The sequence below is a fragment of the Poecilia reticulata genome, chromosome 1, assembly GCF_904066995.2.
Source record: "Poecilia reticulata chromosome 1, P_reticulata-male-v2, whole genome shotgun sequence".
NCBI classification, from domain to species: Eukaryota; Metazoa; Chordata; class Actinopteri; order Cyprinodontiformes; family Poeciliidae; genus Poecilia; species Poecilia reticulata.
In genome coordinates this window covers 25,691,532-25,833,816 of record NC_088830.1, presented here as the reverse complement: position 1 = coordinate 25,833,816, position 142,285 = coordinate 25,691,532, and the positions used below count along the sequence as shown (strand labels likewise).

General features: G+C 37.7%; 3 protein-coding genes and 1 long non-coding RNA gene across 6 annotated transcripts; 1 reads left to right on the top strand and 3 right to left on the bottom strand.

The window, feature by feature from the left end:
• Positions 1–9,971: 9,971 nt before the first annotated feature.
• On the bottom strand, positions 9,972–22,480 carry LOC145552585 (uncharacterized). The gene is made up of 4 exons (XM_081610119.1): positions 21,733–22,480; positions 16,058–16,132; positions 10,515–10,550; positions 9,972–10,377 (listed from the first exon to the last, which is right to left on the bottom strand). Exons 2-4 carry the CDS (start codon positions 16,113–16,115, stop codon positions 10,031–10,033), a joined length of 441 nt encoding a protein of 146 aa, XP_081466245.1. The 5' UTR covers positions 16,116–16,132; positions 21,733–22,480; the 3' UTR covers positions 9,972–10,030.
• Positions 22,481–33,698: 11,218 nt separating this feature from the next.
• On the bottom strand, positions 33,699–63,456 carry cygb2 (cytoglobin 2). The gene is made up of 3 exons (XM_081610109.1): positions 62,648–63,456; positions 43,860–44,091; positions 33,699–41,228 (listed from the first exon to the last, which is right to left on the bottom strand). Exons 1-3 carry the CDS (start codon positions 62,833–62,835, stop codon positions 41,064–41,066), a joined length of 585 nt encoding a protein of 194 aa, XP_081466235.1. The 5' UTR covers positions 62,836–63,456; the 3' UTR covers positions 33,699–41,063.
• Positions 63,457–68,903: 5,447 nt separating this feature from the next.
• Positions 68,904–141,978, top strand: LOC103467583 (myosin-10-like). 3 transcript variants are annotated; one of them, XM_008414109.3, is made up of 45 exons: positions 68,904–69,091; positions 71,762–72,145; positions 82,242–82,398; positions 92,521–92,548; positions 94,229–94,331; positions 94,582–94,611; positions 94,750–94,764; positions 96,675–96,692; positions 102,124–102,216; positions 103,394–103,457; positions 103,636–103,734; positions 105,087–105,230; positions 105,620–105,715; positions 106,978–107,096; positions 107,181–107,333; positions 108,383–108,556; positions 109,622–109,795; positions 110,571–110,685; positions 117,511–117,704; positions 117,793–117,914; positions 118,026–118,095; positions 118,380–118,540; positions 119,307–119,415; positions 119,500–119,631; positions 120,587–120,793; positions 120,885–121,022; positions 121,105–121,228; positions 122,041–122,212; positions 126,412–126,624; positions 127,220–127,364; positions 128,369–128,575; positions 128,649–128,753; positions 129,771–129,923; positions 131,094–131,342; positions 131,423–131,635; positions 132,922–133,134; positions 134,518–134,679; positions 134,873–135,001; positions 135,077–135,165; positions 135,835–135,958; positions 136,106–136,195; positions 137,088–137,206; positions 137,285–137,393; positions 137,466–137,638; positions 138,233–141,978. In XM_008414109.3, exons 2-45 carry the CDS (start codon positions 71,801–71,803, stop codon positions 138,378–138,380), a joined length of 5,997 nt encoding a protein of 1,998 aa, XP_008412331.2. In that variant the 5' UTR covers positions 68,904–69,091; positions 71,762–71,800; the 3' UTR covers positions 138,381–141,978. The 3 variants fall into 3 exon arrangements, with proteins under 3 accessions (XP_008412331.2, XP_008412341.2, XP_008412348.2); XM_008414119.3 differs by lacking the exon at positions 94,750–94,764; XM_008414126.3 differs by lacking the exon at positions 96,675–96,692.
• LOC145552583 (uncharacterized) lies at positions 84,289–92,514 on the bottom strand. The gene is made up of 3 exons (XR_014088676.1): positions 87,359–92,514; positions 85,416–85,499; positions 84,289–85,224 (listed from the first exon to the last, which is right to left on the bottom strand). It is a non-coding gene; the product is annotated as an uncharacterized LOC145552583 (long non-coding RNA).
• Positions 141,979–142,285: the final 307 nt, after the last annotated feature.

The following is a 142,285-nucleotide window of genomic DNA, read 5'->3' as shown; positions in this document are numbered from 1 at the left end:
AATTTAGTCAAATGTTTCAATTGCGATTTGCCTTTTATAGAGTGAAAATTTTCTATTTTTTTACTTTAATATGCATGTTTTTCCTTGACGACAAACCAGTAGAGATTCATTCTTCCTAGTTACAATTGTGGATGAAACAATCAGAACCACCACTCCAATGGTTCTGATCTAAATTCTTCATGTCCGTGCAAAGACGATGTTTTTGAGAAATCAACGAGAAGCGTCCTGACTTCTCCTTTGTTGACATCAAAGTCATCCCTACTCACTAGTTTGGCTCCAGGCGGTGATAAATGATGAACAGAGAGGAGAGAAGGAGGAGGCGACTTGGTGTGCAGATGGGAATTATTGGTCCCAGTAAACACCTGAAGCCAGAGGGGAAGAAACGTCTTATTCACATGCTAGTCTCAAATTGCTTTTCTCCATCCACTTAACACCAAAGATAGCGATGCATCTTTCCCCCAGCACATTCAGGGTTCACTCTATCTACTTTTTTTTTTTTTTAAAGCATATTATGTAATTTGCTGCAACGGGCGGAAAGGCCTCTGAAATACATGCACTTTTCTTCAGCTTGAGATCATCTCTTCTTGACAAAAGAGTCCTTTCACTCCAAACTGCAGGGTGCTCGCCGATTTCCTAAAAGCTATTGATTGGAAGTGGTGCAGCTGAGGAACGGCAGAGGAGCCGTGAATGGAGACAGAGGAATCTCATTTTTATGTTCTCCAGCTGGGAGCTCTGCTGCTCGCTGCACGGCGTTTCAAAAGGCAGATTGATAGGAACAACCAGATTTTCTTTATGCTCTGCTTTTAGTGACCACGTCTTGCCATGACTGACTCATGATGTCTAATAATCGGCTGTTCTGAGGGAAATTCAGATGTCAAATCAGTGGAGTCGACACATTAACCTCATTACTGCTTATGTAACAGAGCTCAATAATCCTGTTTGTGCCCCATCAGCACCCCACACGCTGACAGAAAACCGAGTGGGAGGAAGAAATGTCATATACCTCAGCATTTTGTCCGCATTGGCATGGAACATGACAGATTCCCCGTCTGGGTCGCTTAGCACTGACGGCTTGCAGGGAGGTTTCGCCTGTCTGCTTGGCTCTCCTTCAGTTGCCCCTTAATTCTGCTCTGTTTCTTCAGATGCCCCCCTACTCTCCACCCCAACTCCAACTCTTTGTCAAGGCACTGCCGTAATTATATAAGACTTACATAAACCTTTATTTAGCTGGCAAACAATGAGGAATATCTTGCTTTGAGACGATACTTTACACAGTGACAGCAGTGAGAAATGTTCGCCCACGCTTTGTGAAATGTATCATTTAAAACTAATAAAGTTGTCACGGTGGGGGGAGGATCTCCGAGGCTCATATGTTTCTGTATTATGCAGCGGCGACGTGAAGCCGGAGTCGGGTCTGAGCTGAATGTTAATTTCTGCACACTGACATCGTGCAGAAATGATTCACAACTCCTGGAAGTTTTGCGCATTTTGTCACGACAGTGTGACAAACGTCAAAATATTTTGATGGATGTTGGGTGATAAATCAACACAAAAGAAGTGGATTGTGGCGAAGCGGGAAGCAGAGGGTGTGCAATTTTTTAAAAGTTCCTGAAAACGAAAAATCTGAAAAGCATGACATGCAACTTTCTTTATCCCTTATTTTACTCTGATAATGCCGAACAAATGCAAAACAATGTTTTCAGCCTGGCTCAGCTGTTGTGGTTCGCTTTTTATCTGCACTGCATAAAATGAACCAAAGGCTTTGAAAAAACTGTTGATCCTCCTCACCTGTGGTGGCGCTGCAGCAAGAACTACTGATGGAAACAACACAAAAACCTCTAAAAAAGACGCTGAGCGCGGCTTTCTCGTTCACAAAATGTAAACACAAATGGAGAGGCGTCAGAGTTTAGCGGTTGTTCTCACCAATCACTTGTCTTTCAATTTTAATAAAATTATCTCCTCTCTGGACTGGAAGCAGAGATTAATTCAACCTCCATAATTCTTCACTTTTTCACAATCCACTCTAAAAACATTAGCACTCATAAAACACTCAAACAATAACCTGAGGGTGTTTTTACACCTTATAGTCCAATAAACTGCTTTATTGAGAACCAAAATTACAACATTTTCAACCCTGGCTGTCATTCCCCTGTTTTCCCTGAGGTTCCCTTGACTTGCAACATAATCTGGAGCGATTTTAGTCCAGCTCTGGTGCAGCTGCAACCCAGCAGGTTGGGACATCCTCAGGCCTGACTCACCCACTGAGCTGAAGTTATGCCAAGAGGAAGAGACGGGGAAAAGCCCAGGCCTCCCTCTCTGGCCTGGGAGGCGGGCTGGGGGAATCACTCCTTGTTACATGTTGGGTTTTTCTGGGTCACCTCCATTTTCACGGCCTGGTTTCTGGGCTGTGGCAGCGCAGGACACCGGCACAGACACATGACGCTGTGAACACTGAAATGTGTTGTGAAGGGTGATGAAAACAGGCTCAGACTACCTGCTGATCTCAGCAACCGACTCTTAAATGGCAGCGATATTATGATCAGGAAGCATCACTGAAATGTGATGGGAGAGTCAGATGGCAGGCGGAGTGAAGCCAAGGCTATGGAGAAAAATTAGGGTCATAAAGTTTGTTCAAAAGAAAAAAAAAAAACAAAATTGAAAAATCCCACCCTTAAATCTAAAAAGCAGTTCTGAAAAAAAAGAATAAAAATTAGTTTCACACCATTTTATTTTCAGTTTGAAAAGTTTTACTCAGTTTCAAATTTGTTTTTTATTTCAGTTTCAAAATATTTTTTTCATTCTCAAATATAGCTTATTTCAGTTTCAAATATTTTGTCCTGTTTCAAAATAATTTTTCAGTTTCAAATAAAGTTTTTTTTTCAATTATTTTTTTTCTTTTGAGCAAATTTTATGACCCTAATTTAGCTCCATACTGTCTCTACATTTTCTTTCTTAACTCCTCCAAACTGCTTATTCTAGATAAATAACGTTTTGAGTATTTTTTATTTTTTTGCTATCCTGTACTTTTTACTTTTACTTGAGTAATTTTATGGATACTATGAATTATGGGTAATATACCCACTGTGAGTAGCTTCACCAAATCATGAACTAGCTGGTTTAGCCAAAATATCACCAAATATAGAGATGCACACAGTTTTTGTTAGTTTCATAAGTTTTTGTATAAATTATTTAAATTTTTTTCACAAAATTTTCACATAACTTTATACTTTTGATTGTCTGATTATGTCATTTTTAAATTTTAAACGATTGATGTTTTTGATCAGTTACTCTCTTACTTGATTTGCCTTTTTTTACCAAATACTTTTTTACTGCTTCTTGAGTAATTTAAAAAAAAATATGTTGAAGTAGTGCTGGTCATACTTGAGCACAGTTTTTGGGTTCTTTGTCCTCCTCTGGCCTCAAGCTAGCGATGAGACGATTATTTATTTTCTGCATTTTAGGTATTCATTGCGTAGCAGATTGGATTTTGGGTTTTATTTTGGTTGTATCAGAATAAAGAGGGATGAGTGAAAATGCATTCAACAATTATCAGATGGAAAGATTGAAAAATGGTGGAACAGTTCAAGCAGTATGAATTTACAAGATACTGTGATCAATTTCAAGCCGCTGAGTGAATAATAAATACTCATATTGCATATTGTTTACACTTTTTTCTCACGTTCAGATTCTCTGTGACTTTCTGCCCACATATTTCTGTCCTCTCTCCATCACCTCTCTGCTTTCTCCTTACAGCTGATCGGGTCCCCTTCCCTTCACCTCCTGTATTCTGCTTTTTCTCTGCAACTCCATGGAAAAAAACACACAATCTGAAAAGCCATTTTCTCACTTCGTACCTCTTGCTCTGCTTGGTCAGATTGTCTGTCCTTTTTTTTTTTTTTGCTCTCCTCTCTCCCTGCACACCGGAGAAAATAAGCACTAAATCCTTTCCAAACTCAACCTGGTGGTTTGTAAAAACAACAAAAAGAGAAAGCTGACGTTCATTCACTAAAATCCAATCACTTTCAAATTAGGGATTGAAATCATGCAGAACTGAAAAGGATTATTTCATCCAATCTGTTTTTGTTCTTTTGTGTTTTTGGAAAATGTGCAAATGGCTCTGAACTTCAGCAATCAGTCATCTGAGGACAGTTTGCAGCTTGATGTTGCCGCGGTTAAAGACTGTTTTACGTCTCTGATGTTACATCAGACTGTTAATTTGCAGGGTTGATTGTGGCCAGCAATGCCAGACAGCATGATGAATGCAAACGGGCAGCAACGTTATGCATTAAAGATGACTTACTATCTGCATAATGACTCAAATGAGATGAAAAAGAGATTGTTTTTTATTAAAGACGTTTAAAAAAAGCACTGCATGTCATTTAAACAGAAAATACTGAAACGTACGTGAACAAAACCAATGAACTGAAAATGATTTTAAGAAAAACAATGTCTGTAATTCACATTTAGCATAAGCAGATTAAGAAAGAAATGGCTTTGGGAAGCAAAGATAAGCGCATAAAGATAAATATACTGACAAAGATCATTTTAAATTACAGAGTGATGAGACAAGCACAAAACTGCTCCGCTTTGCAAAATTATGCCACCCACCCCTCTTAAACATCTCAAAATGTTATTATATTTGGCATATTTAATGGGATTCATATAATAAACCAACAGAGAGTAGTATGTAATAGTAAAGGGTTGCTTGCAGCTGTATTTAGCCCTGATTAAACTGATAACACTAAATAAAATTCAGCCACAGAATTAGACTGATCAGATTTCACATGGAGTCCATGAATGACGGCTGATCTACTGATGATTGTAACGACGTGAAAACTTGTAAATATTTCAGGATGCAAAGGAAATGCATCATTTTAATACCTGAGGTGATGGTTTTATCCTTCATCACAGATTGTGAAGATTCAGCTGGTTAGTTTACTTCCCGTCGTTTTTAAACGTTTTGTTCTGTAGCTAAGACAAAGAGTGAAAAATACAGGTTTAAAAACGACAAAAGTTGAAAAGTTAACAGATGAAACCATTTTTATACAACCAACCTTGACAACAGATGCCTGACCACTTGAAATATGCTATGACTTCAACGCATATTTTCAGGGTGAAAAAAAAAAAAATCATAATTAAAAGCTGTCAAAAGGAGCTTTGGAGTGAATTATGCGTTGAAAGCATCAGATCATCCTTGGTGCGAGTAAAGACTCCCTGCCTCTCACCATTATCTCTAACGGAGCTGGATCAGGTTCTGCTTGTGAAATAGATTGAAGTTTCTCCAGGCCGCATCCATGACCTTTACATAATAAAGCAGTTATTGCCATCAAAGGAGGACCAATCCGTCTTACAATGCTAAAATTCATATCCAAGATAGTTTTTTCTTTTTCTTTTTCTGTCCACCCATTGCAGTGTTTTAGTTGCTTCACTTGGATTTCGAGGGGGGAAGCGACAGTCCAGGAGCCAGTTTGTTAAAATAATTTCAAATGGAATTTTTATACAAAACTCAAATTTTTTTGTACTTCCATTTGACTTTCCACTGCTTCTAAAAACAACCCAAACTCTTAAAAAGACATCAAAACATGTTTTTAGCAATAAATAAAAAACCTCCAAAGTGTAATCAGTAGGCACTGTCCGTTACCTAGCAACCCCAGTGAAGCCCAGCCCGTAACCTAGCAACCAAAGTTGCTAGGTTACTTTCAATACAATTCAGCTTTATTCATATAGCACCAGTTCACAGCAAATTTCATCTCAAGGCATTTTACACAAATAACTTCCATTCAATCACACATACGCTTCAACTGATCCAAGTTATCAAACAGTACAGTAAGAGCGGTTAACTACTCAAAGTAGTTTAAAACGTTTCTGTGTAAGGATTAGCAGATATGTTGATTTTAAAGCAGTCCTGAATACTGAATAGGCATGTGGCGACAGTGGAGAGGAAAAACTGAACCTGACCAAATGCAAGCGACCATCTGCCTTGACTTACTGGTGTTTTGAGAAAATACACAAAATGTATCTGCAATTTAAACTAAATATTTATTTCACAATATGCAAAAAAAAACTTTCCTCACCCAGTTAAAGAGCCACATTTCTCTATTATTTTACTCACAATATCAGGTTAAAATATACTTATTTTACTTTAAAATAATCTAAATTCTTGTTTCAAATTGCATGAACAAAATTTCTGATCTGATAATGAATTTTATTAAAGATCACAATGAATTCAGCTCAGAAACATTCAGTGTGAACAGGACTTTATCCTCAGGCTTTAAAATAAACATTTTCCTTAATAAAACACCAGAGTCAGATCAATGTAACGCACTTCCATCTCAGGATACAGAAACATGCCGCTAAGCATTCTGGGAAATAGTTCCCACTCCTGTCTTTTTCTTCTTTCAGTTTTTTAAGTGCTAACCAAAAAACTCTAGTTGATTCAACTCTTGGAGGTTTGACTAAATTAATAAAAAAGTTTAACACAACTTACTGCTGTAAGTTTATCTTCCACAAACTCACATTTAGGTTCAAAATCTAAAACTGGATACATTTATTTGACTTAAAGGGCAGAAGACAGTAGAAACAACTAAATACAGATCAAATGTGTTACAGTGCAGACACTGTGAAGCTCTGGTTGGTCAGATTGATGTTGACTCCTATGTTCAGTTTTCACATGGGTGTGGTGGTTGTTACTGCGTTACACTTTCTTTAACTTAGAAAACCTTTAGCATTTAAATAAATTATTGGGAAATTATCTCACTAATTGAGACTTAACTCGTCTTCATCTGTCGCTGTCCCAGTCATTATCAGGCTGCAGCAGCTATTTTTAGAAATGATTTCTCACAGACTACTGTTGTGGTTTCCCGTCATCTAATTTCCTCCATTATAGAGTCAACCGCAGGGTCAACTCTCACCACGATGAGGAAGAGCTCCTCTCTGGATTCCTGCTCATTTTCTCAAGAGGCGTCCTGCTGGTATGGAAAGCAGACAACAAACATATCATGCTGCTGGAGAGGACACCTCAGGACCCTCAAAACCTCTCCAACACACTCAGTCCCACCGACAAAACGGTGGAGAGCTGGTGGGCGTCTGCCTGTGGGCGGCTGAGTGACATCCTGTCAGAGTTTGGCTTTGATAGGACAGAGCCACAGCTTTCTGCTGCTTTTTAAAAGGTTGTTTAAAGTCCAGCAGGAGACCTTTTGAATCGTAGCTGTTCTGAACAAGATAAAAAGTGAAGTGCTGGTTGATTAAAAATGATGAAATGCCAGCACACCGTCTTCTTTCTGTGCTTTTGGATCGACGTGACAGTGACGGCATTTTGAAAGATATTCAACTGGTAACTGATCCAGATAATTAATCAAGAGCAGTTTTTATTCTGAAAACAAGAAATTGAATTTGAGAAAAACACAATTAGATTATTTATCTCACGAAATTGACAGTTCTAACAAATACACTGTAAAACATTTGAGTCACATTTAGTTGTTTCTATTATCTTCTAAGTCAAATAAATTTATCTAGTTTTAGATTTTGAACCTAAATATGAGTTTGTGGAAGATAAACTTACAGCAGTAAGTTGTTAACTTGTTATTAATTTGGTCAAACTTCCGAGAGTTTAATAAACTAGAGTTTTTAGGTTTGCACTTAAAAAATTGAAAGAAAAAAAAGACAGGAGTGGGAACTATTTCCCAGAATGCTTAGCGGCATGTTTCTGTATCCTGAGATGGAAGTGCGTTACATTGATCTGACTCTGGTGTTTTATTAAGGAAAATGTTTATTTTAAAGCCTGAGGATAAAGTCCTGATCACACTGAATGTTTCTGAGCCGAATTCATTATGAAGTTTAATAAAATTCATTATCAGATCAGAAATTTTGTTCATGCAATTTGAAACAAGAATTTAAATTGTTCTAAAGTAAAATAAGTAGATATTTTAACTTGTTATTTTAACTTGATATTGTGAGTAAAATAATAGAGAAATGTGGCTCTTTAACCAGGTGAGGACAGTTTTTTCTTGCATATTGTGAAATAAATATTTGGTTTAAATTGCAGCATTAAGTTAAAACTCAGATTAATGAAATTGAAAGACAATGTTTAGACAACTTGTCTCTTCTTGTTAAATCAACTTCATGAACTTTAATTTCTGAGTTAGAACCAAAACAATTTTCTTGTCGACTTAAATTGTATTTTCAATCCAGCAGGTGGATTTTAATTTTCAAGTTAAACCAACTTCAAATGTTTTACAGTTCATGTAAAAAACATATTGTTTTATAAAAGTTACAAGCTGCAGCTTTAACGTGGTGAGTTTGAGTGTTTCTAAATACAAAACACGACGTTTATGTAAATTTCTGAAAGTGGAAAAAAGCAACAGGGACATTCTTTTGATAGATGGTCTAATCCTAATCCTAATCCTACCTGATTTTTAAAATAACAACAGTCAGTGAAATCTGCTCCAGGACTGAAATATGACTGAAAAATGTCCTCCTTTCCATGTACATCGACACACAAACACGCAGCTAACAATGTCTGCGGGCGACGTGTGTGTGATGCATGAGAACCTAAAAACAGGCCAGATTATTGATGTCTAACTGCACAGCGTGTTTCCAGGGCAGTTAACAGCCCCGCTGTCAGCAGCCCTTTTCATGTCGGCTCTCTTGGTTTTTCTGTTGGCCTTGATCTCAGACTGCAGACACGATAGGCACAGAGAGAAGAGGAGAGTCGCCATCAGTGCCCTCTCTTTCTGCATCTCTCTGTGCCCATTAGGACCCATAGCTCTGTCCCCCGTCATTAGATTAACTCCCATGGTCTGCCAGAGTGCTATTACCAGAGCTGCTCCGCTTTGCCGAGCGCACAGAAACCCCGCTCTCACCTAGTAATTTGAGTCAGACAGGCTCATCGGGGCAGGAGACAACAGCAAGACGGCAGAGTGCTGCTGCTGCTCCTGTGTCCTCCAACGCCTTGATTACACAAGCAGATAGAGTGCATGCCTGGCAGAGCCGATGGTCATGGGAACGCATCATGGTCATTAGGCTCCAGCCTCCTGCAGCTGGGGGGAGCCGATGGTCATCAGGAGACAAAGAGAGACGCTAACCGAGCCGCTAACAAGGAGGACGAACGACACCCAGACACGGTCCGCTCAAACTTTTCATCATCAATGAACTGAGACCACAAACAGGAGCATTTTTTTATTTTAAAAGTGACCTATTAGTCTATGGGCGATACAAAAGATGCCTATGACATTTTTTAGACATTCTCAGAGAATGAGATTTTAGTTTATTTCAGAATGAGCCGTTTTAGGGCCTCTTTTCACTTTAAATCCAAATAAACAACCAACTCAACATTGGCACTGTGAAAATGTCTGCAAAAGATGCACAATGGTACAATTGTACAGCTTTGGAAAGCAGAAGTGGGGCCTCCTGCACAAGCAACAAGAATGCAGGAAGTGGTTTCTGCAACAGTAAGTCAGCACCAAAACACTTGTTCTTTTCCAGCAGCCATTGTAGAGCACATACAGCAGTAAAACCAGCTCACCAAATGTACTGGAGCTCCACTTGGGTTGCTAGGTAACGGGCTGGGTTCACTGGGGTTGCTAGGCAATGGTGCAGTGCCCGTCACATGTGACAACAGCTCATTTTCCAGACACCAAATGAGATTTATTTTATTATTAACTTCATGCCAAAAAACGTCTTTGTTTTTTAAAGCAGTTGAGACTCAAATGGAAATAAAAAAAATAAAAACGTGCAAAAAGTTAATTTTGCTTTATAGGTTCCCTTTAATCAGTAAGATACCGTTATTTTTTTCTCCTCTAACAGATCTGGAGATTTTACTATATTGGGAGTATTTTTCTTTTTTTACGCTCAGCATGTTGTAAAATATTCAAAAAGTGAATTCTGAATCATAATGAAACCTCAGGGTAAACTTTGAGTCACTTATTTGCTCATTCAGGCAGGAAACAGACAAAGGGAAATGACTCGGCTCGTAAAAACAGATTGGAAACGGCTTTAATTGCACAGGAGCTCAGTTGTTACAGTAAACATTTTAGTCATCATTGGATGCGCATGAGAGACAACGCAGAGGGAGAAATCTCCGGTGACACAGCACGACAATCCGAGCGTCGTGTTCAGGAGCTGCAGAGAGCGTGGGAGTGGATTTCCCCTCAAACGGAGACGCAGCAGGCCGTGAACGCCCATCACACCAACACTGGTTTCTCTCTGAGACGAGATCAGCCAGGATGTCGTCTCCGTCCCTCCGCCGGTTCTGGAGGAAAGGCGTTTTCAGCAGAGCAGGCTGATGGTCTTCTCTCCAGATCGGCGCGTTGGCAGGGCGTGAAAGCTGCTGCGCCTCAGCTGGTTCCACTTTCAGAGCACAGAGAGGCTTTCTGGAAACTGAGGAGGATAATTCAGACTGACACTTCCCCACCAACATTACCATATAAAATACATTATTTAAAAACGCTCCTGGCAGAGCAGAAGTGTTATTCATCGTTCCCGTATCGCAGATATCCCGTATTTGATCAACTCACCTGTTTCATCCCCATGGACCTGAGCGCAGCCTGCGTCTAAGGAGAGAGAGAGAGAGAGAGAGAGAGAATCAGGATGCTGCAGATGAACAGTTTCATCATTTACAGAGAAATGTTGCAGAGTGATTTTTCTTTTTCTTGCTGCTTTTGATCGCTGCAGAGTCAGGCAGGTCTGCTTCTGATTTTTGATCAAATATTGACGCTCAGCGGCGTCCAAACTTTCTGTAACACGGGTCATGAATGTCAAGCTGAAAACACACAATTACTAGTATGTTTTTATTTAATTATGATTGCAAAAACTATTTTATTTTTGTATTTTTTTTTACATGCTATATAAAAGATAAACTCAACTCACAGTGTTTTAATGATATATGCAAAGCAATCGGATTTCTGTAATTATTGTAGAGTTTAAACAAAAAGACGTTCTGCAGGTTTACCAAATTTACACGTAAACAATAAATCATGTCTTATACTTTTAAGACTGATCATATTTTTTTAATTTAGTTTGATTTCTTCTAAGTTCATTAAATGGTCTGAATTTCAGTTAAAGCCACTGGATGTTGTGGCAGCTATTATTAATAAATTATATTAAATTGAAAGCAAAACCTGGATGAATACTTTGCATTGCACAATAGCGTTTCCATTTTAACATTTTAATTTTTAAACCTAAAATTCAGACTTTTCCTGAATACTAACCAAGGGCCGCCCAAAATTGTCCTGAGGGCCACAAATGGCCCCTGCACCGTACTTTGGACACCTGCTACCTAAACCACACAATGACTAAAATGTTTAGCAAAAGATCCCAGTCAGTTGGAAAATGTACGACCCGGCAGCACCGGAGTTGGGTGGTAACTAGTTACTTTTACTTGAGTAACTTTCTGAGAAAAAAATACTTTTATGAGTAATTTTACTACACTGTACTTTTTACTTTTACATGGTTAACATTATTATGAAGTATTTCTTCCCTTACTTGAGTAAAACTTCTGGATTTTCTACCCACTGAATGAAAACAAACATGTTTTAACCAAAATGTACCAGACACAGAGACACACCTGCAGTGTTTTTACGTTTCAGAAGTTTTATTGAAAGAAACTGAGCTGGAAGATAAATTATTTTGCCTGATTTTGATATTTTGTAACTGCTAAAACTTCCTGCAGCTGTTTGCTCTTTAAAATAAAACCCTTACAGATAATATGCAAAAGATGAGCAACAAACTGATCTATTATAACAAGGTGTAATTTCCTTTTACACACCTCTGGAAAAACATCAGACACCTCTTAAAATGATCAGCTTCTCTGGTTTTACTTTTTATAGGTTTATGTTTGAGTAGAATAAACATTCTGTGAACTTCTGACAACATGTCTGAAATTCCAAGCAAACTTTTAGTTTTTATTAGCAGAAAATGGTCACAATAACAAAAAGATAGATGCAGAGCTTTCAGACTTCAAATAATGCAAAGAAAAATTAAGTTCAGATTCATTTAGAAACAACAATCCTAATGTTTTAATCAGGAAGAGTTCAGAGATCAGTATTTGGTGGAATAACCAGGTTTTCATGCAGTGGGCTCTTATCCAGATCTGTAGATTCATTTTTGATATTTTCAGATAAAATCATGCTGATGATCATTTCCATCACCAGAAGTTGCTGCCGATTCTTTTCTCCAATTTTACACACATCAGCCAATATAATTCATATTTTTTTAAACGTTTTACAGCTTATAATTAAATTTTAGTTTGTTTCTCAATGGAAGAAGGTTTTTTATACATTATGATCCACATCATTTAAACGTTTACACACAGCAGGACGCATGTCTTTGCCGAAGGGCCGAGTTCTCCTTCATTAGCTTTAACCACTGCCTGCTGTGCACGGTCAGCTTTGTTAGGCAGTTTCATTAGATAATTATCAAAGCTAATTAACTTATTAATTGGTGTTATAAAGGCAATCACAAAATCTCTGAGCTTTGCTACTGAAAGGCTTCACTGCGTTATAAAAACGTTTAGCCTCCATGCAAACTTCTGCTTTTGCTTTTTGGCACAATTTAATGTTTCAGATGATTAAATCAATTTCAATATCACACAAAAATGACCACGTTGAAGACAAAAAACATTTAAAAATTATGATTTACTTTATAAAGGCAAAATAAAGCTCTCCAAACCAACCTGCTCTGATTGGAAAATTCTTGCCTTTCTAATTTGGAGGCCATCAAACCGAGTTAAAAAATAATAACTTCAAAACTTTTTGCAATTAAGATTTCAAGTAAACAGAAACTGACAACACAAAGTAAATTTAAAACATCTCAAAAAGCAACATGTCAAGTTTTTATGTTAAGAAAATGAAAAACAGGCACTTCAGTTAAGATCATTGTTTATTATTCAGCAATAATAAACTAAATAAAATGGCATCGAGATCCGAGGGGAAAATCACAGCTGATCAAAAAGAACACAAAATAATAATAAAAAACATTTTCATGATCTTCACAGTGGCGCAGTTGGTAGAGCTGTTGCCTTGCAGCAAGAAGGCTCTGGGTTCGATTCCCGGCCCCGGTCTTTCTGCATGGAGTTTGCATGTTCTCCCTGTGCATGGTGGGTTTTCTCTGGGTACTCCGGTTTCCTCCCACGGTCCAAAAACATGACTGTCAGGTTAATTGGCCTGTCTAAATTGTCCCTAGGTGTGAGTGTGTGTGCATTGTGTGTCTCTGTGTTGCCCTGCAACAGACTGGCGACCTGTCCAGGGTGACCCCGCCTCTCGCCCGGAATGTTAGCTGGAGATGGGCACCAGCAACCCTCCCGACCCCACTGAGGGACAAGGGTGTAAAGAAAATGGATGGATGGATTTAAAAAATATTAAATTGTTTGTCCTGTTGCAGCTCAGGAAAAGCCAAAGGAGCTTCAGAAAGAAAAAAGTTGTAAAAAATATAAATTTTTTGTAGCGGTCTAGTCAAAGTCCAGACTTTAATGCTGTTGAGCTGCCATTGAATGATCTTAACTGATCTAAATTTGAAAGAAATCCTGAGTAAATATTAACTCTTCTTCTCAATATTCAAAAAAAATATTTGTTTTGTTCTCTAAAGTAACTAATTCAGTTACTTCTAAGTATTTCTTAAAGTTAAATCATATTTGAGAATCCACCTTCCAGAAGATATTCAAGTATAAAGCTCATAAAAGCAAATCAAGATCATCTATACAATTTTTTTTCTGAGTGTGAAGGTGCTTGAAGACAGAAAGTGCAGCAGTGATTGATCTTCTGCACAATTACTTCTCCAGTACACAGAGTACCAACAGAGCGTCTGAATGGGTTTGCATTGACCGCAGTGAAAAGTACAGAACCTTTTTCTCCTGGTAAATGAAACCACAATGTGTTTATGTTGCTCTGTAAAACCACGCTGTGCATTTTCTTCTGTCATAAAATCTCCAAACCTTTTCAGACCATTTTATGTAAATGAGCTGAAGTGAAATGAAATAATAAATATGTTATAATAGTTTATTTAGGTGTGCTATGGTCTTTTTCTGCCAGGTTAAATCTCAGTGAACTGAATTTTCTCCCTGTGAGATGATGAAGTTTTTGTCCAGCTGGTTTCTGTTTTTCTCTACTCTCCTATGAAACGTTTCTTTACAGCGTTTGAAAGAATAATCGATCCTTCTTGACCTTTTTCCTATGACAACATGCCACGGTTAGCAATCGCTCTGCGGCTGATGACATCACAACCGGGCAACTTCTGTGTGTTGAGGCAACGCAAACAGAAAAAATAAACATGGTTGTAAACAAAGAGACAAGAGTCAGCAACAGCTTCATCTGGATGTGGAGATGAACTCAGACCTGGACATTCAGGGTCACATAAAGATAATTAGAAAATCAGCCTTCTATCACCTGAAGAACATTTCCAGGTTTAAAAAAAACTAATGTTCCAGCAGGATCTATACACTGTAAAACATTTGAAGGTGGCTTTACTTGAAAATGAAAGTCCACCTGCTGCCTGGAAAATGCAATTTAAGTCAACAATAGAATTGTTTTGGTTTTAACTCAGAAATTGAAGTTCATGAAGTTTGTTTGTTTTTTAAGTTAATTAATTTTGAATTGTGAGTTTAACTTAATTATTTCACAATGTGTAAGAAAAAAATCTGCCCTCATCTAGTTAAAGATCCATATTTCTCTATTATTTCACTCACAATATTAAGTTAAAATAACTTATTTTACTTTAGAATAATTTAAATTCTTGTTTCAAGTTGCATGAACAAAATTTCTGATTTGATAATGAATTTTACTAAGCATCACAATGAATTCGGCTCAGAAACATTCAGTGTGAACAGGACTTTATCCTCAAGCTTTAAAATAAACATTTTCTTTAATAAAACACCAGAGTCAGATCAATGTAACGCACTTCCATCTCAGGACAGAGAAACATGCCGCTAAGCATTCTGGGAAATAGTTCTCACTCCTGTCTTTTTCCTCTTTCAGTTTTTTTAAGTGCTAACCTAAAAACTAGTTTATTAAACTCTTGGACGTTTGACAAAATTAATAAAAAGTTAACACAACTTACTGCTGTAAGTTTATCTTTCACAAACTCACATTTAGGTTCAAAATCTAAAACTGGATACATTTATTTGACTTAAAGAGTAGAAGATTATAGACACAACTAAATACAACTCAAATTTTTTACAGTGAAGAACCACCTGCATGTGTTCATCTTTAGTTTAATTAATTACAGCAGCCAGAGCCAGATTTAGAATAACGAGGGCCCCTGGGCTAGACCCAAAGAAAAAGCATTTCATTATATTATCCATCCATTTTCTTACACCCTTGTCCCTCAGTGGGGTCGGGAGGTGCTGGTGCGTCGCCAGTCTGTCGCAAGGCAACACAGAGACACACAGGACAAACAACCACGCACACACACACACACACACACACACACACCTAGGGACAATTTGGAGAGGCCAATTTACCTGACAGTCGTGTTTTTGGACTGTGGGAGGAAACCGGAGTACCCGGAGAAAACCCACACATGCACAGGGAGAACATGCAAACTCCATGCAGAAAGACCGGGGCCGGGAATCAAACCCAGAACCTTCTTGCTGCAAGGCAACAGCTCTACCAACTGCACCACTGTGCAGCCCTATATTATATTATTTTATTTTATTATATTATATTAATATTAAGGTGTACAACATCAGCAGGTTTAAAAACATCCCATCTGACTTGACTCCATTTTGTTCCCAAAAAATGTTATATAACTTCAGAATTTACTATTCGAGTATTTTAAGTATAAATAAAAATAAAATATGGGCTTATAAGAAGGCCTGCTGCAATAAATCAATTAATCACATGATAAATTGAAACAAACTCTATACTTTCTGTTTGCATTATTGGTTGTTTTCTTCCAACCTGTTTTCTGAAGGACAGTTTTGCTAACAGAGTTCAGGATCCATTTTATTTGTTTTGGTTGTTTTAAGATGTCAAACCCAGCAGTGTGTTCACAGCTGATCCACGCTGCTGTTCGCACCACTGAAACCGTAAAATGATCGTTAAATAACCTGTGATCAGTTTGTCACCTGGTGGCGCCGTTTCATTTCTGATCTGGGCTCGGCACTGCGGGCGGCTCTTTTCCATCCACGTTTTTAGGAAATCTTAGAAACAGAAGGAGACGAAGGAGCAAACTCAGTTAAAAATACAACAGGACGGGCCAGCTAAGCTGATAGACAATCGATATAAAACATGCATCAAACTCGAGGCCCGCGGGCCAAATCCGGACCACCGCAACTGTTTATGTGGCCCTCAAGACTCTAGAGGAGGAACTTTTTGTCACAAAGGCCAAAAAAAAGGGAACAAAAACTAAAATCAAGCAAATAAAGTAGTCCAACTTTTTTATAATTTAAAAAGGTTTTGCAGGTTTGCTAAATTAAAAGACAGGCATCTTGTTCTCACATTCGTTTGGGCTCAGTATAACAAATTTATTATCAGTTATTAGAGCAGAATTTAGGGTCACTTGCTTATGAAATGCTCGCTATATTTAGTCAATTTCAGCGAATTAAATAGAAGTTGATTTTGGTGCTTTAAAGTCATAAAAGTGTTGTAGCTAACTTTTTCAGGAAATGATGGCAATAATTTCATCCTGATTTAAAAATAAAAAGTCAACTTGGCCAAATTTCTATCATTCTCAACCTGCTTTTGGGGGCCACACAAACATAGTCTCAGGGCCACAAATGGCCCCCAGACCTCACTTTGGGCACCCCTGCATTGGAACGGCATAAAAATCAAAAGAAATTTTTGCATAGTGTCAAATTACAATGTGGAAATATATTAAATATGTGATTTTAAGACATTCTCATCATATGTTGAGAAAGCTAAGGCAGCTTGTTGAAAAGTATTTTAATCAATACATTTTGCCATAACTAAAACATTTTTTAATTCACTTTCGAGGTGATTACACTGAAAGACAACAATCTGTTTCCGGTTAGCGATGGAAACCAACAACCTCTCCTCTCTGCTGAGGCTCAAAGGTTTGGGTAAACGTCGTTCCTGCTGCAGCATCAGCTCCTTAAAAAGCTCTGCTTGCTGCAGAGTCGCTCTGTCTCGGTTTCATCAGCAACACTAGAATGAGATTACATTTCCTGGGAAAATTGATTTAACCCACAGGTTAATTCTTCAGGAACAGAAATGAACATGTTCCTTCTTCAAAGAACACAAAGAAACAAAACGCAGGATGATCTCTGGACGGAGAAATGTCCTCACATCGTGTCGCTTCACAGGCAAAATGAGCTTCCACCAGGAGGGCAAAGGTATTCCTGGAAAAGTGAAGCACCAGTGTAACTTTACATCTCAGCACAATGCTGACTGACTCATTTGAGTTATTGTTTTAAAAACCGTCTGGAATGAAACCTTCATTAAGCTGCACAGTGGAAATGACCCGTAAAGGTCAACTGACACGTGTGACTGACGTTTCTCTAATTAGCTCCTGGTTTCCAGCTCTTGCTCCATTTTCAAATCATTTTCTATTTTTACCCATAAATACATGGCGCTCAGCATATTTCTGCTGCTCCATCAGAACCATTTTCTGCACCAGACAAAACCGTAGAAAATGTTTTTTCTTTTTAAAGTTACAGTATTTTCCGGACTATAGAGCGCACCTTACTATAAGCCGCACCTACAAAGTTTTTCTTTTGTTTAAAAAACCGTAAATGTACATATATAAGCCGCTGGTATCTTCGCCGCTCTCGGTTTTTCATTTATTAAGGACGGATGATAATAATTCATATTAGCAACAAAAAATAACAAATTCAGGCAAAAGGACATTTTTCCAAATCAGTTTCTTTCAATAAAAAACTTGTGAAACTTTATTAAAAGCTGCAGGTGTGTGTCTGTTTCTGGTGGATTTTTGTGAAAAAACATGTTTATTCATTTAGTGGGTATAAAATCCTGAAGTATTACTAAAGTAAGAGTTGAAAAACTTCATAATAATGTTAGTCAGAGCACAGCGTAGTAAAAATAGCTTTTTCAACACAGTAACTCAAGTAAATGTAACTCGTTGCTACCAAACTCTGCTCATATCTGACAGCAGAAGTCGACATTTATAGCTTGGTAAAAGTCGTTGTTATGGAAATTGCTTTATGTGTCGCCTGGCTTTTTAAAGCCGATACAAACACGAACCCAACGTTTTCAATCCGAGTCTCATTCTGACTGCAGCTGCAGGCAGGAGAGCGTCGCATCAGCGTTTTCCACCTTCTGGTTGGTTAAGAATAGCATCGTGTTCTCCAAGCGACAAAACGCTCAGAATGAGGCTCATTAACGCAGAACATCCCAAACATTTCGCCGAAATCAAGGCCTGTTTTTTAAAAACACACACAGTGATCTCGGATCCGGCTCAGGTCCTGAACGGGGCTGTTTTCCACGTCTCACAATTACTTTGTTGTTCCAAAGATGTGAAGATCCGGGGTCAGAGCCGTCCTGGGGGGATCAGGGTGTGTGTGTGTGTGTGTGTGTGTGTGTGTGTGTGTGTGTGTGCGTGTGTGTGTGTGTGTGTGAGGTAATAGGAGCTCTTAGAAAATGACTCATGCCGTTATCTCATCACGCGCCGACATATAAACTGATCTACACGTAAACTATGCGACCAAAGCTGGAGCCGAGACTTTGGAAAGGAAAAGATCAACAGATTGGGGGAAGTCAAAGCAGTTCATGTCAGGACTCTGGGTTTTTGGGTTTGATCTTATTTAGCATTGTGTTTTAGTTCACTTTAGTTATTATTTGGATGTAACTTGCTTTCCTCTTTTCAGCCCCGCTGCAGTATTTCTAGCTATGTTTACTTTTCATCCTAGTTTCAGTTGTTCTTAGATGTCTGAGTTTATGTAGATCTTTCTTCATTTATTCTAGTTAATTCTTTAGTCTTTCTAGTTATTCCTCTTTTCAGCCCCCTGCAGTATTTCTAGTAATGTTTAGTCATTTCATCGCTCTGGGTTCAGTTATTTCTTACATGTCTGGTGCCTTTCTTTACTGGTCCCAGTTATTCAGTCCTTCTTTCTTAGTGTTTCTAGCTTTTCTTGTCTGGTTATTTTCGGTTGAGTTCTGTTATGTTTGCTCGTCTTCTTTTAGTAATTCTAGTTGGCTCTTATTATTAGATCTGCCTGGTTTCTGTTTAGGTTGGTTTGTTTCTCTCTCCTGTCTTTTTCTCTTCTAGTTTATCAGGTTTTCTTTATTTTTAGAAGTATTTCCATCTCCCTGTTGTTTTCCCCTGTGTTTCTCCTTTGCTTCCTGCCATCTTCTCCCCGCCCCTCAGCCTCCTGTGCTACTCACACCTGCAGTCAATCATCTCATCTCATTAGGCTCCATTTGCTGCCTCCCAGTATTTAAGCTCCTCTATCCCAGCCTCAACTGGTCAGTCTGTCCCATCATGTCCCTTATGCTCCTTAGAATCTCCTCGTGTCTCAGATTTTCCATTTACTCTGGATTGTTTTGTGTTCCCCTTGGATGTACACCTTTTTGTTCGTTAAATATCCGTAACGTTTTTACCTGCTGCTTTGGGGTCGACCACACCAGCAGGCGTGTCGAGCTCAGTTTCATTTTGGGCCAAATAAAGGTCATGAATGCTCTTAAAGGGGCGGTTGTGCCAGAAATATAAAGTTATGTCCACATGACTTTGTATTTTGGTCATGATGATGATGTAATTTAAAACTATTAAATGTTTTGATCAATTACTCAACTAGACTTTCTACCAAATACTATTTTTATTCTTACGTGAGTAATTTCTTGGATGGACATTTTCTACGTTTAGTAAAATGTTTGGATTCTCTGCACACATTTCCTTTAATCCCAAACATGTGAAATGCTTTACAGAGTTCATACGCTGTTTTATGTTAGATGTCGTTTTGTTTCTGTGTTTTCTCAGACGGAGCCGTGTTTGGGCCCGATAAGGATAAATCCTAATTACGTTAATTTATTCAGGTCTGTTCATTAACCTCCGGATGTGATTTTTTTTCTTGATTTATTTTATGAACAGTCTGATGTTCCTTTTATGTGTTTTGAGTAAAATACTTTGAGCTGCTTTTGGTTTTGGTTTGTAGAACTTATGAAACATGAAAACAGATTTTCTTTCTTCTCGTAAAGCAGGTGATCTTCTTACTTTTGGGTTTTATATTTTATTCATATTTATCCCTTGACCAGATCAGACACATTTAGTTTTTCACTATTAGATTTCTTTTTCTTTTCCACATCAGGGGTGTCCAAAGTGCGGTCCGGGGGCCACTTGTTGCCCTTGTGGCTTCCAACTGCAGTTCAAAAGTTAATTCAATGTTTTGTATTTTAAATCAGAGTAAAATTGTCATTCATATGGTTTTTGATGCAATGGAGAATGTTAATTACAACACAAAGTGTTTTGTCATTTTTCAACTAAACTTTTATAATAAGTAGAACCAGGTCTATCCTGAGACTTTTACTGACTTTTTTTTTTTTTTTTTTTGACTTATTGAACTTGGCTAAAAATAAGCGTTTTGAAAGAAAGTGACCCAAGTCCTGCTTTTATAACTGAGAATAAATTTGTTCAAACGAGGACGGAATCATTTGAAAACTACATTATTTTCTTATAGTATAGAAAATGTGTAGTTCCTGTTGACGTCCAATAAAGAGGTTTTAGGTAGAACTCTTGGATAAATTGATTTCATGATTGTAATATATAATTTTATAGAATTTTGGGGGTTTGAAGATTACATTTTTTTATTTTTTTTGAGTGATATCGGAACACATTGGGCGGCCATTTTGTTTGACAAGCGTATTTTAAAACTACCATTTATTTTTTACAACTTCTATTTATTTGAAATTTGAATTGAGGTAAAATTTAGGCTAAGATTTATCTTATCTTTAAATTATGAGGGTAAAGTCACAGTATTGCATGAATGAAATACATGAAACGAGAACTTCAACAAGGCTGCACAGTGGCGCAGTTGGTAGAGCTGTTGCCTTGCAGCAAGAAGGTTCTGGGTTCGATTCCCATCCCCGGTCTTTCTGCATGGAGTTTGCATGTTCTCCCTGTGCATGCGTGGGTTTTCTCCGGGTTCTCCGGCTTCCTCCCACAGTCCAAAAACATGACTGTCAGGTTAATTGGCCTCTCCAAATTGCCCCTAGGTGTGAGTGTGTGTGTGCATGGTTGTGTGTCCTGTGTGTCTCTGTGTTGCCCTGTGACAGACTGGCAACCTGTCTGGGGTGTACCCCGCCTCTTGCCTGAAACGTTAGCTGGAGATAGGCACCAGCAACCCTCCCGACCCCATTAAGGGACAAGGGTGCAAGAAAATGGATGGATAGAGAACTTCAACACAAAAAATAACAACTAAATTTAACTATCCAAGCTTTGTTTTCACTGAATCAACGTTTTCTTTTAATTTTATGACTTTCTTCTGGTAAAATTGTCTTTATTCTGCTAATATCACAAGTATATTGTTGTAATTAAACAAAAGTGATCATAGTCTGGCCCTCATTCTCTGTTATAAAACTCACAGAAAGAATGACTGAAGTAAAAGCCAAAAAAATAAAAGAAAGCAAGAAAAAAAATCTATTTAAATCAAATCCGGTATGAAAATTTGGAGATATTATTAAGTCGCATCGCCAAGCCCTTGTTGCAGGCTAACACCGTGTTGAATTGTGATTTTGGTTGATTGAAAAACATAACCAATGTGCAATTTGAATAAAAATTTTAAGATTTGCTACCAAACTGTAGGGGGGAAGAAACCAAGCAGCCACTCACGTTTTGCCTCGGCTGAAGAGACGCTGGCGCAGCAAAAAGGCCAAAGTGGAGAGAACCATGATGGTGGTGCACATGGTTCTCAAAACCCTCCTGCAGTGAAAAACCCAGCAGCTTCAACACAAACCATCCATGCTGCAAACAATCCAAACTGCAGAGAGGACGACTGCAGGTGTTTGTCTTTCCTCTGTCCTGCTGCTTGGATCAGGATCACTGCAGGATTAGCAGATTATACAGCCTAAGCTACGCTGTGAGCATCCAGCACTCAGTCCGCATGTTCTTTAATCAACAGCTTCACCTGTGTGATTGCTCCTTGTTGCAGTAATGAGCCACCTACTCAGCCAACCCACACGTTTAGATCCTGATTTCATGTGTTCACAACTTCTGATAGGGATTTTATGGGACTTTTTGGGCAGGAAAGGTTTGTGAATATCGCAGTTAGACAGTTTACTCAAACTCTTTCATGCCTTGGACCATTTAAGGTAAGGTATTTGTATTTATGTAGCACATTCTCACCAAAAGCAGCTCAAAGTGCTTCACATGAGTTAGAAGGAAACAAAACAACAAAACCAAAGACAAAAAGGTAAAAGTATAAAACTACATATTGGTTCCACATGTTTAATAAGAATAATGGTCCATAATTTATAAAATACAAAAAAGTTGTTTCAATGAAAACAAAGCTTGGATAGTTTTTTAAAAATTATTTTTTGTGTTGAAGTTCTCATAACATTACTTCTTTATTCATGTGATATTCTGACTTCATCCTCATAATTTAAAAATAAGAAAAATCCTCGCCTGGCACTTGTATTACAACATCAAGTCCAATTTAAAATAAATAGAAGTTGGACTCTTGTTCTGATAAAACTAAGTGTTGGTTCTCTTGTTACGTATTTTCTAAGTTTGTTCTGGATTTGTAAACAAACAGGATTTTTTCTGGGTCTTGCTCCGATATTAAAACCGTAAAGCTGAATGTTGGTCTAAAGTAATAATTACTCCACAGATTACAGAAGTAATAAACTAATATTTTTTCTGTTTTAGACAAACTCCCACAGACCAACTTGAAATTTCCCCACAATAACGCATCTATGTTGAAAATATTCGTCTCTTTACTCGTTGTCTTTGCTCCTCCAGACATGAAGGTGGCGCTGTTTTGTTTTGCTGCTTATCAAATCCTGAACACTGAGGGCGTTTTATGTTAATTTGGAGTCTTTTGTGAGATTTTGATGTGATCTTTTAGTAGTTTTGCTCCATATTCTCTCCGTTTATAGATGCTTCACTCAAAAAACACAAAACCTTACCACGTACTTGTAGTTGAGTTTAGAGTGCAAATATCTTGGTACACTTGTAATAAGACAAAACTAACAAGTAACTTTTCAGCAGCAAGATATGGGAGCTTGTTTAAGTCAATAATTCCTTAATATTGATTTTAAAAAGTGTTTGCTCCAGTGATCATTTCACTTATAACAAGATATTTTCTCCATGTTTCAGTGAAATAATTTGCTAATGAAACTGGAACTTTTTCATCAATATTAAGAATGATTTATTTAAAACAATTTGCTATATCTTGCTGAGAAGTAGTTTTGTCTTATTTCTAGTGTAAAAAGATATTTGCACCAGAAACTGGACCAAAATGGTGAGATTTTGTATTTCTGCTGTGTTACTGGTAAAATCCTTTCATGTTTTTCTATGTTAATTTGTTTTGTTTTTGTAATCTGCTTTTGAATTTCTTCAGATGTTGCTGCAATGTGCTGCTTTTTGGGATCTTGTAGTTTATTTCATGTTGGATCTGATGAGTGACATTAAACCAAAATATAAGAATAAACACAGTTTCGCTTTTCACAGAGTCTCAGGCAGGTTTAAGCTGAATTAAAAACAATTTCTTCAAGTTTGTCTAATTTTAAACATTTTACAAAAACCAAAGAATTATTTTATAGCACAAATATATTTTTGCATCACTTTAAACTCTCAGCATTACTCACTTATAGCTTTGAGCCACTGGTGTTAACTAAACACCAGTGGCTCTGTGAAGCTTCAGCCCTAATTGTCAGGAATCTCTTAGTGTCTCTCCACTGACACAAAGTTTGAATAATTGGAGATTTTTCCAATTAGGTGGCGTGAGTTTGTCCCAAAGCTGCAGATGAGATGCACAGCCACATCGTTGCAACTTGACATTCCCTGAAGCCCTCCATGCGAGTGTCTGTCTGTATGCGCTGTGCAGATTCACTGACTGACGTCGTGACGGATTTCAGAGGATCCACGTCTCGCTGCCCAGAAGAAATATAACCCGAGTCCAACAGGACGGGTAAAGACCTGATGTGAGAGTATTTATAGACATCCTGATTATGCTGTCAGGGTGTTTGTTCCCGTTCACAGGTCATCAAAGAGGATCTGGAAGTGTAAAAAAGGCTTAACTGGCATTAATGAAAACAAAAAAACGACAGAAACAGAAGCAATCTGCTGCTCTGCAGACTGTCGCCTGAACAGGATGTGTTGTGATCCTGCATGAAAAACATCAAAATGCTTCGGCCAAGAAATGTTTGGTGTCTTTCCAAAGGAATGATGCTGCTGATCTGAGCTGCGCTGATCCAAAGGGTCACTGTAAAACACTAGTGCTGCATTTAGTTTCTACTGTCTTCTACTCTTTAAGTCAAATAAATTTAAAGTTTTAGATTTTGAACCTAAATGTGAGTTTGTGAAAGATAAACTTGCAGCACTAAGTTGTTTTGAAGTTTTCTTAATTTTGTCAAACCTCCAAGAGTTTAATAAACGAGAGTTTTTAGGTTTGCACTTAAAAAACTGGATAGGAGAAAAAGACAGGAGTGGGAACTATTTCCCAGAATGCTTAGCGGCATGTTTCTGCTTCCTGAGATGGAAGTGTGTTACATTGATCTGACTCTGGGGTTTTATTAAGGCAAATGTTTATTTTAAAGCTTGAGGATAAAGTCCTGTTCACACTAAATGTTTCTGAGCTGAATTCATTGTGATCTTTAATAAAATAATAAGATCAGAAATTTTGTTCATGCAATTTTAAACAGGAATTTAGATTATTCTAAAGTAAAATAAGTAGTTATTTTATGAGTAAAATAGTAGAGAAATGTGGCTCTTTAATTTTTTTTATTGCATATTGTGAAATAAATATTTGGTTTAAATTGCAGCATTAAGTCAAAACTCACAATTCAAGATTAATGAACTTAAAAAACAATGTTTACATAACCTGTCTCTTGTTAAATCAACTTCATGAACTTTAATTTCTGAGTTAAAACCAAAACGATTTTCTTGTCGACTTAAATTGCATTTCCAAGGCAGCAGGTGGGCTTTTGTTTTGAAGTTAAACCAACTTCCAATGTTTTACAGTGTAGTAATTAAGAAGTGAAGGGGATTCCAGCTGGCGTATTTCTGACCGGCGACATGCTGCTGGTCGCCGGTCGGCCACCAGGTAATGTGTTCACGTCTCTATGAACGGCTGAACAAGCCGCGTCAGTAATTTGCTCTGATGTGTAGGTGTGTTATGCTAATGGGAGTAAATGTAGCATCAAGCCTGAAAAAAGCAAACTACTTGTTTTTCAGTCTTTCAGTCCAGTTGTGTCTGGTTCACTCAGCTCTGATGATGAAAAGTCATTTTGATTCAAATCAGCTTTTTACAGACTTTTATTCATCCTGCAGTCATTATGTGATAAAGAAGCAAAGAGATTTAAACTCATCTTTTTTTCCCTCTATTTCTTAAATGTGTAACCTTAACCATAGCAAACTTGTCGGTAAAAGGCTGAGACACTTGAATTTTCTTCATAAATAAAAAACAAGAAGTAGTAGTAATAATATTTTTGTTTAATTCTTCTTAACAAAACGTCTTTAAGATTTTCTTTATACTTTCACATATTTTTCCACTTCATTTGGTCTTTGACTTTTATTTTGTATTTTACATGTTAGACCAACACAAAGTAGCATGTGATAACAAAGAAAATAATTTGTTTTTATAGTATCTGAATATTTATACATCCATTTGTATTCAACTGCTTTTTTGCCCATAACCTTTAAAATTACTTTTTTTGTTGTTGTTGCAATAATAGTTGCAAGGTTTTTGGCTCATGTCTTTATCAGTTTTACACATTCAGAGTGGCAATAGATCAATCAATTTAAAAAAAATCCTCCAGCATGATGCTGCCACAACCATGCTTTACATAGAATGGTGTTTTCAGGTTAAGCAGGAGAGTTGGTTTTATAGAAGAGAGTCAGAAAAAACATATATATTTTTAAAGAAAACCTTAAGAAGTTTGATTTACATCTACTCAAAGACTCAAAATGTAATTTTATTATTAAATACACAATTTAAACTTTTTGATAAAACAATGTTTATTGAATGTTGCTGTCTGGTGGTTCCCTCTTTCCTTTTGTTTCTTTTTGCCTCTTCTGGCAGAGGAAGGTCTTCAAAAAGCCTTTTTCTGCCACAGATACAGAATCACGGTCGACCGGCTGAGATTCGATTTGGTGTCGGATTTGCTGCTGTTTGCAGGTGTGCACCTGCTCCAGTCCACTGGTAATTCTCACCTGGATGAAAACTTCCTCTTCTCCAACTTCTGCAACAGCCTGACAGCTAAAAACCGTATTGACACATTTTTTATTGTTTAAGGAAAAGCTGCTAACTAAGCTCTATTTATCTTTGGTTTATTCATCACTTTATACGCTTTACTACATAAACTACTGAAATTAATTAAAACAGTTTTCGATGCAAAGCAGAAGTAAAAACAAACATCTATCTAATCTATTGATCAGTCACCAATAGACTGATGGATCTAATTAAATCTCACGCTAGCATGTAGCTGTTAGCTAGCGCTTAGCCATGAAGAAACGGGACATTTTAGCCTGTTTTAGGGATATTCTGCAGATGGAAAACTCCAGTAAAATGGAGTAAGAACATGTATTATTATTAAAATGACTCTTTACTGGTAAATATATTTATAAAATATTGTTTATACCAGTGTTCAGTAGGATTTTTAAAGGATTAAAATCCTACCGAACAAATCAAAACACAGTGAAATAAACAATATTCTAATTGTTTATCTTAAGCTAATTTATCTCAGCCCAGACACGATCTCTATCTGGAGCCATCCAGCGGGGTCAAAGGATTAACCAAGTGCATTGTGGGATTAATAGTTCTTATGCCAGTTTCCTGTAGTTCAGTCCGTCATGGCTGGAGGCAACAAAATTAACGACATTACTTAGAAAATATACGCGTAGGTAGCATAGTAGCTGCATTTCCTTTACAAATATGGGAAAAACTTTGTTGGTACTCCGCTAATGTAAAATTAATTAAATATGAAAACAATTACACATCAAATCAGTTTGTTTCTTTGTCTTTTCAGTTGCTAATCATGTGACTCGTGTAATGCAAAGTGTTTTATGAAATACTCTGATTTTGACACAACCCAAAAACCTCATCCTATTGCAAAAAGTTATTTTTTTTTTTTTTTTTTATCAAAGTTGAGTAAAAATAAAAAAGTTAGTATTTTCTTAATTCCAATTTGCGCATTTATATGGTCAATAAACAGCTGATTCCTCATTTTTCTCCACTTACAGACCAAAATGTGGAAGCTATTTTCACTCAGAACCAGTTTGGGCTTTCAGACGACGCTTTGTTTACTCCATTAGTTTGTGTTTCTGCTTATTCAGCGTCCGACCGATGTTTACGTTGGTCACAGCAGACTGACAGCATGCGGTGCTTTTGGACTGAGATGGGAACCTGCCTGTTTGAACACAAAGCTTGTAAAGAGAAACAGGAAAACATGAGGAGACAAAACACACAAAATGTGTAAAAACAGCTGCAGCAGACTGTTTAGATTGTTTCCTCTGGATTTCACTCTTTAAACTTTAAATGTGCACAGCTTTGGGGACGCCTCGCTGATAATCGGCATCATACAGTCGATGTTAGTCTGTGGGAGCTTCATAACCAGCTGTAATAAACAGGCTGAGACGCACAGAGGTAATTTATAATCATTTGTGTCAGATTATATCTAGAACACCTGGCGATTCGCAGAAACCCTCAGCACCTGCTCACAAAAACCAATCAGTGAGGGAATTTATACATAATTTTAGTATGGAAAGTTCATTTGCAATCAGTGGAGAGATGGGAGATGGAGAGTACAGCCTTTCTAAAATATGAGATTTTTCCCACTTGACACCGCAAACGTTCACATATTTTGTTTATGTGACAAACCAACACAAAGTATCGTACTGCGAAGAGGAAAGAAAAAGCTGAATTTTCAATGAGAAATGTGAAAAATAAAATACTTAATAGAATCATTTATGGCTGCCATTACATTTATACCTCTGCTGGGGTTTTAGTCCGCTTTAATAAAATTTGTCTAGAAAATTTGATTTGTTTGCGAAGTCGTGAATGTGTAACGGACCAAAAAAAGCGAACTTCTGTCCACCTGCAGGGCTTGGTCTCGGTTTGGTTGAAGTGAACTCTGATACAGTCCAATTGCATGTGTGAAGGAAAAGTGGACCCAGAGACCTCTGGAAAAGCAGGAAGTAGACTACAGCGCTGTGCATTCTGGGTAAATACAACCAAAACAAACGTGTGAGTCTTGCACCAAGAGAAGAAAGGGCTCATGTTTTTTACCGAGAAAACTATGTCTGCTTAAATCTGATGCAGAAACATTTTTATTTACATTTTCTCAGTGTCTTCTTCAGAGGTTTTTGTGTCGTTTCCTTCAGTGGCTCTGGCTGCAGCGCCACCACAGATGAGGAGGGGAACACATTTTTCTATTACCGTATTTTTCAGACTACAAGCCACTACTTTTTCTCCACACTTTCAACCAGGCAGCTTACAGCTTGATGCGGCTTTTCTGTGGATTTTTCTTCAACCACCAGGGGGAAGTGAATCATTGGAAATCAGAATTGTAAATCAAAGAATAAAGTTCTGATTTTCATTTAGAACAACCACATGCTAGCAGCAGGGACGATGGCGAAATTTCTTCAAATTCATCATGGAAACCACAAGAAGAAGTTCATATGATGCAGCTTTTAAGTTGAAGGTTATCGATCTGGCAGTACAGATCGATGGTCGCTGCACTAAGCTCGGCGTGAACGAATCCATGGTTCAGCGTTGGAGACGCAGAGCTGCGTCCTTAATAAATCTGCTGGATTTACGGCTGCATCCTTGTGAAAAACTGAGAGCAGCGGAGATACCAGCGGCTTATACATGTACGTTTCCAGTTAAAAAAAAAAAAAAAAACCTTTGTAGATGCGGCTTATAGTGAGGTGCGCTCTATAGTCTGGAAAATACGGTAGTTTGGTTTGTTTGACAGTGGAGTGTGAAAGCGAACCACAAATGTTGCAGCTTGATTGAACCGAGTCTAGTGGACTATCAGGTGGGAAAACACCCTAAGTCTTGCCACAGATTCACAATTTGGGCCATGAAAAAATGTTTCAGTCTAAACTATTCCTTTATAACTCTGGCTGTACGTTTAAGGTGGTTGTCAGTCTCATCTTGTTGCAGCATCTCGCAGGTTTTTTCAGGATTATTCTCTCCTTTCTAAACAAACTGTTGGAGGGGAGGTCCGCCCTGATGTGCCGCCATCCTCAGACGACTCTGTAATGTTTGAGCTTGTTCAGGTGTGTTTGGGCATCATGCAGCTGCATCCTGAAAATGACAATAAGTCGCAGTGAGAAAACGTGTCGCCATGGTGACACATCATGTCAACCCTCTGTTTTCTGAACCTCATGATGTTGTTTACCTGTTTTGCTTGGTTTCTATTATCACGCCAGGCGCCGGAGATGTAACATTGATTTCTGCAGCGTTGCTTTGATTCGCAGCAGACGACAGAGGCATTTTCAGCCCAACTACAACAGATCAACCAAAACACGTTTTATTTTCTCCATCAGGACTTCAAACTAGCACCCAGCTCAGACTAAACCACGAGTTTCTCCAGCGCTTGGTATTAAAGTGTGTGAATAAATTACTGTGTGTCTTCTTCCCTGCGTGAACCTCCCACTGGAGCGCCAGAAAGAGTCTCGCCTGAAGCGTCAAGCGGCGAACAGACAACCATTAATCATTGATTAAGAACATTTACATCTCGTTCCTTTTAATTATTTCTTCTCGAATCAGCGGGGCTGCTGCACAGAGTGTCTAAGCCGAGCAGAAGCAGACTGGAGACGTGCTGAGCTGGGTTATCTGGGTCAAGTTCATGTTTGGCTGAGGAAATGAGATTTTAAGAGCAGTATGTGACTGGAAAGATGGAAAAAATATTGTTTGTAGTCAGAAAGCAGAATCCTTTTAACATCAAGAGATAAAAAAAATAAAAGCCATTCCGTTGAGTGTTAGCCATTAGAGCAATGCAGGACGTTTACAGATCGGTGCTGCAGCTTCACAGGAGGCCAAAAAATTGATTTTGCAATGCTTGTGGTTTATCAAAGGCTGACTGGCTCAGGGTAAAACCTCATTCTTGATCTCCTGCGATGTTCTGAGCTGTTCAGCAGACCATGACGAAGCAGCCGCGACTCTAACACTTTGTCTAAATCACGCTCTGAAACTTTTGTCTGTACATTTGCATTTTGGCTTTTCCTTCACTTTTTACTCCCCTCAGCTGTGACCCATAATACTTATGCAAAATTTTGTTTGCTGAAGAAACTAAATGCAAGTAGATTCTACCCAATACTCACAATATTTCAGTAAAATAATATTTTATTGTTTTTACTTCATCCTGTGTTACTAAAATGAACATTATTTTATCAGCTATAATCATATTAATGGTAACTTAAAGTGGGGGAGGTGAAGTGTTAAATTATAAACCTGATTTTAGAGTGTTTGCATTCGTATTTGGACAACATCTCTGCGAAGGATATGAAAAAATGGCCTTATATATTTGCCATCTCCTGTTGTGATCTGAAATTTTCATGCACCCATCATCGACATAAAGTCGAAACCAGAAGCTTTAGTGCATAAGATGTATTAAAATGTATGTATAAGAAGATCGCACCAAACTGTTCCTGTTTCCGGTCAGTTATTGTTACCTTATACACTTCTGTTTGCTAAATGACAGAATCACCAGATTTTTTTAGCCACATATTTTTTGAACATCTCTAATGTAGTTCCAAAGAATCACTTCCTGAAGCGCAAACCCTACAGGTAGGTGGTCAGTACAAGCTTTCATCCTGTAGGGGGCGATATACAATGTTGCCACACGTCACTGACACGTGATGGATATCAAAGTATCAGCATGGCTGACTTTAGACTTTTCTTCATTATATGCTAAATATCGTTTTGGCATTGTGTTTTAGCATTAGCTCCCACTAAACACCATGTTAGCATGGTGCTCTAGCATTAGCTACTGCTAAATATTATGTTGCTATATTACTTTAGCATTAACTTTTGCTAAATACCATAATGACATAGTGGTTTATTAGCTTCTGCTAAGTATCATGTTCCTATATTGCTTTCACATCAGCTTCTGCTAACTACAGGGTTTTATTGCACTTTAGCACTAGCTTCCACTACATACCATGTTAGTAGAGACTTTTAGCATTAACTTTTGTTAAATACTATGTTGATGTAGCACTTAAACCTTAGCAGAACTAATGTTTATAATCAGTGATATGGGGTTAGCGCTACTAACGTTTTAGTTGGCAATGATGTGATGAAAAACATATTTAAGGTATGCATAATGTTTTGTGTCTGTAGTCCATCACAAATAGAAACTTGTGCTCTCATTTCTAGTTTCTGAAGTCGTTCTATTATCATTCCACCCTAGAAAAACTGGCTGAAATGCATCTTAAAAGTGCAAAAATTAATATAATTTTCATGCCTACAATGGCTGCTGCTCTTGTCTGCATTGTAAATTATAGTACTTAAAGAGTATTTTTCTACTTAATCTACAGCTCTTTTGTTTTTTATATTAATTATGGAACTGGAATAAACTGAACCTTCAGGAATAAATTGTACTGTGCCTGTCCCCTGAAGAAGAACATCAGAAAAAAAACATACTGTATTTTCTGCACTATAAGGCGCACCTTCAATGTATGGCCTATTTTAAAACTTTTTTTCATATATAAGGCGCATAAAATACACACTTCAGATTGGGTAGCCAATTTGTCCCGTACTCTATTATTCCACATTTGCAAAATGGTGGTCCCCGAGTACTTTATATAGTAGGCTGCCCCAGTAATCGTTTCACTCACGGTGTTGGTGTTGCGATATTGAGCCCAACTGCTTTCTGGGTAACAAAGACCAACCGACACACTGCCGCCGCAGCCCCTGTCTCTCATCCCCTCCCCCCTGGATTTAAATGTATTATCAAACTTTATTAACAAACCAGCGTTCTGACAACTATCCCAGCATGCACCGCACACTTCTTCTTCTACGGGAGAAAATGAAATCGGCGGCTGCTTACCGACTATACATGCTAGACCTGTTGTGGCTCAATATTGGTCCATATATAAGGCGCACCCGATTATAAGGTGCATTGTCGGCTTTTGAGGAAATTGAAGGTTTTTAGGTGCGCCTTATAGAGCGGAAAATACGGCACTATTTGCTTCATGCTTCTGCTTAATTTACATACCAAAACTATCAACCAGTTACTTTTATCCAAAGCAATGATTTCTCTGTGATAAAAACAAAACTTCACAGGTGGTCCATCTTAAAATGCAGAATAAATAATTTTCTTGAAAAGGTTTCCCTATTGTGTTTTCCTCCCAAGTCGCCTTCTCTGTTCTATGAATTTGTTTTCTGTAAGATTTCAACATAACATTTTTATGCTCAAAATTGCTGAATTTAATTATCGCCTGGAAAAAGGGTAAAGTGAGGGAGTGATATTTCTGATCGACCATAAATGCGCGGTGAAAAAGTACAATGTGAGGCCGAACGTACCACGCCGCAATGATAGGGGGCAGTGCTGAGCACCGGAGGCTCTTATTCTACGAACTGAAAAGTCTTAAACCGGAAAAACAAAAAAATACAATCCTCCTTGGCGGTCATTTCCATTGACTGAAGTTAAACTTTTACAACAAAGCAACGGCGATGGGTAGATGCATAGATTTCATGTATAAATAAAGGTAAGATCGTACACAATTTAAAATTTTGATTAAAAACCAAAGAGAATCCAAATAAAATCAAACAATCTTACTTGACTTTATATCAAATATCTTTTTTTTCTTGATATATTGTTGAGCAGGATCACTAATTATAAACCTTTAAAACTGCTTGAATTAAGGTTGAAATAGTATTAATTGAAATTTTAGCTTGTATTTTGAGTTTTATAAGTTTGCACAGCAACTCTGATTTACACTGGTGGTTCAGGTTAAGAGATTATTAACGGCAAGTCTTATCCTGATTGCAGCAGCTTTTCATTTTTTACTATCAAGAATTGTATTTATTTAGTCACAAAGTAAATATTAGTTATTTCTACAATTTATCAATAAATATCCAAAAGGTGTGTTTGTTTGCTAGAACAATTAGGAGGTGTAATTTAACTTTAAGATACTAAAAATCTCAGAAAATCAGTGCTTTTTACAGGAAAAACAGAAAATGTATCATGGTTTTAGTCCTTTTAACTGAATCTAACCTAACTAATAATAGCCTTAAAATCAAATTAATGACATTTACTACTTTAAAGAAACATCGAGTAAAGCTCCATGCTTCCTTCATCCACCTGTTTCAACTTTGACACTTTGATAAGTATTGGTCCAATTTGGTATGGAAGTGGCAAAAAGCTGATTTTTTTTTAATTTGTTGAGTGAAAAAATAAGACTATACGTGGCTGGTTAATTGCACTGGATTTTATCTTTTATCAGTGTAAAGGGGGTTAAATACAAATGCACATCTTATCCTTACTAGTAAAAATAAAAGATTAAAAATCAGGAACCCATTTGGTTTTAACATAATAAAGTACTTCTGCTACATTTGTACATCTGGAATAATCAATATTAGCCATTTATTCTAAGCTGATGTTGACTTAAAAACAGAGACAGACGAGTTTAACAAGCAAAGTTTATTGATTCTTTTTTTTTTCCACCACATGTGTGAAGGTACAAGTCTGTGCAAACATGCTCAAACACCACAAAGCCACTGCAGTCGCTTCCACCGACAGCGCAGGATACATTGAAATAAACAACATTCAAATACAGAGAACCCTTCTAAAGAGAGAATATTTAGAAAAATATAAAGTCCCGACTTTCCAACTGATGAAACAGAACACTGCACAACAAGAACACAGTTCTACACATGCTGTGACGCCTTCGGAGAGCTGAATAGAAAAATACACCGCGAAAGGACTTTATGAGCAAACGATGTACATTTTTTACCTAAAGTGTCGTACTGCATGTGTGTGAGCTGGCTCCGAGGTACTCTGGTAAAGTTAGCTTGACTGATTCCCCCCTAAGGGGAAACCTCAGGGGAAAGATGATGCTGGAGCAAAAGAGAGAAGAACCCTTTTATAAGTGAAAACATATTTGCTGCTCCTGGAATGGGTGTTTTATTTGCCTACATTTTTATTCACCTGCCTGACTCATCGCTGTGTGCCTTTGGCTTACATGTCCCAAATTAAGTTGAATGTCTTTTTTTAGACGAGTCTGTTAACATCTGCCAACGAAAGCTGTGGGTTTAATTGCTGTTCTAATCTTATCTCCTCTAAATATGTTTCTTATACTGGTCCACAGCACAAGAAATATCAGTTTACAGCATATGCATACGTGGGATGTGGCTTTTAGGGTGCATTCACACCAACCCCGTTTAGTCCACTTTAATCAAACTGGTTTGTTTGTCTACAGAGTCCAGTTCATTTGGGGATTTGTGAATCAAACTCTCATGCAAACACTAGTTCGCCAAAAGCCTGGGTCTCCGTTTGGTTGAAGTGAACTCCAGTGCGACTCAAATGCATGTGAATGCCGAGCAGACCGGAGACTGCAGGGCATTCTGGGTAAATACCAAAACAAACATGCGAGTCTAGCGCTAGCAGGAGAAATGGCTCTTTTTTTTTTTTTTTTTACCAAAGACAAAAGAGAAACCCTACTGCTGCCAAAATCTGACGCCACTCTGTTTTTGATTACAATTCGTTAAGAAGGAAGTTTCACTCAGTGTCTTCTTCAGAGGTTTCCGTTGTTTTCTTGAGGAGTTCTTGGTGCAGCGCCACCACAAGCGAGGGGAGGAACAGGTTTTCCAAAGTGTTTGGTTTGTTTTACACAATGCAGTACGAAAGCAAACCGCAGCAGCTGAAAATGTAACAAATGTTGCAGTTTTGGTCCTTAATCGAACCGAGTCTACTGGACACACAAACAACTGTTTTAGGAATGTTTAAAAACCACCATGCAAGTGTTTCCAAAAGTGATGTAGAAAGGATTGTGACAAAGTGAAGCGTTATGGAGGGAGTATCTTTTGAGGTTTGCTTTCAGCCTAGAGAGGAGCTGATTTTATACAATTATCAAGAGACAAGTGCTTGAAGAGAAGGAAGTCAGCTGGATAAATTGTGTTAAAAAATTAGAGATTCCACTAACGAGGTTAAATCATCCCAAAAGATCAGACTGCGTTGAGTTTGGTGATAGATGGACGCTTCAGGCTCGGATCAGAATTAAGGTACATGACTCAGTGCCATGATTAAAAATAATCTAAACCCTTCATCTCTAGTGCATGCAGTGGTTTCCCCCTGCAGCTGAACTGAAGATGTGACCATTTGGGGGATATTTCTTCATGCCTGGCATGTTGTAAAACTGATTGACGCTGTCTGTCCATCAGGATTGAAACTAAAACAAGCCGTTTACCATAATAACCAACAACCAGGGTTACCCATGGTTGCCAGGGAGATCACTGCCTTTCAGAGAAAAGTAAATATTAGTCCTGAAAATCAATTTCACAGAGCTGCTAGAATAGAAACCGTCTGTTAAGGTTGGGTTAATCTGAACATTTTGCTCTGTTGCCATGTCAAACCTTTGCACGTTTGTCATTTCGTGCCGACTATTCGTCAGTTCCTGCCCAATTTAGGGATATTCTGTTACCTACTTTGACTACTCAAAATTATTTTTGATCTGGTCTGAAGTCTATGAAAAGGAAAATTATGAAAAGGAGGCAGGAACAAGTAAAATATCAGAGTGGATAAGAATTTTCTGAGCAGATTTGTTCAGGGACAAAATGACACTCATCTAATTGTACAATTTCTCTTGGTATTTAAGTCAATGCAATGTTGTTGGAAAGGTTGACAGAGGAAATGATGTTTGCAGATGACATTGTGATGTGTATAGAAGAGAGGCTGTATAAGTGTGTGAGCAAGAGATCCGTTTTCTGTCTAAATAACTTGTGGTGTAATAGTAGCACAGCCATGCATGGGCAGAGTCTCGAGGTGTAAACTCTGGAAAGGGTTTGGCATAAATTTGAGTAGCTAGTTCACAGATTTTGCACCAAAGCTCGTTAGTGGTTGAGTTTAAAGTTTATATTTTTGCACAGATACAATTGCAGTTCACTGGAAGTACTGCAGCTGGCTGAAAAGTCCAGACGTCTCAAAGTACCGGAAAGTCCAAACAATACCTGCTTTTTGTTGATGATAAAGGTGAGGTAAGGTAAAAACTTTATTAATCCCATAGGGAAATTAAGATTGTCCGTTGCTCACACATTAATTCACATCCACAAAGCATTAAGAAAAATCGTACTATGTAAAATAAACCTCAGTGCTATAATTTGTGCTGCAGACCAGTATAGCTCCATGTTTCGATGTGAACAGTACCTCATTATTTTGGGGTACAACTCATTCATTCTCAGAGGTCATCTATAGGGTGCTGTTATAGATGGTGATGTTTATTCATCCTGTTGTAAGAGAAAAAAAAATGGCCATTCACTTTTCAGTCATTTTCACCATGTTATTCATTCATAGTCAAATTAATATTGAATTAGCTGGATGAATTTCGTATTGTGAAAATGAAATATGTAGCTCCAAAATAATATTGTTTGAAGCTAATAGCTGGCTAATATTTAAATTGGGGCTAACTATGTAGCTGGCCAACTTAATATTTAGTTTGGAGCTAACTATTTAGCTGGCTAACTTAATATTTAGTTTGGAGCTAACTATTTAGCTGGCTAACTTAATATTTAGTTTGGAGCTAACTATTTAGCTGGGTAACTTAATATTTAGTTTGGGGCTAACTATGTAGCTTGCTAACTTAATATTTAGTTTGGAGCTAACTATTTAGCTGGCTAACTTAATATTTAGTTTGGAGCTAACTATTTAGCTGGCTAACTTAATATTTAGTTTGGAGCTAACTATTTAGCTGGGTAACTTAATATTTAGTTTGGGGCTAACTATGTAGCTTGCTAGCTTAATATTTAGTTTGGAGCTAGATATATAGTTTGTACATAGCTAGTAGAAAACTGAATCCTTAGCTTGCTAATGAAATATTTAGTTTGAAACTGTGACATTTATAAATGACTGAATTACTAAATGGCAAAAATATGATTGAAAAATGAACCCCCATTTGTTTTCTCTTAAGATAGCCCAAATTATTACAGTTATTGTTTTGACTGTTTAACTTCAACAGTGGTAGCAACTGGAGAAACAACATATTAACTGCTTTATTTCAGATTTAATGTCTCTGCTGCATTGACATAAACAGGTATTTACTACATTCCACCAGTTGGTCGTATAGGAAGTGCTCTGAGCCTGGGGAAACTCATTTCCATTTCCCATCTTCAAGTCATTTTAACACGTGAGAGTAGGAAAGAAAAGAGAAACCATTTAGACCATCCACTCTGTTGTTTCATGGGATTTTAACTGCATTATCTTTACTGCTGAAGTGGAGCAATTGTTGATGTTATTAGTTCCAATTATGCTCTTTTTTCCTGTGGCAATTTAAATGTCTGCTGTGAAAAGGTTATTTGAATTTAGTTTTATTTCTTCTGGAATAGTAAATCAAGAGAAACTGTAATGTATATAAAGACAAAACTATAGATTTAAATGGGAGAGATGGAAATAATCCAAGTTCCTAAAGAGTCTGGAAATATATTAGCATCTTTAAACTTTATTTGCTGAATCACTGTCCACATCATTCATTCATCCATCCCTTCATCCATATTTATATTTTCAGACTTCAGTATTATTTCTACCAATTGATCACACTGTTCATCTATACATTTGTTAATTTGCTCATCTTCTTCACCAGATAGTTTTTCACGTTTCCATAAAGCATTGAAACAGTGTTTATAATTGCAGTGGAACCAAAGGTTTTATTTTAACTTTCTTTGTTTTGTTACCAATTTCCAAAGGAAAAGGTTTGTAAATCCAATTAGAATTTCACTCTATTGGAATCATTTCATCTCAACACCTTTTCTACAAATTCCCATTTTTGTGAATGGTTTGCGGCAGGTTTAAGACCGTCTGTCCAGTCATAATTGTTTTTACCCTCATTCCCAGCAGAGACAATAGGAAGCTACAGGAGATAAACGACCCAACGAGGAAGAGAGGAGACTCATTAGCTCCCTATTAATGCCAGATGCTGATCCTGACAGGGTCATGTGGGAGATGTGGGACGTCACCAGAGCAGATGCAAACTCCAGATTTGATCAAATGTCCATCCTAAACAGATTTTCTTGCTGTGCGCAGCTGAATTGAGTGAGCATGATTCACAGATGGCCACTGATACAGAGCAGGTTGAGGTTGACCAACATAAAGGAAGTTGGGGGAGGCAGCTTGAGCATTTTCATGTATTTGGAAATCACTTTATAAGACAAACCAACCAGAAATCTGGAGTTTCAGGCCTCTTTTTCATGGACCTCTTAAGTGGACTTCTGAGGCCCCTAATGGAGACTTTAAAACCAGGAAGTAAACCGTCTGACAGTAATGTAAATATTAACGTTGAAGAAAGCCTTTAGTCTGTACATGTGTGAATGTGTGTGACTGCTAAAGTTCTCACTTTCACACTGTTGGTAATTGTACTCTGAAAAGACAAGCGAGACAAAAAGAAGCACTCGGAAAAAAGTTCTTCCAACACCACAGTACGTCTGCATGGCAGTGAGCTGTAAACAAATGCAGGAGAGTGTCCACATGTGCCCACTGTGTACATTTACAAAGAACACTCCAGCAAAGTTAAACAAGACATTTAATAGAGAAGGAGAAAGGGGCGACCGTCCCCTGAACATGAGTGGACTGCAGTTGGAGACAATTAACAGTCAGCAGTTCCATGGTCCCGTTAGGAGCTGGAGCTTCGAACACTAACAGCCCACTTCCTGTTTCACTGCATCATGAGGTTTTATTAAATGAGCCACCGTTAAAGACGCTTCTTTCAGGTTTTACCCAAGAAAAAAAGCTCAGCATTTAGCAACATTTTTATATAGAAACACCGATTTCTATTCTAGTTGTTTTAGTTCAATACAACATTAGCTTAGCAACAGTAGCAACGTGCCATTTAAAGTGACAGTCTGGATTTTAGTGATGTTCTAAGCTGCTATTACCAGAGATGGTTTACTGAACGTAGACGGATGTTTTATCGCAATAAGTTTGAGGAAATGTGAGACACAGAAGGTTATAGCTAGTTAAACCAACCAACCAACCAACCTTAGCTAGTTTTTAGCTGCAGACGAAATTGGTATTTTAGATAATCAATTTGATCTAAAATTGATACAATTTATTTAATTAAAATGAGATAAAATTTAATAAATTTTTTTCTAATTAATTTTGGAGAAAATTAATCAGTTTTTTTTCCTAATTTATCTAATTAATATTAGAGAAAATGTATCTAATTTGATCTAAAATTATTTGATAAATTAATTTAGAAAATTAATTCACATAAATTAATTTTTTTGTTAGAAAAAAATTTCTTGAAAAGGTTTTTGAAAATCTTTTCCAGGTGAAAAGACTTAAAAACTGTTTTTGGTGCATTCATGTGGGCTGCATATTTGTTGTTTTGTTGGTGCTGCGTGGCTCAGTGGTAGGGCAGGTTCACCATAAATGGGCTTATAATAATCATCCAGGGTTTGAATACCAGGCTTGTACGGTAAATATTGGCCCAAAAACAAATATCTAGATGTGGGAAAAAGTTTTGGTTTGTTTTCTTTAATGAAAAATTACATAAAAGCTCCTTTGAACATTCCCAGTCTGACTTTATGATTCACAACAGTGAAGCCATTTTTTAAAAATTGGTTATTCTAACATTTTTCCATTAAATTTTAAATGTAAAATTATTGTTTCAAAGAAACTTAAATGATGTTTTTAGCCTAGCAATGCTTTAGCCATGCTTAGTATGTTTTCTCTTTGAATTTGTGTAGTTGTGTCAGTGCCACCTGCTGGTGAATCATGTGTATTACAGCGTTTCTGATTGGAATCCAACAGGCTACACAGACAGTTTTTATTTTACAAAATCTGAGGAGGAGAAACATATCTGTTTAAAAAAGACACCAACTCTGTGTTGGACTGAATATAAATGTTATAAAGTTGGTGGGAAAAAAAACTTGTTGCAGTAAAACTGTGTGCATGGGAAGCCGCTCTTTACAGCTGCTACATGCATTACACCTTATATTAGATAAGACGGTAAATTCAAAGAGAAAACTCCAATTGTTGCCTAGATTAGTACAGAAAATGCGTGGGTTTACCTTGATGTGTGCGTTAATAGAACATTGATTAAATCTACTCCACTTCAACCCCATTGTGTTGCTACCAAGAAGAAAGAACAAGACATCAAGTTTTGTAGAAGGTTACGTCACCAAAAAACAGGATTGAACTGTAACATATAAAATCATTCATCTCACAATGCCAAAATCTCATCAGATACTCTTACCGTTTAATTATAACCTTCTTTGAGAAGATAAGTCTCCCAGAAAATAAAATATCTGAACCAATATTTGAAAAGACAAGAGTTTGTACATCTGTTTTCATGTTTAACTACATGTGTTCTCATCTAAAGCTTAACAGACCTTGAGATACAGCTAAGACTGACCACCACAGAAATAAGTGAAATCGGAAAGCTTTCAGAGTTGCGTGCCTAAACACGTGGCAGTTCGTTAATAAGAAAGCACTCATGCTACACACAGAGTCATGGTTTCTATGATCCGAAGCAACAGGAGTTACCTGAAGAAGAACTGGATGGTAGGTACTAAAAACAACAGCCTTTTTTCCTCCCGCTAAGACGCATGTACCAAAACACCACTTACATAAGCTAAGGTGATGTCTAGTTACATCGCTTGGTGTCCAGCTGATCTCTGCAGCGTAGCAACAAAAGCTCAGCACCAAAACGCAACCAAAGTGTGGAAGAATGTTGCACGGATTACTGCGTTAATCTGATCCACGTCTGTGAAACCAAACTCCCAATCTTTCACACATGCAGCTACTTATTTCTCCAACAAAAACTTCCACCATCTTCCTGATTTCTCACACTGCCGAGCTGGAGACCTGGAGCCAGCCCACGTCGGTGTAGGCCCCCGTCACGTGCCAGTACAGCGCCCCCATCAGTTTGGTCCACACCAACTGCACCTCCGCTGTGAAGAAGTCTGGGAAGTCTTCAGACAGCACCTCCAGGATCACTCCGCTCAGGATCTGGGTGGGACAAAGAGAAGGAGCAGGTTAGGATACATTTATGGGTTATGCAAAACATGTTTAGAACATTTTTTTAATAAAATTATTCTTGGATAATGAGATTTTACTGCTCGGTCATTCCTATTTTATCTCCTTACAGAATGAGCTGTTTGAGGGCGTCTTGTCACTTTAAATCCAAATTAGCTCAATGTTTACACGCGCACACGAAAATGGCTGCAAACAGATGCACAAATATACAACCGTATGTCTTTGAAAAGCAGAAGTGGAGCCTCCTGCACAATCAACAAGAATGCAGCAAGTGGTTTCTGCATGGTAAGTCAAGAAAAAAGCACCTGTCTTTTCCAGCAGCCATTGTACATCACATACAGCGGTAAAACCATCTGCACGGAGTTGCTAGGTAACGGCGCAGTGATGGCGAATGTGACGTAACAAATGGGAGGATTTTGAAACAGCTCATTTTCCGGCCAGACACCATAAAACATGAACTTACTGCCAAAAAAATGGCTGGGTGTTTTTTTTTTTTTGTTTTTTTTTACATCTGTTTAACTGTCTCTAGAAATAGTATAAACCCAAATGAAATTACAAAAATGTGCAAAATCTGAATTTTGCATAATAGATTCCCTTTAGCTTCCCATGTATTTGATGCCTTGAAATTGGCCTCTGTCTCTTTAAGAAGCTCCTGCCTTGACGCTATCCATTGATGTCGTGTTCAGCCGTTCTTAGGAGCATCGTAGTTTGTATGACAAGTGGACTATCAATTCCACCAAGTGTTTTCTAACTGCTGCTGCCGCTAGTCTGGTGGAGCTGAGCAGCTCCTAGGAGGAGCTTTGGGAAAACAGGTGGCGTTTTCCATTAGCAAGCATTTAGACACCGCAGAATGGTTCAAGGATTTCTCAAACATGGATGAATGAATTAAAGCATCACTCCAGGTATGACTATGATGAGAGAATAACATTATAACATGATACAAAGCTCCAAAAAGTCGATTTTGCATAATCCGTCCCCTTTAAGAGTGAGGTTACCATCACATTCAGGTTAATCTGAGACTCTGCAGTGGTTGTGTGCTGCTGTGATGGACGTTCTCACTCTGTTCACACACACACATTCTGCCATACAGAGAAAATAAGACAAATAGAAACTAAATCTTCTCCCACAATAAAAGCATCAGGCGTCTGATCTCATTGGACCCACATTTAGATTTTGGAGCGATAGAAATCTCATCACAATACCTGAATAGACTCGATCAATAATTTTCTGGGAGTGATTTTGTATGGATAATAACAGCTATTAATGGACAGTTTGTACCATTGTTGTGTTTCTGATCATTATTCCTGGTCTGCCAGGACTGGGTTTTTTAACCATTGTGAAACATCACTAAGCTTTGTTGAGTTATGAGCCATCTCACATTTTTAGTCATTTATTTACTAATTAAAATGGACAACCTTGAACAATTTTTTAAAAGCAGTAGAAGTGAAAACGATGCTCTAATCGCAGCTGCACTCCTAATTCATCTATAAACCGTAGATCTACTAGTAAAATAACATTTTAAAACTTATTTTTTACTTTTTTCCCACAGTTCTGCGTCTAGCAGATTTGCGGTACATTACTGTAATATTACCCCAGCCATTTTCTCATAATTGCCCAATCTCTGATCAACTGGAGGCCTTCACATAACGGCGGAGCACCTTTTTTCTGTCAGAAAAACTCTCTAAAGAACATTTAATACTGGAACAAACTTCTGTGAAGCGACTGGGAGCCTCACTTCAGCTGACCTCCAGGATCATTTACTGTGCTGCAGTAATGCGGAGAAAAAAGCCAGCCTGAATTAGGTACTCTTTTTTTCACCATTTCACAGCTAGAAACATACAGAGGAAAATGCACTTTTTCTTTAAATCTTATCACCCAAGTTTTTCCTTATAACTGCTTCTAGAAAGCCAGCAGTGGACTGTTAAAGGTGACCTATTATGCTTCCTTGAACAGGTTAGTTTATGTTTGTGGGCTTTACAAAATGTTCTTTACATTTTTTTGCACAAAATCATTCTCAGATAAATAGATTTCAGCCTGGTCAGTTCTACCTACTTTGCCACATTCCCCAACTCAACGTTTACACTTACAAAATGGCTACAAACAGACGCGCAATTATACACCTCAACATATTCGAAAAGCAGAATTAGAGCCTCCTGTACAACCAACAAGAACTCACCAAGTGTAAGTAGATAACAAAAACAGTTGTCTTTTCCAGCAGCCATTGTAAAGCGAATAAAATCAACTAACCAAACGTTCTGCAGCTCCACTTGGGTTGCTAGGTGACGGGATAGTCTCAGCTGGGGTTGCTAGGTAACGGCACAGTTCCCGTTGATTGGGACTTAACAATCAGAGGGTTTTTGAAAGGGGTAATTTAAACATAAGCTTCTTGCCAAAAAACTGCTGGGTATTTTTTTTTCTTGCTGTCTTTTTTTATAAGTTGTAGAAACCCAAATGGTGCATAAAAACATGTAAAAAGTGAATTTTGTGTAATAAAAATAAGTACAAATCTGTAATCTCAAACTGAATAGAGGAAAAGTGGTAAGGATAAGACATTTGACCATAAGACAGTAATAAAAAGCAAATGTTTTCTTTCTTCAGCTCTACCTTAAAGTATATGGGTTCCACTTTGTGTTTGATGGCGTGGGCTTTTCCCACCAGCGCCAGCACCGAGGAAACCTTCTCTGGGTCGTTGAGGTTCTCCACCACAGTGTTGATCGCGTTCATCACCCTGCAGGCATGCTGCCGCAGCTGGCTGCTCTGCTCCATCTCCTCAGGGTCCTCCATGTCTTGGAACTGACTGAAATACTGCTTTGCAGACGGGAAGTTGACAAAAAACCTGAAGGAAAAAGGATATTTCATCATGGATAATGGGGAGCGGGGAAGCTAAATAAATAGATTTACCTTTCATGTAAAAGCAAAATGTGGTCACACTTCCATTCACTCTCATGGGCACACACCCAATGGAAAAACACCTCAAACCAAAAAATCTTATCAAGCAGTTTAGTCTAGTTTCTAGTGCAGATATCTGAGAAAACTTAAAATAACACAGGACTAACTTTCCAGCAACATTTCTTCACTTATAACGACATTTTCCCATGTTGTAAGTGAAAAAACAAACTAGTATTTGATCAATATTCAAGAATTATTGACTTTAAACTAGAGATGCATCGATCCTATATTAATACCTGTATTGGTCCCAATATTGATAAAAATTCTGATCAGGTAACGATGACAATGTGCCTGATCCATAAGGTCAAATGTATTCAGTTCAACTCCGTTTTGTGCTTTATTAAGTCATGCTTTATTTATTTTGCGTTATATTTAGGATTACTAATTACGCTTTCTGAACCATTTGAAAGAAGGTTTATTGCCGTTTATTTTTTTACATATTTAATCAAGGTAGTCAACCTGTTAATTTCAGTTTATTTATTTTACATTGGCTGTTATTCTCATAATTGAACTGACTGAACAAATTAAAGTTGTGTTGTTTTTACATGTTTGACCAAGCTTGTGAAGCCATTGGTGTATTTAAGGTTGCAGAGTTACAAAATAAAATTTAAATTCAGTACATTTATGTCTGTATTTGTAAAAAAAGAAGCGTTTTAAGTCAATTCAGCTCTGCTTTTCTGTATTGGATCGGTATTGGCCGATACTAAATCTCAGATATCTGTATCAGAAGTGAAAGCAGCGCACTCAAAAGAAGTGCCTATATCTTGCTGAAATGTTAATTATAGGTTAGTTTCATCTTATTTCAAATGTACTCGGGTATTTGCATTAGAAACTAGACCAAAAGTGCTTGGTAAGACGATGGCTAAATCAAAACCCAAAGGTTGATCAACGTGTGAACATCTACGAAGCTCACAGGGTAATAATCTTTGAGACGCGAGTTGGTCTGTGGGAATAATGATGGCAGGGTGTGTTGAACATAATCATTTGAAGCAACTCTGGACTCCAAAAGGCAAAGAATGATTTTCTTCCCCCTCAATGTTTTTAAAACCTTCATTCTGAAAGACACAAATGCTTGAATTATAAATTAAAAGAACAACCCATAAATGTATTGACTGAAGGAACAAATTGCAGGAAGCTGAAACCTTTAATCATAATTAAATGCTACACAGTCCACAGAAGATAATTGTGAAGCGTTTAGCTGCTCTCTTCACCATAAATCGAAATCAGCGTTTCCCTCCTCTTATCTCGGAGTGCAGTTCAGTAACTTACATGAGTTCTCTTTTTTTCTCTGCGAGCGAGTGTGTAATTTGGCTCTGCCCCATCGGTTCAGCAGGAAGTTCCCAACAGAGACATTTAAAGTGCAGAAGCGCTGATGAGACGGCGTAGTTAAGATTGATAAGACGCTCGCAGCGTAATTGGATGCAGGTGTGCAGAAAGTGGCGTCTAATTTTCGTGGAGTTCCAGTGCGAGTGCACAGAACAGAATGGCGCCTATCCAGGATGTATTAGGGAGAATAATAATAATGAGGATAATAAAGCGTGGACGATGTTTGAGTTTTCACCGCTGCTCAGAGATGAAGAGAAACGTTTGGGAGGAAATCAATTTAAAAGTTAAGGGCTCTTATTTTTTTATGATTGTTGTGTCAGGACTTGGATAATTAACACCGTTGGATGGAGTCGTTATAATTGCCAGAGTCAAAATCTCTCATCAGGTATCTTACTTGATAAATAGCTGAAATAATAACAATAAGACCCGGCTGTAACGATTAATCAGATGAATCGTAATTAATCGATTATTGAAATAATCAGCTCATTTAGTAAAGATTAATAGCTAACTGGAGTACAGAGATTGCCAGATGTGCCTGTTTTTGTATCCAATTAATCGTCAGAATAATCGATAGACTAATCAATCACTAGTCTTGGTACTTGTATTGAAGTCTTGGTACTCGTATTGAAGAGATAATACTAAATCAGTTTCTTATAATGACGCACACTGGCACAGAAACTGTAACTAAACTGTCACTTGGACCAATTTCGTTATTTTACCTTCAGAGTTTAACACTTTTTCAGCCGTATTGAGATGGAGTCACAGCTTTTATCTACTAAATCAGGGCAGAGATCTGCTCTGCGGCTCACAAAATGTATTAAATGCCCTGTTTTCATTCGTTTTTTGTGCTCCCATTAAATTAAAAGCACCGGGAAAGACGTGAAAAAAGCCTTAAAATACATTCACCTTTTATAGCAGTTGAATAATTAACATTTTAAGTCCTACTAATTGTGCCCAAGTTATTAGAAAACCTGAATAAGTTCAATAACATAGTCACAACATCTATAAAGCTAATTGTTGGAGATGTGCAGCACAAAGTGGCCTCTTAAAGCTATTAGGCCTCCATAGCAACCATTGGATGTTGTCTACATGCCAACTGGTTGTTTGGGAGCCTTGCCAGAAAAAAACTTTTTTTTTTTTTCTGTCCTACTGTCACAACATGTTGAGTTTGGTCAACGCTGACCAAACACTGAGATGAGGCTATATTTTGCTGGAATCCAATTTTTTGGTTGGTTGTTTACATTACAGCTGAAATGCAGCCACTACTGGACGCCAGCGGAAACAATCTATGGCCCTGAAGCGACCCACATATTCAGAGGAAGCTGTGAGGGCGATGAGAAGACGTGTGTTTATCACTTCTGAATCTTCAAAGTAGCAGAATTATTAATGATTCGATCAGCAATGTCTACCATGCCTGTTTGTACATTGCAGTACATTTAGTCTCTCTGCTTCCTGCCACCTGTTATACCTCAGTGGTGTAAATTTTGGATAAACGTGACGTGACTGGGATCAGGCTGCTTTAAAAAAAATCTGCATTTGATCATTAAATCATGTAGAGGTCACATATCAGGGCATCTGCAGGTTCCATAGAGTCAAATTTAAGACTTTTTAAGACCTTTTAAATGCCAGCTTGAATGAAATTTAAGACCAAAAAGCTATAGATACAGAGGGGACTTGCAGCATTACAGTCCAGCATGGCAAAAACAGAAACCTGGCTTTGTGCTAATGCAAGAGATATAAAATAAACTAGATAGCAAAGGTATATTAGCAGCTAGTTATTGGTAGCCTCAACTGCAATTATGCTACAAAACTCTATGTAAACATTTGCATGTGACTCAAACATTTGCCTGCCAGAAATAAACAACAAAATTAACATATTTAAGGTCAGATAACATTTTTAAACTAAATTTAAGACATTTTCTGGCCTTAATTTTTGGTATAAATTTATGACTTCTTTAGGATGTGCAACTCCCCTGACATACAGGTGGATTTTTTTTTCACTTTTGCCAGCTGTGTGATCCTAAGACTGGCTCTAGTGTAAAAAAATATGTCAAGCATCTTGGAGTATCTGATAAAAAAATATAAAACAAATTACCTAATCAATACAGAAATGGTTCACCACACAACCTTCTTCCATTTCCAGTTCAGTCCCTGTAGACTTAGATGCATATGAACAGGTGATATGATTGTAAGATTAATCATAATAGTTTGTTTTTTTATTCTGAAGATGATCAATTAGACATTAAAAAGCACTAAAAATGTACCAGTCTTTTTTGTCTGAAACTCTTACTGCATCCTTTTCTAAAGAATATGTACATTCTTCAACCAATTTCAACAATTCATATATCAAAACTTTCAACTTCTTCTGGAGACTTCTGCTATCTTTTGGTGATTTCAGCTTTTATACCATTTTTTTTTTAATATTCAAACTTTTATAAAAATTTCAGCCCCATAAAAATGCATTGAAATCCTTCAGAATTCCACAAAATTCAGCTAAATCTTTGTGCTGTTTGACCTCTTACCACTTCTGCCTGCTTCTGCCTAGAAACTCCATTCAACTTTTAAACAAGTCAGAAGATGTCACCCTATCTTCAAATGGTTCAGCTTTTTGGTATCTTTTACAGTTATTCTAAAATCGCGATTTAAGTCTCATGGAAATTTTGGGCCCTTTTCAGGTTTACAATGTAATCCAATGGCGGAATTCTTCAGCTGACAGAGTGCGCACTCTAGTAACTGACGTTTTTTCAAGCTTCTCAAACAAAATGCTGCTGTTCGTACATACTTCACTATACAGAAATAATTTATGCATCAAAACGTAGCCACAGGAGTCTACTTTCAGGAAATATGAGCGTCATTAGCATAGGTTTTACGGCTTTCTCTGCGACACTCCCTGAACATAAGCATGCGACCCCTTCCTCCACTGGGCTCCATATTAAATATTGTCAGCGCTAGCTCTCTCTTTAGCATCTTATGCAGCGTTCATTCAGCAGATTAACATTGAATGAACCTCCAATAATGGGAGGTCTGAAGGCAAAAAGAGGTCCTCAATTCAACCCACTAGTCCAGACTTTCAAAGCAATCCCACTTCCTTATGCGGCCTTTGGAGAATATACTCAGCCTCTGTTCCAACGTATCTGGACTGTGTTTAAGGTCCTGCTGGCTCTTATAAAATACTTTATGTGCATACATGGGGAATTCCTATTGCGAACCATCTGGTAGATGGGAGCGGAGACATAAACAAAGTTGAAATGGTTGGACGTAAAAGATTCAAGTTGAGCTTTAAAATGTTCACTGTACACAACAGCTCAGCAAGCAGGGTGAGTTAATGCAGAGGTGTCAAGGGAATTTCCACCATCTACCTTTCAACACTCACTGGGAAGCCGAGTTGACAAGGTTCAAAGTCTTTTACAACAATCACAACATCACCAGTATAAATGATAAAACAAAAAATAAAATTACGTTTGGTAAAATTAATAAAACAATTATAAAATTTGCGGAAAATACCCAAAAATAAAAATATGAATAAAAACCAAGACAAACTTAATGTCAGCTGCAGCAATTTCCCAAAACCTCGAATCAGTAAATTGCTAATATTCCACAACCTCATCTCCAGGGTTATAATAGTTTGGGGTTTTTCATTTGTTTGGTTTTATTTCATTGTGCCTTTTGTTTTACTTAGTTTTTACAGTGTGTTTGCTAGCTTTTATTAGTTCTTATTAGATAAATATTATAGTAGTTTTTGTTTTTTCATGCGTTAATTATTGGGTGCAGAATTCATAAAGGTCAAAATATGTTTTTGGTGTGTTTGCTACTTTTTATTACTTATTATTAGTTAAATATTGTGTAGTTTTCAGTAGTTATGGTAGAAGTTTTATGGTTAATTATTAGAATTCATAATGGTTAAAGCATCATATTGTGATTATGTTTACATTAATTGGGTAAAGAATCCTCAACAGAAGATAACATTTTCAGAATATGTAATCATTTATTGCTGAGCTGACCGGTGTTTTCTCCCAACTTTTACTGTCTACGTTTTGCAGACAAGAGGATTATGGAGTGCTGTAATTTGCTGACAGACTACGTAAACTGCTTGGGAGGGGGGGAAATCAATTTCAAGGACAGTAAATAGATTCATAAACATAATAAAATATATTACATCTATAATTTCAGTATGTTTTAGTTAGTTAGTTAGTTTTTTGTCGGCAGTAAGTCGGGCTCGTTTCCGGTGAGAGTTGGACTCCGCCAAGGCTGCCCTTTGTCACCGATTCTGTTCATTACTTTTAGGGACAGAATTTCTAGGCGCAGCCGAGGTGTTGAGGGGATCCGTTTTGGTGGCCTTAGGAAAGCATCTCTGCTTTTTGCAGATGATGTGGTCCTGTTGGCTTCATCAGATCGTGATCTGCAGCTCTCACTGGAACGGTTCGCGGCCGAGTGTGAAGCGGCCGGGATGAGGCTCAGTGCCTCCAAATCCGAGGCCATGGTCTTGAGCCGGAAAAGGGTAGAGTGCCTTCTCCGGGTCAGGGGGGTCGTCCTGCCTCAAGTGGAGGAGTTTAAGTATCTGGGGATCTTGCTCACGAATGAGGGAAGAAGGGAGCGGGAGATCGACAGGCGGATTGGGGCAGCATCTGCCGTGAAGCGGGCGCTGTACCGGTCCGTCGTGGTGAAGAGAGAGCTGAGCCAAAAAGCGAAGCTCTCGATTTACCGGTCGATCTACGTTCCCACCCTCATCTATGGTCATGAGCTTTGGGTCTTGACCGAAAGAACGAGATCACGGGTACAAGCGGCCGAAATGGGTTTCCTCCGCAGGTTGGCTGGGCTCTCCCTTAGGGTGAGAAGCTCGGTCATCAGGGAGGGACTCAGAGTAGAGCCGCTGCTCCTCCATGTCGAGAGGAGCCAGTTGAGGTGGCTCGGGCATCTGGTCAGGATGCCTCCTGGATGCCTCCCTGGTGAGGTGTTCCGGGCACATCCCACCGGGAGGAGGCCTCGGGGAAGACCCAGGACACGCTGGAGGGACTATGTCTCTCGGCTGGCCTGGGAAAGCCTTGGGGTTCCCCCGGAGGAGCTGGAAGAAGTGGCTGGGGAGAGGGAAGTCTGGGCCTCCCTTCTGAAGCTGCTGCCCCCGCGACCCGACCCCGGATAAGCGGCAGAAAATGGATGGATGGATAGTTTTATAAATGCACAATATAGTTCCAGTTAATTGTAGTTTTTCCCTATTAATTACTGTTTTTATTAATTTCAGCTAACAAAAATGTTTTCTCAATGTCAGTTTTTGTTCATTTGTTAGCTTTAGTTTACTATAATAAACTTCCTCAGCTCAATACATTTATAAACAAACTTCCCATACAGGTGGTTCTACTCTGACCCAATTTAAATCTTATCAGAGGTTCAGGAAAACCGGAGCTGGTCGTGCATCAATGGCCCACAGCGGCCCTGCTTCACCACATCTGGTCCCTGGATCCCGGGTCGTTTCAGCTTTGCTCTTTCAGCTGCCGCATCACAAACTCACTCTGCTCCTCGGTGACGGAAATAAATTAAAATGTGGAGAACTTCTTGTTCAGCTGTAGCAAACATGAACAGTAACTCGATGACTTCAAATAAAGACATCTTCTCTGAAGCCTGCGGTGTGTTTTAGGTGTCTCGCTTCTTGCTTTGGGAGTGTTTCATCTCATGTGGCCAGGATGTGAATTATAATACATTAAAGGGAAAAATAGCACAGACTGTAATAGTATAACGGAGAAAAAGGTTTGATGTCTGAGCATTGAAATGCTTCACTAGAGCTAAATGAAGCGAAAATGCTGCTGCTGTGACTGGATTCTGACTGGAAAGAGTCTGGATGAAATAACACACTGGTTTAAAGCTACTTTAAAGTCTCAATAATCGTAAAATACTCATTTAACAACCACAAGAGTAGAACTACACAGGGGAATAGCATTTGTTTTATTTTGTTGTGTCTAAAGGAATCACCGTGAGTTGTGTTGGAGCGTGCAGCAGGAGTCTGACTTCTCCATCTTTCAGCATGTTACAACTACAAACTTTATTGTATTTTAAGTTTTTTGTTTTTATTTGTTTAGGGTCTATAAATGTCCTTTATAACAGTCTTTTACAGAACCAGGAGGCATGTCTTGGTGCTGTCAATCAACCTCGTATACTCGCTGTTGGCGGAGAAAGAACTCGCCATTATAGGAAAACCATTTATCCATTTATACCATATTAATGGTAGAGAGAAAGGGGGAGGGCGTGAGCAGCGCATACACAAGAGTGACTGTCAGCGCTATGGCCCTCCTGCAGGCTTTGATTGGTGTATTTCTGTAGATGACAGCAGGTCTATTGGCTTTTTCAGATTATCTGCCTCTGTCTTGACGTAGCGATACTTTTAGCAAATATGCAAACATTATTTTTGTAAAAGTTACACACTGCAGCTTTAACAAAAGTAGAGCAACAAACCATGTTTGTTTTCATTTTTATAACTGTTCATGCTTAACTCATATTATAATAATAACTCATAGCTCAAGCATTTCAGCTCAGTTTTTGGCCTCATTTGGCTTCTACAGATTTTATTTTTTAATTTCTAAACAGTTTTCATGTTTCATCAAACACACTGAGGTCAAAGCATCAAGTGTGTTTAGATATTCCCAACTAATCCAAAGGGTTGATTACGCCTTTGCAGATGCTGCTGCCTCGTTGTGTAATAATTTACACGTCTACATAAAACCAGTTTAGTGCTTTGAAATTCTCAAGACGCTCTTAAAGCAGAACCTGCAGTCTGTGGCGGGGAAAGCTTTTATATTCGTGTGTCTCTTATGGCGTGCATTTATTACTTAACCACTCGCCGTTATTTATCTTAATGTTGCCCTTTCGTGTATCTTTTTACTGTTTCACGACCTTTGATAGCCACGATCCTGGTTTTGTTGAGTCACTGACGTTTTCTGATTCTGACCGACGTTTCTCCACAATCCTTAAAGCCATCTTCCACTCGCTTCACATAATGGAAGAAAATCTTAAGATATCGGACTATTGTTTCTACTGAAGAACAGACCCCATGAAATCTGATATGTTATCAGTATCGGTTCTGATTGGATAAGTTCTGGTCGGTGGTTCTCGCTCTCAATAGCCTGTAGTTTAGTTTTAGCCACTCTGCAGCTAATAAAAACAAAGACACGAAAGGATCGTTGTGAAGTCAGTTTTGATCTTGAAGACATAAACACGACTGAAACAGCAGCAGTTTAACTGATGTTGCCTTTCTGGTCCATTTGGACGAGTCTGCACTAAACCAGCAACACTAAAAATAAAAGATATATAGTAACCTATCGCAAAAGCCTTTATTGTTCTTAAATAAAAAGGAACAGACAGTGAACCACTAGGAGCTTTAAAATTATATTTTAAATATATCTATATTTTAGAAGTTTTTGTGTTTTTACTAAAGCAAATTTCATGTTTTAATTGTCTGTACATTTTAATTATTGCTTTATATACTGTATGTTGCTGATCTCCCTCAAAAAATATTTTGTTTCAAGGGATTTCCTGGTAAAATAATAGATAAATATAAATAAAAAATAATCACACTGACAGCAAAATAATGGATTAAAATGGAGAAAAATAATCAAATATAAAAGAACTGTAGAATCACTCATAGATTAAGAAGGAAATATTGAAGATATGTGTACATTTCAAAAGGAGAAAAATAAATAAAATCTATAAAAATACTACAAGTAAAACCATACATTATAAAAATATACAACTATTTTTGTTTTGTTGACACAAGTTCAGCTGGAACTTAGAGGAGGTATTTAATAAAGTTTTATTTTTGTTTTGTTTTTCATAATATTATCTTAACATCAATTTTAAAATGGATATTTAGCCAATGTAGCAACTTTAAACTTAGTTTAATGTGAGCTCTCTATCAGGTTCTGGTAAATAGTTTTGAAGAACTAGTTGAAATGTAAATTAGAAAATAGTCTGGAAAGAATAAATTTTAAGAAGTAAAGCCAGTAGTCGCTAATTATTTGCATTAGATATATGATTCAACTACAAAATTTGCTCTAATTGAGTCTTTCAGCTTATTATTTGTTCTTTTTCTTATTAAAAACAATTATTACAGTATGAAAGCCAGTTCCAGGTTTTGTTTTGTGAAGTGTGGTTGGTGCATTTGATAAAACTAATTTAGTAATAATGGTGCCTAGGCGCGGTTTTAATGAACAATAACGTCACTTTTTCATTAAAGCAGCAGCCGCAGGAAAAATATAAATGAAGCAACAGTAGAGCCGACGGATAAAGAGGCGTGAAATACGGCGCTGAAGTGAAAACGCCTGATGCTGTCATTCACAGATAAGACCACAAGAAACACACACACACACACAAAGGATGCTCTCTGCCCCGTCTTTTCACTCACTCATGGATTCTCATCAACTCAAACTGGAAATCAGTTTGCCTCAGTACCACCGGTCTCCTTGACGACGACTCGCTGTCCATTTTAACAGGTCCTTGAATATTGTGAAGCGGCAATATTTTAGCTGCGGAATATTTAAGATGTTAAAATTTTTACTTTTTTATATAAAAAGCCGACAGGAAGCACACTTTGTAAAGCAAAAGAGACACAAACAGTACTCCCTGCTACTGTTGATAACTTTTATTGCATTTATTTTAGTGAGTAGAAATGATTACAATGATCATTTTACATTTTCTAATCAGTTAGTCATGCTTGTAAATATGTTAATTACATTTTGAACTGAACCCTCTTTATTTACCCTGAACTTACAAGTTCAGCTGAAACTTAGAGGAGAAATTTAATAAACAAAGTTTTTTTTTTATTTTTTTTTTTTATTGATTTTATTATTTTGGTGGCAGACCATACAAACTAAATATTTTTAAAAAGTTTTAAAGTGTATTCTTTCACTGGAGAAAGTAACATTTGTATTTCTGAAGAGGATTCAAATAGAAACAAATAAGTTCCAACTAGAGGTGTGTAGAGTCCCCAAATAAACATACTCAAGTAAAAAAAAGTACCTCTTCAATATAATCTTACTCAAGTAAAAGTAAAAAGTAGCCATCCAAGAAATCACTAAAGTACGAACAAAACAGTATTTTATAAAAAGGCTAAGTACTCAGAAACTTATGAAATCAGATTTAACATTTTAAAACGATTCCATCAGACAGATAAAAAATACTATTATGTGAAAGTTCTGCTGTTTTAAGGACTAAAATAAAAAGAAATAAAAAGTTCTGTTATGCTGCTGTTGACGGTTGGTGGTTACCATAGTAACCGGTAACAGACAGCTCGTTCTTTTTTTCTGTTGCCGTCGGTAACCGTGGGGAACAAGCTGCTGGACTAAAGTTAACCACCATCTTGATCTCTTCTTTACTTAGAATAAATACAGAGAACCTGAACGTGGGTGTTGTGAAGTCAACCTACACAGTTCTGGAAAACATTAAGAGACCACAAAATGATTAGTTTTTCTTATTTTACTTTTTATAGCTAAATGTTTGAGTAAAATGAACATTGTTCTTTCATTCTGTGAACTACTGACAACATATCTCTGAAATTCCAAGTAAAAATTTTGTATTTATTAGCAGAAAATGGTCAAAATAACAAAAAAGACGCAGTGCTTTCAGACCTCAAGTAATGCAAGAAAACAAGCTATTAATTTTGAAACAACAACACTAATGTTTTAACTCAGGAAGAGTTTAGAAATCAATATTTGGTGGAATAACCAATTTCAATGGGTAATTTTTTCCAGAGTTGTATGAAACTTATATTGTCTCATATTTTATTCGCTTATTTATAAAAAAAAATTACTTGTCTCTTTGCTAATTTTGTTGTTTATTTTATCAAAACAGATCTCTCTTATAGACGAGGTCCTGGATCTCAATGAGACAACCTGCATGAATAAAGGTAAAATAAAACAAACAAAATTTCAATAAGCAACGGAAAACTGTCACAGATCCGAAATGAAGGCGTTGTTTCCCTGAATTTGTGCTGCCCCTTGATTAAATGGCACCCTGGGAATGAGCCATAGAGCTCAAACCAGAGAAACGCCACTGAAAGAAAGAAAGCCTCACTTCTCACTATTCAATCAGTACCAAGCAGTGTCAAGTAAAAATGGGCTTTTTCCCCATCATTAACCTCCTCAATACATGTAAAGTTGAAATAATCTGTATTCATACACTCAAAATATCATCAGTTTTGCCTGTGGAAGGATCGGCACCTTTAATCAGTACCAATCAAATCCGTCCCAATCAGAATCAGTGCTTCTGTTCTTCGAGAAAAGCATAGTAAAATCCAAAAATCACTGGTCTTTAATCCCTTTAATCTATATGTTAACACATATTGAAGGTTTGTTTTCTTTTTTTGTCATTTTGGGAAACCTTCTCACATCCCCCCATCTCCTGGCTTAATGCGCACCAGGCTGTTATCTCAGGAACTGGACAGGATTTGGAAAAGGCAATGAAAAAGACACATTGTTGCTGGGGAGAATGAAAGACGCTCAAACTGCTACTGATAACATTTATCAGCCAGCATCACCTGCTTTTCTGGGGTAGCAAGAGCCAATAAGGACTTTAGAAGGGATTACAAGGATTAGTGGAAGCAAGAAATCGCATGGCTGTCATCCAGCTCCGTCCGTTGGTCCGTCTGTGCATCCGTCCATTTTCTACCACTGAAGTTGCACTGCAAAAAATCTAACCAAGTATTTTTGGTCTATAGTTTCGACTGTAAGTGCACTTCAAATAAGACACGACTAACTTATAAGTAACTTATAAGCAGGATATATCAGCTTGATTTGAGTCAATAATCTCCACCGGCAGATTACCTTAAAACAAGACATTTTTCCCAGATTATGTGCGAAATGATCTGCCATGAGAACTAGTACTTTTTCATAAATATTAAGGAATTATTGATTTAAAACAAGCTTTTATATCTGTATAAGTTACTTCTAAACTGTAAAACATTTGAGCCACATTTAGTTGTGTCTACTGTCTTCTACTCTTTAAGTCAAATAAATTTTGCCAATTTAAGATTTTGAGCCTAAATGTGAGTTTGTGAAAGATAAACGTACAGCAGTAAGTTGTGTTAACTTTTTTATTAATTTTGTCAAACCTACAATAAACTAGAGTTTTTAGGTTAGCACTTAAAAAACTGAAGGAAGAAAAAGACAGGAGTGGAAACTATTTCCCAGAATGCTTAGCGGCATGTTTCTGTATCCTGTGTTGCACCGTGCAATATTCCAGATTAGCCCTACAAAATAATCTGTGTGGAGGCAGGTTTCCCACCAACAATTAGTTACGTCCCACAGGAAAATTGGTGAAAAAGTGAATCTGCAAATACAAAATCTCAGTAGGTGTTTATCTGTAGAAAAGATTATTTGTTGAATAATTTTATCTTACTTCTGGGCCTGCTTAGTATTCATATATTTATGAACTCTGTGGGTTCACTTAATGCTATACCTTAGTTTTCGGTAACGAGAAAAAGCTTTCATTAACACATTCTTCCCTTCTAAGCTGCATTTTTGTATTCTGCATTTTTCTGCTCCAATAATACAGATGAAATCAGGTAAATTTACATACACAGAATAAAAAGATAATTTTTGTTTTTCTCACTGTCGAAGTTAAATCAGACCAAACTTTTCTTGTTTCTTGTTTTATTCAGCTGATCTGTATGCAGAATAACTGTCTTTTAATCTATATGACTTGAGTTCAACCTTTTGACTTTTCTTCTACAAGCTTTTGATAGGTTAATATCTACCGGTAGCTCAAGCTCTATGTTTTTGAAAATTTCAACTTCCATTATATTGTTATACCTAGAGCATCATGTCCTAAACTCATGTTTATTGCCTCATATTACCCTTTTATCTCAAATTGCAGCAGTTGTTTTCCATTTCCTCACTTTCAAGCTTTTATTTCTGATTGTTGGCTCATTTTTCACCATTTTTTGCTTTTTTTTGTTGTTGTTGAAATGCAATAGTTTCAATAGTTTATCTGGTTCAGCGATGTGACTGATATTTTCTTTTTGTTCTGCATCATCTGCAACACACCTTGCACTTTGAGAAGACATGACACCATTTGCTCACATATGTTTAACAAATCATCCATATTTGCAGCTAAAAAAAACCCCAGGAGGTTTAAAGCGTTGCTCTATGGTGCGTAGTGGTGGAATGATTGAAATTCATTTGATTTTCCTGCCTGGGCTTCCTGCAGGCGGCCAGTGGCTCTGTCCCTCTGCGGTTCGGTCAGCCGTGGCTTTATGCAGAATTAATTTAAGTACCTTATTATTCCTGGACCAATAATTTTTATTGCAGTGGTCAACTGGTTTACAAATTAAAATATTACCAAGTAACTTTGGTCTAGCTGCTAGTACAAATATTTTAGTACATTTGAAATAAGGCAAAATTAGTTTTGTCTTATTTCTTGCTGAAAAGATATTTTGCTACAACTTTTCAGCCAGATATAACAGTTTGTTTTAAGTCAATAATTCCTTAAGATTGATGAAAAAGTAGCAGATTATCTTATAATGGAAATATTGTTGTGTTACAAGAAAAAGTGAAAGTCTGGTTTCTAGTACAAATATCTTGTTACACTTGAAATAAGACAAAACTAACTTAGAAATAAATTTTCAGCAAGATATAAGAGCTTGTTTTAAGTTAATAATTCCTTAATATTGCTAAAAAAAATTATTAGTTCCAGTGCAAATTATTTAACCTAGAATGGAAAAAATGTCTCGTTTTAAGAAGAATTTGCCAGAAACTATGGATTCTAGTGCAAATATCTTTCTTTTGTCTTATTTCAAATGTACTAACTTACAAGTAATTTTTCAGCAAGATATAGAAGCATGTTTTAAGTTAATAATCCCTTAATATTGAGGAAAAAGTACTAGTTCCATTGGAAGATAATTTTTTTCTGTTATAAGTGAAATAATCGGCCAGAATTATTACAAATTATAGGCTGATAAAAGCATTTAGATCTTGCTGAAAAGTTACTTGCACGTTAGTTTTGTCTTATTTCAAGTTTACTAAGATATTTGCACAAGAAACTAGACCAAAATTACTTGGTAAGATTTTTTTGTTTTTACAGTGTATGGCAAAAATCTTGTAGGTATTTGGAGGACAGCAGGGTTGGAGCAGATAAATAATTGGTTTTAACAAACTTGACTTTTTGCCTTTTCTGTGCGTGGCGCTTTACTTTTCATAGATGCTCATAGTGTTGAACATTTGATCAATATTATGAGTTTCTATTTCTTAGATTGTAAACATAACTAAGCACAGAGGCACAATTGTCTAAAGCCATTTTTCAAGATGGGAAAAACAAAAGAACATGTCACTCAAACAAAGAAGACAGTTGGTGAAGTAATAAGTCAGAAAAGACCATAACAGTCGGATTACAACCAGCGAGGAAAAATGCTAAAGAATGTAGAAAAGAAAAATACTAAATCTCCCCTTTTAGAGAAATTCATAAATTCATCTGGATACAAAGTTTCCATAACAACCATTTATTTTAAGGCTCGAGAGAGTCTGCAGGTTCAAGGTGTTCTGTGTACCATTCAGTCACTCATCAGGGAACTTATTTTGAAAATACTTACATGTAAATGAATTTAGATTCTTGATGTGTCTATACTTGGCATTTCTTGAGATATAAAGAACTGTGAGCCTGTACAAATGTGTTGTGCCTGAGTTTGAACTAAAAGGCAAAGCAGGACTGGTTTTGTCAAATTGCTGTAGAGCCTACCTAGGTTAAGATAGGTCTGACAGCTATGCAAAACATGCTCATTAAATTTTTTTGCACAAAATCATTCTTAGATAATGAGATTTTAGTCTGCTCAGTTCCGCCTATTTTCACCTCCTTTCAGGGTGAGTTGTTTTAGGACGTCTTGTCACTTCAAATCCACGTAAGCTACTACTGGCCACGCCCCCAACTCAACGTTTAAACTTGATTGTGAAAATGGCTGCAAACAGGTGTGGAAATATACAAACATACATCTTTGAAAAACAGAAGTAGAGCCTCCTGCACAACCAACAAGAATGCAGCAGCAAGTGGTTTCTGGATGGTGAGTCAACAATAAAACGCTTGTTTTCCAGCAGCCATTGTACAGCACAGCTGATCAAACTTGCTGGAACTCAGCTTCGGTTGCTGGGTGACGGCTTTCACTCTGCTTGGGTTGCTAGGTAACAGCACAGTGCCCTTCAAATGTAGCTTAACGATCAGGAGGTTTATAAAACAGCTCATTTTCCAGACATGATCAATAAAGTACATGCTATTCTATTCTAAAATCTGAATTTTGCATGATTGGTTCCTTATAACTAAAAATAATATTAATCTCCTTTGTATATAAATGAATGGAGCAGAAAATTCAGAAGAGCTCCTCCTCCTCTGTAGAAGAAGACTACAGGGTTTTTAACTTTGCGAAAACAGAAACTTAAAGAGTGCCATGCATCAATGTAATTAAGTAATGCTGCTTTTATTTAGAACAATCTGCAAGGTTTTTTCTTTAGTAAAGAAAAAAATTATTTTTCCCCAATCTGACAAAAAGAAACATCACAAAAATCCAAAGTTTTTGTCCTTTATTAGCTATTTTCCTGTTTTTTTTTCATAGGTAGCAGGATATCAACAAACCTTTCATTTAAAAATGTTTATTTTTATGTTTTCGGTCTACAATGGTTTACAAATCTCTTTTAACATAAACCCAACTATGTTACCGTAATAAAATATTACTTTTTTTCCTTTTTATTCACAAAATTATTTTATGCATTTTTAAACAAAAATAAAATACAAATTTGCTACCCAAATTTTATTTCAACTGAAAATTTTGACTAATGTTGCAAAATCCACTGACATAGATAAACAAAAACTGAAGAAAACGCCAGGGCTGCATAAATCAGCCTTGATTTCCTTCATTTTGGGTAACTAGAAAACTGCAATCTGTGCACCTCCGGAACAAAAAAACTTTGGAAAGTTTATTGAAAATGTTAAACTTGGAAACAGCCATTCTGCACAGAAAACATTTTTGAAGGTCAAACTAAATTTTGCCAACAAGCACATAGATAAAGACCAGGACTTTAGGAAAAGATGAGTGTAAAATGTAAGTATTTGGAAACCAGAGCCGGGCACATTTAGCAGCATCATAATGGCAACACACCTGTAAATCCCTCATGGGTTGCCTGAGAGTTATAGACGGATTATGTAAAATGTACTCTTTTTTTTAAATTATTTTTAGCTTTATATCATGTTATAGTATTATTCTCTCTTAAAATAAATACACCTAGAGTGTTGCTTTGATTATTCTATGCATGTTGGAAAACAATTTACAAATAAATTACATGATTACATAACAGATTCAGGCAGAAGAAACAACAACAAAAAAAACTGCACATCCAGGAACGTCACTAAAATCTCCAAACAACAGAAGGCCTGGGCCCAACAAACCCCTGGTCACCCACAGGAAGCTGGAACTTCATAGCAAACATGTCAGATTCCCTTTAATGCAGCGTTTCTCAAACTTTTTAAGGCCAAGGACCATCTAACCAATTTAACAAACAGACTAAATAACTTGAAACTGACCCACAATAACACAACATGCCACAATACAATGAATAAATACACTCGAGTTATTTACAGGTTCTGAAAGTGTGGATTCTAAGCTTTCCAATAACGCCAAACACATGGACATCAAAGAAGTTGTGTTGTGTGCATTAATAGCATTTTAAGGGTATTTGTAGTCTAGAAGCATAGTAAAAGAAAAGAACAGTTGTTTGATGTGCGAGCTGAAAATTATAAGCAAGCAAAATCGTAAAAAAATAAAGAACAGTTCTCACCAACTGAGACTTGAGTCTAGAGCCGTTCAAATGAATCGAATCACTAGTAAACGAGATCAATACTCTCAGTAGGAATGACTTAGCTTCCTGTGATCATATAAGTTGTCCTGGCATTGTTTTCTTTCCATCGGTATATTCGGTTTTTCTTTTGAGTGACCCGGATTTAAGCCACTTATCCATTATTATTTTTAACCACAAACCTTTTGGTAAGCTAGTTGTAGCGCTGCGCTTTGAGCTGACGTCATGGTAAATAAACGGTCGTTTACGTGCAGTACCTCGCGATCCACTAGGGGGCGACCGCGGACCACAGTTTGAGAAAGTGCTTTAACGGAAGCCTAGGAGAATGTAAGTATGTAACGACTAGGGCTGCACCGATTGCAGTTTTCTGGTTGATTGCCGATTGCCGATCTTTAAAAATTCTGAGCTACTGATTTTGGTCGATACCATTTTTTTGTCTGAAATGTCACTAAATGTAACAAGAAAGTCACTGAGTTGGTAACAGTAGAGTGACTACTGCTAACTTCAAACGTACAGATATAACCTGATGGGCCGGTCTGTCAGTCAAACCTTTCTAACAGAAGAGCAGAAGAAGACAATGGTCGATTTTTAATCCTTTGCTGAGGAAGAGAAGATCAGCTTCACATGTCGGCCATCACTGATGTCCCAAAATTACAAATTTTTAGCTCATTTTCTTAGATATTAGCTTTAATCTCTTTTATTTATTAATTAGTTACATTATTTTTATCCATTGCAATTCCTTGTTTTATTTTTGCCTTTTAAGATTTAAAGATATAAATGGCATTATAAATAAAATCTATTATGATATGAAAATGAAATAAGAAACATAACTAATAATAAAAGAAGGTGTATTTCTTTATCTCTTAATTGAACCCGGTTCCCTCCAACAGGTTTTCTTCCTGCTAAATCCTCTTCACATTAAAAATGATGGAAAATTACATTTTCCACATTTAGTAGTGCAGAAGATATTTTGTTGTTTTTGCCAAAGCAACTCAAGTTTATTTCTATTTTTTTACTATGCTTCTAAATTACAAAAAAAAACAAAAAAAAAAGTTAAAACAACACAACTTCTTTTTTGATTTCCGAGGAAATTAGTGCAGTCCTACTAACTACCCAACTCCGGATCTGACCATTAATACTTTTCATTCCCATTAGAGACTAAGTGCACTAAATAGGGCTCATATGCATATTATACCTCCAAACTAAATCAGCACAAAGATGAAAGTAGTGAAGTAAAGTCGTAAATGGGAGTTCACGCACGTTTTCGTTGTTTTCATTAAAGCAAATACAGGCTTTTCTTACCGGATGAGCACAGAAACCCCCACATCCTCACAGTTTTTGTAGACGTGCCCCCACGTGTCCTGGATGATCTCCCGCTCCGAGTCGGACAGCGGCTCCGTGCGCTCCGGACGGTCCTCGCAGTCGCCCCCTTGACCCCCCAGCAGCTGTGGAGGCGGCGGAGGCGGCGGCGGAGACTCCCTCCGAGACATCCTCCGGCGGCGCAGCAGCCCGGAGTCTCCAAGCAGCGCCCGGGGGAGGTAGGGAGTCAGGGAGGGGGGGAGGGAGATGGAGAGCTGAGACCCCACGGCGGGAGCTGGGAGGAGAGTCGGGGTGAGAAGAAGAAGGAGCGGAGGAGACGAAGAAGAGGAGGAGAAGGAGGAGGAGAAGGGGAGCCAGAGAGAGCTCACAGCCAGAAAGAGGAAGGAGGAAAAGAAGCTCCTGGTCTCCCAGCTGCCACCCAAACAGCTCCAACTCTCTCTCCCTGGTCTCTCCAACTAACTTAATTCCTCCACCTCTCTTTCCTGTCTCCCTGCGTCCCGCAGTGAGGGAGATGCTGATGCTGCTCTCCCGTCACTTCTCCTCTGCCTATGATCCCCCGCTTCTGCTGAAGGAGGCGGCTGGAGGGACCTGAAGGAATGAGAGCAGGGTCGGGAGGGAAACGGAGAGAGACAGAGGGGTGGAGAGAGCTGGAGAGAAAGAAGAAGAAGAAAGAGAGGGGGGAGCATTGATGGTCCCTGGCAATACTCTGTGTTAATCTGTGCACAAATTCATGCACACATATTGACACATGATGGAAACCTGTTGGAAGGAACCGGGTTTGAAATTAAAGAAACAAGAGAGAGAGATATTCTTTCTATTATTAGTCATGTTCTTTTTATATTTCAGAATAATAATAATAGATTCTATTCATATTGGCCTTTACATCTCTGGTAAGGTAAAAAAAAAAAAAAGCAATTGCAATGGATAAAAATTGAATAAATACATAAATAAGACATTGAAATCAATATCTAATAAATTGTTAGCTAAAACAGAAATGTTTTAAGAAGGGATCCACTGATTTATCGGCCAGATGAATTATTGGTGACGATAACCTTAATTTTAAGAGATCTGTGACCAGCCGATACTTGCATGTGAAGTCAGTCTTCTCTCAACAAAGGCCTAAAAATCAATTGCTCTCTTCTTTTGCTTTGCATTGAAAGAGGTTTGACTGAGAGATCGCCCCATCAGCTCATGTCTGCACATTTGTATTCCACAACAATCGCCACGTTGTTACCAATTCAGCGACTTTCTTGCTATATTTAGCGACATTTTAGGGAAAAAAAACTAAATCGGAATCGGCAGGTCAGACATTTTAAACATCAGTGATCGGCCAGAAAACTGCAATGTAATGTGATCATGTCTGCAGCTCTCATTAAGATCCCAGCTGCAGAGTTCTGCTTTGCTGGGAATCCCAATGAGAAGAGAGTTTCAGTAGTCCAGTCTGGAGGAGACGAAGGCATGGACCAATTGTCTGAGAGGAAGAGAATTTTATTTGGAAATGTTTCGTAAGAAGATCTTGCAAAGGTGGTTAATATGAGAACCAAAAGTGATCATGACAAACACAGGAAGAGCCACATGCATCCAGCCACTAGTGACAAACAGACGTAGGATGATCTGGATAAACAGAGCTAGGATTTTAAAGAAAAAAAATAACAATTTTATTGCTGAAAAAAGAATAAAATCATAATGGATCGTATTTTTATGGAATATATGACTAACTGTTGAATGATTTTATCACCTGAGCTGTCGTCTTCTCCAGCTCCTCCAGAGTTACAATGGACCTTTTGGTCCTGCAGGTTCTGGTTAGCAGCCATTTCCTGGTAGGTTTAGAATCGAGTAGAAAATGGAAAAAAACAAAACAAAAACAGGATTATAGTATACATGCTTTTACCTTTCACTCTTCAGGCGCAATTAAATATTTGAACAAAATGCAACAAAAAACTTGTGTTGGAGAAAAATTGAGATTTGAGTCTGTAGAGAGAAAAATAAACTCACCAAAGCTCATTGAAAAATCTAAACCTGACCATTTTCTTGAAATGTCCATGAAGAAACAACTAGATTGATTTAGATCTGCACACACGTAGATCTGTGCAGCTAGAAGCTACTCTGTATCACATCGAAACACCGTGACACATTTGTTCCAGAATTAAAGCTACTTTTCTTGCACTTCTTGTGAATCTGTAGATATGATAACTAAATATACAACCTAAACGCCCTTCACATTTATGATAGAAACAAGTATCACTTGTCAAAAGAGGGACTTTTTTTACGCCTTTATTATGGTCTTTTTTTTTTTAACAATTGTTTTGTACGTGATACTGTGTCTGATACAGTTCTACTGGAAAATGGCCGCCTTCCATCTCCTCCTTGGTTCTGTGAGAATCCAGCAGATTTCTGAGCCGTTCCACAGACTGATTCGAGGCATTAGAAGCTCTGAACCAGAACTCATCCAGAGCCTTTCAGCCTGCACATCTGATCGAAGAATCACTGCTAAAAATGTTATTTTTCTGATCAAATTTTCACGTTCTGCGTTTTACAGCTTCTGTTACAGCGACTTAGAATCCTCACTCACACAAATTAAGATTTTAACAGAAAATTAAAATACCTCTGACCCCCTTTTTTGACCTTTTCTGTGATTTTATTTTCTTGTGAGGTAGTCTTTTGTGTGTGTTTTATGCTGAAGAGGAACCAGAAAGGACCAATGCAATCTGAAGAGTTTAAACAATATGGAAGAGATGGAAGTGATAAATGGACCAGGAGAGCTAATTACAGGTGAGTAGATGCAGCTGGGTAAGGGGAGCTGAGGGAAACGTGAAAGATAAACCTAACTGAAAGACACAATGAGGATAAACAAACTAAAATGGCAGGATGTGGGCAAATAAACATCACAAAAGTGATCAAAACAGAAATAAACTAATTAATTTAAGAGTCTAAACAGCTACGGATCATAATAACCTCTATTATAATGGGTAAATGAAGGATTTTAAAAAACAAAAGTTTTAAAGACAGGATTCATACGCAAGTAAAATAAAGGACAAAACATCCAATTTAAAGATCTCTGTCATTTTTTAAAACAATTTAAGAATTACTATAACATTGAGTATAAGTAGTACTACCGTAGCAGTCGTATTTGACGATAAAGAAAACTAAAGATTGATGAATTTGTGACTAAAATGTGTTAACACATGGCAAGCCAACAATTAAAACAAAGATTTCTATAATTTACAGAAAGATTTCATGTCCTAAAGAAGTCAGCGATTTTAATAAGATGAGTTTTATCGCTGAAGTCAGGAAGGATTGATCAGAATTATGTTCTGTGGATTATAAATTAGTTAAATCAATCTGAGATCAGATATTTCAATTCATATTTCAATATTTCAGATATTTCTTCCCCTCTGAACTTCTTACTCTCAAGATATTAATAAATAATAGCAAAAAGGTAGTTTCTAATATCATTGAAAAATGCAAAAGAAATACTTGAACTGCATATTAAAATACATTTTCACAAACTTAATTTTTAATTTTAGTAAAAATATGAAACAGCACCACAATTTTGTGAACTTAAGCTAGAATAATAAGCAAAATGGAGCACTTCATAAACACTATGCAGTCTTATAACATTAGTTTTAAAACAGGCAAACTTCTAACATTTTGCAGTTTTGTAGTATAATAATTCTGTTAAATTATTGGGCATTTTTTTTACTCTTTATTATAATTTTTAGCTAAAAATAATACGAATGTTCATAAATTTCTCAACTGTGGGACAATAAAGAATATTTTTATTCTACTCTAAATAGTAATAAATAGATTGAGGAAGAAGTCCTGATGGTTTAAAAAAATAAAAACAGGTAAAACTGATTTAAAAACCATAAAATTCCAACAATATTTTTTCAAAACCCAAAGCTTCATGACAGAAAATGCGCTGATATGAAGTGGACTGTCCAAAAGCAACCAGTGACCAGTATAGAGGTCAAACATTTCTGTGTAAATTATACCTGGCACTGGAAAATGCCTGACAAAAAAACAAAAATCCAAAATAAAAAGGGAAACAATGTACAGAATTTGATAAATTGCTGCCTTGACAAAAGTACAAGTGAGGAGTGGAGGATGCTGCTGCTGCTGACAGGTCTATTATGCCACAAAAGCAACTGGAGAAGCCAACAATTGGGAGAGGGAGCTGTCACAGCGGTTTGCAAAATAGCAGATTTCTGCACAACACCAAAGGGTGTCACTCTGTCACTCCTCAAGACAACATGAAAAATAAATCCCACATCTGCCATCTGCCTCCAGTAACACCAGATTCACACATTTAAAGTTTTGACTGTGTTGTGTTTCATGACAGTTGACTGTTTTAATTGAGACGAAGCAGACAAAAATATGACAGGTTGACACTTTGGCACATCAAGAACAAGATGAAGGTCACCATACCTGGACTGTTCAGTGCTACACCTGTTATTGAAATATAGACAGCATAAATAATGCAGAAGGTTGTTTATAGGCCTCCGTTTTTACATTACAACTTATCAGATTTTACTTTTTAATGCTGCTGTGCTTCTGTGCAACAAGTGCAATGAGGCAAATTAAGTAAATTTACAACAGAGAAAGGTCTCCAGGTTGTAATGCACAGCTGAAAGAAAATGCTAAAAGATATCCTGTGGATTTCAAAGTGTAAACACCCCTTTAAATATGTGAATTTTTTGTACCTTTAATGTGACAGATATCCTTGATAAAAACTAGTTAGATGGGGGTGTCCAAACGTTTTGTCACAGTGGCCAAAGTTGTGAAGTGCAAACGTATAAGTGGGCCAAGAAAAAGAAAAAAAATAAATAAATTAGTCAATTTTTTCTATTGTTTTGTTGGAAAGGGGTATTATTCATTGTAGATCCCAAACTTACTGTTTTCTGTATTAAAAGAAAGGCATCTACTTTTCAAATTCCTCTGGGCTCCATTGAACATATTTATTTAAAGTTATAAGGAATAGGGTTTGGTCATTTTCTTTCGAAACACTTGCTGTAACCAAATTTAATAAATTACCTTCTATTTAACGTAATTTAATGTTCTATTTATTACAAAAGCTTGGTTATAAAAAAAGCATTTGTGTTGGACTTAACATTTTCCATCGTAAAAAAAATATATGCCAGTATTAATTTTACCTTGATTACAAATAAAAAGTAAAGTGTTTAACTGGAGCATTTCGTCAGTTGAGTTTACAGTAAAGAACACGTAGCAAACTTCGAATCACCATGACAACTGCTCTGGTAATATTTGATGAATGGTTCTCTGGCTCCCCCTTGTGGCTAACTGCGTGTAGTGCCACTTGAAAAGTTGTGCTTCAGGGTTTCATGTTTTCTAGCTCCACGTTTGGAGACGCAAATGGACACTTTTTGTAATTTTGAGGATGACAAACTGTAAATACGTCAATTTACAAATTTACAACTTCTTAAAAGAAAGCAGAGAAAAGCATTTTTTCTTTTAGTCGTGTTTTTTCTGCTTTCATTTTAACATCTCAGTAATTCAGTCTATATTCAGCAACATACAAAGTATAGGGAGAATTAAGATCTCACAAACAAACAGTTTGCACAAACTCTGATAAAAGTGTTAGTTTTGCATCCCAAGAGGACTGTACTGTCAAACAAGGTGGTGGCAGTATCTTGTCTCTGTTGCTGCCAGTAATACTGGTGCATTTCATGTGGTTATAAAAAAGTTTCCTGTCAAAGTACCACCTAGATGGTTGAAACTTCAATTGTGTGCCCAGGACAAAAATCCCAAATAAACATCAAAGCTGGTTTTGAATTTTGAGAAACAAGACTGGGCCTGCTGCAGCCTTTACTATTTCTAAATGACATGGCAGAATTAGCAAAAAAGACGTTTCAAAATAAGTTGTGTGCCTGGTGTTTTTTGTTTTTTTTTTGGTTAAAATAAGTTTGTTATTTATTCACTAAAATTAATGAGCTGTAGAGTATCCAGAAATTTTACTCAGAATGGCAATATAACATTATAGTGTGGTAAAACTACTCCTAAAAGTATTTCCCCCTAAAAAAATGTAACTGAGTACATGTAACTAGCTGCTATCCACCTCTGTTGTCTGGTGCGGTAACTATCAAACTTTGAGCATAGAATTCCACCATTTCTTCTTTAACCAATCATGACACAGCAACGGACTTTGACAGCCAATCAGGATATAGATTGACATTGTGGGCGTTTCGTTGTAGAAAGAATGCAGTGCGGCGGTGCGGCGCATCCATCCTCCCGGTCCGGGTAGAGTTCGGTTGAGAAGGTGCTGGATGGTGGTGGGGGGTGTACCACTGATGAGAGAGCGGCCGAAGGAAGGGGACGCTTTAGTACGCGCTGAAGGACTATAACGTTAATTCAGTGGAAACCGACCAGAAACACCAGAGCAGAGTTTCATCGCATCTCTCGTGTGCGGTAAGTTGCGGAGAGGAGCCCGGGCCAGACGTTATGTTTTTTCTGGGATGTAGCGGCTAGCAACAGCCTCCGTTAACGTTAGCTAGCGGATTATTGTGCCATGACTTTTTAATGATGGAGGACCTTCAGCTTTGCTAATGTTAGCTGGCAACGCAAAGCCAGCGGCTTGTTTCTAGCTTTAAAAATATATATATAATTTTTGCTTAAAGAAGAAGTTTATTGTTTAAGAGCCGGTGTGGACGCGACGTGGTCATTGTCCTGCTTTTATCCTGAGCCAGACGTCTTTGAGCCACCCACACCCATGATGGGATTTGCAAGAGGAGGCTGAACAATTCATCCTTAACTCCTGTTTTTTCCTCGGTATTTTCTACTTTATTGTCATATCTGGTAATATGGTTAATTATGGTGATAACCTCCGTCCAGCTGGATCCAACAGTTGCATTTGACTGGAAATAAAGTGAGTTCTCGCAGGCATCTTTTGGAGCGGCTGGGATCTGAGGCAACTTTGAGCTAACGTTAGCGAGCTAATTTAGCCGCTGCAGCTGTTTGGCCTGTCCAGGGAGGAGATCAGGCCGGGGAGAGATGTTTTCATTCATAGCCAACCTTTTCTAGATGCTAAACATTTTTTTTTACAAAAATTAGCAGTACATCTGTACCATTACGTAGAAACATGTGAGATGAAATTGACTGAGGGGGGGATGCTGGCAGACAATAATCAAAAGCCAAACTGATCCACCATCCTGTGACCTGACCCAGATTAATATCTAACCCCTGCCTCATTTCAACATGGGATCAGGCTGCATGCTAAAATATATCTGATTATGCTTTTTGATATAGCTTAGAATTATATTACAAAGGCAAATGCAAACTAAGCCCTATGCACTTTTATAAACACTGAAATTTAAACACTCACTACACATCTTAAACGTTTATTAGGAATACGTTTTAAATTTGATTTAATGATTTCATTGTTGGTAAATGAAAAATATTTTAACATCGAAAGGAATTGTAAAGTTTTCTTACTTTGTAAAAGTGTAGAAAGTAATCTTCATAGTTTGATTGTAATGTTACCATGGTTACATTGTGACTCCACGACTTCGGTTTGCCCATAAACGCATCTCAGCAAATAATAATCAATTATCTCTGCTTGCTTTAGGTTTCGCCTCTTCTCCCAGAGCCAATCACATCTGGATTAAAATGCTGTTATTGGTACTGATATTCTGATCAGAACCATATCAAGTTCTGCTTAAGCCTCATACGACCTGCCAGGTTATGAAACACACTTTATGGAAGCTTATTGCTGCAGTCAGTGCTGTATTTGTGTCCTCTGTGGGTTATATAAGTAGCCAGCCATTGTTTCATCCAGTTATACTCGTCATTACTTATTAATTAGTCTGTCATAGATGCAACAATCAGAGATCTTTGTGGCCTTTTACATATCACGGATCTTGTAAAGCTCTCGCCTGTACGTTTTGTTTTCTCTTTGAGAAATATAAATAATAACAAGGTAATTTTTTATGCACTGTGGACGAAATGACCCCCTCAACTTTTATAGAAACAGAACATTCTCAGAAATGACTCAAACTAAAGGTTATTTTAGTCATCGATTATTTTGATGAAAACATTGGCACATTCTACAGATTTTTCATTTAATGACTTCAGCATTTTTTACACGATATAAGAAGAATACTAAAAGATGCAAGTAATCAAATAATTTAATTTCTATTAATAAAAAAAGAAACTAAATATTTTGCCTAAAATGCAACAACATTCCTTTTTGTGAATTTGGACCAGGTGAATCTAAAACTACGCCACTTGAGGAGTTTTGGCTAAAACATATTTACAGACAGATTTTTAAAAAATCTTAAATGTAAAATGCATATTTATTTTGTTTATTTTGTACAGTTTTGACTAAATTACTGCTCTGAATATTTTGTCTTTTCTTGACAAATGATAATTTTTGAGTCTACTTACTCCAGTTAACGATAAATCGACTACTAAATTAGTTACAGATTTTTACAATGATCGATTCATGATGATTAATCCAATTAATGTTTTTGACACCTTTTCCATGTAGATGTGCTTAAAAATGCAACCTGCAAAAACTTTCTAAGACCGTTGGTAAGTGCACTAGGACAGTCATCCATGTTTTTGTGTTAAAAAATGCTAAGTTGACAGGAAATTTGAAAATATCACTTGGTTATATTATTGGAAGACATTATTAACTATATCTACAAGGTCTTAAAATAGGCGAACATAAAGAAATACAATAAATATAAATGTTTTTTACTACATCCTGATTAAAGTATCCTTGTCAATGTATTCGCTGAAGTTGTTAGTTTGTAATGATAGGCAGTGGTTACAGAACTCTGGTGAATAAAAAGTACATGTACTATACTGTATATGTATATAATAAATACAACAATGCTTATCCTGGTGTGGCGCAAGTCAAGCCTGGTGGCCCGCCAGGCTTATAACACACTGGGGGAAACTACCTGAAATGTAATTAAATTCTAGGTTTCCCTGGACTTTATTCTTCAAGAATCCAGTCATCTGCTATTAAATGTGACCTCTCAAACTGATCTTTGTCAGATTTGATCTAAATCAAAGCTGCATCCTCTTTAGTTTGAAGGATAAATCAAAGAATCTTCGTTTTTCACTTCCCTGCAGGTTGCCCCAGATTGCCGTGCTTCTGGTTTTCCAGCAGCAATGTCACAGAGGAGTGGGCAGGATGACCCGGAGCGGTACCTCTTCGTGGACCGTGCCGTCGTGTACAACCCGGCAGCTCAGGCGGACTGGACCGCCAAGAGGCTGGTGTGGATCCCGTCGGAGCGCCACGGCTTCGAGGCGGCGAGCGTCCGCGAGGAGCGCGGGGATGAGGTGGTGGTGGAGCTCGCCGAAAACGGGAAGAAGGCGGTGGTCAACAAGGACGACATCCAGAAAATGAATCCGCCCAAGTTCACCAAGGTGGAGGATATGGCTGAACTCACATGCCTGAACGAGGCGTCGGTGCTTCACAACCTGAAAGACCGATACTACTCCGGCCTCATCTATGTAAGTACAAGGAGAATTAAGATCTAATGGACCTATCAGGGTAAGATTTCATGGAATCGGTGCAATCCACTTGGATAATAACTGCATGATTTGCTTCTGAGCTGGTATTGCTTCCAGCTAGCACTACAGAATAAAGTGGATATAAATTATAAATGTATAGAATCTTATTTTAAAGTCCATCTAGCATGCTGTCAGCTTCCTGATATGGATTCTTTTAGGATTCTTCTCTTTTTAACGCTTCCACAGAATGCTCTGGTAGACAGACACCCTGGTCCTGCTCCGGACTCAGAGGGGATTCAGCTCCCATCTGCCCCTGGGGCAGCAGCAAAACGAGCTAATCAAAGTTTATGGGTGATCAGGACATGTTAGCATTCACATTGCTTTAAAGCTGCTCATCCCTCCCTTTCAATCCTCCTCTGACTCTCTGCTACGCTTCAGCTAGCAGATCCTGTTATGAGTGCTCAGGCTAGTTACCATGGTGAACAAACTGTTTTCCTGTAACGTTAAGTTGTTTCTCTGCAATTAGCACTTTTAGAAGCTAGTGCTTGAGGTTGATTGACAGCACTAAGGCCCTTCTCCGGGCTCTGATAGGTTGTTTTTGGTCAGTAGCATTGCATTTCTCCAATAGTAGAGAGGAAGAAGGTGGAGGACATTGATCTTTTTACAGATATTATACTGTCACAACATGGTGATTGTTTTAACAAATATGCAAAAAAATATATTTTTATAAACATCACATACTGCAGCTTTTAGTAGTTTGAATAGGGAGTAAAGGCTGAAGAGTTTAATAAATGTGCTGTAATTTTATACATATCAATAACTCTTTGTTATTATTGGAGATAATTGATTTATCTGTTTTCTGTAGCGGGTTTTTATCTCCTTTTCCAAATTATTTCATAGGTGCTCTGTTCAGGATAACTGACCTTTAAAGCAATTTATGTAATCTGTAAAAATGATAAATTCCCTCTAGATTTTTCCATCACTGTAAAAAAAAAAAAAAAAAACTGGTCAAAGATGGAAAATATTCCTTAAACATTCCCTCTGGCATTAACACTCTTTTCAGAGGAATGTGGACTTAGAAAAATAACTTGAGGAAAACTTGAACTATATAAATATAAACCTGAAGTCTCTGTTTTTCTCCGGTGTTGGGTGATGGAGTCGGTGACTGGTGTGTTGTATTCAGTGAAAACTGGAAACTTGGAGCTTTCTAGTATCCATGTGAGGGAAAAAATTGTTGCATTTTAAATTCTGGTGGAGTTTTCTAAAACAGCAGGGAGCACATGAGACTTTATTTAACTGCCTAAATATTACATTAGAATAAAAAATTAAAGTCCACAAGACTATAAATATATAATCCAACTATTGCACTCCAATTAGTCCTTTGCGATATGAATATTGCACACACTGATATTGTTATGACGATATAATTGTGATATATCGGATATGATCACTTTTTCTGGTTTTATTTTTTACTTTATTTTTATCTGGTCAGTCATTTCTAGAGCTGCATTATTTCAGGATTGTATGTAATTGAGACGCTACTGCTAAAACTTGAGATGATGTTGATTATGACATGTTTTATAATGTATTTGTCCAGCTGATCAAATGCATTATTTCCCCACAGCAGCATCCTGGATTAAGCGGAATATGATAGACGGATGATATTCCTTTGCTGTTGTGAGGATTTAAAGTCGGACATTGCTGTGATAATTTGTATAATAGTTCATTTATTTAACCACGAACCACCATCGCCTCAAGGCATTTTACAAACATTTCCAACTTGTATACAGAAATCCATAGTCTAGTCCAATCAAACTGACAGTCAAAGCCAGTTGCTTTCATCCCAACTGGACTCAGAAGTTAATCTCAGCTTATTATGCAAACTGGGAAAATGTTTTCCATCTCAAAGTCCAGCTGATTGCATGGAGTCTCTGACTTTGCAGCCATTTCTCCTCCTGTTGATGCTTAACAAGCTCTCTTAGCTCTGGTCCATTTCTGCATAAACATCAGACTATAACAGCTTAGCATGCGATATGAAACACTAGAGTCTAAAAGGCTGTCGTATCCCACATAATCTGCTGATTTCCCCTGTGATTATGACCCACTAAATGCATTCCTGGAATAGCCTGGACATGAAGCAGGTTGTACTCTTAATGCTTATTGCTGTACTTGTTAAAAGACTATATTTTAAAGAGATTATTGTTTTGTTTGCAGCCTAAAGGCTCTCCTGGCATGTCATGTCATGTCGTGCTACTAAAAGAAATACAAGGTGAACATTCATATCCTTAAAAAATGCACTAAAATAACATTACATTTCAATAGTAGTGCAACTCTCCTTCTTATTCCTCCTTCTTTTTGACAACAGCAGAGATCAATAGTTATATAAATATAGACTTGCGCTATTTTTGCAGTTTGGATAATGGATTCTGCTGAGCATCTCCATGATCCGCTGGTCAAGTTCCTGTATCTCTTTGTGTTTAGTTTGATAATACTGATGGTTTAGTAATCCTTTAAAACTACTCTACAAACGAACATTGAAGCAGCAGCCACATTTAAATAAAAGCAATACATATGCAGGATGAACATTAATGCATCTGACTTGTTATTAACCAAACACACACTAACCAGCTCCAGGGTTGTAAAAGGTCATCCGATCTTTTTTGAGATCATCTGTGCTTTTGGTGTGATTCTCCAGCCTGCAATAAGTCCTTTCAGTGCCATTCCGTGCTGAAACGTACAGGAAAGTTTTTTTTTTTTTTTTTTTAAACATAGAAGTGGTTTGGGTGGGTAATGTCGTTCTCCAAATTCAACATTTTGCATCACATGTCGTGACTGGAGGTTTTCGTGTGACCTCTTCGCCGTGGATGTCCCTGTGGGGGGAGATATGAGCCCTGCCTACAACGATCACATCACAGCGGCTAAAACAAGACTGATAGTTTTCCTTCTGACTTTAGTCCTTGATTGTGTTCATGTTTAAAATTATTTCAACGTTCCACAAAGAGGAAAGTCACTATTTTCTGCGTTTCTACAATCCATCAGGAGATGATTATGCTCATGTTTCATTGAGTAGCACAAAATAAAATGAGTAAATTTTTGCATTTGTAGGTGCAGAGAACCCAGACTTTACTTTAAACGCAGCCTGTTGATGAGGATGTTTGTTTTCAGAGCACAGTTGTAAAATGCAGCAGCCCCGACCCGAGCCACATGTCTGAGCGCAGGGAGGCCACTGCTGAGTCACATGGTAACCCAACAGCCATAACAGAGCTCTTTGTGTTCACTGATAAGCAACATCTGTCTGCTCAAGTAACTGAATTTTCCTCCAGCCTGGTGTAAAAAAAAAAAAAAGCTTGATTAACAAGTTGATTTATTTCAGTTTCTGAGTGTTTGTTTTATTGTTCTGTATCGTCACAAACTGGCGCTGCTTCTACTGGAAGACATTTTCTTACAACTTTATTCAGTTTCAGTTGGATTCTGTCCTTCAGCGTTGAGCTCGAGAAGAAGAAAAGTTTTAATTAGAGGCTGCAGACATGTGTTGGTCAGCTGATTATGGATTTCTTCATGTCTTATTTTGTCATCCCTTAAATTGGACAATCACATAACTCTGACTTGGTATTTCACTCCAGAGCCAAACAGTCGTGTTGGCTCAGTAGAAAAAAAACGACTACATGAATAGAAAAATGTAATTCAACCTGTGAGCAATCAGACATGCTCAGTTTGCAGGGAGCAGGAATGGCAGCTCCAATCTGACTGTTAAATATTAATGTCAATATGATCTGTCAGCTGTTTTACATCATCAGTCAGTTTCTGAGCCAAGAAATATTTTTGCTTTGTTAAAGAAAATCAGTAATTTAACAAACTTTTCTAAATTTCTGATCATTTTTCTCCTCTTCACTGTGAGTTATTTAAAAAATGATTAATTCTATTAAACTTTTAATTATATTAATTGATTGTTGAAATAATACTAAACTAACTTGGTAATTGAATAATTATTAACTGAAGTATGCAGACTCTGAAAAATGATATTTTTTCCTCAAAGAAGGGAGCAATAATTACATCAAAACTGTAGAATATATATATATATATATATATATATATATATATATATATATATATATATATATATATATATATATATTGCATTATAAGATAAAAAAAAAACTTTTTTGTACAAATGTTTTAGCGTCACCTGGTTCAATTTCTTTAAAAAATAAAAATACAAAATTACAAAATCTTCTGTTGGGCACCTTTTGATTTTAGCTATTAATTGGTTAATTGTGAAAAAGTCTACAGATTAGCCCTACATTTTATTGATTTTAAGTCAAGCTGTTAGAATCATCCTCCTAGTTGCATATGCATCTTTTGCTACAAATGAATCAATAAAGTTTATCTGTTTAGGACATTTAGAAAGATGCTCTGCATCATAAACACATCATATTATGGTCACCAGTTGTGAAAACCAATAACATACATTTTGTTAAATACCACTGATAAAATAACCAACACACATCAAATATGTTGGTCAATCTTCCATTTATTATGGTTTGAAAGCAGCTGGGTGTGAAATGGTCAGTGTTTTCCATTTCAAACAGCTATTATATCTTTAATGATATTCTTCCAGCTACTTGCTCAAACACCTACTCTTATGTTCCAGAACAGATCCTGTGAGAATCCATTATAATGGTGAATATGAGCAAATTATGGTCCTTGCCATGTGCTGCGAGATAATTGTGAGGTCAAAGTAGCACCTGTGTCGTTCGTACCTGTTAAGAGGCGCTGCAGTTACTGCAGCCGTGTAGCTTTGGAGAAAATGACATCTTAAGAGCAGGGATGGCAGGAGAAGTAATTGTGGAGGAAGTGCAGACGTAACGACCCGGTTTCAGCACAGCAGCTTTAACTTGAGGTGTTTTGCAACACTTGTTGTTTTATGTTCTTAGAGTTTGTTCAGTCATACAGACTCCTGTTGGTCTTAATGCTGCCCAAAAGGTTAGCAGCCCCCAGTGATGCCACACTAAACTCCCAACTCTACGGTTTTAGCACGAGCTGCCGTTTCTGAGGTTGAGAATCAACTTTAAATCCTAGCAAAAGGCTTCGCTTCAAGCTAATAAAGCTAAAGGAGACTTATTGAGTCATGGATGTAAGGACAGGGAATATTATGAATTTTATCACAGTATTTTTTAGTACTATTGTGATAACAATAAAAATGATTATATAAAACTCAATTCCTTTTTCTTAGGTGATTGCATAACAGAATTCGTATATAAACATTCCTGTTTAAAATAAGCTTCATCAGGACACCTTGTACATAAAAAGTGACTTCCATTGCTGAACTGCAAATATAACCTTCATTTAATCGTATTTTCTAATTTACATATATTTATTGATGCTTTTGTGGAAAAAACAGCTGAGAAAATGGCAAAAATAACATTTTAGTCAGTTTTTTTTAACGTTAACAGGAATTTATTGTGACAAATTTATCACGATAAATGATAAACTATAAAATAATTTCCCATCCCTACATAAATTTCAATAGTTTTCCCACAAACTAAGTATTCTTTTAGTCAGAGTTTGTTTTAAATAAGTACTGCAGTGTTTTTATTCTGCTTGCTTGAGGTTAAACATCATAGTAAATCTCTTATGTAGGCTTTTGTTGGTTTGCGGATCTGTTTTTTTTTTCTTCAGGATTACAGTTTTTAATGTCAGTGGAATATTTGATGTGTGTGTATTTGCAGTTAAATTTTCCTTTCTGTGCCCTTGCAGAACCTAATAATAAATTAAATTAGTGCAATAACATAGCAAAAGCACTTGTTGTTTTTCTTTGATTTTCTTTCTTCCTGTCATAAAGTTAACCTTCCTGTTCTTGTAACTTTATTAGTTACACATTGGGGAATCTGATTTTAAGTCATCAGAAACACTCAATAATAAATCATTATAGCCAAAGCTGTTTTCCAAGCCTTAAATGGGAATCAAAACAGAAGAATTATGTTTTCTATCGAAAGGAAGTCTTCATGGAAGAAAGTAAATAACAGGATTTGTCTGTGTTTATATATTGGTAGGCACTGCAAAGCCTGCTAAGCTGTAGCTGCTAATCTTTACCTGCTTTGTTTACCGTTCCCTAAAGTCGGTAAACTGTAGCTGCACCGTCTCAACAGTGGAAGTCATTGTGTTTATTTAAGTCACATTAAGGCTGCTTGATTTAGAAACTTAAATTAAGTTTCATTTCATTTCTAGTGTTTTTTTTCCCCAACAGTGTTTTTTCTTTTTTTATTCTTTTGGATTCACTGTGGCAATGTCCCAAGTTTTCGACACCCGTCCCAGTCCTTTGAAAACATTTGTGGCCAGTTTACTTATAGTTTGCTTTTTTATTAAAAAGTAAAAATATAAAAGTGCTCAGAAGTCAAACAAGGGTCATGTTTTCTTTTTTTGATACCTTTGACTGAATGTCTTACTAGTTTCTGATGAATTTTACTCTAGGTCAGACCAAAACAGTAAAAGTAAAAAATGGCAAATGAGTGAAATGACCAGCAGTGAAATCATTGATCTGTTTTCTTCAGCTATGTCTGAAAAACTTAACTAATACTAAAAATAATTAGCAGAGTCTTCTTCCCTTTGTAACAACTTCCCCACTGAAGAGTGTTGTAGTCAGTGCAACCTGGTAGCTTGATTTGAATCCAGGTCAGTAGAGCTTCAGTTTAAATTTTCCGCAAGTAACATTTGTTTGGTTGTTTGTTTTTTTACTCAGAAAAACATCCCCTTTTCTCAGCTGCCAGATTTGCATAAACTCCTTTTCAAAAACACTTTATCCTGCAGAAATACGTATAAACATACATGTATATATACACACACAGTGGTAACATGTTTGTCGTTTTAATTAAAAAGAATCTCAAGACGTGGAGCAATTCAGTACTGGATATTTTTGTATGTCTAGCAATGGGTAAAAAAGTGTTAAATGAATCGGATGATGATTTCCTGTTGAGGTGATTTAAAACCCGGCTGGTCGTCTTACACTAGAATAAAATGCTCTGAATCTTTGCTTGTTTTCCTGAGATGGGAGAGCCCATTTATAAGCTCAAATTCAGATTTTCAACCAGACTTTTCTTGTTTTTTAGAGAATTATGAGGCTGAAAATGTGGGCTACTGATATTGTTAAATCTACTGATTGAGGAGATGTGCCTAGACCTGTCACAATAATCAATAAATCAATGAATCCCATGATAAATTGAAAAGTGATTTATCTTTTTTCTTTTTTTTTCTCTCGCTCTTTTCTATCAGAAACTGGATGACAAAAGTCTTCAGTTTGGTGATTTGGTCTCAACTATCCCTTTTTTTTGTTTTACAGAGACGTCATAATTAATTTTATATGTTGTTTTGTTTATTCATTTTGGATATTTAAAATGTCTTCCAGTTCCAGTGTTAAATGTTCATTAGAATTTAACGTTTATCAATCTCTCAGAATATATTCTTGCATTATTATGCCGCTGTATCGTCCAGTAAAACTTGCGATGGTGACAGACATAGATGAGCCACTCTTGCAGTCTTCAACCAGGCAGAGTGCTGTTACGCCTGCTGACTGGTGTCTTGTTGTTCGCGGTGTAAACCGCCAGCTAATCCTCCCAAATACCCCCTGGGGTGCGAAGTTAAGGGCAGCCAGCTGAGTCACACCCCTCTCCTCCTCCTGTGGTTCCCGCTGGTTCAGTAGATCACAGCTCTGTCTGCCTGGCGTCGCGCCCACCATGAGGTCGTCTCTGGAGGGGTTGGAATGAAACGGACCAAAATCAAGCTGATGTCACCAGTCAGTCTTATTCAGCAGAGAGGAAGTATCTGCAGTGTTGGTGGCTGCGATGCTACAGGGGGTTGGAGTTTATTGGCAGATACTGTGGGAGGTTTCAGAGTAACAAATCTGTACGACCAGACAGCTGCATAGAGTCTAAGCATCCGTGCCCATGGAGGAGGGGGTTGATGGCCATCTGGCAACATTACTCCATCCTTTATAAATATGGCCTTTAGCAGCACAGGACCATTGTCATTGATGTGGTTATCTTTTAATTTAAACAGTTTGAACTCAAAAAACAATTTATTTTAGTTTTAATTGTCAGTGTTGCATCAGATTGTTGTGTTTTAACCCTTTAAGGCACATGTGTCAAACTCGAGGCCTGTGGGCCAAATCCGGCCCGCCATAGCTTTTTACGTGGCCCTCTAGGTTCTAGACTAAACACTAAGTGTGCTTAAATATTATGTTTTCAATCAAATCAATGCAGTTTTTATCTTATTTATTGCTAAATTTTATCAGTCAGTCCCTCAGGTTCCTTGAGAATGATAGTGAAAATTCACGCAAAATCAACAAATCCCCACATTTTTGTGCTAATACATAATTGGGAGTTTATTACAGATTTTTTTCAAAAATTGTCAAAAACTTTCTTACTTGTACTAAGCAGCTCCCTCAGCCTTCTATATAATGAATAAAAAAAAGTCACATTTACTATCATAAATAAGCTCAAATATTGCAAATATTCCAAATTAGACTGAAATGATGTTCAATAATATTATTTAATTTTTAAAATTCTGTCTGTGAAGAGATTTTATCAATACATTCTGGCACAACAGTCCCTTTAAGAGCTCTTACGATCTTAATTTGGCCTAAAACAAAAGTGAGTTTAAACTTTCAAATCTCCGCCTGGATATTTTTGCTTTAAATGCCCTGTGAGTAAATATATTTGCCCATTTCCATTTAACAACTGGAACTTTCAATATCTAACAGTTTTTGTTTTTTTTTTTACAATTTACTGTCTATTAAAAGAGTGTTTTATCAGATTAAACTGAAGTAAAACATGCTCCCTGCAGAGGCGGGAGTGAAGTTACCGTAACAACCCTATTATTGGCTGAAAAGTGCAACGTCTCCCCTTTCAGAAACGGTTGGAATTTTTCAGATGGCGCAAAAATATCGCAAAAAAAAACAAAAAACAAAAACAATACCACAAAGTTGGATTATAAAACTGTGTCATTAGTGACACCTTTGGGCCTGTAAGGGTTAACCTAATCAATGGATTCATTACTCAGGATAATATAGGGTATATTCAGTGTTGACCTCAAGTCAGATGAGAATTGTTAAATCTTTTTCCTGCGTCATGATTCATTTGAGTCCAAATTTTTCCCCCAAATGGGTTTTTACGCATTGGGGCCTTTCAGGCTGTCTGACTGTCATGGACAAGATTAGTTGGGGAATGTGTCTGTGGCAAAGCCAAGCACACAAATCAGAAACGTATTAAAACGATCATGAGGAGAAAAATGACTCTGAGGGGCACAAACAGAAAACCACGTCTTGTTAGAATAGCTTTTATTTGCAATTGTTAAGTCTTAAAACAAAAGACCAGAGAGGTTTTATAGGCTGAAAAAGATGTGTGGACATTTTATGGTTTTATACTTTCCACAATTATCCATCTAAATTAGTCTGTGAGCATCTGCAGCATGGTGGGCTGCACTGTGAACCCCACAAACTGTCTCAAATTAATGTTTAAATAGCAACGGCAATCCCTGGGATTAACCCTTGTCTGTCTGCTCACAAACTTTAATTAATTGAAATCACAATCTCCTGTGTCCTGTTTCCATTGTCTGCAACTAAAACCTGCTTTAATTTAAAGCAGGAACTCAGGATTTTCTTAAATGTTGTTTAATAGTTGCGTACAAACAGCATTATATTGCTGCGTGAATATATGACACATTTAACACAACAGTACTACACATATGCTACAGTATCTAAATAATGCAGATATTTCCATCTTAGAACACCAATAACCAACAAGAAAATAGGATTTAGTCGTTTCACCAGTTGTATGGGACTCAGAAGACCCTGTTCCTTTTCAGAACTAGATTTATGATCTGTGGCACTAGTAGCAATGATGGCATTTGCCTTCATCAAGTGGTACTCAGAAGAAATTTTGCTATCAACATTTATGGCAAGCATCATAAATGTTCATTGTCCCAGGCCCAAGTCTTTAAGGGGAAAGTCCTAGTCACATTCCAAGTCATTTAGGATTGAATCAACGTCAGATTTTAAGTCTTCTGCAGCCAGTTAATAATCTATTATCTTATCTTTTTTTAGACATACTCTGGGCTCTTCTGTGTGGTCATTAATCCCTACAAAAACCTGCCCATCTACTCGGAGAACATCATAGAGATGTACCGTGGCAAAAAGCGGCACGAAATGCCTCCTCACATATACGCCATCTCAGAGTCTGCATACAGATGCATGCTACAAGGTAAGTCTGAGTTTATCTCTCTCAGCCCACCACGCTCACAGGAATTACCATTTTAATGCACATTAAATGTCACTGATTTTCAGAGTGATTTTCAAAGAGTTTGTTTCTATAATCTGTTTTTCTTAGCAGAATTAAAGGTAATAATCCATAAAGATGTTTTCTGTATAACATTCAGCTTATCTGAATTATCTTGATTTTTCTTTTTTGTTAACCAACTTTAAAGCTGTCGTGGAGTTTTCCTTATCTAGGTCAGGGTTGTCCAAATTGTGGCCTGGGGGCCATTTGTGGCCCTTCAAGTGATTTTGTGTGGCCCCCCCCAACTACAATTCAAAAATGATACAAATTTAGCCAACAGATCCAGATAGAGAGTTTTAAAATGATCACAAATTAATTAATCAAACTCTAAGAAAAGGTGAAACCACATTTATCCTGAGACTTTTCCTCAAAAGCCAAATTTGCTCCACACCAATCAGCTCTTATTTATTTATTTTTATCAAACTTGGTTAAATATAGCAAGTGTTTTGAAAGTTTTGAAATTCTGGCTTATTAAAATTCAGAAAATGTATAAATTTTTTCCTTAAAATTTTTTAGGTTAATCACTAAGTTTCTCAAGTTTAAAAAAAAGAACACACCTAAATGCCTTTATTTTAATACAGCAAACGTGCAAAATGTACAATGACGTATTAGGGTCATTATAAAGAAAAACAAAAGAGTAAATTTCCGCCAAAAACAAGCAAATTTTGAGAATAATCTCAGAATTTTTCAAGATTTTTGTGGAAAATTTCTGAGTTTTTGAAATTCAGAAAATGTCTAAATTTTTTCTACCACATTTTTTAAATGAATCACAAAATTTCTCAAGTTTCTAGTGAAAATTTACTCCACCTTTTATTTTTTTATTTTTTTGTGATAATGGTCCTGACACTGTCATAAAAATCTCTTTCAAGTTTTGGATGTACAATAAATATCAGGCTGCTTTATTTGCTAGATTTTATGTTGGGGGTTCTTTGGTTCACGACTCGTTTTCCCCATGTGACAAAAAGCTTGGACATCCCCGATCTAGTTTAATTTTGTTTGTAATGTTACCAACAGTTGTAGCTAAATGTTTTGTAATATTTTTTTTATATCTCTTTGAAGATGAATATGAATATGTGGTTAAAAAGATGAAGTCCTCATTTTAACTGTCAGTGAGGGAAAGTCCAGACTGAGGGCAATCCAGGCTCGAGGATGTTTTCTAAGATCTGTGGCTGGCAGCTGGCAGGTTTCCAGGCTCTATAAGCAGCGACTGACTGGGATCAGGCCAGCAGGAACAGAGAGGGTGACCCCATTGTGCTTGACAATAGATTCATTGTGTGATTGTGAGGGCTGAACTGTGGGGGTGGAGACAAACTGGACAGTCCAGTCAGTGCTTTAAGGATTTGCTTTCCTCTTGTTGGTGTGCAGAGAAAGATTTTGATCGCATGTTTGCAAGCTGTAGATAGCCGAGTATAACAATCAGCTATGACTTGCCCCCCACAGATCAGAGGTTTTAAGAAGAGATTTAAGGAGTAAAATTAACAACATTGAGAAGTGTTTTTTAAATTCATTTAATCCAGCTGGTTTTATTTGAGAGAATCCTCTATAAACTACAAGATATGTTTACTTGTGAATGACGCAGCATATTTTTGTTTCCGTACATATGACTGCCGCAAACATTCATATATTATCTATAACTGGAGAAGAGGTGATGCTTTACTTCATCTGTTTTATTCTTTTTTTAAAATATTTTGTGAATTTTTGATGTCCTTCATTTATATATATATATACATTTAATGTTATATATATTATTATTATTTATATATTTAATGTTATATGCTATATCAGAAGAATTTTTTTTACTTTCTTTTGTGCAGTTTATTTAATTTAATTTTATTATTTTTTAAAGATTTAATTTTTTTTATTTCTTCATTTTAAATTCTAATAAATTTTTTTATATACTATAATTATATATTTAAAAAAGTACTTTATAGTCATTTTAAACAATAAAATGATTTCAAGTAGACATTTTAAACTTGGCTTGACTTTGGCTTCTTCTACACAGTTAGCAAGATTAGTGCAGTTAGCATTATCAAATATTAACAGCGGTCTCTCTGTATATGTCAAAGCTTTGAGATTCCCAACATTTGCCAACATTTCTAAATCTTCCCTCACAGCACGATCAAATATTGGGTTTGAATCTCATGTCTTGTTGAAAGCGACTTTCTTTCTGTACCTGAAAAAATTTAAACGACCAAAGCTGTAAAAGTTAGAAGTTAAAAGTTTAAGTTAGAAATTATGAAGCAGCTTTCTCACTAATTCTGAGACTAAAGGCTTTGAATCTTCTTGGCATCCAAACTGCAGCGTGTTGCTCCCACAACCTGGTTGCACCTCCGTGTGGGTTGTTCACAGACTGATACGTTGAGTTTCCTCCTAATGGATCAGAGACGGTCAAGATGAAAAATCATCTGAGTCCAGTTTCTTTCTGCATTTCTACTTTTTGCATTTGCTGTTGGTATCTGAAGCTTTTGTGAAACCGTTCATATAATCCAGCTGGTTTTAGTTGAGAGAATCCTCTAAAAAACTGTGAGGTGCGTTTATTTGTGAGTGATGCAACATATTTTTGTTTCTGTACATTGAACGCAGTCTTCCAGCTGCATTAAGCGAACGTCTCCGACCTCCCAGACTTGACCTGATTCTCCACCGTCTTTCTGATTGTAGCTGAATTAACAGATGTGGTGTAAAAGGAGGTTTTTAGGTTGGAGATTAATGGAGGCCAGCTGCTTTCAGCTGTGCCCTGAGCATTTCAGCAGCCTGGTTAATAAAAGAAAACATCCAGATGCATAGTTAAGCTTTTGAGCATTATTGCCCGTTTATCCAAACTGGCAATTAAGTTATTGGAAAGTTTCTGAGTTTGAGATAGTCAGACAAAATCACTGCTGATCAACTTATTTCACCTGATTGCATAACTCTTGTGTCTGAACTCTGAATAATTCATCACATACCTGTGATTAATGGCCCATAACGCTTCTTCTGAAAGCTGTCCAGAGTTGGTTTGTTGCTGAACTTTAAGTTTATGAGCTGTGGGACTGAAGCAGATTGCCAGAATCAGTAACAGAAGGGTGACTAACGCTTGCAGAGATCCGATAATTACTGCAGCATTAGAGAGAAGCCTTTTCACTGCTCAGATAGAAAGTTAAATAAGGTGTTGCCGAACAAAGACGGGGTGAGCAAGGAGACCTCTAGATCTCACTAGACATCTGCTTTGGATTACACTTCCTGATACGCTCCATAATTGTTCTCGGTGTGCCAACAGTTTTCTTCACTGACGTATGGAAAGCTGACAGTATCATTTGTGGAATTGGAAGCAAATACTTTTTGTTGCTTTGCAACAACGTAGGGACCACAGGAGTTTTTAATTGTACGGGTGGGCCGGGTTCAGCAGTGCTTCATTGTCCCAGGTGGAGTTATGAAACAAGCTTTCTTTCTCAGTGAACAGAGATGGGGCTCTTTCTTGACTTGTTCCCATGATGTTCAGTCGGGGCATTAGGTCAAGTCCAGTTGGATTCATCTTGTTTCAGCAAGATTTTCTCCAAAGCAGATATCTTTATCCCATAAAGATCTGGACAAAGCAACTCAGCCTAAAATTACACAATGTGTTTCATGTGTTTGCAGTTTCTCAGTTTTCCCAGCACTCCTACAAATCTGTGAATAAACAAGCTCAGTAAATTTGAAATAGTGCAGGTTACAACCTCACCAAACACATGGCAATAATTACGTCTGTAAAGTTTGTAGCTTTTAAATCAAAGCGTAATAAAGCGCGCTTTCAAGCTCAGGCGACTTACATCAGGGGTGCCCAAGTTTAGTCCTGCAACTTTTAGATGCATCCCTTCTCCAAAACACTTGAATGTTATCAGGCTTTGTCTTGGCCGGATTCAAAATCTTTCCACTTCGCTGAATGTGGAAAGTGTCTTTTGGGGGGGTTTTTTAGCTCTGGAAAAAACTAAGGGACCACTTAAAATGATCAGTTTCTCTGATTTTACTTTTTATGGGTTTATGTTTGAGTAAAATGAACTTTGTTCTTTTATTCTATGAACTACTGACAACATGTCTCTGAAATTCCAAGCAAACATTTAGCATTTATTTGCAGAAAATGAGAAATAGTTAAAATAAAAACAATGCAGTGCTTTCAAACCTCAAATAATGCAAAGAAAACAAGTTCATGTTCATTTAGAAACAACAACACTAATGTTTTAACTCGGTAATAGTTCAGAAATCAATGTTTGGTGGAATAACTAGGAGGTTTTCAATGGGTTCAGTGAAATGGTCTCTAAATTTTTTCAGAGCTGTATTTTTCCAAAGAAAACGGAGTTTATCCCAGAAAATCTGCTAAGCCTGGTGGTAGGGGCGCTAGTACAGTCCACCATGTTTTTATGTGAAAAACAAATATTAAAATGTAAAAATTTGAGCTTCACAGGTAACATCCTGATTCGGAAATGAGCTTATGCGACCTCCTCATATCAAGTCCAATGCATGAAGTCTAAACCCAGATTAATCCGTCTTTACTGTCACTTGTGTATATAAAAAACAACAACTATTTAAGGTAAAAAAATGATGCTCAGCCTGGAGGGGGCAAGGAAATCCTGGTGGCCCGCCAGGCTTGTAATAGCATAATTATAGAAAAACTCTCCAATATCCAGTCAGCTCTGCATCTTCTTTCTTTTGTAGGATACAGTGCAAACACTCTCAACTTTTGTTGGATTTCTAGATTCTTGCTTTGTTTTGGATTGATGTTTTTTTCATCACCATCTTGACGACAACTGCATTATTTTAAATTTTAAATACAGCTGATGCTCTTGTTTAGATGCATTATGTGATGTAATTTACAAGAGTGCATTGGTCAAACCCGTACATTCAATCTGAAAAAACTTTGACTGTGGACGCTCACCTGGCTCAGTATTTGTGGATTAAGTTTTTCAGGAATTTTTCTGCAGAACGTGACTCCATGTTATGTGCAGAAAATACCGTCTATTCTTTGAATTTTATACTCCATGGCTGCTGGAAGAAAGCCTCAGTTTTACATTCAGAATAAATCAGAATATGCTCTCAAACTTACTTTATATTGGAAACATAACTCTCAAGGCTCCATTGCATTTTTGTACTTTCTTAAATAATGGGTTGCAGATAGTTGGTGGACATATATCAGTTTGTGCCACAAAAACAAAGTAATGGTCCTTTAACAGACTGTAATGTCCTTCTGGTACCTTATTATAAGTATACCCCTCTGAGGTGTTAGACTAATAAGCAGTCACAAGCCCATTTCTGGCCCACATGATCCCCTTTAATGCCAAAAAAGACCCTCCACACCCAAACTTCCTTAAAGTCAGCAATACTTCATGTAACCGTGCTGAGGGTTTATGGTTCTGTTTTTCTGCCAACTGTTGGATTTTTCCAAATGCATTTTTTGAAATTGGAAAGTAAAATATTTGTGGTTGTTTGTGCATGGCAACACCATGACGATTTCAGATTATTACTCAGAGATATGAGGACTAGCTTGGTGTTATGAGAAGAAATACTTTTAAAGTTTTTGAAGCAAATGGAACCTTTTATATAGATTGTGATTGGAAAAATAGACTAAAGTGTTAATGGTTTTTACTCAGGTGCAACCTTTTGATCAGAGCTTTTAGTTGCACTATTGAGATGAGACAGGTGATAGTATTTCTGTCATAAAATTCCTTACTGGTGTGAAGAAGTGTCTGTACTCCATTCAATCAGGTTATTTCACACTAGGCATGGATTTGTTATTGATATCAAATTATGGTGTATAAAAGTTTCAAAACTACATATTTTTACTTTATGATGATCAGATTAGCTGCGTTTCCGTCCCTTTTTATGTGCATTTTCATGCTGTTGATGGAAGCAGCAAAATTCCTCAATTTGGTAGGAAAAAAATATTTTACGCTCCCTTGTATTTGGATTTTTAGAAAAAGAGTTAATGCACTAAAGAGGAGATGGAAACACATTATCCGAATAAATTCTGACGTAGCAAAGATTTACCTCACATGACTGATCAGCTGTACTAGATTTGTTTCTTTCTCTTAAGTCTTCAGACATCATGTTAATAATACTATTTGACAGCAAAGGACTCAGACCTAAACCTTCAGAGCCACATAAAGACAGTTACAAAGTCGGCCTTCTATCGCCTGAAGAACATTTCCAAGATTAGAGGACTAGTCTCTCAGCAAGGATCTAAAGAAACTCATACAGGCGTTTATCTTTAGTCGCATTGATTACTGCAAACAGTGTCTTCACAGGTCTGCCTAAAAAAACTCAATCAGATCCAGAACGCTGCTGCTGGAGTTCTGACTAAAACCAGGAAGTTAGAGCCCAGTTCTAAAGTCCCTACATCGGCTCCCTGTAGCTCAGAGAACAGACTTTATAATATTTGTTAGTTTATAAATCACTGAACGGCTCAGCACCACAATACATTAAAGATCTGCTGTTGTCATAGCAACCTTTCAGAACCTGTCACGTCTTCTGGTTCTGGTCTGCTTTGAAGAACCTGAACCAGAACCAAACATGGAGAAGCAGCATTCAGCTTCTATGCACCACAAATCTGGAATAAACTTCCAGAAAACTGAAGTTTTCCAGTTGGAATGACTGTTACTTTGCTCTGTTCATGTTGTACACTTAAGATTTAAATCTTACTAATGTGAGTAATGTGAAAGCTTACTTGATCTTCCCATCAAGGTACCTTGTAAATGTTGTGAATATAGGACATGGAGTTGTTGAATACAGTGGAGATTTTAATTGTAGACCAAAACACAGTTCTTGTGTCACGCTTCAGATTTTTTAACTGTCACATTTCATATAATCTATGCTTTATTTAAACCATTTTTTTCCCTTTTCGTTTTGCAATCATTGTTCTGATTTGCATTGAACTTTTTTTAGGCCTTCAATTTAACTTCAGCCAATTTCAGAAGCAAAGAGAAATTTTCCTTGCCTTCCCACGCAATAGTCATGTGAAGCTGGCAACAGGAAAACCAATCATGAGAAACCCACAGAACTGCTCTTATGACTGCTGACTAATGTCACAGAAATACCAGCCTCAGTGATGGTAGTCTGCACAGTCCGTCGGTCTTTTAGCAGTCAGCCTTGTGTGCTCCTTCGGTGTGAGTGGAGTAAAGCAAAAAACCGCTCTATGACTGGACCATATCGTTCCACCAGCTTTCTGAAGGTGACATTTTGGGTGAAATGTTCCTAAACGTACATTTCACCAAATGTAAATGTGTTCTAGAGCCGTTCAAATATAATTTATTGTTGAAGTTAACATTATCAAGCTTCTACAGGTAAGGATGACAGCATACACAAATATATATATATACACATATGGAGGACCAATCTTGCCATAATTATGTATAAATACGCAAATAAATAAATGACTCACTGAATTAATTAAAGGGTGAAAAAGCAGCATGGCAAATAAAATAGTGTGCAATTAAATGCAACAAAATAATAGAAAGAGGAGCTTTGTTTAATAATTTGTCAGTTAAGTAGGTAAAAATGTCTAATTGTTCTGTTCTTTTTTATTTACATCAGTAGTGATTAAACCAGGTTGAATGTTTAAAGTGAAAATGGAGCAACCTCAAGTCTATTCAAATATGAAAAAAGAATTTCAGATTTTTGTTAGTTGTTATCCAGGTTAACTAAAGTGAGATATTATGGTTAATTTTCTAAACTACAGTAAAGTAATCGCAGGGATGCACAAATGTAAAACTGAAAAATTGAGCCGATGTTAATATCTAATAGTAATACTTCTGTTATGGTAGAATTTACCATTATTTTATTTTAGCTCATTTTTATTGAGTTCATGTCAGAATAATCTTTAAAAGGGTTTATGGTTAGGGTAATACTAAAATAATCGTTTACAACAGCCCTATCCTCTTCATCCATTTTATCCTCTTCATCTTCATTTCCTTATGTCATTTCTGCATAGATTTCTGTTTCAATGCGCTTCAGCTTAAATTGAAAGAGCTGAGCATCACTTGTTGTGCATGAATCACTGTTCTGGCAGGACAGAGCTAGCATCCATCATTTAGTCAGGTTGTACTTTAGCATAAACAACATGGCGACACCTGCATAAAAGTATTTTAGTTGAATTTATAAAACAAACTCTTGTTTTTACATCCGAAATAAATGTTTCGCAAATAGTCTATTGTTACGATTACTTGTGGATTCCTTTAGAGAGAGAAAAATGTTTGTAGATACAATCAGATGTTTACATACATTCGTCATGGACGTCATAAAGAACTCAACAATCTTTATTTTATTGGCTTTAATCACCTAACTTTGACTTGACATGAGCAGCTCTGTTTTTCCTAAAGGTACAGTGTTTTCTGTCATAGTTTTACTGGAAACCAGTGGTCAACAGCAGGAAGCCTGCGTGATTCCTAATGGTCCGTCCAGCTGTGTCCTCTGTCCCTGAACTGTCCAACAGTTGACTCCATAGGAACACAGTCAGCGCTTTTAGGGACGCCGTCTCTGGCAGAACAGTGCAGCCTTGGACACAACAAACGATTTAACACATTTACAGCACTGGTTAAACAGACTTTTCAGCTCATCTCCCAAAATGACCTCAGAGCAGCTCAGTTAATGGGATTTTTATTTATTTTGTATTAAGCATTTTATTATGTTTAAAGTAGAGATGCACCAATGCTATTTTAATATCTATATCAGTACCGATAATGAATAAAAGTCTAGATTGGGTTTGAGTGACAATGTATTTATTATGCATCATATTTAAAATTCATAATTGCACTTTCTGAACATTTTGAGAGGTTTTTTGGAGTTTAACTTTACATGTTTGACCAAGGTGGTCAACCTATTGTTTTAATCATTTTCTTTATTATTTATTTTACATCGACTGTTTTCCACTTACTGAACAAATTACAAGTTTGACCAAGCTTATGAAGCTATTGTTGTATTTAAGTTTGCTGATCTGGTGCAGAGAAGAGCAGTCAAGTAAATTTGTTTTCTGTATCAGATCGGTATCGGCCACAGATATCGGCATCAGAAGTGAAAAAAAGTGGATCGGTGCATCCCCAGCTATATTTACAAACTTATTTATGTTGCATTGGGTTTTTCTGTGGCAGAGCAACACAAAGTGGTCAATAGATGTGAAGTAGGAGAAAGAGCACATCATGGTTTTGAGAAAAATATCTGAAAAGTGTGGCGTGCATTTGTATAAGCCTTCATGAGTTAGTAGTCGGTAGCATCGCCTTTTGTTGCTATTATAACTGCAAATTGAAGTATGTACTGAATGTTACAGCTGAAATATTTTTGCTCCAGTAAACTTTAAGTCTGGGCTTTGAGTAGGACATTGTAAATCATGAATATTCTAGGGTCTAAACCATTTTATTCTAGTGAATATATGGTGATTAAATACTGTTGTTCATAAAATCAACAGTTTATTTTCCACTTTTATAACAAATGTTCTCGTTGAGAGTGAAAAAGAAGCAGAAATTAGTTGAAGTGAAGAAACTCGTTGACTTTCCTAAGCCGTTGACTTCCTGTTCAGCCGACCATGTGACTGGACAGCAGGCGCCTGTCCCTGTGGGAGCGTTGATATGAAGACAAAGTACTGTTTTTCTATCATATAATCGCCATTAATTTTCCCTGCATGGCCCCCAACCAGCTGTCTCTTTCAGAGTTCACTACATACTCTGAACTGGAGCAGCATGGAAGTGACATGAATATTACTTGTGGAGACGAGAACTGCGACGTGTTGGTGTGTAGTGGGGCCGAATGTAAACCTGTGCTGTCATCGTACTTCACTAATGGCTACAAAATGAGAACCAGATTGAGTTTTCTGAACTTTGATTCCTGTTGTTTTACTGTGGAGGCTGTTGTATGTTCATACATTGTTTTATTTTTGCCTCATTAATACTATTGTCTGTCCTTGCCAAGAGATAGATGGAAAACACAACTGTATTTTAATGCCTACTTAAATAAAATAGCTCAAATTATTGTTCAGTTTAATAATAATTTGAGTGAATTATAAATTTGTCATGTAAAATGGAGTTAAATTAGTTTTCTTTTTTTGTTGCACAGATCGAGAGGACCAGTCCATTCTTTGCACGTGAGTAAACATTAAACTTAACTTTACTGTTATTATTTTTTGCCTCAAATGAATTATACAGACAGATATAAACATTCATTTGTTGACTGTTGTTCAAGTCCCCAATCTTTATTAGAATTCTGTAAATTTAACCTCTGACTTTGAGTTGATATTATTTGAAGGTGCATTCACACCTTTACCTGGACTCCGGTTCAGATGCCTAGAAAGTTTGGTGTTTTTGGGGAGATTTGAAAGTGCAATCGAACTCTGATGCGGACCAAAGAAGCGAACTCTGGGCTGCCTGAAACTCTAGGCCTTGGTTCGGTTGAAATGAACTCTGGTGCGGTTTGAATCCATACGTGAATGCCAGAGATCTCAGGAAGTGGACTAAAGTGCAGGGCATTCTGGGTAAAAGCAACCAAAACAAATGTGTGTGTTAAGCTTTTATGGAAGCTTTTGACAAAAGTCAATTCATACAACTGCTAAATTGCAGTTTTCTGGCCGATCGCCAATTATTGATCTCTAAAAAGCCTGACCTGATGATTCAGATTTTGGCCAATACCAATTTTTTTGGTCTGAAATGTTGCAGTGGTTTATTTTTATACCTTTAGAAAGGTAGATAAGATTGGCTTCACATGTAAATCGATGTACCGGCACCAAATTTTGAAAAAAAAAAAAAAAACCTTGTTTTCCTATTAGGTTTTTGTGCTACGATAAGTAGGTATTGAAATTAGTGTATTTTGCTAAACTGCAATAGAAACACCTTTTCAGCATCATAGCACATTCAGCATTACTACAGACTGAAAACAAAGAAGACGACAGGAAATGGTAGGACGATCGTGGCACGTTTTAAGTGACTTGTCACTTGAACAAACTTATTTACTGAGTTTTTAATTTAATAGAAACACCACAATTGCAAAAATGTAATTTTAGCGGGACATTGGCGAAGTTTTGCACACATCTGTAATGGAAGCTAGTATCATGTACATCATGCTCACTGTAGAGTTGGATTTAAAACAAAGATTGCACAAATGAAAACTTCCCCACTGACATGTGGAAACTACTATAAAACACCAGCTATTATCCCCACAAACCAAGAGCAGTACTTGTTTGTAAGGCATAAACAAAGGCCTTCAGAAATGTTACAGCCTGCAGTCAAAAATCCAGAGGTGATCTCCCTATGATTACAATCTCTTCACACTGCAGCTCTCATTCTCCCACTTTGGCCACATCGCTCTTGCCAAGTGGAAGCCAAACAATATCTAGCGCATAGTTGGCGTATGCAAATGTGCACTGTCTGTAAAACCTCGGTTATGCGTTAAATCTAAGCCGTTGTGTCAAAGATTCTGGATTTGATGATCTTGGGAACATTTTTCAGCCTTTTTCCTAAGCTAGTGTAACTCTGTGGCAAAGCAGTGAGAAGCATGCCAGAAACCGCAGCTGCAAACCTGGAAAATGTTGGAAATATGTTGCAGAGAAAGACAGAGATGGTAGCTGAGATCACGTCTCTGCTTCTCCACTTTAAGGGAGGACAAAGTAATTAACCGTGAAGTCAGGACTATGAACGTGTGTGAATAAAACCTGCAGTGATTTACAGATCTGACGGGTTATCATCGCCTAGTGGCCACATCTGTCGAAGTGGAGAGTTCAGAGTCGTGGCGTTGCCGGTTTTTCTATCAGCTGTATTCCTGTGCCTTGCAGAGGCGAGTCGGGAGCTGGTAAGACAGAAAACACAAAGAAGGTCATCCAGTACCTCGCACATGTTGCTTCCTCCCACAAAGGAAGAAGAGACCACAACATTCCTGTGAGTATCCACTCAGAGCTACTAAGCATCACTCACTAAAGCGCAATAATACTGCAGAAAAATGAGACGTAATTGTCAATTTTACAACAGAAGAACTTTGTTACAAGTGAACATTGCTGTCTGTGTAAATAATGTTGCCAAAATAGGATGTGGGTCACATGATACAGCTATAAAGGAGACACTCGGCTTCTTTCTGTGTTGAATATTTGTGCTTCATTTAATAATTTTTTTTTTTATTTGCAACAAACAGCCAGAATCTCCCAAACCAGTGAAACTACAGGCAAGTTCCCCTTTTTTTCTTTCACATTTGCATGCATCTATAACATTGTCCTTTCAAATAAAACTAATTCTTGATGATTTTAAATGCTTGCAGAAAAATTTGAAACATTTATTAGAATTTATTCTCTTTCTTTGTCAGGCCCAAAATGCAGTTGTAAGTAAAAGTTAAAATTATTTTAATCATTCACATGTTGTGTTTTGCTCACCTCAAATAAACCGACGACGTGCATGACATAGTTTGGCCTCTTTTGAAGCCTTAGCTGTCATCTTGTGCTTTGTGGTTACAGTTAGAGTTAAACCTGTATTTAAGTATTTATTTTTAACCATTTAACACACCAAACTAGCTTAAAGTATGATCTAGCTGAAGTTGTTACATGCTGTATAGTTGTGAGTAAAACAGAAACTTGAAAATAAATGGTGTCTTTTATTGCAGCAGCATAATCTCACCCTGAAAAACTTGAATTTAAGTGGATTTAAAAGTTGATTTTGAGGTTTGTGAAGCATTTCTGTGTTTTGCTCACATTTTTTTAAAGATAGAAGAAAAAACATTTTAAAAATGTTATTTCTAAGAATTCAGGATCATATGTGTTTTAATATCAGAATGTTTTAAAAAGAAACAGGCCCCCCACTTCAGCATTTCCATCCTTTGTTTTACACCAAGAAAAAAATCTCAATATATATTTTTACATTTATTTATTTAGGATATGCAAATAATACCTGGCAACACTTGTTGCATGATAGCAAACATCTCACAATCATAGCGCAGAAAAGTTTTTTTTTTTTTTTCCTTTTTGGTTATTCCTTTGAAATAACTCAACATTTTGTGGATTTTGTTTAGTGATTGTTATAGATGTTTGGTGACTTCAAGACGCCAGTCTGTGCTGCAGTTTTCTAATGAGGATTTATGGGATTTTTACCTACATTTACCTAAACCACTTTATTCATATAATACATGTAAACAAGCCAATTTAAAATGACATAAACATCAAACATCAACCGAGCAAGAAATGGTGCAGTGGCAAAATAAAAATAAGTAAAGAAAAGTGGGTAACGGACTCAGTGTTTCGGCTGTTTTGCAGTTTTTTGGAAGCATATTCCAGATTAGCGGAGCATAAAACCTGAATGCTGCTGCTTCATGTTCGTTTTTGACTCTGGAAATGCAAAGTAACCATGTGAAGATGCTGTAATTAATGCCAATAAAGATAAACTGCCCAGTGGTTGGGCACTAGGGCAGTCATTCATCCAGCGGCGCGGCGTGTTTTTCAGTTCAAAAATGTTTAAAGTTGACAGGAGATTTAAAAATACCACTTGATAATTGTGTTATTGAAAGATTAATACCTGAACACCAACTATAAAGTCTTAAAATTCAGAGATTTTAAAAATACTTAAGTAAATGAGCAATGCTTAGCCTGGTGGGGGCACAAGTAAAGCCTGGTGGCCCGCCAGGCTTATGATACACTGAGGGAAACCCTGGATGAGATTCTCATGATGATGTGAGATTAAACCTTCAATCCAGGAAATGTTCTTCAGGTTTGTTGTTATACTTACAAATTGAAAACATTACAATTTACATTTAAAGGGTCTGTTATGGGGACCGATTATCTGTGATAGTTAAGAAACATTTCCTTTACCTAGGATTTGTTTCCCTACTGACTGAATGTACCAAATTATTTTTTTCTAATATTTTCAGAGTGAGATTAAGCTGCTGTTATAATCAGGAACTTGCTTGAACGGTTTTACTCGTCCTGCAGTAGTTGCCTTTAACAACAAGCATCTCAGTACATGTGCGTAGTACCAGGTACTAGCAGCTAGTACCTGGTACCAGCGTCTAACCAGCCGGCCTGTGGGTGTCAGGAATCAGAATAACACACCTCTTAGTTTTATAACTAAACCTGCTGCTAATTCCATTCCTAGACGGCTGTAGGTTGTTCATAGATGTTAAGCTGTCATTTCAGAAATGTTCTGCCTTAACTACAAATTCACTTGTACCCACAACATGACTACATTTGACTATTTTCATATATTTTGTTGTTTTTAACAACTGAATGTCCTCATACCCTACAGAGTGGATCCCTGTTTTATGTGAGTAATATTTAGTTCCTCAGCTCTCTTAGAAAATATGAAAGGAGTGCTCTTTTCACTTTGCTGCTGCCTGCTTGATGCACCAACTCTTTATTAAATGTTAGAAATGTTTTAGACTTTACAACTGGATGCTTTCTATCCACACTACCTTCATGCACCTGCTCTGTTTAGAGGGAAGTTCTACATTGCATGCATTGCTTAAATCTTACTTCTTCCACTTACTTTAAACCTTATTTTTCCAACTTCTGGGTATCTTCTGTTGCAGAAACAAGCAAACAAATACTTGAAGCAAAAGGATTTGTTTGGGTTTTTCTACTAGATTTTTGACCCATTTATTCTCCATTGAAGTTTTTGAGTAAACCTTCCTAATCTTGTTGAGAATCACTGGATCCCAGCTGTCCATCGTAATGCAAACAGACCAGTGACGAAACAACCATTGATACACTTAAATCAGTAAAAAAAAAAAAAAACATAAAAAAAAATCTCAAATACATGCAGGGAAATACCTACACAGACCAGAACCAGCTACTCTCTTGCTGTGAAGTAACAGTTCTTATAGTGGTACCAAGGCAATTCAACAGCTTGGTTAATCTTTCGTTTAGGGCAGGCTCAGATCCAGTCAACAATCAGACCAGGAACAATATCTGGTTTACAAAAAGATGGTAAGATTTTAGCACTAGTTTGAGGAAAGTTATGAATAAAATGTTTGTTTTTACAGAGTAAAGAAATTACTTTGTAATCAGTGTCAAATAAATCTGTCCAGCAGTGGTGGGCATTGATAATTTAAGAAGTTAGTTCCACTAACGCTTAAGCGCTACACCAACATCGTATGTAGCAGAAGCTAATGCTAAAGCGCTACACCAACATGGTATGTAGCAGAAGCTAACGCTAAAGCGCTACACCAACATGGTATGTAGCAGAAGCTAATGCTAAAGCGCTACACCAACATGGTATGTAGCAGAAGCTAACGCTAAAGCGCTACACCAACATGGTATGTAGCAGAAGCTAACGCTAAAGCGCTACACCAACATGGTGTGTAGCAGAAGCTAAAGCGCTACACCAACATGGTATGTAGCAGAAGCTAATGCTAAAGCGCTACACCAACATGGTATGTAGCAGAAGCTAACGCTAAAGCACTATACCAACATGGTATGTAGCAGAAGCTAACGCTAAAGCGCTACACCAACATGGTATGTAGCCGAAGCTAACACTAAAGCGCTACACCAACATGGTATGTAGCAGAAGCTAACGCTAAAGCCCTACACCAGCATGGTATGTAGCAGAAGCTAACGCTAAAGCGCTACACCAACATGGTATATAGCAGAAGCTATCGCTAAAGCGCTACACCAGCATGGTATGTAGCAGAAACTAAAGCGCTACACCAACATGGTATGTAGCAGAAGCTAATGCTAAAGCACTACACCAACATGGTATGTAGCAGAAGCTAACGCTAAAGCACTATACCAACATGGTATGTAGCAGAAGCTAACGCTAAAGCGCTACACCAGCATGGTATGTAGCAGAAGCTAACGCTAAAGCGCTACACCAACATGGTCTGTAGCAGAAGCTAACGCTAAAGCGCTACACCAGCATGGTATGTAGCAGAAGCTAACGCTAAAGCGCTACACCAACATGGTCTGTAGCAGAAGCTAACGCTAAAGCGCTACACCAGCATGGTATGTAGGAGAAGCTAACGCTAAAGACTCCCTTCAGGTTAGTCAATAGGAAGCTCTGCAACAGATTTCTGTCTCGGCGTCATTAGCGGCTAACCTTTACCCAGTCATCGTATTCTCACATTGCTTACAAGTAATTTGCTTGTTGTCTGTCGCCTTACTTCTGTCGCTGCCTTCTATTGTTCCAAAACCAAAAATGTTCTATAATGGCCGTTGGTGTTTGGTTCTTACTTACTTCTGACTTGATTGTTTAAAAAAAAAAAAAAAAAAAACTTTATTTCTTGCAAAAATATAAACGGAACAATTTCTAAAAATTTCTTACAACCTAGTTGAAAATTAAAATTAATCTGATGTTTCAAATCGAAAAAGTGGTAAAAAAAAAAAAAAAATTTACATAAACCTCCCGTCACCTAAAGAAAAACTAAATTGATAGAAATTACAATTTACAAAATTTAACATAAATGGCCACAACAACTATCATCAGCAATTTAAAACTAATGGAGGCTGACTGAAGTGTTGGACATCCCAACATGTTGGGATGTTGCCGTTGGGTAAGTTTGTCAACAAAGCAGAGAACTTGGGACCTACTTGCATTCTTCCTTCAAAATAAGAGTCTCAGACATGCAATATCTGCATAGTCCACTGATATTGAACAATTTCCAAGTCAAATTTTAATAGTACAATCTTACTTTCCCAGATTTAATCACATGGCAACTGTAGTTACTCGTGTTGAAAACAAATATTGTGCAGTTTTAATTATGTGGTACCAGAAGATTTTGTTATATCATTTTTTCTACAACTGAAAGAATTTCACTTTTTAAACAAAAACAATAATTTTGTAAAAGTTTTTAGGTATCGTGGTGGTTTCTGTACACAGCTAAAACCTGTAGACTTTCAGAGCACACTGATTTTAAGCGAAGAGGTTTGGCGGTTCTCACATCGCCACCTCTTAATCGCTCAACTGGGCAACTCAAGCAGAACATCCAAGAATCTGCCCCAAATGAGTTTCCCACATGGCCAGGTCCTATTTTCCTTGCTTCTGAAAAAAAGAAGAAGAAAACTTGGCATATTTGTTGGGCCTCTGAAGCAGATGTTGAGCACTGCGAATGCAAACACAACTCTGCTCTTCCTGAGAAGATTTACTGGGACAGTTGTGACTGATCCTCTTTGGGTCGCCTAAATCTGTCCCCAAGTCTTCCCCCACAGCCTGCCAAGCAGCCCACGTTTTAAGAGGAGATCCACTTGTAGCAGTTTACGGAGAAAAATGCTTAAATTGAAGGAAATGAAGAGACTTCTTAGCAGATGGGACGTTTTTGTGGCGTTCTCTGTTCCTGTCATATTGACTTTTTACTGTTCTTTAAAATTGATGCTGAATTTTGACCTAATGCATAATGGAAGAGGAAGGCTGTTTAAATGTGACCTATGTTCGGTTCAAACAGATGAGTAAAGATTGCCAGGTAAGGTTTTTCACCCCAGACCTGTGTTTGTGTAAAAACAAACTGCTCTGGTTTGAATTATCCGTCCCCTGTGGGCCGTTCAGCTGCTCCAATGGAGGGCTGCTGCATTCCAGCTGCTCACAATTTCACCCAAAAGCAGTTCTTCACACTCATTGGCCAAATGCTGCATTAATGTCTCACATCCCAAGTGAGATGCTGATTCCTCAGTTCCCCTCTCATGGAAAACGGCTTACTCAACCCTTCAGTGCGTGGAGATATTTCTGTCTGAGTGGGAGAAGGCTGCTTTTGCCACAAACTGTTTTTTTCTCGGCCATTTTGGGTTCTCTGGCCACGACAAAGTCCGCAGTGAGGTTTAGATGGAAGCGTAGAGGAAACGCCTGTCAAAACATCACCATAAATCTGTTATTTATTTTTTTCAGCATTTCTAAAGTGGGCAACATAAAAACATTTAACTATTTCAGCTCCTCTCTGTTTAGTGTGGGGATCATCTGCTTTTGTTTTAAATTCAGTTTTAACTACATACAGGATGTTTAGGTCCGTTTCGCCTGTAGATGATACCAGTCCAGAAAGAATGCAAGTAAAAAAAAGTCTGAATTTTTATAAACAATTACATCTTTTTTAAGGGTGCACCGATTTATCGGTCAGCTGGTTTATCGGTGCTGATTTCCTTAATTTTGGGATATCGGTTATCGTCTGATTTTTACATGTGAAGCCGATCTTATGTATGCTGCAGAAGGTCTAAAAATCAGCCACTGTCCTCTTCTGCTCTCCCATCGGAGACGTTTGACTGATAGATCGACCCACCAGGTCATGTCTGCTCGTTTCCAGTTAACAATAATCACCACGCTTTTGCCAATTCAGCAACTCTCTTGCTGTACTGAGCAACATTTCAGGCAAAAATAATCCAAAATTGGTATCGGCAGGTTATTCTTTTTAAAAGATCAGTAGTCAGCGACTGGCCAGAAAACTGCAATCAGTGCATCCCTAATTTTTTTTAACTATAAATGGGCTCGCAACAAAATGTGCTGAAGCATTTTGTTTGTTTCCATGACTGAATGTTTAGGTATAGATATATTTAAAATTCATTCAAATGGCTGATTGGTGCTTAATGTTAACATAAAACCACCCATAAAAAAAAACAAAGTTTGATTAGAAACTCTTAAAATGTAAAAAAATAAATAAATAAAGCCTTTTCACAATGATGTAATTTGGTCCTATTCAAAGGAAATCTGATTTGATTTAACTGATAAACTAATATTTAAGCACACAGCTTAATTTTTCTGTCCCTCCAGACATTAGAGGGCCACATAAATGGTTATGATGGGCCGGATCTGGTCCGCAGACCTTCTGTTTGACACTTTTGTTTTATGCTATTGGTGTCATTCTGTTGTAGAAATTTGCAGACATGGACTGAAAACGGATCAGCTGCCATTAAGCATGACTAAAGAACCAGATGCTGCTTTGGAGCCTTTGGCCCGGACCGAGCCGTAAAAAGCTAAAAACCATCATAAATATGTTCTGCAAGTGAAGATTGTAAAGGTTTCCTCTGAAGATCCTTTTTCACCTAATCATCTTTTTTTAAGTCATAAATCAACACTTCCATCTATTATTATCTACTTCATCTTCTGTCGGATTACAGGGGAATCCCATATCATAAACCATAGCAACAAAATACATTTTCTGTTTTCATCTTTTTTTTCTTTGCAATTTCCTGATTTTTTTTTCCCCCGGGTATTTTTGGTTTTTGATGAAATAAAAAGCTCTTCATATTTTCACTTTTTGACACATTACATTTAAATCTCAGACCAAGAAAGAATATGCATAAAAAATGTGTTTGATTCCAGCTGTAGTTTAGTTTACGTTTGTCATTTTATATTGCTAAATTAGAAAATTTAATGCATTTTTTTGTCCATACATGATCTCTGGGTCAAATGCAGCAGCCCAGGGAATCCCAGGGCTTTTTTAAAGTTTTTTATTTTATTTTTAAAAATTCTTCCGCTGTTTTGGGAAAAATTTTAGGAGATTTTTGTCATTGCTTCCAAAAACTGAACTTAAGCAAAGGTTAATAGAAACATTTATTTGATCCCCTGTTGTCTTTTCCTAAGTTTTTCTCCAGAAGTTGAACTGTGATGCTCGCTTTGCCATTTCCCCTCAGCTTTATTCTGTTCGCCTCCGCCTCTATAGATCCTGTGAAATCTGCTGCATGATTGTTTCCCACCTGTCTGTGAGCCTCAGTTTGTCACCGCTCACCTCACACACCCCTTGGTGACTGAACGCGGCCTGTGTGTGTGTGTTTGTCAGGGTGAACTGGAACGCCAGCTTCTTCAGGCCAACCCCATCCTGGAGTCTTTTGGCAACGCAAAGACTGTGAAAAACGACAACTCGTCACGTTTTGTGAGTAAAGCCAGGCAGAAACCATGAAGTCTAATATAACTGTCATAAGATCTTCTGGTGCATCAAAGAAAGTTTGGACATTTGAAGAGTTTTATATTCATGCAAACAGTGTATGTCAGTAAGATGGCCTACGTCATCATACCATAAAGCACTGGTTCCCAAACTTTTTCTCCTGGGTCCCCCCACCCCCATGGATTAGGGGGGCAAAATGAATGTACGTAGCTGGACATAGACAACATCAACCCTACAGGAGTCTTTAGCTAGCATTACCTGCATCCAACATAACAGCTTTACTCAACTCAGTCGGTTAGTTTGGGGAAAAACTGCGAAAAGTTCTTTGCGTTTTGCTGCCATGATTCTAACACACCTGCGTAGCTCTGCACAGCAGCAGCAGCTCTCCTTCACTGCCGCACAGGTGTAAACCCAGCGCGAGTGTCGTAGCGCGAGTGTTGCGTTTAAAGGCGGCTCGGAAAAACAGGTCACCACATGTTAACAACGGATTAAACAGTTTTAACTGCTGATAAAAGTGACAGAGGACACAGATATGGGAAGTGTGGAAGCTCCTACTTTATCAAATTGACAGAGGAATAACAGAGTTGGCCATTCTAAGGTAAAAACCCAGCTCAAACAGCGTTCATGTTTTTTTTTCTCATTCGGACGGCTTCCCGTGCCCCCCCTATGGGACACGCCCCACAGTTTGGGAACCTCTGCTATAAAGAATATATCAAGTGAAACAATATAATACACCCAGACAGAGAGGTGGGAATGAATTGGAAGTGCATAATGACTAAATGGGATAAAATTATGACCTTCACCCTACCTAAAAGAAAGTGGCATGAAAAATCTTATTTAGGTTACATTTTCCTGCTGTGTGAACGTAGCTTCAGGTGCTGCTTGATGACGCCTCCAGTTCCACCACATATTTCCTCTAAAGGCATCTGTAGATGTATCAGCTCACTGAAAATCAGATCAAGTTGCTGCTTTTGCAAAATATTTCCAAAATGAAACAATTACTTTGAGCCTTCTAATGTATGTGTAGTATGTGGAATAATAAATCTGATACTATTTATCGTGCTTCCACTGCGTTATCTGTACTGGTGATTATTTTATAGTGTAGATGTCAGTGATTGATTGGTTTGTTTTTGTTTTAACATGAATCTTGTGTTAATCTCTGCAGGGGAAATTCATTCGCATCAACTTTGATGTTGCCGGGTACATCGTGGGTGCCAACATCGAAACCTGTATCCTGTGTCCTGGAAATAAGCATCTATCAACTCATCTAACAGTCTTTGTTTTGGATGCTCTCAGGAATGTTATGCCTTTCTAAGCTCTGACCTCATTATAAGTCAGTCACAGAACATTTTGTTTGTTTCGTACTGGAATGAAAAAGATTTACGTTTCTTGACTGTTCTGCGTCAGACTTGCTGGAGAAATCCAGAGCGATTCGTCAGGCCAAAGATGAACGCACCTTCCACATTTTTTACCAGCTGCTGGCCGGAGCTGGAGAGCATCTCAGATGTGAGTAAGAAGAGAGTGGGAGGATTAGTAAGAAGTGAAAATACGTCTTATTGTTATAACTCTAAGACCTGGACTCCTGGAAAGCCTGGACTGTAATATAATTTACAAAAATGAAGTCCCAGAATACACACACTGTTACATCACACTTTTTATTTCTTTTATTGAAATAAATATATGTTCTCAATTCTGTTAAGTGAAGGGGCAGATGTATTTATTTCAGCTCCTTATTTTTTTTAAAGGTTTTGTTGGCTCTAGTGGCCTTTATTTGAAAGTAGTTCGACAGGAAGGAGGGGGAAGACATGCGGCAAATGTCACCAGGCCGGGAATCGAACCTGCGACCACCAGCATGAGGACTAAGGCCTCAATACATGAGTTGTGCTTTGCCCCTGCGCCACCACAACACCCCTCAGCTCCTTATTTATTATAATTATGGAAATCTTTTCTTTCTGGGACAGAGTAATAGGTTTTTTTTATTGGATTTGACTAAATGTAATGTTTATTACTTATTTCATAGTTGTTTACTGTATTGTTTTTATCATACAAAGCACTTTGAGCTGCCTTGTTGCTTAAATATGAAATACAAATAAACTTGACTCTTAAAGAAAAGAAAAAAAATCTTCTAAAGCCAAAACCAATATGTAGGTAACATAGTAAATATTGTAGCTTTATTTCCAACACTTAAAATGGGAAACAAAGGACAAAACAACTAAAATAATTTAATTAAAAAGAAAATATGGCTGGTGCTGTGGTGGCACCAAAATATGGCTGGTGCTGTGGTGGCACCAAATACAACCCATGTATTTGTTCCTCATGCCGGTGGCCACAGGTTCGATTCCCGGCCTGATGACATTTGCCGCATGTCTTTCCCCTCTCTCTCATTACCCTCTTTCCTGTCAAACTACTTTCAAATAAAGGCCACTAGAGCCAACAAAACCTTTAAAAAAATAATAATACAGCTTAGACAATAGCTTTATATGTAATGTCTAAATACATTTAGATGAGGAATACAACCATAAGATTAACATAAATATCCAAAGCAAAACTATACTCACCCAAACATTGTTTAATAATTAATATTTGTCACATAAGTTTAGCTGTCATTCCTTGTTTTGAAAGAGAAAAACAGGAGAATTTGTAGACTTGTTAGTTTAAATTTCTGTCCTTGTCAGTGTTTTCTGTGTTTTGCTCTTATATTATTTTCTCACAAATATTCAACAGGGAGATTAGATGTTCGCAGTGTAATTATAAGCCTATTTAATAAACATCTTTACATTTGTACTCAGTTGGTGAAAACTAGGGAAGTCTGAGATCTAATGGGGATTAGGTTTTTTACGTTTCCTTTCTCTCCACAGCCGATCTGCTGTTGGAAGGGTTCAATAACTACAGGTTCCTGTCAAATGGCAACATCCCAATTCCAGGCCAACAAGACAAAGACAACTTCCATGAAACCATGGAGGCCATGCACATCATGAGCTTCGCACATGAAGAGATTCTGGGTAAAGCAGGAGTTCACTCTGACCTAACTTTGTTTTTTATTTTTAATGTTCTGCTTCCTGTTCAGCGCTAAAGATAAATGATGGAACAAGAGGTGCATTTCTTCATGTAAATGCGATTAAAAGATTCAAAACCGGTTGGCCAGCATCTGCATGCGAAGATGAAGATCGTTTAGAAGAAAGAAAGGGAGGAGGAGTTAAACACCAATTAAAATAAAATTTAAAAAAAACATTTTTTCAGGTGGATTTTTTGTAAGTTAAAAATGAAGTATTTTTAACTTCATTTTAAAATAAGTTAAAATTAAGTTGAAGTTGTATTGTCCAGGATCAGTGAAAAGACTTGAAATGCCGTCAACATTTCTGATGATTTGTCTGGATTTGTATATTTGCAGCGATGTTGAGGGTGGTGTCTTCAGTGCTGCAGTTTGGGAACATCATCTTCAAGAAGGAGAGGAACACTGACCAAGCCTCCATGCCTGATAATACTGGTAACTGTTCTAGAAAGTCCATCTGCTTTATGTCTGCTTGGTAAAGCACAGACTCCCCCTTATTTCAATTCTGTTTATTTATGCAAACAAATGTAAACTTGACAAACGGGTTCCACTACTTCGATCCACTTCATTCCAGTCCAACATTACATGCATAATTACATAATTTGGTTGATAATAAATATCAGCTGAGATTATCTTTATCAGGAGCCGAGCTGATACCTCCTAAGCCAACATGCGACAACGGCGAAGAGGAATTATTTCCTTTCAACCAGAAGTAAAGTACAGTTAAATTAAGCTCACTATGAGCGTTCATGAACTTCTTCATGAACTCCTTCACTGTTTTCCACCCTGTCAGGATTTATAAATGGCTGGAAAAGTCTGATTTTAAAAAAAACAAACTTAAATTAAGTATTTTCTAAAACGTAATGTGTTCAAAAAAGTAAGGGGATGAAAAACAAACATTTGCCTTTCTAGAGTTTATTCAATTTCACATTTTCTAAAAGCAAGCAAGGAACCAACTAACCAACCAGCCAAAAACCACCTATATTCCTTCTAGTTTTATAAGTTCCATATTTAAACCCTGGTTACTGTAGCGACATCTGCTATGAATTTATAGTGAACTTTGTAATTATATAAATTCATACAATTGGTTCAAAAATTCTGAGAATTCCCCAAAAATCTGAGTTTGACGTGAAAAATGTGTAGAAACCATAAATTCTGCACCTCCTCAGTCTTCTGTTGAGCCCTAAAACAGAAATGATTTGCTTTGTACAGCCTTCCAGTTTCTCTAAGTGTGCTGTCAGACAAAAGGTCCTAGAACAGAGTGAAACAAAAAGATAAAAGTCTGCTTCCCATCATGCAGCTCAACCAGAAACCTCTAAATGCAGAAACAGAAGGCAGAACCAAAGCAGCTGTGTTTTATTTTCAGTAGTGAAACATCTTTGGTTTAAATCAGGCTCTGTTTTTGTATAATAGCTCCAGCCAAGTAAAATAATTTTATCAGTCATATTCCATATTTGAGAGAGATTATTATTAATCAGGTAATGCCAAACTGTATTGTCGATCATTTATTTTTGACAAGAAAATCTGAGTTCTGCATTATATGATGAAATATTAGCTGTTATTCCTGTTTCTGCTCTCTTTGCCAAACTAATGTGAGATACTTTTTGTACATATTTCAGTCTCGTGACCCTTTTCTTATTATGTAGATGGAAACTGCTTTGTTTTCATGTTTATTTGTTTAAATCTTTGTTTTCTAGCTGCTCAGAAGCTGTGTCATCTGCTTGGTATGAATGTGATGGAGTTCACCAGAGCCATCCTGACGCCCAGGATCAAAGTGGGACGAGATTACGTCCAGAAAGCCCAGACCAAGGAGCAGGTCACCTAAGTCCTGACTGGCTCTGATTGAATTTATTCTCTCCTCCTTCGTCTTCATGCTGTTGTGTTTTTTTCCTCCCTGCAGGCCGACTTTGCTGTGGAGGCGCTTGCTAAAGCAACGTATGAGCGCCTGTTCCGCTGGCTGGTTCATCGCATTAACAAAGCTCTGGACAGAACCAAGCGGCAGGGCGCCTCCTTCATTGGTATTCTGGACATCGCTGGGTTTGAAATTTTCCAGGTTTGAATTTTCCTTTGTTCCTTTTTCTAAAAGTAGTATTGTTCCTGCTTTTGAGGGACTTGCAGTGACTTGCTAAATATTTATAGCCCTTGAACTTTTCCACATTTTGTCACATTACAACCACAAACATAAATGTATTTCATTGGATTTTAATGTGAAAAACCAACACAAAGTGGTATATTAATCATGAAGTAGAAAGGAAATTAATTGTATATGATTGGGCCTTGTCACTATAACAAACTTTGCTGGACGATAAATTGTATTGTGATAAACAATAATCTTGTTGTTTTTGAGACCATTTTGAAGTAATATAGTGGTAACGGCGTACTAATGCAAGAACACATTCTCAATGAACAATAAACTTTAAATTCTAATGAACATTTAACACTGGAACTGGAAGACATTTTAAATATCTAAGATAAATAAACAAAGCAACAAGTAAAATTAATTATGACGTTTCTGTAAACAGATTTGTCCTCCAAAAAAGGGCTAGTCGAGACAAAAACACCAGACACACATGACGCAAATGGAAACTGATGAATAACATTTTTTACAAATTAAAAAACTGGAAAGTGTAATGTGTAATAATATTCAGCACCCTTTTCTCTGAGTGCAACCAGTTGCCTTCAGAAGTTGCCTGTTGATTCTAATGACTACACAGAGTCTGCCTGTGTGTAATCTAATCACAGTACAAATCCAGCTGCTCTGTGACGCCTCACAGGTCATTTAAGAGAATATTGGGGAGCAAACGGCATCACGAAGTCCAAGGAAAACACAGGTCACATCAGAGATGAAGTTGTGTAGAAGCTTAAAGTAGGTTTAGACTTTGAACATCTCACCCTTCAGTCCATCATCTGGAAATGAAAAGAGTATGGCACAACTGTAAATCTACTAACACATATAAACTTAGGAGAATACTGATCAGAGATGCAGACAAGATCCACAGCTCAGGTGGAATTCAGCAGTATGAATACTTTTGAAAGCCTCTGTACAGTTTTTTTTTTGGAGTTTTCTTAAATTGATAGTCTTTCTCTTGCTTGTATTTGCAGCTGAACTCCTTCGAGCAGCTCTGCATCAACTACACCAACGAGAAGCTGCAGCAGCTCTTCAACCACACCATGTTCATCCTGGAGCAGGAGGAGTACCAGAGGGAGGGCATCGAGTGGAGCTTCATCGACTTCGGCCTGGACCTGCAGCCCTGCATCGACCTCATCGAGAGACCGGTTAGTGACAATAAAGCCTGATATGGATGGCGTTAGCAGAAGCTTTAAATACATGCTGAACTCTTCATATTTTCAAACTGTATTCCATTTTATTCTGATGTTATGTGATGGACTAGAAGTCTGCAAACCGACTCTTTTCACCTCTTACAGTGTCTCTTAATATTACTTTGGGTCAAAGTAATGTGGTCAAACCACATTACTTTGGTGGTTATCATCAGTCCAGCATCTTTTGCCCCTATTCATTAAATAACCACAAACTACAGAGCAATATCTCCAAATGAGAAGTTGATAGCAGTTAGCAGCAGCTAGCATTTGTAAAATTAAACATAGCTAAAATGCACAACATTAATAATAATAACAGTTAAAAACATTATTCAAGACGTAACAAAATTACTCATGAGACACTTTATATGACTAAGTTTGTCTAAAATACATGTTGAAATGTAATACTTGTAAAGAAAACACAGAGCTGATTCCAATACATACCACAGTTGCCGACGGCAACAGGAAAAAAAGGGGGAGGAGTTGTTGGTTACCGGTTGCTATGGTAACTAACGGAACTTAATATTTGAATAAATGTCTGGAAAATAACTTGTTGACTAAATGAAGTAAATTCAAAGAATAAATAAAAAAATGTTGACAAACTTCACATGTATTGTATTGTTAAAATAAACACAACTTTGAAGTAAGCCATTTCATTTTGAGTGTATGTTTAGGACCGGTCTCACTCTGGAAGGGAAACTTTCTTTCTGCCCTTTCTGCTGTATCCTTTGATTTTCATGATTTGTTTTCTTCACTAATATTCTCTAACAAACCTCTGAGCCATGTGTCAAGTTCTCCTTTGTGTCAGTCTCTCATGTAAAGGTGGAAAAGGTGAGAGGGTTTGAATAAGTTTTCAAGGAACCGTATTGTCACCATTTGCCTAAATCATCTTTTAGAAAGAAGTGATTTAGGCCGTTATTTTAGGAAGGTTACGATATGAAGAATAAATCACTGTGTTTGTGTAGGTGAGACTGCATTACTGTGCTCTACCGTGGGAATGAAATGTTTTCGTTTTTCCTCCAGGCGAACCCTCCAGGAGTGCTGGCTCTGTTGGACGAGGAGTGCTGGTTCCCCAAAGCCACAGACAAGACCTTTGTAGACAAACTGATCCAGGAGCAGGGAACTCACACCAAGTTTCAGAGACCCAGGCAGCTCAAAGACAAGGCTGACTTCTGCATCATCCACTATGCTGGGAGGGTAGGCTTCGTTACTGGTTGGGTTTCTAAATGCCACACTTAGTAGACAATCGATTTTATCTTTTGGAAGCAGATTTGTTAGAAAATTAAGCTTCTATTAATTCACAATTAAGCTTCCAATGACTCCTCATTGTATGTTGATTCAGCTGCCAAATATTTATCTTTGAATAGCTGTTTGAAACAATGATGCATCGTCTTCTCTTGTGGGATTCCCAGTGAACACTAAGGCCTGTTTGGTCAGAAATGTTTGGCAGTAAAAAACTGGATTGGCCGAACAGACAGACCTGCTGAGGTTCACATCTGTTCATATTTACGTGGCTTTTGGATTTACAATAGAATATTTCAGAACAATGATGTACTGATGATGTAAAAGTTATCAATGGAGATGAACCAAAAAAAAAAAAAAAGGCCTCAGCAAAGTGAGAGTTTTACTTCAGATGCAAATGAAGCAGCAGCTCCGTTTCCAAAGAACATAAAATTGAGCAAATTGGAACTAGAAAAATAATTTTCCAAAATAAAACCCATCCATTCCAGGAAAAAAGTTTGAGCTGGCTTTTCAGCCATATTGAAATTGGTATATACAATAATCAGTTTGAGTTTGTGTGATCTAACGTTAAGTTATAGTTAACCTAATCTCAATGAAACCATGTCCTTGAAAGATATTTGGGGTATTTTATAGTATCCTTACTCTACTGCATGTACTGTACATCATAAATAACTGCATAATACCTTTATTTCTCTGCATTTTACTAAACTAAAGCCTGTTTCTTGTTCAGGTTGACTACAAGGCAGACGAGTGGCTGATGAAGAACATGGACCCTCTTAACGACAATGTGGCTACGCTTCTTCATCAGTCAACAGACAAATTCGTGGCTGAACTGTGGAAAGACGGTAATTTGCTTCCTTAAATCTCAACGTAAACTAGAAAGAAACGGTTTAAAAACCACGTCCAGTCAGATTCATGTGTTTGTAGCCTTCTGCTTATTTACAGAGCTGTGAAAAGGGGTTTTATCCCCTTACACTCTGAAATGGTTTAGATGTTTGAGCTCAAGTTTTAATATAACCTGAAGGAAAAAATTTTTTTTTTTTTAAATGATAATTTAATTCATTAAGAGTAAAAAAAAGCTTGGGCAGGGATTTCCACAGCATCCATTTTAAGTCAAAACTTTGACAAGGCCACTCCACAACCTTTATACTGCCTTTTGGAGCCAGTCAGAGTCAGACCTGCTGGTTTCCATAACACAGGTTTGCTTGAGCTTAAGACATTAAAACTCTCCCATGAGTGTCATTTTTGCACCTTATTATTTATTCTGGTAAAAAGGAATACAGATCTTCACTGTTCTATGTTTTCTACATCTGTGGATAATATTTCTACAGCTTGGTTTGCTGGCGTCCCACAGGTTTTGAAATGGTGTCTTCCTGCCCAGACAGACAGATGTCAAAAACTCTATTAATTTAATTTCTTAAAATAAAACTGTCAAAGTGCTTCTTGAAGACAAAATGTCAAATCTTTACATAATAAAATTTAATTAAAAAGACAAAATAAGCAAATGCAGATAATATCCAGTAATATTTGAAGTGTTTCTAAGGAAACTGTGCAAAACGCTGAGGAGTGATTCTCTAAAATATTAAACTTATTCCTTTGGATTAAGACTAACTTTTGATTTGAGGATCTGAACCCTGGAGTTCATTAGGAAGGAGCTTGACTCTGCAGGCTGCTGAAAGTTAAAGTCAGCAGTTTAACCTGAACTCCATTATGAAGTGATAAAGCATTGAAAAGACATTAACACAGGAGCAATGTGAGCTCTGCTGCTGGTTCCAGTTCAAAGTCTGGCTGCAGACTTCTGGACCAGCTGCAGACGTGTGACAGAAGTCTAGACATGAGGAAATAAAATTATGAATAATCACCTCATTCCTGTTTTGAGACTTAACTTTTTCAGTTTGGAAGTCCATTTAAAATGATCAAAACAGTTTTTTTGTTTTGTTTGGCCTTTAAGAGGCATTGATATGTCGTCTTCACGTCCATCAGGTAACAGATTTCTCTCCAGGTTTTTGATCCTCAGTGTCAGCTCAGCTGGAAGGAGGTTTATTTCCTTTAGTCGCAGACGTAATTCAGACGGTTTAAAGGTGCCAAACTGCATCATATTCATTAAACTGATGAAAAATGCTCTGAGATGCATTAATAATCTGTCCTATGTTAATTTTTATGAGATGGTTTATCCTTATTTATGTTATTAGACAGATTCTGTTTAAATGTTTTGATCTTACATTTCATTGTACAGATCAGGTTGGTGGTTAATTGTTGCTAATTCCTAAATTAACAAGGGTGGGCAATTACTATTTTACTTACTGGGGTCAAACTGGCGTAATAAGTTGTTTTACCCTAAACCTGGTTCACACAGCAAGATTTTTATGCCGATTTTCCCTTCCAACAGTCTTAAGGACGCTGTGATTATCAGGGTGGCTCTTAAAGGTGACCTATTATGCTCCCTGGAACCGGTTAGGATAGATATGTGGGCTATACAAAACGTATTGATCACAGGAGGCCTTGTGATGAACCTTTTTGCTCAAAGTCATTCTTAGATAATGAGATTTTATTATGCTCTCTTCTGCCTATTTTTAGCTGTTTAAGGGCCTCCTGTCGCTTTAAATCCAAATACGCTGCTGCTGACCACGCCCCCAACTCAATGTTTACACTCACACATGAAAATGGCTGCGAAGAAATTTGCAATTATATACCATACATCTTTGAAAAGCAGAAGTGGAGCCTCCTGCACAACCAGCAAGAATGCAGGAAAGTGGTTCCCAACAAAACTCTTGTCTTTTCCAGCAGCCGTTGTACAGCGAATACAGCGATGACACCAGCTGACCAAATGGAAGTAAATGTGCAAAATGTGAATTTTTCATAATAATTCTCCTTTAATGTAATATTAGGAGATATATCTGTCGTGATCTTTTCCACTCGAACAGACAAGATAACCGCTCCAATCTAAGATCAGGGATATTCAGCATGTTGGATCGTCTTGCCCCAATATGTTGTCTCCTGAGAACAAACAAGAACGCAGCCTGTTGAAATGTGACGTGTAACCAATCAGAAAGCAGTGTGATGAAAACATGGAGGGTATCATAACAGAAGACAAAACGATGGACGTCAGACATCCTTTTGTTTTTTCTGGTCCACAAACAATCTCCATTTTTTCTTCCTCGGCAGCCATGTTCGTTTACTCTGAACTCATGTTGATTCCCGTCTGACATCTGAATGTTGGCGAATAAAATTGGTCTATGTGGCTGAAAGGATCAAACCTGTTGAATCTATAATTTTTTATTATCATGAGTGAATTCTGTCAGGTTTTGAAATTTGACCGAAACTTTAAAATCTCGCTGTGCAAAGTTTCCCCCAGAAAACCTGCTAAGCCCGGAGGTTGGGTGCTAGGACAGTCATTCACCCAGCAGCCCGCCGTGTTTTTGAGTTAAAAAATACTTAAAGTTGACAGGAAATTAGAAAATATCACTTGATAATTATGCGTTATTGAAAGATTAGAAGATTAATACCTGAATACCAAAATCTTAAAAATGCAAACATTAAAAAAAAAACTTAAATAAATAAGCAATGCTCAGCCTGCTTATTGGGGGCACAAATAAAGCCTGGTGGCCCGCCAGGCTTATAATACATACCCTGCTATGTGAACCAGGCATTAGTAAATAAAACTGCTATTTGTGTTTATTTGAGTTAAGATGTTTAAGATATGAAATATTTGAACCTATAAGACGGATCATCTTTTCCTCAGATCTGAAGCTTCCAGACATTTTAATACTAAAAGCTTCTTCTGTTGTTGACTTGTTGCAATTTTCTGACATCTGAAAAAAACACCTCACCCTCAACACCTCCTCATCCTCCTCCTCCTTCTTCTTCTCTGTGTTGTAGATATTCAGACCATTCAAAGGGCCTCATTCTATGACAATGTCACATGTCTGGATGAGCCAGAAGGTGAATGACTGGGTGGCACCGCAGCAGAACTGGGCCAAAATATGAATTACTGCATCATAAATCAGAGGCTGGATATAATCACTTGTTAAACCGGATGATTTGGAGCATGTTGGTGTATTTTTGCCCAGGTCTGCCTGTAGCTGGTGCTGTGCATCATGTCGTATCTGAAGTGGCTCCCATTTGCTTCCAGGCTGCATGGCTCCTCTGACCCGGCCAAAAGCAGCAGCGCCTAGTTGGGAACTAGAATGATGTGCTTCCCTTAGTTCAATTAGTGTGTTTTAATTGTATCTTTGTGAGCTTAAGCTAAAGTAGTCCTGGTGTTTTGTAATGAGAAAGACATTCCGTAACAACCAAAGGATATTCAGCGACACGATCTCTCGCTGCAGCTGCAAAAATGAAAACCAGATGCGGGTTTTGGTGTTTCTCTTTTGCTCTGAGATCATAATTAAAGCTCCAGCCTGCAGCCATGCATCATGTTTGCTCAGGTGCAAAACCTCCACCAGACTGCGACTTTTAATTTGAAGGAACCTGCTAAGGCATAAATATGCAACATCATTTATATTGAGCCAGTGGTAAAATCAGTACAGAGGTAATACATCCAGTTTAGCTGTGTTTTTCAGTGTCATGTGACGAATTAATTAATCATTTTCTTTGTACAAGTTTTCATACCCTCTGAACATTTTCACATTTTACAACCACAAACTTCATTTAATATTTTCTTGGAGTTTTATCAAGTGGGAAAATGCAGCTCTCACATCTCTTTTCAAATAAAAATCTGTAAAGTGTGGCATGTTGCTGGTGTTTAATATAAGAATAACATGCAACCTTTGATCAGCTGCAGCTCTGCAGAAGTTATCAAAATAGCTCAACCTGAGCAGCTAATTTCAAGTATTGTAAGTTGAATTTAGCCTTGGAATTGGACTAGGCCATTTTAACATGAATATAATCTAAACCTTTTCATTTATTATGGCTGATTTCTCTGTTCAGTCTTTGATTTTTGTTTAGTTTATTTGTAGATAAGCTTCTTCCACATTCCCTCTACATGACTTCTGGACACATTTTTTAGATTTTCATTTGTTGATTCTCCTTTTTCTTCCACTTCATAATTATTCCCTTCTTTTTGTTGGTCAGTTGCACAAATTTATAATAAAACTTTAAAGTTTGTGGTCATAATGTGACAATGTTCAAGCGACTGTAATTAGACTTTTGGGACTTCTGAAATTATTTAACCCTCGCCAGTCATCGTGAAAAAATTAAAATGTTGAGAATCTCAGCTGTTAGCGGGAATGTGATGCCAGGATCTAAGCGCTTCCCTCTGAACCCGGAGGAGACCCAGTAGATGCAGCCAAACGCTTTTCACCTCCATGTCCAGAAGCTCTAGTTCTAGTCCTAGACTGCTGCTGTTCTTATTTACCTTTGTGCTGCTGGTCGTTTGGAAACCTCATGTCAGCAGCTGCGTTTCCATTACAAAATGTGCCCAAAACTGTTTATGTATTTACTTTAATGTAAATACATGAACAAGCCTTTATGTAACATTTCAAATAAAATAATCATGTTTATTAATACAAAATAATCAGTAAGAATGTAAACAGTGACACGTTTATAATGTTGCCTAATTGTGCTCAAATTTGTATAAAACATTTGCTCATGTTGCAGAAATTTAAGAATCTAATCTCTGAAATCTGTTTTTTTTTTTTTAGAGATGTTCCGATCAGGTTTTTTCCTGCCGATTCCGATCACCCATGAGGGCCGATCACCAATGCCGATCACATAATTATTATTATAATTTTTTTATCATAAACACTACTGGTTACATTATGTGGAAAAAGGAACCATGAATTCACCTTAATTTAGACATAAACTTGTTTTTAATAACTTTTTCCAAGAAAAAAAAACACAACAGGCATTGTGCAAATTGTACTGCTATCAATAATACTATCTTTAACAGACTGAAAACATATGAAGGCTCTGAAGAGGCTAAATAATGCAAAGAGCCAAAATAAAACCCCTCAACATTGCCACAAAATTCAAGTATAAAACTTAACATTCAAAGGCAAATACAGGATCCATTACAATAAACAATCCAGAGTTACTGAATGAAAACTTCCTGTTAGCATGGCGGCTAGCTGATTACTGCTAGTTCTGATTGGTTGTTTCTGACTGAGCGGAGTAATTATGCAGAACAGAGAGGAGATGATTATTTTTTTTAGAGATTATCTGTCTCATGTTAGGACAGCAAAAGTTTTAATACGTATGTAAAATTTATTTTTTTAGGTTAGATGCTGCAGCTTTAAGCAGAGGTTTGGTGTGAGAGTCACTACCAGGTGGAGCAGAAGCGGCTCTCCGTCTGTGAAATATTACTACCTGTAGCTTAGCAGCGGTTCAACAGCGAGAGCAGAACCAGCGTCTTACATCGCAGCTCGAAGACTTAAATAATTTTGCGGGTTATTTGTTTAGCTTTTTGACCGTCATGCTAATAATCCGGGTGAGTGTTTGTAGCTGTGCGCTGCTTTACCTGCTATCTGATCCTCCATATGTCTTTTTTACTGCAGTGAGCCTCGATGTAGCCAAACTCCGTCAAGTATAGCATTGTTTTTATGCCATATTAGATTCGTTGTGTTGATGCATTTTGACCTGCTTCAATTTTCCGCCGCAACACGCAAACTTCCCCATTCACTTAGTGCGTTATAGTTCCACATCGCTTAGGATTTGTTGCTGCGCGTTTGCACAGAGTGAAGGAAAGAGGAGACCAGCTGCACAGGCAGGTTGGAAATGAGATGCAGGTGATCGGTATCGGCAACAAGAGACAATGATCGCCGGTCACTAATCATACACTTTTTCATGGAAATCGGCCGATTATGATCGGTGGCCGATCAATCGGCACACCTCTAGTTTCTTTAAATGCAGGACCGATCTATACATAGTAGTATTACTCAAGTAAAAGAAAGAAGTAGACTTCAGTAAAACTACTCTCATAAGTACCTTTTCTCCAAAAAAATTACTCAAGTAAATGTAACCGTACTATCCACCTTTGAGCGTAGATAAGAACATCAGTAGCTTATATTTGTCGACAACCATAACGTGATATATTGGCATTATTTAGCTAACATTATCTGCATCAACAACATTACTCAACTGTTATCTTGGAGGAGAGGAACTGCAAATTTCTTTGCCTTTTGCTGGTTTTCTGCCATGATACTAACACACACTTGCGGCGCTCTGCACAGCAGCAGCAGGTCTGCTTCGCGGCTGTGCAAAGGTGTTAAACCGACATCAGCTCTTCAGCGCTCATGTTGCGTTTAAAGGCGGCTCGGAAAAACACTGTATTAAACAGTTGTAACAGCTGAAAGAAGGGCACAGATGCAGGAAGTGCAGGAGCCCCTACTGTATAAGATCGATATAGGAATAACAGAAAGTTGTCTGACCTAAAAATAAAAAACCCAGCTCGACTCTGCGGGCAGGCAATGCCCTCCATTGCCCGCCCATACCTGCCTCCTTTTACTTCCTGTCCTCTTCGTCTTTTCCGGCAGTAGTAACATCCTGTTGTTGATCACATGGTTATGCAAGCGCAAAAACTTGCGCTTTTTCAAAATTGCCACGTTTCTATTGGGCAGATTTATTTTCGTAATTCCAGTTTATGTAAGTTTAATGGAAACGCAGCTGCTGCGATGCTGTAAGCCTCTGCCGTCCTGACAGACGGTCTCCGTCTCTCTCTGTGTCCCCACCAGTGGACCGGATCGTGGGTCTGGACCAGGTGGCTGGGATGAACGAAACGGCGTTTGGCGCCACCTATAAAACCAAGAAGGGAATGTTTCGTACGGTGGGGCAGCTCTACAAAGAGTCACTCACCAAACTCATGGCCACCCTGAGGAACACCAACCCGAACTTTGTCCGCTGCATCATCCCCAACCACGAGAAAAGAGTAAACTCCCCCCCTGCAGATCATAACTTGTATTTTAGACTCTCGTCTTTTCCTGTGTCTGGGATGCTGAATGTGTTCGGGTCCGCAGGCCGGTAAGTTAGAACCTCACCTGGTTCTGGATCAGCTGAGGTGTAACGGCGTCTTGGAGGGAATTCGGATCTGCAGACAGGGCTTCCCCAACCGGATCGTCTTCCAGGAGTTCAGACAGAGGTGAAGAACTGCAGAGTTTCTGGTTCCCATGTAGAATATAGTGGCGTGAATAAATATTTACACCCGTTTGGTGTAAGTATTTTATAATTGTGTCTTTTTTTTTATTTGCAGATATGAGATTCTCACCCCCAACGCCATTCCAAAGGGATTCATGGATGGGAAACAGGCTTGTGAGAGAATGGTAACGTCATTTTTCCTGTTGATTTCCGGCTCTTTTCATAACTCTTATTTTATATTAATGACACTGGCTTTTATTTCAATCACTCTTTTTTTGAGTTGACATAAATTCAAAGTTGGGATAAATAGAAGTTGTAAAACTTGCTTATCGAAGCTAATATCAGACTGATTGGTGAAAGAAAATCCAGATTTTCCGAAAATGGAATCTCAAAGAACAGAAAATTCGATTAATCGTTAAAACCGATGTATCACTCAGCCCTGCTCTCTGTTTTGTTTGTGTTTTCTCAGATTCAGGCCCTGGAGCTGGACCCCAACCTGTTCCGCATCGGTCAGAGTAAGATCTTCTTCAGAACCGGAGTTCTGGCTCACCTGGAGGAGGAGCGAGACCTGAAGATCACCGACATCATCATCTACTTCCAGTCCGTGTGCCGCGGATATTTAGCTCGCAAGTAAGAGCCGGATCTTCACTTAAAAACCATGAATTTCTAATTTTCAAGAAATTATATTTGAGATTTCTGCATATTTTGATTATATTTTTAATTATGTTTTAAAGCATTCAGAACTTTGCCTGTGGAAAAACGTAATGAGTATTTTTGGTCTAGTTTCTACTACTTTTAATCGAGATATAGAAGATTATTTTAAATAAATAATTTATTAACATTTAGTGACATAATCTGCCAGTGAAACGAAACATTTTTTAAAATGTCTCATTCCACTGAAGAACACTTTTTAGAGGTTTTTTTACTTTCTTTATATATTATGTTTAAGTATTTAATTTGAGCAGGAAGGTCATTTACTTCAGCATGATTTGTTTGTGTCGTTTCAGTGTAATGAATGTTTATTATTCCTAACTGCTCACTTACTTATTAATCTGTGTAATTGAAATAAAAGTTGTCTTATGTTTTATACGCCACATTAGTGGCTGGTTCTCTGTGTGCAGGGTGAAACGTTTCAAAGCATTATATTTTAGTTATGAGTTCGTTAGAATGTAGAATAATATCACAAGACATTATTAATAATATTAAGAAGTAATTTTGTATAATAGTGAACCGAAACTGTCTTTTTTTATGTCCAAAGTGCTTGAAAAGTCTGAAATCTTTCCTTGAAAATGCCTGAAAAGTGCTTGAATTTTACTGAGGGGATAAACGTACGAACCCTGAACCTTTCTCTTTTCTCTGTTCTCCTTTCTTTTCTCTCTCTTCTTTCTTTTTTTAGAGCTTTTGCTAAGAAGCAGCAGCAGCTCAGCGCCCTGAAGGTCCTCCAGAGGAACTGCGCTGCTTACCTGAAGCTGCGGCACTGGCAGTGGTGGCGGCTCTTCACCAAGGTGAGACTTTGAGCTGCAGCAGCGCAGAGTTAAACCGAAGGAACGAGGGAGAGCGACATGGGTTTGGTTCCGGTTCTGTTCCAGGTGAAGCCGCTGCTTCAGGTCACCAGACAGGAGGAGGAGCTGCAGGCCAAAGACGAGGAGCTGGTGAAGGTGAAGGAGAGACAGCTGAAGGTGGAGAACGAGCTGGTGGAGATGGAGAGGAAACACCAGCAGGTGAGAGCATCCGCTCACTGCAGGCCGATTAAAGATCCTAACCACGGTCACGTCAGAGTCTGTAAATAATGAATCACATTTTAATCAAAAATTACACGTAAATAAATCAACATTTTAATTCAAAACCCCTTTTTGCTACTTAAATAGCCACATGAGCTCAACAGCAAATGTATTTATTGTTTTCAATCTGTTATTTAGTCTATAATTTCAACCATCAGATTGATGCAAACTTCTGTTTTCGAACCTTTTAGGAACGTCTACAGAAATGTGGACTGTAGACGCTGATATTAGCATCTGCTGCTACGTGGTTAGCATTGAGATGCTATCTTGTGCTTCAAAGCTTCACTGATACTAACTCTTGTTTGCATAATTTCCACACAACAATAATCTTTCCCAGCGTCTCATCAGGTTGTTTTTTAAGCCTCAAAGGGCCAATAAGAGCGGCTTTGTCATCCATCAATGTTGTTTGTGTGTTTGTTGTTTTTTAGTCAGATTTACGGGCGCAGCAGGAATGCATGAATGGAGGGATTCTTGCTTGAACCTTAGTATTTAAAAGTAGATTAAATTAAATGAGTTAAATGTTTTCTGACAAGTTAAAATCTACGCTATTAATTAGTAAATTTTATTTATCACTTTTCAGAGATATGAATCACAAAGCGCTGTACAATAAAAATCAACTTTAAAACTATACAAAGCTTTAAAGAAACATATGACACTCAATGAGGTAAAAGCCTGGGGAAATCAAAAAGTCTGTAGCAGCTTTTTAAAAACCTCCGCAGCAGCAAAACGGATCTGCAAGGCCAAACTGTCCCACAGCTCTTAATCAAAACTAAACCTCCCAGCCCTACTTCTTACTGAATGTAAATATTTACACTTGAAATAAACCTCATTTTAATTTGAGTTAGAAAAAGTAACAGTCCTGAAGCCAAACTGTAGATCCTTCTTCTTCTTTTAGCTCCTGGAGGAGAAGAATATTCTGGCGGAGCAGCTGCATGCAGAGACCGAACTGTTCGCCGAGGCGGAAGAGATGAGAGTTCGCCTCCTCTCTCGGAAGCAAGAGCTGGAGGAAATCCTGCATGACCTGGAGTCCCGCGTGGAAGAGGAGGAGGAGAGGAACCAGAGCCTGCAGAATGAGAAGAAGAAGATGCAGTCTCACATCCAGGTCTGTGCTGCCCTTGTTTTTATCTTCTGATATTCACAAACTGCTGGGTTGTCTTTTCAAAAAGTCAAAACTTTTGCTTTTCCCTCCACAGGACCTGGAGGAGCAGCTGGACGAAGAGGAAGCTGCAAGGCAGAAGCTGCAGCTGGACAAAGTGACGGCCGAGGCGAAGATCAAAAAGATGGAGGAGGACATTCTGCTGCTGGAAGACCAAAACTCAAAGTTTCTCAAGGTGAGGAGCGTTTCCTGTTCAAACAGGAAGTTCATCAGACTTTTCAGAATTTTATGTGTTTGGGTTCCTTCTTGGTCGACAGGAGAAAAAACTGGTGGAGGACAGAATCGCTGAGATGACGTCCCAGCTGGCAGAGGAAGAGGAGAAGGCCAAGAATCTGGGCAAAGTGAAGAACAAGCAGGAGATGATGATGGTTGATCTTGAGGGTGAGTTTCTAATTACCAAACAATGACAAGAAGGTTCTGCGTCGTTTCTTCTTCCTGAGAAGCTCAGGTCCGTTCATATCCGTCAGGAGAAGCTGCAGATGTTATAAAAGTTGAAACAAAGTTAAACTCTTCAAAGTTAAAATCTCCATTTCTTTATTTTCTTATGTCTGCTGTATTTTATGAAGCATATAAAGCTCTGGAAAAAATGAATACCATTGAAAAACCCCTGGTTATTCCACCAAATATTGACTTCTGAACTCCTCCTGGGTTAAATCATCAGTGTTGTTGTTTGTAAATGAATATGAACTTGTTCTCTTTGCATTATTTGAGGTCTGAAAGTTATGCATTTTTTCATTATTTTGACCATTTCTCTTTTTCTGCAAATATAAAATTTTTGCTCGTAACTTCAGAAACATGTTGTCAAAAGTTCACAGAATAAAAGAACAAAGTTCATTTTATTCAAACATAAACCTATAAAAAGTGAAGTCATAGGAACTGAACATCTTAAGTGATTTTCCAGAGCTGATTAGGGCATATGAGTAACATATATGAGTAAAAATAAAATCAGATATTTCATACCAGATCTCATTTCCAATTGTAAATTATTTTTTCTCACTTTCTTTTCTAAAAATAAATTACAAATATTTTCAAAAAGTGGATTTTATTTCAATCACCCCTTAACATGAGCTATACTACAGTGTTAGGACGAGGCTCCAAGATTTTATGTTTAATTGCAAAAATATAGTAATATTAGGAGAATAAAGACACGATTTTACCAGAATTTTAAGATTGATGCCTGTGATCGTCCTCAGAGCGCTTAAAGAAGGAGGAGAAAACGCGACAGGAGCTGGAAAAGGCCAAACGTAAACTGGATGCGGAGACCACCGACCTGCAGGATCAGATCGCAGAGCTTCAGGCGCAGATCGAGGAGCTGAAGATGCAGCTGACCAAGAAGGAGGAGGAGCTGCAGGCTCTGCTAGCCAGGTCAGTCAACAGGAAAACCAGACAAAACTGCAACGGCCGCTCCACTTCTACTGGAAAATAGTTTTTTTTAATATGCTGAATGTATAAAAACACTGTTTGTGTTGATAGTGGAGCATCTTGTAAGTCTCAGAATTCACATTCAGAAAAGCAAGATGACGTTTTTCTGTTTTACTTAATATCTCTGAAACCCCTAAATTATATCGTAACAGCTAAAATGCAACGTTGATGGACTTTGTGGCTTCAGTTTGCACATTAGAGTTGTAATTTGTGGTCTCATTCTGCACAGCTGGGAACCTTTAGTTTCGCTATAAAATTTGACGGGCTGACACGGTTTCTGTCTGAGGATGTTTCCACACCAGGATAGTTTGGGAGACTTGATTCAGTTGGGCAGGAAGTGCTGAAAGATGTCACATCTTCATTTGGTTTCCCTCAAGTCGGACCAAACCGCCTGCATGGCGTCACGCGGTTACAGCAGCTGCTTGGTCTGGGGCACGACCAGGATAAACGGCGAGCCGTTCAGCATGTTGCTCAGTAAACATGAGAAAAAGATGGCAGTAGATCATGCTAGCAAAAATATAAACCTTTATATTATTAATGATAATACATCAAATTTAGGTTCATTTATATGTTCCTAAATAATACATTAGTTTTCTTCCCAATTGTGGGCACTGCCATCTAAAAAGCTAGTTGTGGTAATCCTACAGTTAAACTAAATATTAGTTACACTAATGCAACTAATATTAATGCTAAATGCTATACCAACATGGCATGTAGTGGAAGCTAATGCTAAATGCTATACCAATGTGGCATGTAGTGGAAGCTAATGCTAAATGCTACACCAATGTGGCATGTAGTGGAAGCTAATGCTAAATGCTACACCAATGTGGCATGTAGTGGAAGCTAATGCTGAATGCTATACCAACATGATATTTAGTGGAAGCTATTGCTAAATGCTATACCAACATGATATTTAGTGGAAGCCATTGCTAAATGCTATACCAACATGATAATTAATAGAAGCTAATGGTAAATTCTATGCCAATGTGGTATTTAGTGGAGGCCAATGCTAAAGCTATGTATCAACGTGATATTTAGTGAAACCAATGCTAAAACACTGTACCAACATGGTGTTTAGTGGAAGCTAATGCTAAATGCTATACCAACATGATAATTAATGGAAGCTAATGCTAAATGCTATGCCAATGTGGTATTTAGTGGAGGCCAATGCTAAAGCTATGTATCAACGTGATATTTAGTGAAACCAATGCTAAAACACTATACCAACATGGCATGTAGTGGAAGCTAATGCTTACTGCTATACCAGTGTGGCATGTAGTGGAAGCCAATGCTTAAACGCTATATGAATGTGGTATTTTGTGGATGCTGATGCTAAAGCACTACACCAACATGGTATTTAGCAGAAGTTAGTAGTTCAGTCAAAAACACAGGATATCAGTTGATTTTAAATGGTTTATTTGCATTCTGAGTAGATAATATACATAATCTGCTGCACTGCATCATGGGTAGAGGACACGAGGAGAGGAAACTGTTGCATAAACAGCATACTTCAAAATAAGAGTACAAATATAGACAGATGACAACTTTGAGACATCTTAACACTTGATAACCAAAGCTTATCAAGTTTTGGTTATCAAAAACTTGACAAATTTTAGATGTCAATCTTATTCATCTAAAAGTTTACAAAATGATGTCTTTAGAATTGATCAAGAAAATTAAATTTAGGGGAAGCTAATTGAGCTAAACGCTTTTAAAGTTAGTTAAAGCACTAAATGAACAATTAGTGCTGCTATTGGCGCATCTAGCGATCTAATACCTCAGTTTTCTGGTTTGTTTGTTTGTAAGCTGTCACATTTGCCCAAACAGAGGTGTCGGTATAATCAGTGGAGAAAAATGATCTAAACTTAGCAGCTAAACATGAAGATATTTTCCCTCCTCAAACATTATTTAAAACAGACAACTGAGGCCAACAAACTGCCCTCCTCTGACCTGCACAGCGTTGGTCTCGGCGTTGCTCATTTCAGCCTCACACACACTCTCTCTTCAGAGCACAGCCCTACATGCCGTATCCATGGCAACAGCACTGCCGAGATGCAACGGAGTCGTTACCATAAATAGCCGTTTGAGCAACAAAACACACGAGTGAGTCTGTAAGCGGTCGGCGCTCTCCCTCTCTTTTGTTTTACGCTCTTATCTCCAGAACAAAAAATCCCACTTGCTGTCATTTTAACCGACCGACGACCCGGACACGAGGTCCGACCGTCTGACCGTCTGATTTTACAGACAGGAATCCTGGGGTTTAGTCCCAGCCTTCATTAAAGCTCCACGGCCCTCATCTTGAACTCTTCAGCAAACAATCGGGCCGGTCTTGGCCCTGAAAGTGGGGCGCCATGTTTATATGAAAGTCATTAGTGGCTTTAATCAAACCATTCATGTGATCTCATAAGTGGATCTTTATAGCGTCCAGAGAGGAGATATTTCTGAGTGAGGAATCTCACAGGGAGGCTCATAGCCGCTGCAAGGTCTCAGTTCGGGTCTCTGCACTGCCACCCTGTGGCAACCAGGATGAAAAGAGGGATGAACTTACAGCATTTTATTAAGTATTTATGCTCCTATATTTACTCCCCGTTCCAACAAACTTCTGCCTTACAGAGCAACACAACATAAACAGGAAGTGGCAGGAAAACAAAACTTCTGGCAGATTTAAGTTTGTAGGAATTGTTTAATTTTCCCAACATGTTTCTTCTGACTGGACGTGTTTTTGGAATTGAATCTGCCATCGAAAGATTATCCCTAAACTCCTAAATCATCAAAATGCCTGTAGAAAATCTGGTCGTGAATTATAATAAGGGTTTAGTGGTTATAAAACCAATAAAGACGGAGAATTATCATTTCAACGAGCCGGCTCAAGACGCATTGAATTACCTTCCTGATGAAGAATTTGTATGGAAAATTTGGGACAGAACTGGATCAGCGGTTTCCTCCTTCTTGAATCGTTTGTTTGTTTTACAGATTTTTTTTTTTTCAGCAGAAAGTAATTTTTTTTTAATGCTTTTTATCCTTCATTTGTTCTGTTGGAATCCTGATTGGAAAAGAAGAAAGAAAGGAGGGAAAACTTTATTTCTTTTATATTTATTTTCTCTTCCTGCTGATTTAATTTTCTCTTTTCTTCTCTCCTGTTTTCTCTTCTCTTAAACGCAACTATTTTAAAACCTAAATCCATAAAAATAATTTTTTGCTCTAACTACACAGATGTTTGCAAAGTTCTTTAAAATTAAAAAATCTTAGGCAGACATTTAAATTCAGTTCTACTTCCAGCCAGTTTTCTCTCCAACTGGAGCTGCAGGTCTTTACCAGCTGCTCACATCAGATGCCGACATTTTTTTTCCAATCTTTGTCAAATGATTCAGGTTTAGTCCGATTGGATCAAGAATAGAAAGAAATCTAAACTTTGCATCTCTTCCAAATATTTATGTTTCCCCAACAGAGGGACACATTATGGCTTTTTTTTTTCAAAAATATTAATTATTTTCTTATATCTTTTTTTCTAAGATAAACAGAAATGGCAGAGTATCCAAAAATTATATTCAATTAAGAATAAAAAAAAGTATTTGGTGAAAAGTTTACTCAAGTCCTGACTAACTGATCAAATTATCGGTAATTTAATATTTAAAATTACATCACCAGACGAACCAAAATATAAAGTTAAATGGGACTAAAATGACAATTATTCGTATAAGTAACAAAAATTAATAAAATCAGGCAAAAGATTTTTTAATTAGTTTCTTTCAATAAAGAAACTTTTGAAACTTTAACAAAAACTGCAGAAGTGTCTCTGGTGAATTTTAGTTTTTCATTCAGTGGTTAGAAAAACCAGAAATTTTACTCAAGTAAGAGTAGAAATACGTCATAATACAATTACTAAAGTGAAAATACAAGTACATTTTTAAAAAAAAGTTTCTGAAGTAAATGAAAGTAGTAACGACCCATCTGTATGATAAATCCTCTCCTCGCTTTGCATCATCAGCAGCATCTTTACGTGTTTCAGAGGGATGTGAAAATAATCAGATGTTTTAGTTTCTCACCTCTGTTCACAGCCATCTCTACATGTTAACATATATTGACCACATGTCAGTAAAATCCTGCATTAACGGCTCGTGTTCCTGCGTTTCTCCAACCAGGAGCGACGAGGAGGCGGCTCAGAAGAACAACGCGCTGAAGCAGGTCCGGGAGCTGCAGGCGCAGCTGGCCGAGCTGCAGGAGGACCTGGAGTCGGAGCGGATCTGTCGCAGCAAAGCGGAGAAACTGAAGCGGGATCTGAGCGAGGAGCTGGAGGCGCTGAAGACGGAGCTGGAGGACACGCTGGACACCACGGCCGCCCAGCAGGAGCTCAGGTACAGCAGCAGCACAAACCTCTGGGCCAGAACCCAGCAGTCAGACGGACTCAGAGCCAAAACAATGTTTTTATACCTGCTCAGCAATAAATTAAGCATGCAAGATTTTGGTTAAACACATAAAGTAGTGAGATTTGTTATAGATACAAAAAACTTTACATTTTTTGCAGGAAAAGAAATACAAGAATTGTTGTCATTTCCGAGCAATAAAATGAGGATTTGGGTCTCTCCTTCTATGAAAACGCTAACTTTAGCCACATTTAGTAGATCAGTTAAAAACAGATCAAGATGCAGTAAAGTTAAATTTAACTATTTTTCAAAATAATAAAGCTTATTAAGTGTATTTCTTTATTTTGTTGATTATTTTTTAGATTTAAATTCCCTTTAGACTAAATAAATTTAAACTTTAATTTTGGCTAAACTTTGGACGCGCCTTACTGGAGCAGGAATGTGAGGAAATAACTACAGATGTTTTGTTTCCCCATTTGAAGCCAACATTCAGTCCCAACCCTGCATCTTATGTAGAGCTGCACAAAACTCACTCAGTTTCATGAAGATGAGCTTCATAAGTGTCTCCTCTGGGTTTGATATCCAGGTCGAAGCGAGAGCAGGAAGTGGCAGAGCTGAAGAAAGCCATAGAAGAAGAATCCAAAAACCACGAGGCTCAGATCCAGGACATGAGGCAGAGGCACGCCCAGGTTCTGGAGGAACTGTCCGATCAGCTGGAACAGGCCCGCAGGGTGAGTCTGCAGCTGCTGCATGACGACGTGCCCAGAGATTAAAAATACCCAGGGGTTAAAAATACCCAGGGATTAAAAATACCCAGGGATTAAAAATACCCAGAAATTAAAAACACCCAGGGATTAAAAATACCCAGGGATTAAAAAAGTAACCAGGGATTAAAAATACCCAGCGATTAAAAATACCCAGGGATTAAAAATAACCAGGGATTAAAAATACCCAGGGATTAAAAATACCCAGAGATTAAAAATAACCAGGGATTAAAAATAACCAGGGATTAAAAAAGTAACCAGGGATTAAAAATACCCAGCGATTAAAAATACCCAGGGATTAAAAATAACCAGGGATTAAAAATGCCCAGGGATTAAAAATGCCCAGGGATTAAAAATAACCAGGGATTACACTACAGTTAGAGCAGCTCTACTTCAACATATAGCCAGGAGCCAAGGAGAAAAAAGAGTTTGGTAAAAAGTTTACTCAACTACTGATCAAATTATCACTAATTTAATATTTTAAATTAGATCAGACAGACCAAAATATAAAGTTAAGTGGAAATTTTGGTTTTTTAAGGACAAAAATGACAATAATTCATACAAGTAACAAAAAATTAAATCAGGCAAAAGAAAAATTAAAAAAAAACTGTTTCTTTCAATAAAAACCTAATAAAAAAACTGCAGGTGTGTCTTTGTGTCTGGTGAATATTTGGTTAAAATATTTCTTGCTTTTCATTCAGTGGGTAGAAAATCCAGAAATGTTTCTCAAGTAAGGGTAGAAATACTTTGTAATGAAATTACTCAAGTAAAAGTAAAAAGTATAGCGCATTAAAAAAAACTCCTAAAAGTAATTTTTCAAAAAAAAGTTACTTCCGTAGAAGAGGAAAAAGAAAAAGTTTTATTTATACATCATTTATCAGCAACCAGGCAGTTCAAAGTTCAGGTAAATATAACTAGTAGCTGCCCGTCTCTGCTGCACGGCGCCGTCTGACGGGTTTCTTTCTGCGCAGTTCAAGGCCAACCTGGAGAAGAACAAGCAGTGCCTGGAGAGCGACAACAAGGAGCTGGCCTGCGAAGTGAAGAGCCTGCAGCAGACCAAGACGGAGTCGGAGTACAAGAGGAAGAAGGTGGAGGGCCAGCTGCAGGAGTTCGTGGCCCGAGCCACCGAGATGGAGCGGACCAAGGGAGAGCTGAGCGAGCGCTCCCTCCGCCTGCAGGTAGAAACACGCCACCACCGCCCTCCGGCTCCGCGCTGAAACCCGGCTCACATCCCCTCTGCTTGTCCCACAGACGGAGCTGGACAACGTCTCCGCCTTACTGGAGGAGGCCGAGAAGAAAGGCGTGAAGCTGGCCAAGGAAGTGGACAACCTGAACAGCAAGCTGCAGGACTCTGAGGTTCGACCGGTTTGGACAAAATCACTCCAGCATCATTTGGTTTGAAATTCAAAAATGGCTGCAAAAAGTGAGAATTCGTCTGTTCAATTGACGGGAGATGAATAGTTCAATTAAAACTGGAGCATACACTGCAAAAACACAAAATGTTACCATGTTTTCTATGTTCTGTTGTAAATATCTTAGTTCACTTAAATAAAACAAATCTAACTTACAAGCAGCTTTTTAGCAAGAGCTTATTTAAGACCAATGATTCCTTAATATTGATAATAAAGTACATATTCCATCGGCAGATTATTTCACTTATGTGAAAATAATCTGCCAATGGTAACACCTACTTTTTTTTATAAATGTTAATAAATTATTGACTTAAAAGAAGCTCTTAAATCTGAAGTTAGTTTAGTTTTATTTCTGGTGTATTAATATATTTGTACTAGAAACAAAACTAAACCAAAAATTTTGTTTTTTGCAGTGAATACACATTTTTACAAGGCTTAATTGTCAACCTGCTAGTTTACTTTTTATATTTAAAATAGTTTCAGACCTCTCTGTGATTTTTGTCCAGGTTGATTTAAGAAATGAACTTTTAAATGTTCTAAGCTACAAAAAGTGACTGGTATTGATATCCGATAACACGGCTGGTTTGGCAGTATTTACCAATATTTTGTTTTATCAAATCTTTTAATTTCTTCATTAATCATGAGAATAATCAGTAGATTACTGGATTTCTAAAATAATAGGTTGCAAGTTGCGTCTCCGGCCCCACAGGTTGCAGGATCTCCTGCAACTCAGGCTAAGATGCTAAAAACACAACTAATTTTTCTAAATATTAAGAAATTTATAACAAAATACAGGTTTTGCGTTTGCTGAAACGGGTTGTAAACAGTTTTTTTTGTTGTTGTTTTTTCATCAGTTTATATAAATATCTACTTCCTGTAAGACTTTTTGCATGAGTCTTATGTTGGTTTTCATTTTATTTTCAAACCTTAAGAATAGAAATAAAGATGTTGTCTCTCTCAGGAGTTGCTCCAGGAGGAAACTCGTCAGAAACTGAATCTGAGCGGCCAAATCCGCCAGCTGGAGGCAGAAAAGAGCAACTTGCTGGAGCAGCAGGAGGAGGAGGAGGAGGCGCGCCGCGGCCTGGAGAAGCAGCTGCAGACGGTTCAGGCTCAGGTAGGACGAAGCCGCAGCTGCTCCTTCCAGCTGCTCCAAACTCAGAGGCAGAGGATGTGAGACACCTGCAGCAATTCACACACAGATTGCAGAGAAAATGTGAGTCGGATTTGGATGAGTGTCGGCAACCGATAGACAAACAGAACTGGAGCCGTCAGCTGTGGAGCAACACTTGGTGCAAAGTAACACGACTGTTTTCGTTCCTCAACCTTCAGGACACAAACGAGAGAGAAAACCAGAAGAAATGGGAAAATTTCAGAGCAATTTACCAGAAAAATCTGTTAAAAAGATTTTAACAGATCATCTGTTCTGCTTGTCTCTTATTATTATTATTATTATTATTATTATTATTATTATTATTTTGTTACTTTCTACACTATTCAAGCAGTTGGCATAAACAGCACATTTACTTTTGGGAAACCAGTTTGTGAAGAATTCTTACATTTTTATTAATTAGTTTTCAAGATGTGTTTGCTAGTTTTTATTCATTATCATTAGTTAGTCATTATCATTGCTTATTGTTTATAATAAGCAATATTGCTTATTATAAGCATAACTAATAACTAATGAAAAGTATAACTTACTTTTCATTAGTTATAGAAGTAGTTTTTAATTTTTCACAGTTTGGTTCATTTTTAGGTGCAGAATTCATAAATTGTGATTACTCAATAGAAGATGACATTTCACAAAATCTATTCAATTATTGGTTGAAAATAATTGAAAATATTTAGTTGAAAATATTTATTCAGTTGGTTGAAGAACCAGCTGGTTTAGTTAGTAGAATTTGGTGTTTTCTACCAACTTGTCGCCATTTTGCGCCGCCAGGAGGTTTAAACAGCCGTAATTTGCCGACAGCTGATGTAATCTGCTTCTGGGGCAAAAAGTAAATCAGTTTCCTGTCAGTAGATTCATAAACATAAAAAGGGAGGATATCTAAAATACAAGGATGTTTTAGTTAGTTTTTAAATGTACAATATAGTCACAGTTAGTTGTAGTTTTTCCCCATTAACTACCGTTTTTATTTATTTCAGTTGATGAAAATGTTTTCTCAGTTTTTGTTATTTTTAGTCCTGATCAATTCAAAACGTCACCATCAGGACCTTAATTTCAGTCTTAGTATTAGGACATCTTTAGTTATGTATTCACTGATGTTAAATGTTTTCTGCGCAGCTGTTTGAGACGAAGAAGAAGCTGGACGAGGACGTGGGCGTGATCGAGGGTCTGGAGGAGGCGAAGAGGAAACTGCAGAAGGACGTGGAGCTCACCAACCAGCGGCTGGAGGAGAAAACCATGGCGCTGGACAAGATGGAGAAGACCAAGAACCGGCTGCAGCAGGAGCTGGACGACCAGATGGTGGACCTGGACCACCAGAGACAGATCGTCTCCAACCTGGAGAAGAAGCAGAAGAAGTTCGACCAGGTAGGCCAGAAGCCGAGACGTGGACGTTTTTCATCGCTGGGCTCTGAGTTTAAAGGTTCACTTTGTGACGTCGCTGTCAGATGCTGGCTGAGGAGAAGACAATCTCGGCTCGGTACGCTGAGGAGCGCGACCGGGCCGAGGCGGAGGCCCGGGAGAAGGAGACCAAGGCTCTGTCTCTGGCCAAAGCTCTGGAGGAGGCGCTGGAGTCCAAGGAGGAGCTGGAGCGGTTCAACAAGCAGCTCCGCGCCGAGATGGAGGATCTGATGAGCTCCAAGGACGACGTGGGGAAAAACGTGAGCAGCTTTCACCTGATTGGACCGCTTTGTTTACCGCCAGGCTGCAGGTCCCTCTTGAAAATGAGATCTGGATCTCAATGGGGTTTACCTGGTTAAATAAAGGGAAGGAAAAAAAGGTCAGAGGTTAAAATAAAATCTTTAAATTTAACCTAACTGGGCGATACAACATAAAAGCGTCTCACATTGTTTTTCATACCAGATCTTTTTTTCTAAAAAAGAAATTTGATAGGAAATTAGTGCTGCCAACAGTTAAAATTTCTAATCTGATTAATCCCAGGGTTGCTGCTGAGATTACTTTAGTAAGAAACAGGAAAAGAATCCCGTAGAGAAACAACTGAAACAGAAAAGGCAATAATTCGAACGTCCCAAAAGCCCAGAAGTCTGCGAGTTAAACTGCACTTTTTAAAAACATGAATGGTGTTAAAACAATGTGAAATAATGCAGAATAAACCTGTTAATTTTGATAGCCTTACAGAAAATATGTTAAATTTTATTTCCCTCTGCGTGTTGTACAACGGAGTTTTATAAAGAGAAAAATAAGAAAAAACTGTCTCAAATCTAATTGACTAAAATTTTGTCATAATATTAGCAAAAAAATGTCTTAAAGTTTCAATAAAAAGTCGTTTTAATGAGAAAAAAGCTTCTGTAAATTTATCAGCTCAGTCTGTCTCGTTCTTTATTTGAAATAAACTCAGTTGTTTCAAAGTCCGGCTTTGAAGACTGAGTGTTAAAAGATTAATTATTTATTTATCTGTAAAACCAATAATAAAGTATAACTTTACAAGATGCTCAACATTTCATTTAAATCTTTTAATTTTCACTTTAGAGTTCTCATAAAATGACTATTTCATCCTCCTAATATTAAAACTTTATCTTTTATTTCGACTTTATTGTTGTATGACTGCACAATTGTAATATTATGACTTTATTCTGGCAATGAATAAAATAAAATAAATGTTAGCCTCCACCTAAGATTCTTCAAACTAGAAAATGTGAAGCAAACTTTGTCAAACAAGATGGCCGCCCTCCTCGGCGTTCTGACATCATTCTGAACTGTGGAAACACAAAGAGCATTAGTGGGGGAAAAAATCCAGATTTTCCAAAAATTAAATCTTAAGAAAGCAAACATCAACAATATTAATCAATAAACTCGATTTATTCCTCAGCCCAGAAGCTGTTATTTCCCTAATGACAGAATTTTGTTTTCCAATCCAGAAAAGATCTAAATGAGTCTTTTTTTGAATTTTATTTCTTTCTGCTGATTTTCCTGTCGCTGCACTCAGGTGCATGAACTGGAGAAGTCCAAGCGAACCCTGGAGCAGCAGGTGGCGGAGATGAGGACGCAGCTGGAGGAGCTGGAGGACGAGCTGCAGGCCACAGAGGACGCCAAGCTGCGGCTGGAGGTCAACATGCAGGCCATGAAGGCCCAGTTCGACCGAGACCTGCAGGCCAAGGACGAGCAGGGAGAGGAGATGAAGAGAGCGCTGGTCAAACAGGTCGGAAACACAAAACCTTACCAAGTGTTTCTGGTCTGGATTCTGGTCCAAATACGCTTGAAATAAGATAAAACAAGGAAGAAATATGAGGGTTTTTTAAGCCAATAAGTCTTAATATTTGTTAATATTAATTATTTAACCTATAACATGGAGGAAAAAAATGTCTTGTTATAAGTTACATGTGTCAAACTCAAGGCCCGGGGGCCAAATCTGGCCCGTCGTAGGTCTTTATGTGGCCCTCAAGACTTTAGAGGGACCAGCGGCGGGCAGAGTAACCAAACATTGTACTAAAGTAAGAGCAGCAAAACTTCAACATATTTTTACTCAAGTTAAAGTAAAAAGTAGCAGCCATGGAAGAAATTACTCTAGTAAGAATTAAGAAGTATTTGGTAAAAAGTTTACTCAAGTAACTCATTAAATTATCAACCATGAAATATTTAAAAATGACATCAGATGGACCAGAATATAAAGTTAAGTGGAAATCTTTGGTATTTTAAGAACGTAAATGGCAATAATTCATGTCAGGAACAACAAATAACAAAATCAGGCAAAATAATTTTTCTCCAAATAATTTTCTTTTAATATAAAATTTATGAAACTCTAACAAAAACTGCAGGTGTGCGTCTGGTGAATTTTTGGTTAAAACATGTTTGTTTTTCATTGGGTAGACAATCCAGACGTTTTACTCAAGTAAGAGTAGAAATACTTTATAATAAAATTACTCCAGTACAAATAAAAAGTACAGTCTTGTAAATATACTCCTAAAAAGTACTCTTCTTTTTTTAAGTTACTGAAGTAAATGTAACTGGTTACCACCCAACTCTGAGATGAACAATTAATGGGACCTAAAAGACAACAATTGTTTTTAGCAATCAAATCAAAGCAGTTTTCATCTGTTTACTAGAAAATTACATAATTGTGAAAAGATTTTCAATATTATTTAATTTTAGGAAGTGCGTAACAAACACAGAGTTAGCTTTTTATTAACATCTTAATGTGTTTTCTTAATACAATCTGCCACAACCGGCCCTTTGACAACAGTCATGATCTTGAAGTGAAATAATCTGCCAGTGGACATGGAGCTTGGTTGCTAGGTGACGGGCTCTGGTTGCTAGGTAACGCTGCAGTGACAAAATCGGCCAACGGAACTTTTGCTTTTTCATTTTTTTCATTAATATTAAGGAATTATTGACTTAAAATAAACTGACATGTCTTGCTGTGAAGTTAGTTTTTGTTTTATCTCAAGTGTACTAAGATATTTGTACTAGAAGCTATAAATACTTGGCAAGAGTTTGTCTTTTTGCAGTGTGTTTTCCTTGGTTTAATGCGATCAGTAAACCAGGGTTTGAATTTAGAGACGGGTTGCCTGGTTTCGTCCTCCAGGTGCGCGAGATGGAGGCCGAGCTGGAGGACGAGAGGAAGCAGAGATCTCTGGCTGTCGCTGCCAGGAAGAAGCTGGAGGTGGACCTGAATGAGCTGGAGGGTCAGATCGAAGCTGCCAACAAAGGCCGCGATGAAGCCATCAAACAGCTCAAAAAGCTGCAGGTACGACAAACACACCCTAAACGCTACCCTCTGATGTGGACGTAAAGTTTGAAGTCCATACCAATCAATAACACTGTTGGACTTAAAGTGCGTTTTAAGTCCCGTCACTGTACTGTGGTAGCGATGAACATTTAGACTTTGCGTAAATAAGGCTGTTGCTGAAGTGACGGCGGTTTAACTGTCGGTCCTGCAGGCTCAGATGAAAGACTACCAGAGAGAGCTGGAGGAGGCTCGGGCCGCCAGAGACGAGATCTTCGCCCAGTCGAAGGAGAACGAGAAGAAATTCAAGAACTTAGAAGCTGAAATCTTGCAGCTCCACGAGGTTCGGGATGTTCTTCTGTTTTGTGGGTTTCTGGTGTTTGGCGAGACCCGAGCGCCTCTCTGTGTGTTTGTGCAGGACTACGCGGCGTCGGAGCGAGCCCGGCGCCACGCGGAACAGGAGCGGGACGAGCTCGCCGATGAGATCTCCAACAGCGCCGCTGGGAAGTCAGTACTGCAGCCGCCCTGCGGTTTCATCTGCACTTAGACATTGATATTATCATCATCAGGGCTGAGCTTAGAAGTAGTAATCAGTTACTAATTACTGATTAGTTTCCCCAAAGGCAGTCCAGTTAGTTTACCAAGTACTTGTTTTCAAAAGTAATTAGATACTTAACTACTAAAGCAAATAATAAAATGAACAACCTGAATTTGCTATAATAATATCAGCCTAGCTCTATTTTTCTGCATTTTCCATAATATAAATATAAAATGTAATCAATAAAACTGTATTTCTTACTGTTCAATCATGTAAAGTTATTTTGTTGTCTGATGTTGATCTACACTCCTGTTTGTTACCGAGACTGTTGGAGACGATCGTGATTGTCACAAGACGCTCACAAACAAAATCACACAGTCTGCTTACAAATCTGTAGCAGTAATCTAATTACTGTATCTGAGTCGCGATCCCGTATTTTAATCATTACTTGACAAGAGTAACCGTTACCTAACTTATCTTGAATTGTTCTAAAACTGCTTTATATATCAACCATGATTTAAAATAATCATGATTTTGAAGAACTGAGTTACTTCTAACGTGTTGCAGCCCATCACTGATCGTCATGAGATGTCTGTATAATCAGACGAACTGCGTGTGTGTGTGTGTGTGTGTGTCAGGTCGTCGCTGCTGGAGGAGAAGAGGCGGCTGGAGGCTCGCATCGCCCAGCTGGAGGAGGAGATCGAGGAGGAGCAGGGCAACATGGAGCTCCTCAACGACCGCTTCAGAAAGAGCAGCACGCAGGTGAAGCCATCGCATTCACTGCCACACATCAGACATTTCAGTGGTGAAAGTTTGTTTGTGAAATTTGAGGCGACCGAAAACAAAGCACTGCTGAGAAGTCCTGAAAGGTGAAGCGTCTCCTGCTCTGCCCTGGTTTCCTGCCTGCAGGTGGACACGCTGAACGCCGAGCTGACTGCAGAGCGCAGCGCTGCGCAGAAGAGCGAGAACGCTCGGCAGCAGATGGAGCGGCAGAACAAGGTCCAGCTTTTATTACGCTGTGCTTAAAACTATGATAAAAAATCTGCAAACACACTCAATAAAATTATAAATGCATCAAGTACAGGTGCAGCAGAAATATTGATGAGGAGAGACATCAGCAGTAGATGAAAGAAACAGCTAAACTAGAAACAGTTGAAACCATAAGTTTACATACATGAATAAAATCTCTTAAAGGGGCGGAACTATGTGGAATTACTCGTCATTTTGAGCTATACATCATGTTGTAATGTTATTCCCTCGTCAAAAACAAACCTGGAGTGTTGCTTTGCATGCATGTTTGAGAAATCCTTTAGTCTCCATGGCAACCATTCAGCTGTGCAAAACGCCTGAGTGGGCCTGGCACCGCCTCTTAGCTGCAGCTCCTCCCCCATTCAGTTCCTCCAGACTAGCGGCAGCAGCGATTAGCAAACACCTGGTGCAGCTACGAGTCTGCAGAGCTGCTTCTCAGAGCTACGCTCCTGAGAAACGGCATAAAGGAGGAGGATTGTTGTGGTGAAGGCGGAGTGTCAGAAAGAGCAAGAGCTTCTTAAAGAGACAGAGGTCTAATTTCAAAGCATTAAATTACAAAGTCTTTTTTGACATATATAGAGTAGTTTTATACAAACTGAAGGTAACACAGTGACTTGGTTGTGCTATAAAATGATACCATGTGCCTGGAAAATACATTATACCGCCCCTTTAAGGTGGTCCAGTCAATGTCTGCATCTTTGACAAAGACAAAGAATCGCTTTTTTTGTCCTCAACAATGATTATGTCCATGCTGTTCATCTAAAGTTCTGTTGATTTTTTGTTTTGTTCCTTTTTCATCTGCACTGAAAAATGTTTTAAAAATCCTTCTGTCCTGAAAGCAAATATCTGCTAATAAATGCAGGAGCTTAAAGGTAAACTAGCAGAACTAGAAGGAGCTGTGAAGTCCAAGTTTAAGGCGTCCATCACTGCGCTGGAGGCCAAGATCCTGCAGCTGGAGGAGCAGCTGGAGCAGGAAGCCAAGTAAGGTCACGTTCTAGAGGTCACAGCTCGAAGCCGCCAAGGTCGTCTGTCTCACTGCCGTCTGTCTCAAACATCCAGGGAGAGGGCAGCAGCCAATAAGATCGTCAGACGTACCGAGAAGAAGCTGAAGGAGGTGATGATGCAGGTGGAGGACGAGCGTCGCCATGCCGACCAGTTCAAGGAACAGGTAAGGAGACGTCGAAGTGAAGCAAAGCTGGTCTGATAGTTCGGTCTCCTCACGTCGCCGTCGCCCGCTCAGATGGAGAAGGCCAACTCCCGCATGAAGCAGCTGAAGCGTCAGCTGGAGGAGGCCGAGGAGGAGGCGACCAGAGCCAACGCGTCCCGCAGGAAGCTGCAGAGGGAGCTGGACGACGCCACAGAGGCCAGCGAGGGCCTCACCAGAGAGGTCAACTCCTTAAAGAACCGTTTGAGGTACGACGATGACGACGCTTAAAACCTCTGACAGTGACGACCTTTTATCCGTTTCTAATCAGCAACGCTAATCGTTACACGGAAAGCTGTGGTTCTGATCGGCCGACCAGACCAGACTGGTGGAAGTCAGCTGCTGATTGGTGCGTTTGCCATGTGGGCAGACATCCAGATTCCTCTGTCATAGAAGAAACCTTGAAGTTTCTCCATGATGAGGAACAAAACAGCCTGGAGCCAAAAGCTATCTAGAAATTAGAGATTAAGTTAATAATGAACCAGACTTCATTTTACATTTTAGAAATTCACATTTTAGCAAATGTTTCAGAGAATTTCCCAATTTAAGTTGGAAGCTAGTTTGGCAGGCATCCAACACTTGAGGGCGCTAGAGTGTGAAGAGGCTAAATAATTTATTTTTTTTGTAAAAACTACACAGTAGATCAGCTCAAAAACTTAAATAACCATCTATAATATCAGTTGCTGATGTGTTAAAGCTAAACTGAAGGGCCTCTTTCATCACTGCTGGCTACTGCAGTTTTTATTATTTCAGAATAAATTCTGAATGTTTGGAGAAACACGAGTTTGTTTGTTTCTGAGCAGGCGAGGCGGCCCAGTCAGCAGCTTCTCCTCCAACCGCTCCGGCCGCCGCAACCTCAACCTGGACGACGCCTCCGGCGACATGTCGGACGACGACGCCGACAGCCGATCCAACGACTTCAACGACACGCAGACCTCCAACGCCGAGTAAACGGCACTTTTTAATCCCGCTCCCTCTGTGGCCACCGGAGCGGTTCTGTTTTTTTGTTGTTTTAATCTAACGCTGCAGGGAAAATCCAACGCCCTCTTTGAGAAAATCCCGGGAGCAAACGGACACTTCTGCCTTACTCTGTATTCCGCTGGTTTGGCTCGATCATATTGTCATTTCCTCCCGTCAAATTATCCGCTCAGCTTAACGAGAACATACACATAAAGGTACAAAGTGCTTCTTTCTTTCTTTTTTTTATACATGTTCAACTGAGTAAGTGTGTAAAACCAGAAGTGAATGGAAACAGATTTTTATTTCTGGTGCCGGACACATCCTCTCCAACAGGGAACTTCCTGGGACATGCAATAGGAAAAGCCTGGAATCTGAACTGACATGTTACTGTGAAAATGATATAGTGTTTTATTTACCTGCTTCATCTCAACATTAACGAAGGAACGTGCAGTTTGGTGTCAAAGTTCGGCCTGAAGCTGGAAAAAGATGCTGGAAAAATGCGCAGAACTGCACAGAACATCTGAAACCTGGAAAGAAATGCTTCGCTATCAATGGGTGATTGACACGTTTTCCGGTGATAAACCGCTGGTACACCTCAGTGTTTGTGCTCAGCTTCACTTTGTTTTATCATTAAACTCAAATCAAACATGGTTTATGTCACTGCTGTTCTACAGGGAGTCAGAAAAATCAACAGTTGGGAGTTTTCCTCTAAATTTCTTTTTCGGGCCAGTTTAGATAGAAATTCTGACTCATTAAATTCCAGCCTTTTTATATAAATTAAATTTATAACACTGAATTTTTATCCTGTATACGATTTAGATTTATGTTTAACTTTTAATTCAGCTAAAAATGTTACCCAAACAAAGCAATCGGCACTAGATCGAGTCGAACCCTTTCAGCCAATCAGATTACGCTCATTTGATCACATGACCAGCAGTTGGCTAGCTAGCACAGCTAGCTAACTTTTGGCAATTCACATTTGCAGTTTTTTGTTTTTTAAATCTTTTTTAATTATTCAAAAACGACTATGACAAGACACACATCAGTAACAAAAAGTTAATTTTGACATGATTAACTGAGCAGAAAAGAAGAATAGTCACAACATAGTGAGGAGAATAAAGCAGAAAATACTACAAACGCAAGAGGAATTTAAAATCAAACGAAACTTCTGGAAGTTTTGAAAAAGATAAAGGTGTCAGAGCCGTTCGTTAACTTTTGCTTTAAATTAACCAGGTAACGTCGTCACCTCATGGTTTGGTTGTCCAGCAGAAACTTTGAGATCGTTTCACCAGTAGGTGGCGCTGTACAGTCCGAATGAATTTAGACTAATCTGCTAGTAATATGCCAGATTTGTCTTGTAACGACTGTTCTTTGAACACCTAGAGCAAGAGAGTTCAAAGTGAGGGCTGAGGGCCATTTACGGCCGCTGGATTGATTTTATGCGGCCCCCACGACTGATATTCAGGAATGAATTAGGGCAAAAACTATTACTTTTAAATTGAAATATATTTGCACAAGTATTAGCTGTAACATAAAGTGATCAACTTTTCAAGCTTTGTGGTTTACCTCTGTTGTCATGGTAACTTGGACCACATCTACACATTGACTTATACCCTTGATCCTGTTTTTAATTGCTGAGTGTAGACCAAAAAAATGAAGTTTCTTCAATCGAGCCCAAAATAATAAACAAAAAAAACATTTGAAGTTTTTGTTTCTCCAAATAAATCAGATTATTTTATTAGTTTAATTCATGTTTGGTTTATTGAGGAGGTTCAAAAACAAAATCACACCACTTTTGGTGAATTTAGTTTTTTTTTTTTAAATTAATTAGTTTTTTGGCCTACGTGACAAAAAGTTTGGACACCCCTGCTCTTGGTGCTGATTTGAGAGGCGCCCTGAGAACAGCAGTAAGCCATGATCAACATCAACTTGAGTAAATCTCTGACTCGAATGTACTCTGTGCCATTATCGTGAGATAAATAAATCCAGACTCTTCAGACTCATCGAGCTCTTTGTAGGCGTAGAGTTGTTAATCCTCCTGATTCAGCTCGGCTCTAAATGCAGCAGCTGGACGCTCCACACCGCTCTGCTCCGGCTCGGTTTCCTCTAATCGAACAACACTGTAAAAACACAACGTCTTACCAAGTAGTTTAGTTTCTAATTAAATATGTTGGTACACTTGAAATAAAGTTAAACAAGTGACTTCAGAGAGCTTTTTTTAAGTCATTAATTCCTTAAAATTGATGAAAAATGACTATTTTCCCTGGCAGATTATTTGACTTGTAACGTTTTTTACTTAACTCAGCAGATTTCATCCCTTCATCTTCCTAAATGTCAGATCAGTAGAGCTACGTTTTCTATGATTGGAGACAAATAAAAAGTAAACTCCAGTCAAAAAACAAGGACATTTCTGATCTCCAAAATCGACGATAAAAAAAGAAAAAAAAACTTTGAAATTCTTCTCAGAAATTTCCTAGAAAAAAATTTATGCTTCGATTTTTTTTTTTTTTTTTATTACATTTCTGAGTTTCAAAATTCAAAAAAGTCAAAAATTTACAACTGAAAGTTCAGAAAAAAATCCTGAAGATTTCTGTCTTTTTTCTGGCAAAGTTTCTCTTTTCGAGCTCAGAAATGTCTGGGGGGTTTTTCTAGAAAACTTTAGAGATTGATCTAAACATTTCTGACCTTTTTCCCCTCCATCAGTTTTGGAGCAAAACCTTGTGCACTTGGTGAAAGGCAGGTCTTCTGTGAAAGAGTTGGACATTATTTAAATTTACGTAAACAATTGCGATTGTCACTTTTGTTATTGTTACTCCGTTTAAATGCCACTAATACTTGGTAGATGTTTTAATGTTTTCTATATGATTGTATTTTATAAATTGATGAAGGAATGTATTGTTGGATTATATTTTTTCTACACTATTTGGGTGGAGGCTCTATATAAACCTGTTGGGATTTTCCTGCACTTATTTTATTTCTTAATATCTTCTATCTGCGTTTTAATTGTGCAAAATACACTAAACCTGTTAGTGGAACTAATATTTTATTGTCAATATTAAGGAATTATTCACTGAAGCTCCTGTATCTTTTAGAAAAGTTACCTTTAAGTTAGTTTTGTCTTATTTTAAGTGTATTAGGATATTTGCACCGGAAACTGGACTAAAATTCTTGGTAATCCTTTGTGTTTTTGCAGTGAAATAACCGTATGTTTCTTTAAAAGTGCCTTAGACACTAAATAGGAACATAAACAAATAAAAGCATTAATAAAACGCTAAGCACGCACCTTTTCTCCGTTTATGTTGCTGTGTTTCCAGTCATATCACAGTATTGACCAGCATGTCGGCCGCAGCAGGCCGAACTCTCCCCATTCGAAGGTTTATCGCTTCGCTCCTGGTGAGAATCAGGATTTTGTTTGGTTGGAAGCTTTAACATCTTCCTCTTCTTCTCCTCCCGTTTTTATTCAGTTCATTCCGCTGCGAATTCTCTCGTTTCTTCTTGTATATCTTGTATTTCTAGACGGTAATTTTTTGCCCCCCTCCCCCTTTCTGTTTTGTTTTGTAAAAGGAAAAATAAAGCATATTCATTGTAACTGTGATGACGTTCTGTTTTTTTTTTCCCTCCCAACCATCAGACGGATTTAATTGATTACCAAAGATACTAAATAGTTGATTTGAAATTTTTGCTAAAAGACTGTTGTGACGTCTCCATGTTGCTCATGAAAACATGAGCTATGGATGTTTGCTCTTACCGCTTTGCTTTTTGACTGTTATGATGCGTAACCATGGCAACAAGGGTGTCGTTTTTACAATCAAGAGCCGAATAAAAATGTTTTAGGTCTTTCGAAAATTTTAAAGGGATTTTTTTTTAGGTATGTTAAAGTATAAATCGGTTTATTT

Excerpts from the sequence above, each read along its gene's own strand:
- LOC145552585 (XM_081610119.1), bottom strand. The coding sequence starts at position 16,115 with ATGGAAAAGAGCCGCCCGCAGTGCCGAGCCCAGATCAGAAATGAAACG. Across the intron at positions 10,551-16,057 it reads AAATGAAACGGCGCCACCAG|ACGCAGGCTGCGCTCAGGTC; the intron begins GTGACAAACTGA and ends CTCTCTCCTTAG. Across the intron at positions 10,378-10,514 it reads GGTCCATGGGGATGAAACAG|TTTCCAGAAAGCCTCTCTGT; the intron begins GTGAGTTGATCA and ends TATCCTCCTCAG.
- cygb2 (XM_081610109.1), bottom strand. The coding sequence starts at position 62,835 with ATGTCTCGGAGGGAGTCTCCGCCGCCGCCTCCGCCGCCTCCACAGCTG. Across the intron at positions 44,092-62,647 it reads GGGGTTTCTGTGCTCATCCG|GTTTTTTGTCAACTTCCCGT; the intron begins GTAAGAAAAGCC and ends TTTTTCCTTCAG. Across the intron at positions 41,229-43,859 it reads TGGAACCCATATACTTTAAG|ATCCTGAGCGGAGTGATCCT; the intron begins GTAGAGCTGAAG and ends TGTCCCACCCAG.
- LOC103467583 (XM_008414109.3), top strand. The coding sequence starts at position 71,801 with ATGTCACAGAGGAGTGGGCAGGATGACCCGGAGCGGTACCTCTTCGTG. Across the intron at positions 122,213-126,411 it reads CTGCAGGCTCTGCTAGCCAG|GAGCGACGAGGAGGCGGCTC; the intron begins GTCAGTCAACAG and ends TTCTCCAACCAG. Across the intron at positions 137,639-138,232 it reads TCCTTAAAGAACCGTTTGAG|GCGAGGCGGCCCAGTCAGCA; the intron begins GTACGACGATGA and ends GTTTCTGAGCAG.